General features: G+C 54.4%; 12 protein-coding genes across 15 annotated transcripts; 5 read left to right on the top strand and 7 right to left on the bottom strand.

Annotated features, from left to right (window-relative positions):
* Positions 1–857: 857 nt before the first annotated feature.
* Positions 858–9,338, bottom strand: LOC309443900 (uncharacterized protein C15orf39 homolog). 2 transcript variants are annotated; one of them, XM_082061239.1, is made up of 3 exons: positions 9,223–9,338; positions 2,315–5,489; positions 858–2,222 (listed from the first exon to the last, which is right to left on the bottom strand). In XM_082061239.1, the coding sequence occupies exons 2-3, from the start codon at positions 5,427–5,429 to the stop codon at positions 2,206–2,208; spliced, it is 3,132 nt and encodes a 1,043-aa protein (XP_081917365.1). In that variant the 5' UTR covers positions 5,430–5,489; positions 9,223–9,338; the 3' UTR covers positions 858–2,205. The 2 variants fall into 2 exon arrangements, with proteins under 2 accessions (XP_081917365.1, XP_081917364.1); XM_082061238.1 differs by having other exon boundaries at positions 858–2,040.
* A 22,793-nt stretch (positions 9,339–32,131) lies between these two features.
* On the bottom strand, positions 32,132–46,988 carry PPCDC (phosphopantothenoylcysteine decarboxylase). 3 transcript variants are annotated; one of them, XR_014184803.1, is made up of 7 exons: positions 46,862–46,988; positions 45,727–45,893; positions 41,305–41,400; positions 38,888–39,016; positions 36,805–36,973; positions 35,745–35,835; positions 32,132–33,399 (listed from the first exon to the last, which is right to left on the bottom strand). XR_014184803.1 is itself a non-coding variant. In XM_082060522.1 (6 exons), the coding sequence occupies exons 2-6, from the start codon at positions 45,877–45,879 to the stop codon at positions 33,314–33,316; spliced, it is 633 nt and encodes a 210-aa protein (XP_081916648.1). In that variant the 5' UTR covers positions 45,880–45,893; positions 46,862–46,988; the 3' UTR covers positions 32,132–33,313. The 3 variants fall into 3 exon arrangements, 2 of the variants coding, with proteins under 2 accessions (XP_081916648.1, XP_081916649.1); XM_082060522.1 differs by lacking the exon at positions 35,745–35,835; XM_082060523.1 differs by lacking the exons at positions 35,745–35,835; positions 46,862–46,988 and adding an exon at positions 46,672–46,809.
* A 1,412-nt stretch (positions 46,989–48,400) lies between these two features.
* On the bottom strand, positions 48,401–55,880 carry SCAMP5 (secretory carrier membrane protein 5). The gene is made up of 7 exons (XM_082060941.1): positions 55,787–55,880; positions 54,361–54,437; positions 53,984–54,112; positions 52,134–52,290; positions 51,324–51,425; positions 51,028–51,145; positions 48,401–50,357 (listed from the first exon to the last, which is right to left on the bottom strand). Exons 2-7 carry the CDS (start codon positions 54,365–54,367, stop codon positions 50,163–50,165), a joined length of 708 nt encoding a protein of 235 aa, XP_081917067.1. The 5' UTR covers positions 54,368–54,437; positions 55,787–55,880; the 3' UTR covers positions 48,401–50,162.
* A 5,976-nt stretch (positions 55,881–61,856) lies between these two features.
* On the top strand, positions 61,857–62,504 carry RPP25 (ribonuclease P/MRP subunit p25; the record flags this gene model as incomplete). The annotated part of the gene is made up of 1 exon (XM_082061310.1): positions 61,857–62,504. One exon carries the CDS (start codon positions 61,857–61,859, stop codon positions 62,502–62,504), a length of 648 nt encoding a protein of 215 aa, XP_081917436.1.
* A 3,484-nt stretch (positions 62,505–65,988) lies between these two features.
* Positions 65,989–71,917, top strand: COX5A (cytochrome c oxidase subunit 5A). Its single transcript, XM_082060863.1, has 5 exons — positions 65,989–66,196; positions 68,988–69,104; positions 69,846–69,967; positions 70,933–71,053; positions 71,755–71,917. The coding sequence occupies exons 1-4, from the start codon at positions 66,115–66,117 to the stop codon at positions 71,044–71,046; spliced, it is 435 nt and encodes a 144-aa protein (XP_081916989.1). The 5' UTR covers positions 65,989–66,114; the 3' UTR covers positions 71,047–71,053; positions 71,755–71,917.
* Positions 71,918–72,491: 574 nt separating this feature from the next.
* Positions 72,492–78,833, top strand: FAM219B (family with sequence similarity 219 member B; the record flags this gene model as incomplete). The annotated part of the gene is made up of 6 exons (XM_082060765.1): positions 72,492–72,545; positions 75,821–75,923; positions 76,207–76,297; positions 76,714–76,791; positions 77,071–77,119; positions 77,652–78,833. 6 exons carry the CDS (start codon positions 72,492–72,494, stop codon positions 77,808–77,810), a joined length of 534 nt encoding a protein of 177 aa, XP_081916891.1. The 3' UTR covers positions 77,811–78,833.
* Positions 78,834–79,021: 188 nt separating this feature from the next.
* On the bottom strand, positions 79,022–82,201 carry MPI (mannose phosphate isomerase). Its single transcript, XM_082060764.1, has 8 exons — positions 82,120–82,201; positions 81,686–81,813; positions 81,238–81,438; positions 81,014–81,155; positions 80,665–80,847; positions 80,384–80,557; positions 80,031–80,239; positions 79,022–79,777 (listed from the first exon to the last, which is right to left on the bottom strand). Exons 1-8 carry the CDS (start codon positions 82,133–82,135, stop codon positions 79,559–79,561), a joined length of 1,272 nt encoding a protein of 423 aa, XP_081916890.1. The 5' UTR covers positions 82,136–82,201; the 3' UTR covers positions 79,022–79,558.
* A 484-nt stretch (positions 82,202–82,685) lies between these two features.
* SCAMP2 (secretory carrier membrane protein 2) lies at positions 82,686–93,158 on the top strand. Its single transcript, XM_082061063.1, has 9 exons — positions 82,686–82,821; positions 86,317–86,397; positions 87,065–87,154; positions 87,866–87,983; positions 88,636–88,764; positions 89,284–89,443; positions 89,959–90,060; positions 91,880–91,997; positions 92,746–93,158. Exons 1-9 carry the CDS (start codon positions 82,765–82,767, stop codon positions 92,890–92,892), a joined length of 1,002 nt encoding a protein of 333 aa, XP_081917189.1. The 5' UTR covers positions 82,686–82,764; the 3' UTR covers positions 92,893–93,158.
* A 1,132-nt stretch (positions 93,159–94,290) lies between these two features.
* On the top strand, positions 94,291–97,868 carry ULK3 (unc-51 like kinase 3). Its single transcript, XM_082061062.1, has 16 exons — positions 94,291–94,437; positions 94,672–94,812; positions 95,003–95,123; positions 95,204–95,308; positions 95,399–95,542; positions 95,631–95,713; positions 95,812–95,967; positions 96,044–96,149; positions 96,251–96,291; positions 96,400–96,502; positions 96,622–96,686; positions 96,807–96,885; positions 96,966–97,006; positions 97,081–97,128; positions 97,203–97,257; positions 97,423–97,868. Exons 1-16 carry the CDS (start codon positions 94,336–94,338, stop codon positions 97,437–97,439), a joined length of 1,407 nt encoding a protein of 468 aa, XP_081917188.1. The 5' UTR covers positions 94,291–94,335; the 3' UTR covers positions 97,440–97,868.
* A 4,106-nt stretch (positions 97,869–101,974) lies between these two features.
* Positions 101,975–104,032, bottom strand: CPLX3 (complexin 3; the record flags this gene model as incomplete). Its single annotated transcript, XM_082060917.1, has 3 exons — positions 101,975–102,199; positions 103,439–103,526; positions 103,872–104,032. 3 exons carry the CDS (start codon positions 104,030–104,032, stop codon positions 101,975–101,977), a joined length of 474 nt encoding a protein of 157 aa, XP_081917043.1.
* Positions 104,033–111,933: 7,901 nt separating this feature from the next.
* On the bottom strand, positions 111,934–121,910 carry CSK (C-terminal Src kinase). The gene is made up of 13 exons (XM_082061040.1): positions 121,579–121,910; positions 116,431–116,507; positions 115,952–116,065; positions 115,419–115,531; positions 114,910–115,129; positions 114,474–114,567; positions 114,333–114,398; positions 114,106–114,205; positions 113,872–113,962; positions 113,510–113,583; positions 113,215–113,410; positions 112,943–113,029; positions 111,934–112,870 (listed from the first exon to the last, which is right to left on the bottom strand). Exons 2-13 carry the CDS (start codon positions 116,443–116,445, stop codon positions 112,688–112,690), a joined length of 1,353 nt encoding a protein of 450 aa, XP_081917166.1. The 5' UTR covers positions 116,446–116,507; positions 121,579–121,910; the 3' UTR covers positions 111,934–112,687.
* A 7,608-nt stretch (positions 121,911–129,518) lies between these two features.
* On the bottom strand, positions 129,519–132,505 carry LOC309443621 (cytochrome P450 1A5-like; the record flags this gene model as incomplete). The annotated part of the gene is made up of 6 exons (XM_082060729.1): positions 131,657–132,505; positions 131,100–131,223; positions 130,449–130,538; positions 130,237–130,360; positions 130,047–130,133; positions 129,519–129,825 (listed from the first exon to the last, which is right to left on the bottom strand). The coding sequence occupies exons 1-6, from the start codon at positions 132,500–132,502 to the stop codon at positions 129,519–129,521; spliced, it is 1,578 nt and encodes a 525-aa protein (XP_081916855.1). The 5' UTR covers positions 132,503–132,505.
* Positions 132,506–135,610: the final 3,105 nt, after the last annotated feature.

The following is a 135,610-nucleotide window of genomic DNA, read 5'->3' as shown; positions in this document are numbered from 1 at the left end:
GCCCCAGCATCACCTGGGAGGCTACTGGTCACCCCATTCCTCCCCAAAAACCTCCCCTCAGGCCACGCAGACCCCCCCCTCACCTGGCAGCACCCAAGGAGCAGAGAGCATGAAGCCCCCTGCCCATCCCGGGGCTTTTAACTGGTTTCCCAGGGGTGGGAGGAGGTGACTACATCCCAGCTGCTCCCAATTAACACACCAACTCATTAGCCCTCCCACAGGTGAGAGTCTGTCCCAGCTGATGGGTCCCAGCTTCCCCCTGCTCCTCATCCAGCTCATGGCCCTGAGAATTGGTTCCATGCCTGTTTCTCCAGGCAGGTTTTGCCCCATACGCCACAGATACCCCTCAAAATGCCCTGTTTGCGGGGAGGGGGTCATGGCGATGCTCTCCCCCAGCCAAGCTCCAGTAATTTGGGCTGAAAAATGTGGTTTGGGGTGTTTGGGTCCCAAGATGAGGCTGATTTTGTGCTTCTGGTGGGGGCTGACAAGTGGGAGGGTGTCTTGGGGACCCTGTTGCATCAGCCTGGGGACAGGTCCCCAGCTTTGGGACATCCCCATCCCCACAAAGGTGCCACTGTGCCCGCGCTGGCAAGCAGAGAACAGAGCACGGCATGTTTGAAAACAAGCCAAACCCTTTTAATCGGGCGAGGCACCTTGTGAAATCCGTATTCTTACAAAATATTAAATAATGCAAAGGAACTTTCTTCCCTGGAACCACATATATATATATATATATATGTATACAAAATGATGATAGCATTAACACTGCTTTCCAAATGGCTGTACAACACCAGGCACAGAACTGATGTGTATAACCCAGTGGAAACCAGAAAGGCACTTGCAGAAAACACGACACCTTTTGGCTAAGAAGAGTTTATGGTACAGTTTGGGTATTTTTTTTCCTTTTTTTTCCCTCCATTTTCTTAATTTAAAATAAATATTTCCTGTAGTGAAATAAAAAACAAATAATAATAATCCTCATTTTGCTCCTCCATGCCCTGCATCAGTTGGAAAAACACCTGAGTGTTGAGTTTGTAAGGCCGCTGCTGTGCATCGCCGCTGCAGACCCGGCGAGTCCGTCTGTCCGTCCCTGGCTGCCGGGATCCCGCCCGGGACGCCCATCGAGCTCTCGGTGCTGCGGGATGGAAGAATTTCTCCTTCCGAGCTCTCGCAGCATTGCTCCCGCTCCTGCCCCTCTGGTCACACCAGGGTCGCTCCATCTCCACCAAGGTCATCCCCAGATGTGCATCATCTCCCATGTCCTCTGATCTGGGTTGTAAAGTGGTTTGGTTTTCTTGAACAGTCTTTAAATCTTTCGTGCAGCCCTTGTCAGCTGAGATCGGGACTAAAAGGCTCAGCCTGAACAGCATCGCTGCTGCTGCCTCGGGCCAGCACGGTAAACAGGTGAAGCCATGAGTTTAAATAAAAAGACAAATATAAATTACTATTAAAAAAAAAAAAAAACCAACAAACAACAAACCTGAAGGCAGCAGCTCCTTATAAAGGTAAATGCAAAACATTTTAAAAATGTCTTCATTTAAAACAACAACAAAAAATCAGTCCTGCAACTACAGAAGTTGCGATTCCCTTGACCCGTCACGTTGTGTGAAGTCTGCGTGTAAAGATGAAACGCCAGGAGGAAGGTGGGTTTATTGGGCACGATGTATGTAAAGCAGGGAAGGCAAGAGGAGGGGACGTGGCCAGCCAGCCCCGTGGCAGCCAGCCTGTCCCCAGGGCTGGGGATGGGGCTGTGGTCATGGCCACGCTCCTTCTCTGGTGGCTACAAATGCTCCAGCCCTCCAGCTCCACCTGCCCCATCCTGGCGCCGTGTCCCTGCCAGGAGGGCACCTGCTAGGACGAGGGGGACCGTCCCTTTTCCATCCTCGCAGGCAGGTGGCTCAGCTGTTGCCCATGGCATGTTCTTTAGTGGCTCCTTTCCTTCGTGCTCCCCATGGCTGTCACTGTGCCATCAGCTCCCCGCGCCTCACGCCGGAGGAGTCACCTACTTGGAGGGACGCTGGTCGGCCTGCGAGCTCCAACCTGTAAGAAATAAGGTTGCTGGCAACAGCCTCGAGCAGCAGCAAAAGGGCATTGGACAGGGTGGGGTGGTGGGACTGTCACCAGTGGGATGGGACACCTGGGGAGAAAAGCTGAATATTCTGCGCTGCAGGTAGGACAAGGATGCTGAGGGACCATACGATGCTCCTACCCAACAGCAGCATCTGGGAGGCAGATACAGCTGGAGCTTCCCCGGGAGAGTCCCAGGGACCCACATGTGGCACCAGCCCTCCATGGGAGATGCCGGGCTACCTACCAAGCTGCTGCCGGATGGAATCGTGCCAGTGGAGGTTCAGCAGGTCCGGGTAGATATCGGGGAGCTGCTTGAGAGCCAGAAGCTTCAGCATGCGTGAGGTGCAGCTCTTCAGCTCCAGGTCCCGCAGGTGCCTCTCCTCTGAGAGCGTGGTGGGACGCAGCTCCACCTTGTGCTCCTGCAGTACTTGGTCAACGGAGGCGCCGGGGAGCTTGGGGAAGAGCTTCTCCTTCACCACGTGGATGGGGATGAAGATAGCCCCTGCCCGGACCACGTGGGGGAAAGGACACTTGCAAGAGAACATGAAGGTCTTCAGCTGAGACAGCAGGTTGGCGAGGAGGGCGGGCACGTCTTGGAAAGCCAGCCAGATCTCCTTGCCTTTGGTGCGCTTCTGAGCTTCGGGGACCTTGGAGCCGTTCTTGGGCTTGGGGGGGGATTTGGGCGTCTGTCCCAGCTCTTCGGCCGGCTCTGCCCTCTGCAGCCACTCGCGCAGGAGCTGCGGGGAGGAGCGGGACACGGAGCAGGAGATGGTGTGGCAGAGGGAGGCGTGCAGGGAGGCGAAGTCCTGCCCGGCCGGGGGCTGCGGGGGCTGCGGGGGCTGGCGCTGCCCGCCCGCCCAGGCGCTCTCCTCGCCTGCTGCTCGGGGGGCTGCGGGCAGCGGGGGCTGCGGCTCTGGGTGAGCCCCCCGCGGAGCTGAGGTGCTGGGCTGCAGGGCTGGGGGGCTGCTGGCTGGCGGGGAGGCAGGGGGGCTGCTGGAGGGGGCTGGTGGTGGCGGGCTGGGCTGGGGGGTGTGGGGGCTGCCGGGTGGACGGGGGGACCCGGTGCTGGGTGGGAGGGAGCGCAGGATCTTGTATTTTTTGAACATGAAGGCGGCTGAGCTCTGGAAGGTGCTCTTGTAGCCAGAACTCACCTCCAGCAGCAAGGGCGGCGCCGGGGGCTTGGCCTCCTCGCCCTCCCTCACTTTCCCCCCCAAACCCTCTTTCTCCCGCTCTGCATCCTCCCTGTCCGTCTGTCCAGCAGGTCCCTGGGTCTCCCCGGCTCTGACCAGCCTCTTCTTCAGGCTGAGGTCCAGCACGATGTCCCCGGGGACCAGGTCCCTGCTCCCCGCCCCACCAGGGCTGCCCCCCCGAGATCCCGAGTCTTGGGGCACAAGCTTTGACTTTTCGGGGACCCTTCCACAACAGCTTTCCCCTTGGCTCTGGACCACGCCACTGCCCGTCTTCATCGTCCGGCCAGCTGTCGTGCCCGTGGGCAGCAGGCTGGATGCTGCCGAGACATCTCTGATGGCAGCGGGCTCCCGGCTGCCCCCCATGTTTTGGGGTGGGGTGTCCCGCTGCAGATGCTCCCTGGAGAAGGGGACCTGGGTTGAGCCATCGGTCCCCTCCAGGTAGTCTCGATACGGTGCCAGGCTGAAGACGTTGTTGATCACAGGCATGGGCGGGGAGGGAGGAGGGACTTTGCTGTCCCTCGGGTCCTTCAGCCCCTCTGGAGGCGGGGTGGATGGAGCAGTGGGGACGGGCTCCTTGGCTGCATCCTTCACCTTGTCAGCATCTCCCTTCCCTACAATGATGGGAGCCGGTGGTCCCCTGTGGGGAGGTTCCTGGGGGGTCGGGCTGGCTCTCCTCTTCCCCAGGTAAGGGGGCTCCTGCTCCGCACGGCTGGGTTTCATCCAGCCCCCTTCTCCTTTGGACAATGTCTCCGTGAGCCCACCAGAGCCCCCAGACACTTTCTCGGAGCCACAGACGGGTTGGAAAGCGCTGTTCTGCCTCACTGTCACTTGCCGCTGGGGACTTTCTGCCCGGTGCCGCTCGCAGCCCGGCTCGGTGCTGGCAAAGGAGGTACCAAATGCAGCTGCATCGCTGGGGCTGAAGGCAAAGCCGGGGCTGGGCAAGTAGCCGGCTCTCCGTGGCAGGTCAGCGTCCCTCGGCAGTGCTGCCGACTTGGCGGGCGGTGATGCCACCCCACCGGCTGTCCTGGGCACGTAGGTGTCCAAGGGGCTGGGAAAGTAGCTCCTGGGGGCTTGAGGCTTCAGGTAGGAGCCAGGAAAGGGCTCCCCACTTCCCGCAGAGCCAAAGGCTTTGTAGGCATCGGGCAGGGTGCTGGGCTGTGCCTCCACGGCGTGGGGCGGCGGAGGGTAGAGGAGGGCGGCCTTGTGGAGGGGCAGTGGGTAGTGGGTGTGTGGGTAGCATGCTGGTGGCCTCTCCCGCGGTGCTGGGCTGGCAGCGGGTGGCTGGAGCTTGGGCCAGGTGTCCAGGCTGAGGCTGGGGACCTCGGGCACCTTCCCCTGGCTGTGGGTAGCGGGGCAGCTGGCTTCCAAGAACGGGGTGTCGGGGGAACCCCTGTATTTCTCAAAGGCGGTGTAATAGGGGGAAAAGGTGACAGGGGAGCCCACCTTCTCCTTGGCGGGCAGCGCCAGGCTGGGGTGCAGCGGCAGGAGGCTGGGGTCGGAGTGGGGACCCCTCCTGTGCAGCCCGCTGCCACCGCGGGACTCGCCAGGGAGGAGCGGGTGGCTGGCGGTGGGCAGAGCCCAGTCGGCATCCCCCCGTCTCTGCTGCAGGCTCCCGGCGCGGGGTCCCAGCGGCAGGGCCATCCTGGGGTCCACAAAGCACGCCGGGGCTCTGTACACGGGCTTGGGGACAGCCAGAGGGGCCACCTTGTTCACGGCCACCGGCTTCTTCACCGGGAAGGGGTGTCCCGGCGCGGGCGGCGGGCTGCCCCACTTCTCCCTCGCCATCAGCAGCTCCCGCATCAGGCCGTCCTTGCCCTTCTCGGCGCCCGGGGGCTGCAGCCCGGCCCCCAGGCTGTCGGGGCGGTAGAGCAGGCAGGTGAGCAGCGGCCCCTCGGCCGGCACGGGCTGGCTGCCGGCACCGCTGCCATAGGGCAGGTAAGCGGCTGCCGGGCTCCAGCGGGCCAGGGGCTGCTCGGGGCCATCAGGGCTCTGCAGCGGGCAGGCGAAGTAGGAGCCCTTGTAGTTGAAATGGTTTTCGGAGCTGGGGTTGGGCAAAGGGTTGGATTTGCAGAGGCCATTGGGGAAGCTGACAGCGGGCTCCGTCTCCAGCCGAGGTAGCTTGTGGAAAATCACGGGATCCAGGGACTCCAAGTGCCGTTTTGAGGCCATTTATATGTTGCTGCCAGCGTCCAGACCAGGGCATGCAACAGGAGAGGTGAGCTGGCCCTCCTGAACAGGAGAGAGAGAGAAAATAAATCATGATCCAAGCAAGTCCCCATGGCAAACGCTCAGCCCGTGGTGGAATGGCACGGGGTGACACAATACTCTGGGAGCTCCCCCCAAAAGTCAGTTGTTGGCTGGAGAAAGCATGTTGATTTTCACATGCAGCTTTTCCTTAATTATTTGCAGCGGGGGGGACCCTCTCCCTTACAGTTTCTTCTGATTTTGGGTGCTGGCCCACAGTGTCAGGCGGTACATGCCAGCAGGTGGAGCTGGCAGACTGTCCCGGCATCACCCGCCCTTCCCGGGCATCACCCGCATTGCAAGTATGTCCCCAGTATCACCCAGCATCGCCCCAGTGCTGCCCAGCATCTCCTGAGCATCCCACTGAGACACCTGAGCATCGCTTGAGCCCCAAGAGCATCACCGGACCTTCGCCCAGCATCCCCCTGCATCACCTCAGCATTGTGAACATCAAGCATGCCCCAAGACCAGCCTGAGCATTGCTGGACCACAGCTCAGCATCCACCCAGCATGGCTAAACATCACCCAGCGTCTCCCAAACATGGCCCAGCATCCCCAAAACCCCCAGATGGACATACTGTGGTGGGATCCCATGTCTGTTCTTCACCCACCATGGTTTAGTTTTGTTGTTGTTTTTTGTCTTTTTGTGGCAAGAGGTAGCAGAGAAGCAAAGAAGGAAATGGAGGAAGAGAGGGTGGAGATAAGATAAAAGCCTTGTCCACAGAAGGGGAAATGAAGTAGATAACTGGGGAGACTTGTGAGGGGAGATAAGAGTGCGGTGGCTCTGCTCTGCAGCACGGTTGGAACCCAGCACCAAGCTGCACACAGGGACCAGGGGACAGCCACACCTCAAAACCAGTGTTTTGCCCCAAAACAGCAGCTCTGGCATGACCGAGTGGGCTGCACCCCTCTGCCATTCCTTTGGGTTGTTTGTTTGTTTTGTTTTTTGTCCCCAAACTTCAACAATATCTCACTTTCCGGGCGGGATGCTGCTTCCCTGGACTCCTCCGCACATCGAAGGCTGCCGAGTGAAAATCTCTTTGGAGGGTCAATGCCTCCCTGTGGTTGAGGAGGCAGCTCATCTCCCCGCCTGCACCCCCAGCAGCAGCTCCCCGAATAAAGGGGTCACAGGGTAAGCGCATCATTTCCAACAGCTTTATCCTCAGGAGCCTCAGGGTCATTTCCAAGACATCCAGTACCAGTTAAATTTGCCATCACTAAGATCCAGACAAAATGCTGTCCTCAAATTAAAAAGGTTGGTCCTTCCTCACCCCATCACCACAGGCTGGGCGAGATATTTGGGTGGCCCTGAGAAGCCGGCTGCGCTTTGCCATGTGGCCCCCCAAAAAACAAGCCACGGCCTTTCCTTACACCCTGACGGGGAGGATGTGAAGCAGGAACAGGCTCAGCCAGGTGGGCGGGGGGTCCCAGCCGGGTTGTTTTCCTTCCCAGCCTAACGCTCTCCCCACCCACCAGCGATGTTTGAATCTGTCTCCCTGGGAGATGCTGCGTGGGATCCCGTCCATGCAGTGACGATGCTCAGGGTGGACAAGCTGGGACAGAACTCAGGATCTTGTGACTTCCAACATTTCCTCACTGGTTTTTCCTCTTTCCAACTTCCAGCCTCGCAGGAGGGATGCAGGACAGAGCAAGCCGTGGATTCTCCGCTGTCTGATAGGGGTTGAGCTCATTAACCTCATTAGAATGAGGGCGCTAATGGGCTCCCTCTTGCCATGAAATCCACTGGGGCTTGGTCCCGGCGGGTGCCATCGCTACACCTGTGCCATGCGAGACCCGAGAAAACAGCTCTGCTGTCGCTGTCGCCACCAGCCCTTCCCCTCCGGGACTATCCCCTTGCAGCCAGTGTGGCGCTGCCCTCCGTCCTTCCCCTAGCCTGGGGGAGCTGCCGGGGGGCACCCCGGCATTGGGGCTGGGGGGATGCCTGGGCGAACATTATGATACCAAAACCCCATTGCTGGGGAAAACAGCGGGTGGATTAAACACAACCAATTTACTCCTCTTTTTTCCCCCCATCCCTCTTCTTCTCAGGGATTTTTCCCAGGAGGGAAAAAAAAAGTAAATCCAAATGAGCAGGAGCACGTGCTGCTCTGCTGCGTGACGGCGAAACCTCCCCTGATAAGAGCTCGTGGGCCACAGTTGGCTTTATCTGCCACGTTTTGGAGCTCTGCCGGGGCTCCTTGACACGCCGAGGCTGCCGGGGATGGCTCAGCCGCCTGTTTGCTCTGACAGCCCCGAACAAGCGCTGCCGGGTGCGTTATCATCGGGGCAGCCAGGCTCGGCACTCGTTTCCTCCCCAGGATGCGATGCCGGACCGCGGCAGCGAGAAGCAGGAGCCTCTCATGGCAGCCTCCCGCCTCCTCCATCGCCACGTGATGCGAAGAAACAGCCACCAACTCCAAGCTGGCCCACAGGAATCTAGAAATAAACCCTCAAATCTCCTAAGCCTGCTGGCATTGGGCATCCCCAGCCATCCTGCACCCCCCCGAGACACCCCGCTGGGGTCCTGCAGTGGAGGGTCACTAATGGAGGCAACTTTCCCCCTGTCACCCCAAAGCAAATGGTCGGTTTTGCCTGGTAAGAAGGAGGTTTCCCGTCCGGCTGCAATACCGGTTTCACTATGGTGGGGACCCTGGGTCCCTGCCGAGGTCACCTTTCCCATCTCTCTGGTGGGCTTGGATGCAATCACCAGCAAGGCCCCCCCCGCTGAGGTCACTTGGGGGAGCAAACAAGAGTCCCAGCTCCCTCCTCTCACACCTTATCCCTCTTCAAAAAAGTTGGCAGCTCCTGAGCTTTTCCCAGGTAGGCAGAAGCCCAGCCGGAGCCTTCACTCGGACCAAGCCATCCACTTTTTAAGACAGTATCCTCACCTAACACATGCAGCAAGCCATTGCTTTTATTGCAAATTAGGTTGTTATTCCTGAAAAAGCCCCAGCAATATTAACTTTTATTAAAAAAAATACCTAATTAAGCAGGCAGCAGCCACCAGAAGGGCAGCGCAACTCCCTCCAGACCAACACCTGAATATTTAGGGGATTAGAACCCACCCGACACACAGCTACAAACGCACCGATCTGATTCTGCCCCACCGGTGCCACGTCCCTGGTTGGCCACGCTCAGGCGTGGACACCCCGTGCTCGCAGATCCTGGACATCGCAGCATCGCCGGCTCCTGCCTGGCCATGAGGCGCGGACCCAGCCAGGGCTGGACGGCCACCGTCCGTCTGTCTGTCCCTCCGCGCACCCAGAGCCACGGCACTGGAGTGGGGGATGCTGCCTGACCACAACATCACCCTCGGCGGGTTCCTGCTCCGGCGGGGAGGCCGGACGCGCGTTCGGCCCCTCGCACACGTTGTGCATCAGCCGCACGAACCAAAGTGTCCATAAATGGGTAAAAACCCTGGAACTGGCGCCTCAAGCCCATTATTCCCCGCATCGCCCAACGAGAAGCAGATGAGCTGCAGGAAGACGTTAACACAGAGCACAGGAAAGTGGGGACCCCCCCGACACCCCCTCAGCACTGCGTACCCCCGGCCGGGAGCTTCACCCTCCGAGGGGAGCCCAAAGCAAGTGGGGGACGGGGCGAGGCACCGGGACGGGGATCCCCACGACACCTTCCCGTACCCCTCGGCTCCGGCACGGCCCCGCTGTACCCCAAAAACCCACCGAGCAGCGCGGATCGGAGCCGGCGCCCCACTCACCTCCGGCAGCGGCGACGGCGCGGTGCGTCCCCCGGAGCATCGCTACGGGGCCGGGCGGGGGGCTCGGCGGCGGGGGGGGCCCCTCTGGCGCTGCCCCGCTCGGCCGGCAGCCCGCATTGTGAGGAGGAAGTGGGGGGAAGAGGAGGAGGAGGAGGAGGAGGAGGGAGAGGGCTGGGTGTGCGTGTGGGCCGGCCGAAGGAGGGAGGGGATGGGACAGGATGGGACAGCCCAGCCCCGGCCGCCACATGTGCGCTGAGCTGTTCAGGGCTCTGCCGCCCCCTGCCCGGCGCACCCCGAGCGGGGACCCGTGGGAAAGGGTAATTCTCTCCCGGTAAGGGGAGCCCCTGCAGCGGGGAACCCCTGTTGTGGAAGGGTCCCCATTGCAGCAAGCCTCCCTTAGGGAGAAGCAGCTGTATGGGGAGGCTACACTGGGGGGGAAGCCCCATTAAGGTGTACCCCCATTGCAGGCAGCCCTCAGTAGAAAGGAGCCCCCATTAAGGTGTGCCCCCATTGCAGGCAGCCCCCAGTAGAAAGGAGCCCCCATTAAGGGAAGCCCCCATTGCAAGCAGACCCTGCATTGCGGGGAACCCCTGTTAAAAAGGAGCCCCCATTACAGGGAGGCCTTACCCCTTGCAGAGGAGCCCCGGCACAGCGAGGCTCCCCCAAGCCTGAGCCAGGATGGTGGGTGCAGGTGTGGATGCAGCTGTAGGGTCCAGGTCTGGCCGAACACGAGTCCATCCATCCATGCACAAAGTGCTTTTCCATCCCACATGCAGGGACAGAGGGAGGCTGAGGGATCCACTCACACAGCCTGGGGGGGCTTGGGGTGGTTTCCAACCCTCTGTTCACTGTTACCTTCCACCCCAAAGAAAAGACTCTTCTGGATTTAACCACCTGGTGCACGGGATCCCCCACACAGCACAAAGGGTCGAGCCCAAAGTCTGCTTGCCAGCGTTAATATTCAGCGTCGATCCAAGGAGTCGTGTCTGAACAGGTCCACACAAACATTCCCCAACTAATAATTAACCCTTGTAAAAGGCCTGCAAATACGATTAACCCAGTGACACAGAAGCTGTGAGATTAAGTGAGTTGCCCAAGGCCACAGAGTGAAGTGGTGGCAGAAGCTCAGCTCCCACTGAGAGAGAGAACTCAAACTTTCCAAGCAAGAAATAAAGATTTTCACTTTTCAAATCGCCTTTTCTTCTAATACAATCCAAGTTGCTCCTTCTGCAGCATGGAGGTGCCTCAAAACGCCATCGTCTGAGCAGGGCTTTGTTGGAAACCAAACCCTCCAAGCATGGCAGGTGGCAAGAGAAAGTGGAGGAAAAGGGTTCCCTTGAAGGATTCCCAAGAGAATGAGCTTTACATATGCTAAATGTAAAGGCAATGCAATTATTATTGATGGGGAGTGGGCTATATGGGTTGTTTCAGGAAGAGATCTAGCCCAGCCACAGCTCAACAAGAAATATGAAGCTGCTCAGAGTGTTTTTGGCCCCGATTCATGACAGGATTGTGCCTTATTACAAATACAGGTGATTAAAGACCTTATTGAACAAGGCCCAAGAAGCCAGTGTTTGAATTCTCCTCTTCTTGGCCTCACAACCATCGTTTTTCCCTTATGGGTTCGTTTAATTTATGGCAGTTTTGTGGCAGCAGCAGTTGATTCTTGCAAAGAAAACAAGTAGCTGGGAGGAGCCGGCTCTGAATTTCCAGTCCCTTGACCCTGATGTTTACACAATTGCTTTGTCTCAAGTTCATCGATCATGTGCTGCTGTATTATTTTCTTTGGTCAATTATAATGCAATTATAGAATAATGATTATATATGTAAATTTTAGATGTTCTTTATTAGTATGTAATATATAATAGTTATTATGTATTAAAATGAGCAAATGGGCGGATAGTAAAGCTTATTATTTGGAGTTATGGTCATGAAAAGAAATCAGTGTTAATTTTTATCTGGCTGAACAGAATGGTGGTTCACTTGAGGTGGCAGATAATCCTTTTAAGCTTGAGGTGTTTAACACACTTGCTTAACTTTACACCAGAAACATCCTTCCTCGTCTGTATTTGGACACATCTCTGCTGCCAGTCGTTCAGCTGGACTCCTAAAACCAAACCTCACTAAAAACTTCTCCCTGGTTTTTGGTCTGATGGGGCTTTGTTTTTTTAACCTGTAATTTCTGCAATATCCTTTTCCTCTTGAACAGGCTTTTGAAACGCTGTGACATGTGGTGTGAGTTTTCCACGGCAGCCTCCTCTCAATTCTAGAGGATGTTTTTGTTTTATGATGACTTATTCTAAAACACATTTTTTCCCATACAATCTCCCTCTTGAAATAACTCAGGGTCTTGCATTTCCCCCGAGCAGAGAGAGGGGTTTCTACCTGTCCTCTGAGCAAACACCTGCTCTGTTTTCTTCTTTCCGCTGTGAATTTCCTTCTCTCTCGACTTCCTGTGTGATTCATTTCTTCATTAGCAGCCGAAATGGGCTGAGCAGCGACAAACCTGCCCCTTGCTGAGGCAACAGACCTGCTGGCACCATGAGCACAGGAGACACCTGCATCAAAACAAACCACTATTTTTTATTTTATTTTAGTTTAGTTTAGTTTAGTTTAGTTTCGTTTGTTTTGTTTTGCTTTGTTTTCTTTCATTTTGTTTTATTTTATTTTACTTCATTCTATTCCACTCCACTCCACTCCACTCCACTCCACTCCACTCCACTCCACTCCACTCCACTCCACTCCACTCCACTCCACTCCACTCCACTCCACTCCATTCCATTCCATTCCATTCCATTCCATTCTATTCTATTCTATTCTATTCTATTCTATTCTATTCTATTCTATTCTATTCTATTCTATTCTATTCTATTCTATTCTTTCTATTCCACTCCACTCCACTCCACTCCACTCCGCCACTCCACTCCATTCCATTCCATTCCATTCCATTCCATTCCATTCCATTCCATTCCATTCCATTCCATTCCATTCTATTCTGTTCTATTCTGTTCTATTCCGTTCCATTCCGTTCCATTCCGTTCCATTCCGTTCCATTCCATTCCATTCCACTCCATGTTTAAATCTTCCTCCATACCAGGGTGGGTTCAAGTCCCCCCCTTGCTGCAGCATGTTTATAAGTGTAAAGTGTGTGGCCTGATCAATGTAGAGTGCACATAAAGGGGGGTTCAAGTCTCTTTTGAGAATGGGAAAATATCCTTTAGACATAAACCGTTGACCAAGTCTGAGACTAGGACTGGATCCAGCCGCACCTAAATTCCTCTCTGAAGGAGTTTAGAAAGCAAGGGGGTCCTTTCTGAACCTTGTGACTCAACGGGAGGGTCTCCCTGAATTTTTTAGTGATGGGAAATAAAACTCAGCATAGAAAAGGGGAGGCCCGGGGCCGAGGTATTGAAAAATTGGGAATTCTAGCTACAGTTGGGAGTAATTTAACTAAGGTGCTTGCAGAGCTGGTCTCTGCTCCCTGTGTCACCTCACGATTCCCTCCCCAACTGTCTTTGTTGTCCTTACTGCTTTTGCTGGGCTTTACCCTGGCATTACTAAAGTTTTTAGTTGGTCTGTCATTTAAAAGAATGTGGAACTAACCCTACAGACAGGGGGAAACTGCCTGGTGATTCTAATTGAGATTATAATAATCAAACAAATGGACGTAGTTGCCAAACAGTGGTTAAAAATCTCATAAAAGCTTTCGAGCTTTTGAGGAGATAAGAGTAAACTGAACTGAAGTGCAGGAACGTAGACAGAAGCCAGAGGAGCACCGACTGGGGAAGATTTTTGGAAGGCTTTGTAATGAACTGGTAGCAAGTGTGTTTGTGGATCTATGGAAGTATTTCAGAGAGCATGTGCCAGGCTGGCAGGAAGAATTTGCAAAAATTCTGAGTGTGGTCACGTTCGTGTATGATGGTCGGGAAGAGAAGCAGAAAGCTGAAGGAGATTGATTTGTTAGCAGCAGCTTTAGCTAGGAATTTGCAAGTGAAAGATAAATATTGGAAAACAAACAAACAAACAAAACAACAACAAAAAGCAGAAGATTTAGACCAAAGTTGGTGATAAAAGTGAGAGAATGAGAGAAAATGGAATGCTATTATTGTGGAAATCTGGGATATTTACCCCGAGGATGGCAACTGTTAGAAATGACTAAAGGAAGAAAACTCAATACATTTTGGAAAATCAGAGGGGCTGAAAATATTTTTGGTGTTTCTTTTTTTGGGGGGGCAAACTTGTTTAAATCGCAAAAGGGCATATAATTGGTAAAGTAAGAGGTAATGAGGTCTAGTTTTTAGTAGAAACGGAAGCTACCCTATCCCTTCTAAATTCTACCCTAAAAAAAAATAAAAATCTAAAACTGAAGAAAGAGTTGTAATAAATGGGGTAGCAGGGGGGAAGGAGAGACGATTATGAATAAATTCCTATTTCTGATAATAAGAATTAAACGTGTATGGGGAAGGAATATATTAGTGGAAGATTCTTCGGCTCATTTACTAGAGAAAAATCTTTTACAGACTCTGGGTGTGGAAACACAGTTACTGCCTGGGGGGTGACAAGGAGAAAATTTGAAAGCTATTATATTACCTGGAAGTTTGTGTTGGTTTTGTCTGGGGTGGAGTTAATTTTCTTTGTGGTACATAGTATGGGCCTATGTTTTTTGATTTGTGCTAAAAACAGTGTTGATAATCCAGAGATTATTGTTGAGCGCACAGAGTGGAGGGTTGTTCTGCCTCTCACACTGCCCCACCAGCAAGTGGCCTTTGGGGGAAGGGACAACCAGTGACACACTCACCTAAGCTCTTAGACACAGTGTCTTGAGGTTGGCCAGAGTGTGTGCAAACTACAGCAGTAACCGCTCTTCTGATGAAAGAAAGCAGGAAATTAAACCCTGCTGCTTTCCTGTGGAGAGATGACAATGGGCTGCACCTCTTCACAGATGGGTCCTCAAGGGTAATTCAGGGGAAAAGACACAATGGGTGTGTCAATATTGAAGGTGTGAGCGGTGAAATAAGAAACAAGAGGGTTGCCTAATAACTGGTCAGCTCAAACATGCCGGCTATAAGCTCCCAATCAGGCACTGCAAATGTTAGATGGAAAAGAAGGCACCATCTGTAATGGTTCTAGATATGCGTTTGGAGTAGTGTACACCTTTGGGAAAATCTGGAAAGAATGTGGTCTAATTAATAGTACAGGGAAAGAATTGGTTCATGAAGAACCAGTTGGACAAGTGTTACGTAATCTGATGTCACCAATAAGAAGTGGCTGTAGTACATATTAATGGACATCAGAGGGGAAATTTCTTTTGTGTCAGGGGAAATTGCTTATCAGATGAAATGGCCTGAGAAGCAGCCTTAAAACCTGAAGTAATAACTGTAAGTTATCTCACGCTTGAGGTCCTGGCCCCGCAGGAAATTCTAGTTTTCTGATGAAAAATAAAAATAAGTCCTCCAAGAATTAGGAGCCAGGGAACAGAATAGTAAATGGGTACTCCCAGATGATTGGGAAATGTTAAATCAGATGCTCAGGGGTAGTGAAAAGCAATGGATAGGAAAAAGCAAATACGGGACGAGGTCCAGATATCATGCACTTGCTATCAACATGAGTAATTGGTTTGACAAATATGATTCCTGGCATGACCATCTCCCTATCGGCCCAGAACCTCAGGAAATAGAGCTTGTAGATTCCTTAGATGCCTCCTTTTGCTTCTTTGTTAATTCTTCCAAATATCCCTGTAATGAAGGGACTCGATATCCATGTAATATTACTATTCAAACCCCTATTTATCCCGTTGGAAATGTATCAAGATGGGAGAAATGGTGCAGCAGACTTAGCTCAAACAAAAGTAGCCCATTCCCTGGTACCACTTTTCCGAGAAGATTGCCAACCGGATTGTTTCTTATTTGCGGTAATAGAGCGTGAAATGGGATTCCTGTCCGACTGCACCTCATATTGAGTCCACGTCTCTGTCCGTCTCCGATCCGGTCGTGAGCACTCAAAGGACCTCGTCGCAACCCCCTTTTGCGAGCTTTAACCAAGCTCACTCTCCGCAATTCCATTCCATTCCACTCTATTCCATTCCACTCTATTCCATTCCACTCCGTTCCATTCCATTCCGTTCCGTTCCGTTCCGTTCCATTCCATTCCATTCCATTCCATTCCATTCCATTTTTTTAATTTAAAAAAATACATTTTTAAAGACACAAGCACTTGGGAAAATGGCCTTTGGGGACCAGTGGGTGGTGATTCCCAGCTCTGACACACCCAGGGCACGGCCAAAACTCTTTACCCCTCCAGCCACCCTCATGGCCCGTGGTGGGCGAGCGCCCAGGGGACGTGGGGGCCCCACTGCTGGGCAGCAGCACAGGCAGCCCCGATGCGAGACTGGGGAGGTGAGGGTTTGACCGAATTAGTCAAATTTTGGCCGTGTGGTTTTCAATTTTCTTTCTGAGGCTTCGCAGCCCCGGCAGCGCTGGTGTCTATCTCCGGGTTCATCGCTCGGGTGATTTGATCTGTGGTTTGCCGTGCTCGGGCTCAGGAAACCTGCTGCCTGCAGATTGTCGCTGCCTCCGGTGTGCCAGCCTGGGACAGGTCCCCAAATGTCATGAACGAGGGGGGCGAGGGGGCTCAGGGTGGGGGTTTGGGCATCAGGCTCCCTCCTCCAGGCAGAGCTTAGAGCTCATCGCTGCTCCCCAGATGTGCCACTTCTCCCGTAGCCCAAAAAAGGACGGTTCTTGCCCCAGTTTGTGCTCTCCAGTTTGTGCTAATTAAGCCCCTCAAGGGAGTTAATCCCCCTTAGAAGTGTGATGCAGGCCAGGGGTGACTCTGGGTCATGGCAAAGACAAGGTGAGGGGGCAGATCCCCACCTGTCTCTTCTTCCCTTGGCAGATCAGTCCAGGAGCATCTTGTCTTTATTCATTTTCCCTCCTCTTTTCTGTTTGCTTCCCGTGAAGTCGTGCTCTAGCTTCTGGAGAGCTGGTAGGCTTTGGCGGATCTCTCGGTGACAAGGAGAGATGAGATTTCAAGATCATCCGCTGCCCACAAACATCACAGCTACCAGGTTTTTAAACGTAGCATCTTTCCAAAAAGGCCTTGGGTTTTTCCCTTAGTACGTGGGCAGGCTTTGGAGCGGGACCAGCTGATTGCACAGCGATGAGAAACTCTCTCTCCCCTCCTTGAATCATCTAGTGACACCCAAATTACCCAAGGAAGCCCAAGCAGAGAATGGGAGATGCCTGCTGAACATGTAACGCTGTGGATGCCACCCTGGGGGACGCCGGGAGGTGGCCGAGGAGCTCCCCACCATTTCAGGGGCTCAGCAGCAGTTGTTTTCTCAGGGAATATTTTATGTCCGTTTCTTCAGTTCGTGCTCAGCACCAACAGAAGCGAGCGTGGGAAGGTGGCGATGGGCTGGCTCCCGGCCGGGCTGGCTCCAGCAGCAGCTGCCTGCCCTGCCCATGGCAGCTCGGGGGGCTCCCGGTTGAGGTTTTTCAGTTTGTGCAGCTGCACAGCACCCCCACCGCAGGACACGGAGGCTTTTTGGGCTCAGGAGCCGTTTCCGAGGGAAGTGAGTGACGGGTCCCTTCTGCATCCAGAGCACATCCCGTATGGGATGAAGGCCGATCCCCTGCGCCCTGGGGAGGATTTGGGACACCCAGCGCCCATCACTTTGTCCAAGGGGACAAGAGGTGGCTTTAACTCCATCTCACCACACCCCGGGACTTCTCAGTCTCATTAACAGCCCTCGCCCTGGAGACATCCTTGGAGGCAGCAGTGTCCTTGATGAGGCTCTAATTATTGAGATAATTGGAGTAAGAGAGCCGCACAGACAGTGTGAATTTCTTCTTTGCCTGTTGCCCACGCCCAGAGGAGAGGGGATTTTTTGGAAATGCCCCGAGGGGGTTGTTGGTGGCAGGGGACAGCTTTACAGCTTCTCCCACTCCTCCTTGCTCTGGAGCTCCTTCCACTCAGGGCGAGATGATCTTTTAGGATGATTTAAGGAGAAAATAAGGCACAGACAGGTTGTCCAGCATTCTGCCAACTTTACCGCCTTCAAAACTTTGATTTACACTGCATCAGGGCCTACAGTTCTTTGTAAATAAAATGAAACAACACGCACAGCTCACTGCCCCAGGAAAGCAATAAAGACAAGACCTAGTAAACCATAGATGCAGGTATCTCATTATCTCTAGATAATTATCCGTAGATAATGAGATATCCGATCCGCAGCAACAGCGGAGTGGGTGTAAATTCCCAAGGGACTCAAAACACCGCCTTCCCACCCAGAAGATGGGCAACACCTACGTGATGGCAATGGAAGTGCCATCGCTTCTCTGTCCAGGGCGGGGTGGGAGCAAACCCAACCGGCCAAGAGGGTTTCTCTGTGCTAAACCGTATCCTCAGCAAGCTGCTCTCAAAGGGGCCTGGAAAACAAAATGAATCCTGTTCTCCCAGGGGGACGAAAACAGAAATAACCCTGCGGATGAATGAGCAGCAAAAAACGAACTGCTGAGGCTGGGGATAGAGTGTGGGAGCTGAAAGCTCTCCAGCTCTGGGTTCCTGCTTGAGTTATTGCTTCTGCATTCTCACACTGTTCCTCCACTTAAAAAGCGCTGGTGTTTCTTTTCTCTTTTGTCTCCCAGTAAGGGAGCTCCCGCAGGAGGTTCTGCCCTGAGAGACCCCTGGGAGGACTGCGGAGGGAGAAGCCGAGCAGCCCCCAGGACAGCGGGTGCTGCCACTGCCGCCTTTCCCCAGGTGATGGAGCTTGCAGTGGGATTATTTTATAGTCCTGCAAAACACAGCCTCTCCCCTGCTTTACTCTTTTCTTTCTCGAGTACAAAAACAAAGCCACCATTTGGCAGTTGGGGAGGCGATGAATTAGGGCTCTTGACAGCTCCCCGTGCCCTTGGCGGAGGGGAGGTTTCCTGCAGCGGGGCTGGCAGGAGCCCGGCTGCACCCCTGCCAAGGGCCCTGCTCCGAGGTCCTGCCCAAAATCCTCCCGCTGGGATGTTCAGGCTGATGAAACCCATCCAAAGCCAAGGAAAATCACTCTTGCATCATGACGTGGGCTCGAAAGCCCGCGGCGCTGGCGCTGAAGCCCGGCAGCCAGACTCGTTCGACCTCGGTGTGTTTGGATGCTCCAACCTCAGGAAGTCCCAGGGCTGGGGCAGCCTTGGGGATGCTCCAGACACACTCCTGGCTCTTTCAGAGGACAGGACAGAGTCACCGGGATGGTTCACCCCCTCCCTGCCTGTGGGAAGGAAACAACCCCAAACCCAGCGACCCATTAAATATCCAAGGCAGCTCCATGGCACAGCTTCTCCCCAGCACCAGGGCTGTGAGAAAAGGGCTTTTGCAGGAATCCCACACCCATGACGGAGGTCCCCAGCCCAGGGTTCCCTTCTGAGCTTCTCCTGCTTCCACCGCCTCCTGCCCCTCCAGCCCACAGATGCAGCCTCCTGGGTTTGTACCCAGCTCCCACCACCTCCAGGGACGCCCCCAGCTTTCCCCAAAGGCTGCTTGGGAGGAAGGCTGGCAGCGAGCTAAGAAACTGCATCCTTCGAAAGTGCAGACCTTGGAAGGCTGTTCCAGCTGCCATCCTCTACCCCACAGCACCCTCCATGTAGGTGCTTTGGGGTCACGGTGATGCTCAGGAGCTGACCTGCTGCCAGACAGAGCGGTGTGGAGTCCTGCTGCATCCTCCAGCAGCAACACCCATCCCTACTGACCTGCTGTCCTGGAGGGGAGTGGGCTCAGATACCAGTGGGCATCAGTGGCCAGGCTGTGTGGGGCTGTGGGGAGGTGGGGGGGGCTGTGCAGTGGCTGTGGGGTGCTGTGCAGTGGCTGTGGGGTGCTGTGCACACCTCCTTAGGGCAAAGGAGCTGGAGAGGGGTGTCTCTCCATTGGACCCCCAAGGGAGCACCTCTGGGGTCCCCTGCACAGGGTGGCTGCGGCTGCACCCCCGGGCAGGGGCAGGAGGAGAAGCCCCCGCGGCTGCAGGGGCCCTGGGCTGGGCTGTGCACTCCCGCTGCCGGTCCCTGACGAGCACCATGATGTAACTCCGGGCAAACCTTGCGAGAGATCAGCCCGAGGAAGCTGCAGTTTCTTTGTCAGATTTGTTTACCTCTTTTTTTTTTCCTTTTCCTCACTGCCTGAGGTCACCCGGGTTGAAACTCAGCAACACAAGGACCTTCCTCCTCCTCTCGCCCTGATCACTCCCAAAGAGAAACCCTCCACCTCTCTGACGCTTTCTGCACTCTCAAGACCTACTGGGGGTTGCATTTCTTGCCAAACTTGTGGTTTGGTTGCCTCGGAAATGCCACCTATAGCCACAAATGAACTTGATGCAATGACTAAGGAGGCAGCCCTGGCTTGCATGGCCCCTGGGCTATTTTTGCTCTCAAAGGAGCTGGGAGAGCACAGGTGGACCTATAGGAACCACAGGACACAGGGATGGAGGCAGAAGTCAGTCGTGTATAATACAGTCCCTGGGGCCTGGGCATTGCGCTCCCCAGCCCAGGAGCTGCTCCCCAGTAGCTCCAGGACATCCCAGACTTATCTGCCGCGTTCCCACCTCCAACGTGTCCTTGCCCATCTGCTTCTTTATCTTCCAACGGCAATAACTGGTGAGATTAGGGGGTGAAAGTGCCCAGGAACTGATCTGTATGGAAGAATCAGCTGGCAAGAGGGGGAAAAGAAAAGTTCTTATTTTCAACTCTACCCAGTTCTCAACTCCAGGGCAGTTTGCAGCCCGTGCAGCAGACCCACAGGGTGGGAATTGTTCAGTGGGTTGGGTTTGGTTTGGAAGTGGTTTCCAGCAGCAAACACTGAGGATGCCGAGTTGTGTCTATGCCATGGGGGTGGTACAAATGCTGCTACATCTACCTAAACCTCAAGAATGGTCCATTTATTCATTTTGATATGTTTCCCTGTCTGGGAATGGCTGTGAGACTCTGTAACCTCTGGACCCCATTCTCCATCACTTATCTCTGTGCTCATTCAGGCCAGTGTGCAGCCATCAACCTGGGAGCTGCACAGGTCACTGTGCACACAGAGATGCTCCCAAAGCCTTTGCAGAGGTCATCTCTTCTTCTTCTGCCTCTTCTCCTCCCAGACTGCAGGGCAAGTTGTGGGCATTGCTGGTCCCAAGCGACCAAAACAGAGTGTGATAGAGGTGAAAAACCCCTCAGAGCTGGTGGGAGAGAGCTGCCTTGGTCCCAGCACCACCTCTTCAAGGAGCTCCACGCAGGAGGGGATGTCACAGGAGACTAACTGGAGCCACATGGTTTTCCTCTTGTGTACACATACGCAGGCATGTTGCAAGAAGAGCCAGAGGCCACGAGTGCATTGCAAAGAGCAAGTTTTATTTTAGTTACCTCTCCGCTGGGGGATCTCCGAATTCACACCTGAGCTCCCAGGCAGAGGTGACACCAGCAGGGACGCAGGCGCTGGTCAGTAAAACAATTAGTGTGATGTGTGTGCTTTTTCTACAGACAGGTGCAAGTCACTTGAGCGTATTTACATTTAACTAACCTCCTCGCCAAATCTATCACTATGTTCCCATGCACATGTCCTGGGTGGTTTGGCTCGAGGTCTCACCAGACGAGAGCGTAAGACCATCCTACCATCCTCTCGACCTGCTGGGGTGGGTCAGGGCTCGTCTCCTCCAGCCTGCAGAAACGCAGTGTAATCGCCGAGGTGGGACCGGGAAGAGGAGACTTCTCTGTTTACTCACATAGTTTCGAGGTGAATAACACAGACATAGCCTGGCTCCAGCTTGGCTTCGGTGGGGCTGTCAGAGAGCAAGACCTTCCTCACCCAGCTCACCCAGCATTTGCATTCTTAGGATAGGCAGAAGAACCTCTTACGTGGAAGGACAGGGACCATGCCAGCCACAGACCCCTCAGCACCAGGCACAGCAGCTCTTTGTCCCCTTTCCCTCTTGCTCCCCTTTGTTTTGGCACGCAGGGAGCCACTCTGATGCCCTCACAACGCAGATTTTCCACCGATAGCCAATCCTTGTGGTTGGTCCTGTGACCGGCCCCTACTGAGTCATTCCTCCTGCTGCGAAATCCCGGTGGCTCCAGCTCCCTCTGGCCACCCTGGGAATGGGGACATCGTTTTCCCTCACCTCCATCAGCAGCAAACAACCCTCCCCTGCTCCCAGCCCTGCTCAGGGCTGCAAGACCTGACCTGGGGCTTAGCCCACCCTTGGCCAACTTGCCCCCACTTCTTGGACCACAGTGTCAGCACGAGAGAGCAGATGTGTCCCAGCTGAGCCTCAAAACCCACCTTTCTGGTGGGTTTTCTTCCTCCCATCGGCTTTTCTTTTTCCTCCTCGTCTGGAGCAGACAGCCAGGGGAAAACTTAAGACCTTGGCAAACAGAAGTTACTTCTGCACCCCTCATAGCACCCAGCAGAGTGAGATGGAGATGGTCCTTGTGTCCTGGGGGGCTTTCTCTTCCAGGCATGGCTTTTTGAAGTCCTCCTCAGCCTTCTGCATCATGCTGCCCCATGGCAAAGGGCTCCACACCTTGATTGTATGGATAAGCATCTCCTCTGGGTCACTTTGAACCTGCCAGCTGCTGGATGCACCTGATGGCCCTGTTTTTTACTAGGAGCTGCTGGGGGAAGGATGCCTGTGGGAGGATCTGGGGAACCTCCCATGCTGGCCAGGGTGTGAGGAGCTCTGTCTGGGAACATCTTGTGCTCTCAGCTGCTGGTGAGGGGCGGTGGGGATGGTTCCCCACGGTTATTGCTGTACCGGTGGAGTGAGCCGGATTAGTGTGGGGCGATTGGGAAACAGACCCTCTCGCCTGAGGTTATTGTGTGTGCAATTACCACCCCGGCACACCGGGACACCTTATTGCCCTCAAAAACCTCATTTTGCTCATCAGACTAATGATTTTTTTTGTCTGGGGCAATCAGAGTCTCCTAAAGGGACCGCTTGCCACCTCCCTCCCATTGCCACATCCCGTCAGCATTACGGCCTTTGGTGAGACTTGGCTGTGAAAAGAACCAAGGCAGGCTCAGAGCCATCTGCTCTGCAGGGAGAGCAAAGAAAAATGTCCCCCAAGCCCACAAAAAGGCCATTTTTCCTCCCCTTTTTGTCTTGCACCCAAGTCGGGGTGCTGGGAGCTGTCGGAGCAGGAACACTCGGGGTTTTGGCAGAACGGGCACCCAGCAAAATGCAGCTGGCCTGTCCCATATATAGTGCTGCAGCATCCGAGGAGCCCACGTGGAGCCAGCGAAGCTGCCAGGGAGCTGGAGATAACCTGGAGCCGTTCCTTGCCTTGGTAGCCAGCCAGGCTCTATCAGCCAAGTGTTTTCTTTATTCCCTTCCAGGCTATTGTTTTCCGTGCCCAGGTGTATTTCCACAGTGCAGAGTCGAGTGGAAAATCACTGGTGACGAGCCGGTGCCAGGTCCCCACCCTGGCAGAGGTGAGCTAAGGTTGCACATTCGTCTGGGGATCTCCTCGCCACGGGATGCTGCTGGGGCTGAGACACCTTAAAGCAGAAGTTAAATCATTTAGGAAACAAACTAGAAAGCTATTAGAAAAAGAAATAATCTATTTTTTATTAGAAACACTCCTCTGGAGAGATCTGCATGTCGCAGCCCATGGGAGAAGGTTTTTTGCAGCCTGGGACTTGCTCCTCAGAGGTAGCGCAAGAAACTACAAATACATCCCAAATGGCACAAAGCAACAGATGAACCAAGATAAACAGAGATAAAGGATGTGCATCAACACCAGCAGCCCAAAAACCCAGCCGAGGGCCTTGCGAACAGCAATGGCAAAGAAATGCTTCAAAGACGAGGAGCAAACAAGTCGTCAAGTTTCAACCTGCAACCTCGGGTTTTGCAAGAGGCTTTCCAAGCAAGCAGATGGCTGGGGTTGCTATCAGGAAGGGGGTATATATACTTCATATACATACATATATATATATATATATATTTGAAACCCCAAATACCCCACCCAGAGGGAAGATTACAGCATCAGCAGAGAGCTTGGGGTGACAGGGACCAGCTGGTCTTGGTGCAACGATTTGTGGATGGACGGATGGGTGGATGGATGGATGGATGGATGGATGGATGGATGGATGGTTACAGGAGAAGGGAGCAAGCCCTGAAGATCTCCTTTCTGCTAACTGGGGTGTGATTCACAGACCACAAGATGCTGCTCCTCTGAGGACACAGGGGGAACATCACAACCCTTCTGTCATGGAAAAACCCTGATTTCAACACACAAACCAAGGAGCTGAGACCTGGGTGCTCCTCTCAGCTTGGGTGCAGCATCCTCATGACCTGGGAGCACCCACCCCAGCATGGTTCGTTGTGGAACCTGCACCCACAGCCTTTGATGCCTCCCAGCACCTCTCCGTGGGCATTTTCCCCATTCAAGGGGAAGGTGTGGGACCCCCTTGGGCTCTTTGCAAGGGCTGAGCGGGCACCTCCGGGCTCAGGGATGCTCGTTCAACCTGGTTTCTGTACCTCATTGCCCCGGGGTAGCAGAACCAGGGCCAGCGGGAGGGATGGAGCGTGTCCTGCTTATATCCAGGTCACTGGAAAACCCCCTTGGCTGGGACAGAAGCAGCACATGGACATCACGTATCCCAGAGGGCTGAGCTCAGCCTCTCCCCTCCGCTCCTGTGCTCCTCACCTTCCTGATTTTCTTCTGAAACTACCCATTTTTGCTGGTATTTGTGAACAGTTTTGGGGGAGTTTGCTCTTCCAGCCAGGAAGGGCAAGCCCAGGTGGGTCACTGTGCCCTGCTGGTTTTGCCATCCCCAATATCACCATCATCTTCCTGGCCCTCAAAAAGCATAGGCAGCACCTGGGGAGCTCCTCCTCCAAGTCACCTGGAAACACATCTTGGTACCACCTGTGAGATGCAGTTAGAAGCCCAAGAACAGAAAGAAATCACAGAGAATAAATCAATACACTGGTCCCCAACACGGTTTTAATTATCATTATTAATGCCGACTTTGATGGGAGGACAGAGGGGAGAAGTGCTGGCCACATCTGGCTGGCAAGGCTGAGGAGCAGCGGCAGCTCCGATTTGCTTGGCGAAGCAACGTGCCTTCAACTCCAGTTGTCTGCAGGGAACAAAGATTGAGAAACAGATTGATTGCGTAAAACAGATGTTAACACATTTGCAGCCCAAGAAATATGAAAAAAAATACCCCAAACCCCCACATTCCTGCAGTGACACCCATCAGCTCCTCCCAAACACACGTGGCTGCAGTTGAGTCGGTTCAATGGGCAGGAGCTGGTGGAGGAGTGAGCAAGATGCCTTCCTAATTTCTGGGGGCTCTTGCCAACACTAGCTCACCTTGGGCATGATCCCCCCATTATCTGTGGCTTCCCCATCACCCCCGAGGCTTCTCCTTCACCCCATGGATCCAGCTGGGCGGCTGCTCCTTATTGGCACGGGCCAGGGAGCACCGCTGCCCTTCTCCCCTCTGCGTAAGTGTGCTCAGCGAAATAAGGATCCACTGGCTCCAGCGCTGCGGCGGGGAGGGAAAGAGGCTCCCCAAAACCATGCAGGTGCCTCGCAAGGACCATCCGGCATCAGACACCCGCTCTGGCATCATCCCGAGGGCACCTCGCGCCGCAGCCACCCGCCTACGCGGCTGTTGGGCACTGGTCGCCCGGGCATGCCTGTGAAGGCTCGTGGAAAGGCGAAAATTAACATAAAATGAGATAAAACCAACAGAGGAGGTGTGAGAAATGTTGTGCATCGCTGGTCATTTCTAAAGACCTTCATCCCCGGCAGGATGCTCAGGAGAGGGGGAGCCCCAAAACCCAGCTGAGGGGGTTCCATCTCCACCACCTCTGCGGCCAGGAGGGACCCTGCTCCTGTTTTCCATCAATGGGGTAGATGTTGGGGTGGTGAAACCCCACCTGCTGACGCCCCCCACGAGGGTGTGGTGGGTGAGATGCTGCTCCAGGGTGGTTTGGTGATGCCTGAAGAGGGTTCACGGGAAGCACCAGGGCTCACCAGAAGCCGGAGCCAAAAGGCAGCTCCCCCGGCACGCCGGGCAGGCTGGGATGTGGCCGGCCGGGATTTTCGGCAGCTGAGTGACACAGCAAAGCAAACATTAGCAAAGAGCTCGCGAGTCGTGTAAACAACCAACCAATTAAAAGATGAAATAAATCTCCCAGGTACATAACCTTTCCATTTAAACACCGGCCAGGCCTGGAAGAGCTCCAGAGCATCTGACCCCGTGCTGCCTGTGATCAACGTGCCGAGCTCCTGCGGGACAAAAGCGGTTGAGTTTCAGGGAGTGGCTTTAACTTTTCTGCTGCTTGTCCCCCCTAATTATATTATTCTTTCTTTCTTGCCTTGGTTTAATTCAGAGAGAAAGCCCCTGGCCCCTTTCTTTCTGTGTCCCCTTCCACACGCAGGGCAGGACCAGGCAAGTGGCTGCCTCCCTCCTCATCTGGGTTCCTCCAGCTCTGGAACAGGATTGGCCATGTCGAGCTGTTAATTATGGGATTTAAGGCTGGTACATAGGAAATGCGAGGGCCAAGCAGAGTGGGAAGAGAAAAGTAAGGCTTTAAATGGAGAGCAGACATCCCTGGGAAGAGTTCAGCATAAGGTTTTCCAAGGATGAGGATGCTGATTCCACAGCAGGACAAGCCCTGAGTGTTTTAAAGCCAGAAATGGGCTAAAAATGATGGATAAAAGTGTGAGGGATGTTGATCTTTTTTTCCCCCTTGTCTTTGGGACATGTGCATCTTCACCTTAAAGATTCAGGGTGGTTTGGCCTTCATGCCTTATGCTGGCTGGACAGAGCGAGCAAGGAGCTGTTGTCTGAAACAGGAGCCAGGAAAAACAGCGAGGAAAAGCAGCGTATTTTACAAAACTCAGGGTGAGGCAGGATGAGCTGGCAGCACGGCTTCACGGCTGTGCTGTCCCAGAGCATCCGCACCAGAGCTGTTCCCCCCTTGCCATCCCCGTGTCCCCATCTGTAACCAACGACTCCCAGCGCCACAGGGCCAAACAAGCATCGTTCATTCAGTTGGTAGCCAAAGGTGATGCTCAGTAGCCATGTGCTGGGAGGTGGGGGCTTCTGGTCCCCTCTAAGGTGCTTGACATGATGCTTACTGGGGGTGTTCAACAATAAATATATAATAATCCCTTAGACAAACAAGAAACCATCTGGGTCTGCATCCTCCATCGCCAAGGTTCAGCAAACAGTGACACCACCCTAAAGATTCACCTTGAAGATTTCAGGGTGACTTCTGTGCCCCGCAGCTCAGCTGACAGACCCGGGGACCAGCGCCCTGAGCCCCGCAGCCACTCCACCCCCTCAGCATCCGACCCCAGACCTCTCGCCCGCTCTCAGTTCATCCCCGTGCAGCCGCTCTGCTGATTCAGGACAGCGGGGAACCCGCCCCAGCCGGCTTCGGCACAGCCTCTAATCCCAGGCTTAACTTTAATCCCAGTTTCGGGTCCCACAGAGGACAGCGGGCTTCTCCCTGGGCAGAAACACCCCAGCCAAGGTCACGGCCAAGCCACACTGACTCTTTCCAGGGATGGTGGTGGGGGAGAATGCACTATTTTAATGAGGGTTGCTAATTGGTCTTAAATCCACACACCTGCCCGCTTTCATTGCATTGCACGGAGGCTGCAGCGACAAGGACTGCTAAGGGGAGCACATCACTGCTTTTCGTGACTGGACACTTATTTCCCGCACCAGCGTGATGCCAGAGCGTCTCCACAGCACCTGCACATGGGGTTGTGGCCGTCCCTCACCTCTTTTATTTTTGGAGAAAGAAAACACTTGCTCGACTCCAGACTGAAAGCTGTTCCAACCCTTAGTGACAGCATTTCATCTTTAACAAAAATAGCTTCTATTGAGACGCTCGATGTAGCAAGGCGCTCCGCTCTGCCCTGCCACCAGGCCTCTGCTCCTGCACGAAATATTTGGGGGGGCAGGGACCAACGGGAGATGCAGGCTGTTTAAAATACTAAAGTATCTCTCAGCTTTGGTCCTCCCCAAGCCCCCGTGGTGGACGGGACACCCACCTCCAGCAGCACCAACCCCACCTGCCCCGGGCAGGAATTTATGAGCAGAGACTGGGGGGGGAGAAAAATAGACCGAAGCCAAGAAAACCTGCCCAGACAGGGAAGTGAAAGGCCCAAAGATAGCGCTCCCACTCTTTCACATCGGGGCTTTCAGTAATCACAGCTGCTTTCGCTTCTCCTTCGCCCCTCCGCCTGTTCCTCCACCGGTGGGTTTTGGTTCCTCTCCGCTCCCCTGGCACCTTCCCCCTTTCGAGGCCGAGCCTGCAAACCGCTTCAGCTTTTATCTCCAGCTTCTAAACCACAGGGGTGCCGCCGGTTCCCATGGCCCGTGCTGGGCTGTGAGCCACCGTCCCCTCCGAGGAGCTGGGGACACGGCGGGGCTGGGGGACGGGGCTGCGGCCATGCCGGGATCTCTTCCCGTGCGGTGGTCCAGCTCGGATGGATGCTCTGGGGAGCACGGATGCTCTGCGGAAGAAGAGAGGGGTGAGAAACACAAAGCAGAGCAGAAAGTGGATCTCTGCTTCTCCATGTCTTTTCTCGCATCTTTGACTTCTAATAAAGCCCAAACAAACACAGCTATTTTATTTATTTATTTATTTATTTATTTTTAAAGAATCGGCAAACAAAGCCCACAAAGGGAAGTGCAGGGCTTTGTTCTGCTTTTGGTAATTTTAGTTCTGACACATGCAAATGCTGGCGAAGGGTCAATATTGACTTTCTGCTGAAGCAAGCGGCAGGTTCATTGACTGGAGGCTCCGGCTGCCGCGGCCTCGCTGAGGGCCATACCCTGCCTGCACGCTGCCTGCGCCCTGCCCTCCCCCTGCCCGCACGGCGGGAGTTATTGCCCTTGCTGTGAAAATCCTTAAGTTTAAAAGTAATCTAACACAAATGCAAAATGCTGCAGTGAATAATGTCCCCATTTCAGGCCAGGGCTTTCCCCACCACCACCACTGAAGGAAGCCTCGGCTGCAGCAGATTTGGGGGACCTGAGCCCAGGCAAAGCGAGCTGTGGTCTCCTGCAGCAGCGATAGGTCATTTACAGCTATTTTTTTGGGCACGTGTTCCCATTTTGCCCCCTTTTATGCCTGATCCCCCATCCTGGGGCTTCTGCCAGCCACAGGCTAGGCTCTCTACCGGCCACATTCCTTTGGGTTGACGTGGCTTTTCTTTCTTCCCCCATCCTTATCACGCTTGAGTTCCTGAATCATATTTCTCCAAAGCCATAAACAACCCAAGCAAGCCGTGTAAATCAAGCGAGACTGAAAGCAGAGCCAAGCATGGGGGTTCGGGCCGTTCTGGGGGTATGGCTCTCCTGGGGAAAGGCTCTTCCAGCCGTGCAAAAAAGAAATCCCTTTTATAAAGCTTTTATCGCTATGCTTGGTGCCCCCAAGGCCAGGAATTCTGCTTTCCCTTGTTTGGGCGGTGGGAAGACGAGGCGGCGCGCTGCCTGCCCCGGCACGCTCGCCCGCCGTGCCAGCGGCGCTGCAGGCAGGAGGCGGGGGGGATTTTTTGGCTGCCTCTGCCACGGGCAGAGCCGGTGCCGGGGTTTAGCCGGTCCCAGGGATGCTCAGGCCTCGTACGGGGCGGGCACCGGCTGTCGGTGATGTGCTGGGGGCTCGGAGCGCATTGGGCTCTCCCAGCGTTCAGACTGGGGTCTCTTTGCAGCTGCGTTGATGGAGCTGGATTTGCACAGAGCCCATCTCGCTGTGCTCCCTCCAGAGAGCCCGGGGGCCTGCGGTCAGGAGCAGAGCGATCTTATCCTACCTGCGATGACTACGTGCCAAAAAGCCGCCTTTATTCTTCATCTCCCCAGCCAGCATGAAGCCTTGCTGCCGGGCCTGCCCCCTTTATCCTCCCTTTTCTTCCCAGAGAGACAGAAAAGCGAGGTACAACGTCAAAGCCAGGATTTCCATTACACAGGCAGGAGAGAAGTAAATCCCAGAGTCCATGTGACAGACAACATGACATCCCACGAACAAGATCCCAAACATGGTGAGACCCAGCAGGGCACAACTGCCCTCACGGGATTATTTCTCCGCCGCCTCCCTGCATCTCTGAGCATCTTCAGCCCCTGCATGACTCTGACAAGCACAGAAACCCCGAGCAGCACAGCCTTGGGGAAATTCAACCTTCTAATTAAGCTCAATTACTCCTGGAAACAATTTTTAAACTATTCACCGAGGTTGCTGGCCAGGACAAGAACACTGCACCTGCAAGTTTTAATTGCAAGGTTGTCACCACCAAAGCCAAACTATCAGCGCAGCTGGTGCCAAGGAGTCTGTGCCGAGTGGTGCTGGGTCCTTTGGCACTGGCCTTATCACAGGCCAGAGTGGCCCGAGAGGCAGAAAAACTGATGGAAAGCAAAACTGCAGGGCTCTGGAAAGGCCCCATCTCGTCAACGGGCAGGTTAAAATCAAAGAAATATGATTTTATAGTGACCTCTTTCCCATGCCCAGTGCTCACCCATAGCAGGGCGGCTTTGGGTGGGACACAGGATGAAGCCCAAAGCTGTCTGAAACACAGCCAGTTACAAATAGGTGGATCAGCACTTCCTTTGCAGCAATTTGGAGCCTGAGACCTAGGAACCACCTCCCTTTGCCGCTAAAAAAGTCCTTGCCCATTACCCAGAGAGAGGTAGCGAGTCGTTAGGCTGAGGACAAGGAGCAGGGCAAGACTTTGCCAAACTCATCCAAGGTCCAGCTTTGCAATAGCCTAACAGTAATCCCACACTGCCAGAGTCCTGCAATCTCTAAATAATTCATAACCAGTCTTGCAATCACTGTGTAAACATCACAGATGCAGGATTCACTTCTCAGGGCTTTATTTGGGGCTTTTAAATTCTGCCCGAGCAGGGAGAGCCCACCTGTACCAGCACCCCCACCTTCTCACTTGTCCCCACCGACTTGTCACCCCTTGTCAGCCGCCGCCCTCTCCCAGCACCCGGCCCCGCTGCGGTCGGGGAGGTAAAAAACGCTTCCTGCCACCCTGCGCTTTCGAAGATCCGAAGCAGGCGGCATCCCCGCCTCGCTGCAGGCGGGTGTCAAATCCGGAGCCCCGGGTGCGAAGCCGCTGCACGCTGGCTCTCGAAACCAGGAGCAGCACAGAGACGTGACCGCTGAAGGTCTAAAAGTGGGGAGGTTTTGTCACATTTTTTTATTTTTAAACCGGAGTTTTTCCGCCATCTGTTCAGGTGCCTTTGCTCCTGCAGGCCCGCGGGACAAAGGTGTGGGATGGGACAGGGACGTGGGATGATGCACATCCCATCCCAAGTGACAGCGGAGGGACCGGAGATCGGGGAGCTGACTCCTGCCCAAAGCACCACGCTTGGAGCCAGGAGCATCCAGACACAAAGCGTCACCACAGTATCTCCCTCCTCCTCCTCGACCTCGGGAAGGCAAGCAGCAAAGAGATCACATCGGGTTTGGGATGGGGGAGAAGCAGCTGGAGAAATGGATGCTCAGAGTCCCACCCGAGGCCAGGCGAGGAGGAGACGTGCTGCCTTCGCTGAGCTTTTGTCCCAGCTGTTGATCGCTCCCCAGTCAGTGCTGAGAGAAACAGTTTTAGCTGTGAATGAAATCGCAACGCAGCAGGTTTCATGGGGATGCTGCCTCGGTCATCGGAGACTTTCCTGGGAAAGCAAAACAAAAAATATCAGCGTGCGGCTCAAAAAGAAGAGCTGAAGGAAAAGCAAAAGCCTCCTGCACAAACCTGAAGCACAGACAGCGAGGGATGGAGATGTCGGCATGTCGGACGGGGCTTCTTTTCCTGCCAGTTTCCCACACCGGGGCTGGCAGCTGCTCTTGTTTCGCCCCTCTGCCTCCCCAAAGGCATTCAGCTGTTTCTTCTCTTTGCCCTGAAAGCAAGGCAGTTTGAGCATGCGTTTATCCCAACCTGGAACACTATCATGACCTGCCACCAATTAGAGATTGCAGCAATTACACTGAGGATCGTCTAGCGGCACAATTAGTGCATGTTTCTGCAGCAGTGATGAGACAGACAGGGAGCCGTGTTCTCCACGGAGGAGTTATGTGGGTTTTTCGGCCACTGTGAAGTGCTCCTCATTCCCTCAGGCTCTACTCAGCCAGACCTTTCTACATATTTGCAGGACAAATAATTAACTCCCTTTATTCCAGGATCTGTAAGTTCTTTGCAAGCCTTAACTTAAGCCTCTCAACGAGGCTGAGCGGCAAGTCTCACTTCTTAGCAGAGACTGGTGCCACGATCGCCAACACCAGATCTGGGCACTATCAGGCGACCGGGCGTAAATTCTCAAACCAGAAAGGCCACGTTACTTCTTTGCGCTGAATTATCAGACCTTGGGCTTCGCAGCGTACGCCGTCCACTTCTCTTGCCCGCTCTACAGTTCCAGGAGAAGCCAGACGATGCCTGCCAACATTTCTGGAGCCAGCGAACCAGATTTGTAACAGATGAATGCTTTTATCGAGGACTTGGTATGAAGAGCTTGTCAGATTTTTCTGCGTTGCCAAGTCATGGACAAGGAGGAAGGATAAGCAACCGCGGCCACGTGAGAGACCGCCAGCAGAGCCAAGAGGAGCCCCAAGGTCGGGTTACGGTTGCAACTAATGGAACACCTATTTCTCTGTGAGGAGAAGCAACGTTCACTACAAAACTCATGGAAACCAAAACGCGTTTCTTCTGCTGCCTTCAATCAGCCTCAAGGAAGATCTTCTGATAAGGGAAAAGCTTTCACCACACTGAGAACATGAACAGACACCAGGAAAATGCAAAGTTCATGACCACGGTACCACCACCCTTTGTGCGAGCCATGAGCTCTGCTCCCACAAGGCTCCTTCTGACTCGATCCCCAGAAGCTTTGAATCCCCGGCTCTCTGTTGGTGAAAGAGCCAAAAATGTGAAAGTTCAGAGGCTTTTATTTGTGTGGAATGGATAAGGAAAGCAAATACACCCCGATAACCTATTCCCTAGTGCACAGAAGTCTGAAGGTTGCCCCCATAGGCGAGATGCACGTTCTGTACTGAAGGCCTTAAATTTGCGCGGGTCTAGTTAAAAATAAACTTTCTTTGTGCTCTGCTATAGCGACGTGTTCCACAGTCCCAGTTTGCTCCCGTTCCCCCCCAGAGCGGGATCATGTTTCCAAGGAAAGGCTGGACTAGGAAATCCCCGGCTGATCTGGCCCAGGGGGTCACAGGATTTCCCAATTTTTTCATGCCAGTCGGTTAATTTTCAAGCCGAAAAGGACCGTCATCAGCAAAGTTTGACTTTGCTCCCTTGGGAAACACCCACCCTGGCTTTCCCTTGAGGGCCCAGCCTGCTAATTTCCTGACGGGAACACCCAGACAGGCAGGTGTTGGTTTGGGTCACAGTTGACATTCTGCATCCCTATCCAAGTCAACAGACACAAAAGCGCAAAGGCTAAGCTGCTTTTAGCCAATTTTTTCCCCATTTCTGAGAAAAAGAGCTTGCAGACACAATGATTTAACAATTCTGTCAGGCACAGCTTCCCCCCAGAGCAGCTACAAGAGGCAATTCTTCAGAGATGGAATTAAAAGCGTTTTTTTTATTAAGTTCCTGAAGGGAAAATGCTTTTTGGACAGTGACTCCTGCTGGAAAGGTGAAGCCAGACACCTCTGGAGCAGACAGGCTGGAAAGGGCTGGAAAGGGCTGGAAAGGGCTGGAATAACCCCCATCACCATGACTTGCACAGCTCTCACCTCTCTAGCATCCCTCGAGGGAACCACAGGACCAGAAATTCATTGGCAGCTCTTTCTGCAGCCTCCTCAGAGACGAGCACATGTGAAATACCTGCGGCCGAGTGGCCTGGGGGAACGTTACTCCCTCTCTACAAGACACCACAGAGTTTCCCCACACTAAAGAAATGTGTTCTTGGCTTTGGTTTCTGTAAGCCTGCAGTGATGTACCACATTTCAAGTTTGGCACCAGCTGGAAGACGACCGTTTCACTCCTTCGGTTGAAGAGCACACTACGGGTCTGCACGCCATCTCGACTCAGCTTCCTGTTGGGTTTATCTTCAAATCATCAGGGAGGCACACAAATACAATTTACAGGCCAAACCATCAGTTCTGCGCTGGCAAGTCCCGTTCTCCAAGGATCTTTTTCACGCTCTCCACGATGGTCCCCACTTCTGCCATGGCACCTCGACCTACATAGTGAGAGCAAAACCACATGGTGAAATCCAGAGCACAAGGCACGTGCTTCTCCTACCCCACCTCTTCGCTTCTCCACACACCGCAATACGGTGGAAAATTAAATGTACAATGGTGGTATGGCACAGCAGAGCTCAGCGACTATCTCCCCACGTGTTTCCTTGTGACTCGCCCAACAGAAAGCAACTGCGGGGGGCAGAGGATCTGCTCGGTCCAGCTGGTTCTGCAGGGGTTTTGTGGGGTGGTTGAACGCCAGCGGGGAGGAGAACGAAAAGAGTATTCGTGCTGACTTAGTCTGGCTCCTAATTCAGAAGTCTAAGCAGGAGCACAAGCTCCTCAGTCAATGGAGAGAGGCAGGAAACCTTCAAAGGCAACTCATGACCTTAATAAGCACCTTATGTTCTGAATCATCCCCAGAGGTGTCTGCACCTAACCCATGGCCGCACAGGGAGCCGCTGTCTCAGCTCACACTGACCTGGGCACAAGGGGGTAAAAGTGCCCCAAAATACCCTATTTCACCTCCTTTCTCCTGGGTAAACATTGTCTGTGTTCAGTATCTTTCTGAAATGGTCTTTGCCTATAGAAAAGATTTGCCAGATTCCTACCATTCCCATGACTTTGCAGTTAGACTCATGTTAGAAAAGCTGTTCTGGATTTGCACCCATTCGAATCTTGGAAGGAATTCTTGGAGAAGATCGAGTGCTGGACAACATAATGTAAAAGCTTTTCTCTCCCACTTGCTCAACATCTTTGGCAATTCACAGATGGATTTTTTAGGTTTAGCAAAGCAAAATCTCGTAAGCAACTTGTCTTAAAGCACAGCTCATGCCTACAGGTAGAATCTTCCAGGCTCTAGAAATCCAGCCAAGGATGATGAAGATACCAGCAGTCTGGAAACATTTTTGCAAAAGCAAATTGCTACAGGCCCATTAACCTCTCAACATGGACATTATCAAGACCAATAGCCAGCAACTTACACTTAACTATCCGATCGAGGAAACATTTTGAATGGCAACTTGATTTAATTTGTTATTTTAACTCACTTTTAGCTGGACTCTATGTCTAAAACCCACCCATTTACTACAGAAGAAAAATAAATCGGGTAAAGCTTGTAATGCAGAAACTCGGTGGCAGTCAGGATCTGGCCCATTTCAGGTGACACCAGCCACACGAGTGGAGGAACATGAACCTCTTTTACAGCAAGATAAACCACAGTATCAACAGACAAAACTGATGCAAACTGAATCTCCTTTCTTCTGCATCAGATGCGTGAGGTTTGCTACCCACTGGGCAAACTCCTTTGTGGATGAAACCCGCAAAACTGAAATTAGCATGGAAGAAGAGGCTTTGAGGTGAAAGGCCTGAAAAAAGAGAGGAAGAGTGGAAAAAAGTCCATGGTGGAAACCATCTTGTGTCTTCAGAGACGTGGAGTCCACTACTGTTGTGCTGGTTTTGGCTGGGATAATTTTCTTCCTAGTGTCTGGTGTGGGACTGTGTTCTGGATTTGTGCTGGAGACAGCGTTGATAACACAGGGATGCTTTGCCATGATTTTCCTACCTACCACCAGGAAAGTCCTGGAGTTTGCCAACAGGAAAATCTTGTTGTGAGTTGACTCACAAACACAAGCGGAGTCGAGTCAGACACAGCTACGGCTGCCCCAGCTGTCTATACCATCCTTCTCCCACACGCTCCTTCAGGAGCTTATTCTCAGAGTAGAGACAGCTGAAGCAAACCTGAAGCAGCTCCCAAATAACCGGCGGTGGAATGAGGTCACTCCCAATAAACACCAGTTTACTTTGCCATTTCGAGCTGCAAACCACAGCAATTCACCTGCTGCCTCACGCGGCTCACACCCCCGTCACAAGGGCCACAGCCCCCAGGAGAGGGGCAGGGCAGAGCAGCAGAAGGTGGAAATCGCATTCACCATCCAACTCGACATCCATCCGTGCTGGTGAGTCAACCCATGTGGCCCTTTCGCAGCCTAGATCCCCGTCTGTGAAACGGGGATGACAACACCACAGCTCTGCCGCAGGTGCAGGAACCTGAAGGAATAAGTGCATGACCCATGAGGAGGCAACTCAGCTGCTCACTGCAGCAATAATGATCCTAGATACGGACTAAAAAAGATGAAGGGAACAAAATAAAGGACAAAAAAAGCTACGCCAGATGGCTTTTCCACTTCTGCCAAGATGTCTGTGCAGAATGACCTCTTTTGGGCGTTTTCCCTTAACATTATTACAAGTACATAAGAAATTTGATATAATCAGGTCTAAAATCCCAGCTGACACATAATTGTTCAGGATGTTTCAACTGATGCCTGAGTTACTTGACTACACTTACCTAACTGTAAATATTTCTTGGTCTTCAGCTCCAAAAAAAACATTCTCCAGGAGCACTGCATCTTCCTAAGAATTCAGAAACTGAGCCAGCCCTAGAATTTAACCATCAAGAATATTTTAACACCTTGTCTTCACTACAGACTGTGCATTGAACTACCTGACAGAGCAGCTAAAATCCTGCTAGAGTTGGGGTTGTTCAACAAAAGCGTGAAGGTAATAGCACATTTACTATTATGGCCAGAACTGGGGGACATTTGACAGACAATTTATCTAGGAAAATTTTGACAAAAAGCAAATCCATTCGATCAAATTCCTTGTAGAAAAAAACGTTCTCAAAACATCCCAAAAGTCAAAATACCTCCGGTTAAAGCAGCTCTTAAAATATGAATGAGACCATTTTAGTAGTATTTCTTAGCACTGCAAGTTAAACTGAGCGTGACAACCTTCCCTACCCCCCTCCTTCACTTCACAGGCGAGTCTGATGTCAAAACCCCAAATCAGAACTCCATTGGGAAGCTGAAAAGTAACCCAGGCAACAAACAACAACAAATGTTAAATGCACATCCAGCTACACCCTCAGCCATGTCTGCAAAGCCCTGTTTCTCACTGCCTGCTCTCGGGGATAAGATATTATCCCCATGAGCAGGCATGAGGAACTGAGGCATGATGCAAACAGCCCCCAGTCACAGCAGAGGGCAAGGTAAGGACACCCAAATCCCAGGCTGATAACGCTTACCGCAAAGCCTGCCTTCTCTTTGATCTCCTCTCTTCCTGAAAGAGCATTTCTTTTAAATATCAGGCCTATCTAACGGCTCGTTTGAAAGCCTGGCTTGCATGGTCTCTTAAGACTGCTTAGAAATGAATGAACAAGAATAATAGATAGCAGCTAGCACAAGGCAAAGCTTCAGGTTGTTTCTACAAACCCTGGCAGTGAGACCCTGCTCCCCGCAGTCCAACATCTTGAAGACCACATGGCAAAAGAACGCACGTTCCTTCAGGAGAAGAGCAGCACTCGTGCAGGAAAACAGTCAGAAAATGTGCAAAAGGACAAAAGGACTGACCTTCATCTCCGCACACCAGTTTCTTCACCACGCAGGGGATCTCTGTGTAGCCAAAGCCTTTCAGCTGCTCCACCTGCTGAGCTGTGAGGGGATGTTCCCACATGGCCGTGTTCATGGCTGGGCAGAAGAGCAGAGGTTTGCTCAGATCCCAGGCGCGGATGACACAAGTCTGCAAGAGAAGCCAAGAGGTTTAGCTTTGGGACGGGCTGTCTCTCCTCATTCCTTCTCATCACTTTGCTGCACAGAAGTGCTTTCCCAGCCCGTGTGTCGGCCAAAAGCCTCAATCTGTCAGTGCAGCTGGAATATAATACAAATTAATAGCAGCCCTGCGGATCTGCCTTGTATTATATTCCAGCACAGCTCATCTGTGATGGGCAAGAATGAGGAGGGAGGCTACAAAGAGGATAGATCCCATCCTACTCCGGCTTGGGGCCATCACTGGAGCAAGCCAAGCTGGAATACACTGCGTGCAGACTGCCAGCCCACGTGGGAGAGCGAGAGCAACTGAGGGGTGGCCACAGAACATATTAGCTATAAAGAAGGCCTCAGGCAATGCTTCAGATAAGCCAGTTGTAGAGCTAAACAGAAGAAGCTGGCAAGTGAGTCTTTTTTTAAATGATATGCCAACTGGATCCGTAACTGCTCACAAAGGAAGTACTGCTGCTTCCAGGCTCCCAACAGAGGATAACGTGAACACATCTGGGCTGCTGCAGAAGATGCTGGCAGACCACGAACCACCTGGCAGCTCCTGCAAGCTACAGGGAATCAGAGGTTCCAGATCACTCAGTGTTACCTCATCTCCTTCAAAAGAAAAACGTTGGTTGCTCTTAGTGCAAAGCCCATCAGTTTCCCCAGGCCCAGTAGTATTTAAATCATGCAAAGGGAGATTCTCAGGTTGCAACTGTCCCTGGTGCAGGGTCTCTGCTCAAACCGCACAGTATTTATGAGAACTCTGCCCATCCTTTTTCATGTCCTGTGATCTGAACCCTTCCCGGCACTGGGAAGTGTGCTAGCATTTGTTCTAACTTGCCAACCAGCACCTCCAGCGCTTGTTTTCCTTGGCTGGAGCTCTTCCCTCAACATGGCTCACCAAAAAGACCGGCAGGATTTTGTGTGAAGCCATGTGCTCCTAACATCCTTCCTGAACTCCTCCCTCTGCTACCACCATCACATCTATGGGACCAAGGGAACCCAGATGGACAAGACATTGCTTGTTGCCCTCACAGCTCCTTCTGGCTTCTCGCTGATGCTGTTGCTCTGGGTGTATTTTGTTAATCCATTTGCCTCCCTTCCTAGTTCTAGCCTCTCTGCATTACAGAAGGGTGATGCACCACAGAAACACTTGCAGATCTGCAGCTTCCTGGCAGATCTTTTGAGTAGTTAATACTTATGACTTCTCCTAATGAAGACTTAATAGCTGGACACAAAGCATTCAGCCCCACTGAAGGTCCCCATCACCCAACAGAGAAGCACATTCTCTTTTAGCACCCTTTCTGATCAGCCTTTGAGCCAGAGCAGTTTTAATACCAGAAAAACAAGCCTGAACAAGCAAAATCCCCCATCACTGAAACTGGAAAGTAAGTAAGTGTGAGCATGTTTGAATTTCTGTGCTATGCAGCGAGGTGAGGGCGGAGGTGAGGTAGCAGGAAGTAAACAATATTATCTGATCTCACAGGTGTCTTTCCAGATTACATCTAAAAAATGCAGAGAGGAACTCAAAAGTGAGTGCGAGTGTGTATGTGCACGTGTGTGTGTGCACATGCATGACAGAGACAGGGGAGGTAGAAAGAGAGAAATACCACCCGTCAGAAAAAGCAGGAAAAGAACAAAGCAGAGACTGGGAAATAATGGGAGAGAGTGACGGAGCTGAGGAGTGGAAACGGCTGTAGGTCAGGGAAGGAAAGAAAAACTGATTGAGAAGGAATAGGGGACCATACCAGAGGAAGAGAGACAGAAGTGTATGAAGTGGGAGCAGAACATGCAAATCTGAATGTTCTCGACGCTGCAGCAGCACAAGAGTTTCCATGAAAGAAAGGTCAGATAGTCTGACACTGGGAGGTGAGAGAACTCTCCGGTTACTCACCAACAGGTTGTCAGAGATGCCGTTCGCCAGCTTTGCCAGCGTGTTTGCATCAAGAGGTGCCACCAGCATAAGGTCAGCCCACCGTCTGAGCTCGATGTGCAGGACTGGGTCCGAACGGCCGTTCCACAGCTGGGGGTGAGAGCAGATGCGGATTAGTGAACCCTCGCAATGCACACTGTGAACAACAGGAACTTTATCAATCCCTCATTAGTAACCACCATGTAAACTGCAGGGGAAAGAATTACAGTCCCATCAAGCAAGATCTGAGAGCGAGGGGAACCAGGGACTGCAGCCACAGTGCTCACTTTTCTGATTTCCCCCCTTCTCCAGAGAAAGCTGCATGTTTAGGAAGCGCAGTTAACAGACAGCACTGATATGCTGTCCACAAAGGGTATCCTTTCCCCACAGAGACAATTCACATATCCACCAAGCACAGACTTCAACTCACAGGAAAGATCTTTCCCCATTCTTATCATCCCCCAGCTTCAGAATTGTTCACAAGTGCTCCCTCAACACGTAGAATATCTCAGCAGGGAAACGAGCTCCATCCTGTCAGCCAAATGAAACGAGACAGGACCAAACCAGTGGTCATGTTTCCTGAGGAACTCATGGGATTTAGAAACTTCACATTTCTTTGAAGTGAAGCTGTTCTCTGCCTTTCAATGAGGTATAGACCCCTAACTGCAAAACCACTTCCAATTAGGATGGACACTCCTCAGCAGCAAAGTAAACCCTCGTAACTACAGTAGGGAACACTCCTGTTGGCTTTTTCTGGGCTGGATGAGGTTTAGCCAACTGGGGTCTTCTCTTGGCTCTTAAGTGAATATTTCTATTTTCAGTGGAGCTCTAAGATGCTCAAGGGAGCCCTGGTCTTTTCTTAAGAGCACAGTTAACTTGGAAAATGTCAAGAGAAACAGCAAACAGCATCAGGTGCTTAATCCTCAGAGGACACACACAACCACAGGCCAGCAAGAGGTGCACCAAGGCCACAAACTGTTCCTTCTCTGAGTCACTGGAAACCACAACAAAAAGACAGCATCCGGAAAGCTGCTGGTTCCTGACACCTTTCCCAGCTCCTCCACTCGCTTCTATTTTTTTCTAGAAGCACTGAAAACTGTAGTTTTATCTTCAGAGGAAAATATCTCACAAACAAATGCTGTGCGGGCTTATTTCCCCACCCTCTGTCAGAATGGCGTGTTATAAGGGCTTCACACCTGCTTTCCAGTATGCCAGCAGTCCTCAAATCCCAACCGGCTCCTCTTCCAGCACCCCACAGAGGGTTCCTCAGAATTAATCGGCTGGAGACCCAGTAGATCTCCAGCAGTCTCCCAGACCAGCCAGAAAGCTTCCTGGCCATTGCCACTAGCATGTCTCTCTCCTCATAAAAGTGATGCTCATGTGCGAGTGGATTGCTAAGAGTACTGGTAAAGAGTAGATCACCTTGTTCTCAGATTGGTACAGTGAAGCAGGCACAAAATGTATAGAAAAATAAATGTTGATGTTTAGACAATTAACCTCTTCATACCCGGGGACTCTGAAAGCATGTCAGCAAGACTGTAATCAAGGGAAAAAAAATAATTCACAGCCCTGACAACTGAGCTATCCCTTACTGGAACGGCTCTTCCATGTGGACACACGAGCACAGACACAGACACCACTGCGGCAAACACCCCTTCCACCAGGAGAACCTTTCTAACTTCCAGCCACCCATCACAATGGTGCACAACATCTCCAGGTACTGCCCTTCCTCTGCCCCGCGACACCGGCACAAAGAACCCCCGTCAGACACCAGGCTGTGCTTTAAAGCAGTGTGGGTAGTTTTGTGAACGTCAGCGATGTCCGTAGTTTCAGAATACGTAGTGCTAAGCAGAATTAAGCTGTTGACTTGGTGACAAGTGTGACTCATGACAAGCACGCAACACCCTCACCACGACTCTGCAGTGGCTTTTCGTGACATTTCCTGATTCTTCTCTCAGAGCCACGGATAGCGGCAGAGCCCGGCGTGGTGAGAGACCACTTCTACCCTCACTGCCTGCTGCAAGTCTGCTGGGGATGGACAAAATCCTGCTGTGCAGCCAGGGCAGCCTTTCTTTTCTTCCTTGCCTGCAGCACGGTTGGAACCACGCTCTTTGAAAGCCATATCCTAAAGCATACATTACCAGAACAAAGAAGCGAGTCTTGGCCCAGGATTAAAAAATAAATAAATGCGGTCTCCTGCAAAGAAACCTAGAGGAATACTTCTGTTCCTCTACGTGAATCTCCCAGAGAGCCTGCCTTTTTTTTCTCTGAAGCATGACCCACTGGCCTCCTGGAAGTAGGAAGCATGAATGCATAATCAAACTACTTGAATTACAAAACACGTAGCTAGTGGGGACAGGACAGAAGCCCTTGCAGTCTCCAAAGGATGAACAACTCACCCGCCACTCATCTTCATCACTGTAGAGGGTGACAGGAATCTCCTCGGCTTTGTAGAAATGTTTTGCTCTCTCAGTAGTGACCACCTTCACTTCGAGCTAATCAGAACAGACAGAGCAATGGTTAGACTTGAGGACAATCCTGTAAAGCTGGGTAGAGGCAGAGGGCTAGAGCAACAAAAATTTTGAAAGCTATGTAGATTCTCAGAGGACCTTCACAGTTGAAAGGTCAGGCCACTGCAGGTGTTCACAGCAGCCAATGACTCATTTCATGCCACCCTAAAATGGGCAGGTGATTAAGCCACCACCTGCCAAACACGTTCACATGGCCAGTTCACAGCAGGGACAGCAGAGAGGACAGGGAAGGTCAGAATGAGACGCAGTTCTGCACCGAACTTCAAAGAGACGGTGAGAGGCAGCAGACCAAAGCTCTGTGAAAGATGCCCTTTAATCTCCAAACACACCCACCAAAAGGAGCCAGCGAGCACCCTGCTCTGTGGATTCCCTTTGCCGCAGCGCAGAGGAGCGCCGAGGGGCGGCATGCCTGGACAGCGCCAGCACGATCGCCCTTCCCGCACTCGGAGCCAAGAGGCAGCTCTGTGCCAACCATCAAACCAGCAGCCCAGTGGCTCCTCCAACAGCAGGAGAGACTGGGTGAAAGTATACGAAGATTCTCTCCGAAACCTTAAATAAACTTGCCTGCCTTGGTGAAAGCCAGTGGAACCTTCAGTTATATTGTATATCCTGGTGTATATCATCTCCCTTGGATGTTTCAGAGGTGCTAAGATGCCCTATGATGTGAGATCCTTTCATTCCCTCCTGCAGGAATCTGAACAAGTGGGAAAGGGGAGAGAAGTTTCCCATTTTCCTTGTTATTGGCCACCTTCAACCACTGTCTGCTCCTTCAAGCAGCTGACAGCACAACCCACTGCATGGTTCTAGCAGCCCAACAGAGAGATGGGGAGAAACCAGCCTCACCAACATCTCCTTCCCACCAGAGAACTGAGGCCTGAGGTACAAAACTGATGAAGTGCTTGGACGCTTGAAGAGCGTGCAGACGCTCTTGAAAAAACAGACTGCCAAAAACCTCCGACCTCCAAGCAGCTATCTTCCACAGCAGCGGTTGAAGTGACAAAACATGTTAACCTATCTCCCTGACACCATCTAATATTTGACGGGGAATGGAGCAGAGTTGGTTATCTGCACCTGACATGACTAGAATAACAGCTGGGAGCAGGGGAAAATCCCCGCCTTAGCATACCGTGGCCTTTGGCAATTTTTCCCATTTCCTGAAGAAAAAGTAATGGGAAAAATATAGCTGCACATGATGCCAGCATTTGCTACTATACATTTGGTCCTTTGTCTCTTCTAAATATCTGATCTTTTTCAAGCAACCCTAGTTTGGAATCACAGCTGAGTTTCTAGCGATTTCGAGTGCAAAGATCATATTCACAGCAACCAACCACCTTGTTTCCATATTCACCTCACAGGAAGCTGTTTGGAGCCAAGCAGCAACACCCACAAAGGTGCTAACGCTGCTCTCTGCTATGCCACGGCCTTTGGGGAGGTATTAAGGTGAAAGATACTATTTATTTGGGGATTTTAAAGAGCAGTATGTAGTTTAAAGGGGCACGTTCTGCTCTCTGAAATGGTATGAGTAGGCCAGGTCTGCATCAAAAGTTTTCATCAGTAACGATCGTTAGCGGTATTCTTATTTTACAGTTAGTCATAACAATACAAGGATTTTTAGGTGACCCAACCCCACCAACCTTATGACATGTTTTGTAACTTGCTTCTTCAATTGCATCATTGTTCAAAATCTAAAATATCTAAGGCTAAAGGATACACAGAAATCCCAAAAAGACACTCTGCTGTTTTCTCCCCATTGTTTAAAGGTAGTTCAGGAACATGGAATAGCGGGCTATCGAGTACAGCACCCAACCCACCACATGCTCTAACATACCAGAGGGATATGCTCAAGGCTTCTGAGCAGTGGTGATCCCACCACTCCCCCAAGAAACTCCATTAGTTAGAACTCTGATAGTTAAATATTCTCTCTAACTAAGGTTTTCTGCTGGGGTGGGTTCCTGGATCCCTTGTTCTGAGTAAATCCTTCGAGTCCCTCCACCTACGCTGGAAGGAGATCAGTGTTCTCAAGATCACTTTAGCCTACACAGGTTTTTTTTCTTTTTATTTACCCGGCGCACCTTTTGTTTGCCTGTGGTTATGTCTCTGCTTAAACAGTGAAGTCAGTCTAGCCACACTCAAACTCCTTTTCTGGAGACAGTTTAGACTAGTTAAGAGTTCTTTCACTTGGACCATTTCAGGCAATTCTCCAGACAAAGCTTCACTGCTCAACTGCTCTCCTGTGTTCACACAATATTCTTGGGCTCTGGTAGAGGATTCTGCCGTCATTGTTGTTTCTGCTGGGGGTATCCTGCCAATTTGATTTTTGTCATTGAATTCCTACCAGGCCATCTCAAAATCCCAGGAATCAGCCTGAGACAAGGTGCGTAAGCCTGGCACAACCAGGAGAGTTACCCACAGTGTCCTGACAAGACCCTGGGTGCTGCCTCCCCACAACAGCAGGTGTGAGGGGAATAACCCCAAAGGCACACGCTGCTGCCCTATAAATTTCCTAGATCTTCAAAGAGGTTAAACAAAAGGCAAGAAGACATAGTCACATCCCTTACCACCCTCAGGGAGATGTTAAAGTTTAATGAGGGCAACATCACACTGGCAAGCTGTTCATCGTAGTCAAAACATCAATTTAAACAAGCCACTCTGCTTTCAAGCCTCTGACCACATCTCCTCTGGCAGCAAAGCCTTCCCGCGCTCCTGCCCTGCTTCCACCAACAGCTTGTTCAAGTTCTGCTCCAGCAGTGAGGAAGCTGATGCAATAGGCTTGAGCAAGACTTAAACTCAATGGTAAAATTAAACTGATTCAGCAGGCCTTGAAATCACACCAGAAATTAGTAAATAATTTTAATTAGTAAATTAAGTACCCAAAGCTCCTGGGCTGGATGTTTCACCTTCACTTTTCATGCAACTAGAGCTTAAAACTGGTGGCCACAAAGCCTGCAATGGATGTCACAGAACCTATGGGCCTTCACAGAGAATTTATGTCCAGCCCTCTGCAGTTTTTAATTAGCAATCAAATGCTCAGAGAGAAGGAACATGTCTGACCCAGATTCCTACAGTGGATGATTTCCATCCTTCCTGTCACCTGTCAAGAAGGACGTTCCGAGCATGAAGAGCAAAGGAAAAGAGACAACAGGCAGACAGAAGATGCCTAGCTCGGCTCTGCTCTGCTCACTCCCCTTCCTTGGTATCATTTTTTCTTTGGCCCTCTTACTTCAGACAAGGACTTTTGGCCTCACTAATCATTTCGGGTCAAGTAATAAATTAACTGAGGCCCCTCTTTGCAAACCGCAGTGCCAGCCCAACTGGCAGAACTGGTACCCAACAGCTTGCCGCATCTCCAGTACCCTTTCCAGCTTGGTTATCAGCATCAGAGACTTCAGAGTTACTCAGGGTCTGTAGCTCTTTTGACGCTAGTTTAATACATTTATAGATCTCAGGTAACACCTCCCACATCATCCAAAGCAATAATCATTAAATAATCTAACCAATCTATCTGGATATGTAAGTGTACGCTCCTGCTCCTGCCACCTTCATTCCTCTGCTCCAAAACAGACGCTTTGTTTCTTAAAAGCTAAAAGTCTTCTCTAACTTTATTCTACAGCAAACCTCTGCACATTTTCCTCTCTGCTAGTGGCCTCTACTGGACACCTGTGTTACTCCAGAAAATACAATGTAGTAAAAAAAAAATGGCACAGACACATACAGCGGTTCGTATTTTCTATTTCTGTTTTTAACAAGCTCTGTTTTCCCTTTGCTGGTCACACAGCAGCATCCATACTTGCCAACTCCACATCTCACCTATGGAAAACAGCAAGGTCCTAATTAAAAATTTCAAATTCCAGAAAGCATCCACCTGCGTCTGTAGCCAGATCTGAGAACCTGACTGACAGGCCTGACTGACAGGACATAGTCCAAAAGAAAAACAAAACATAAAAAACAACAAGACAGGACCTATTCAGTCATTCTTGAGAGAATGCGGCAAGCTGAGCTAAATGATAGTGCTTTGATATTCCAGACTTTAAATGTCTGCTTATGGAAACAGCCAGGAACAGCTGCTGCCCTTAAAACCTGATGTAAAGCTAACTCTTAAGTATAAAGAAGTATGAAATTATAGGAAAAAGTATAAATAAAAAAGTATTAATCAGGAGTATCCATCCCACGACACACTGTCAAACTAAAGGACTCAAAGCCAGAAGGAACTTTTTACTTTAGATCTTCCCGCAAAATGAGAAACAGGATTACCATCAACTTCCCAAGACTTCTACCGATCAATTTACTCACCCTGGGGATTTTCAGCAACTCGGCGACGAGGAGAGGCAGCTTCAGGGCAGCCACGCTTCCAGTCACACCCACCAGGACACGGTATTTCTCCTGCGGCGTAGACGAGCTCTTTTTTGCAGGAAACTCTGGTTCTGGTGGAGAGAAGGGCTCCATGCTCCCAGCAAACTCTACGAGCAAAGAAAAACCAAAGACCCTTGACTAACGGTGCCTCCGACGTCTCCCCGAGGGCACAGATCTAAGCCTGGACTACACCAGCCCCAGAGTAATTCAGCCTGAGGATGAAGATGCAGCCTCTGCTCCACAAAGCTTTCAAGCACCAGCAGGCTTTTAAGCACAGCAGCAGCCGACTGCTCCTGTTTAATTACAATTTTTTCTCAGATACCAGCAAACAAAAGGGTAAAACCCATGCAGGGAGAGCCACAAAAGTGTTCTGGTGCAGCCCACGGCCCCCAAAACAGACACACGGCTCTCACACATTGAACATGGTGCAGAATTAACAACAAATGCGCCTGATTGCTGAGAAGACACGCGACCCCCAGCTGAGCTCGTCTCTCTTTGCACTCTCTGGTGGGGAATAAATTGGGTGAGAAAAATCTGAAAAATGTGTTTCTAGCAGAGACATGACTCTGGGATTCGGTACAGTTTGTTACCAACGTCCTCGTAGTTTGAAGAAAATTACTTGGGCCCCTGAGGTTTCTCAGTGTGTTTATTAGAAATTGCTGAGGCAGGAGCAGGACTTCAGCTGGAGCTTCCAGCTGCTGATTAGCAAGAGTAATTAGAGGCAAATAAACCCAGCGTGCATACTGGCTAGGTGATTTCAACGCTACTGCAACACTTTACATGTTTATCTATATCTAATTAAAATTAAGTTAATGCCATCACGGCAAGGAAAACATCGACCTCCTTTATGATTACTAAATAACAATTAAATCACTTTCCTCTCACCCAAACGCAGCTCCTGGGAATCAGCTAAGAGGCCATTTGGAAAGGAAGCAGCTTAGAGGCCCGCTTAGTTGTTTTATTAGCTTTAACTCCGCAGTTACACCGAAAACGGCTTTAAAAGGCCGCTGAGTCAAAGAACAGAACCGTGAAACCCCGGAGATTTCCCAAACGTAAACGAACGACGTTTCTATACCAGAGGCAGGCCGAAGGTCGGGAGGGCGACACCGGCCTGAGCTGCAGCCCCGGTGAGCGCAGGGGCCTGGTCGCGGCCTGCAGCCACCAAAGCCTCCGCCCGCCGTCGCCTAGCAACGGCGCCGCGACCAGGAAGCCGAAGGGCACGCTGGGAAACAGCGCCCGCCCTGTCCAGCGCTGATTGGTGCTGGCCGCGCCCTGCCCAGCGCTGAGTGGTGCTGGCTGCGCATGCGCGGGGGCGGCGGGAAGAGACCCAGAAGGGGTGTCGTGGCGGCGGCCGCCGTGCCCGTTCCCCAGCCCCGGCCACCCCTGCCCGCCCCGGGGTGTGTGTGGGGGAGAGTGCCCCAGGGATGCTCCGGGATCCCCCCAGGAGCCAGCGGGCAGCTCCCGGTGGCAGCCGAGCACGGGGAGGCTCCGCAGCCCAGGAGCGAACGTTTTCCTGCGGGATTCAGACAGACAGTCCGAGAGGAGCCTCGTTCATTGTCCAGAGCAGAAACCAGGGGCAGCGGGGGGTCCCTCTTGAAGAAGGAATGTTGTTTTTACAAAACTGGGGACCTGGTGCCCGACCCCAGCCAGGGGGAAGGACTGAGAGACATCGGACTATGAATCCTTAATGTAAAACAGTCTCTTCAAACTAATCCCAGAATGCAAACTGAGTCCTATATTTAAACGTTAAGCTAGGGGGAAGGGTAACCGAAGAGCCAGAAATCCATATTTTAAATAAATCTGTAAGGGGAGGGGATTGTTAGAATTGGATGAATGAGATTGGTAAACTGAGGCAGGGCCAGGTGGTCTGTAAACCCTGGAGTACCCAATTAATGGGGAACAGGAAGGAATTTACAGTCAGGATTAGGGTGATACAAGCAGGGGCTTTTTGCCTATTCCATGTGCCTGCCTTTAGGTAGAACACCCTGTCTTGCAAAATCGTTAACATGTTTTGCTGAGAGATGAGGAAAGGCTGAGGGAGCTGGGGCTCTGGAGCTTGGACTGAGGGGCGACCTCATTAATGGTTATAAACATATACAGGGTGAGTGTCAGGAGGATGGAGCCAGGCTCTTCTCGGTGACAACCAGTGACAGGACAAGGGGCAATGGGTGCAAACTGGAACACAGGAGGTTCCACTTAAATACGTGAAGAAACTTGTTCCCGATGAGGGTGCCAGAGCCTGGCCCAGGCTGCCCAGGGGGGTTGTGGAGTCTCCTTCTGTGCAGACATTCCAACCCGCCTGGACACCTTCCTGTGTAACCTCATCTGGGTGTTCCTGCTCCATGGGGGGATTGCACTGGATGAGCTTTCCAGGGCCCTTCCAACCCCTGACATTCTGTGATTGTTTCCTACACCCTGTCCTTCCCAGGGTGCTCTGTGGGCATCTCCCTAAAGTCGGCGAGAAATAAACAGCAGGAAAAGCAAGAGGCAGAGGGCTCTGGGACACGAACAGCTCCCGCCCACGCGTTCGGGAGCCGTACCGGGGAGCGGGGTTAGATGCTGAAGCGATGTCTGTTAGTTACAGCTTGTTACAGTTATTATTGATGCGTCTTATTGTAAATGCAAAAGGTGAAGTCACTTAAATCCATCATTTCTCAGACACAGATGACAGAGCACGTGATTTGGCATAGTAAGTTTTAGGCTAGCTATAAATGAATTGCACAATATTTAAACCTGATTAAGTACATAATAGGCTCAGCAAAGGATTACTTTTCTCCTTAACGTTTTATACACATATATACACGCACACACAGACAGGCATTTTTATCAGTTTAGTCTTGCCAAGAGACGACTGCCTACTGCAGAACGACTGAAGTGATACCCTTAAAAAGGAAACTATTCTTGGGGTGCTTTGCTGGGAAAGAGAAGTTCCTCTTTGGGGGGATTTCTCGGGGGTGGGAGTCACAGACAAGCATCACCAGAAGGGACAGGCTGGGGACTCGTGCAACCCTGGCGAGCTGCAGGCACAAGCTTGAGAAACTCGAGCCACAGGGATGGATCTGCTTCTGTTTGGGCTGCTTTTCTAGGACTTGGAGAAAAATTTGTCTTATTTAAAGTGCATTTAGAGTCTGAAAAGCATCCGGGAGAAGGAACTTTCCCCCTCCTGCCCTGCAGTGTCCATCAGCCCCCATTTCTGAGGTGATCGCCTTCCCCAGCTGCCACAGTCCATGGGGTGTTAGTCTGAGCTCAGCTGCCTCCTACTAAGGCCCAAGATCATTATTTAAACCAGACCTGGGCAGGGATTTCTGCGCCAGTGAAAAAAACACAGCCACGTTTCACTGCACTTTTTTAGAAGCACAAGCCAGCGGTAATATCCTTCCCACCAGCCCTAAAGAGCCCCAAAAGCTAACAGGGACAAAACTCAGCCTCACTGTTTACAGTGAGACCAGTTCTACGTGTTTGTGCACGGGGTGGCACAATTTGATCCGGAGCCTAACGCAAGAATAGATCCTCCGAGAAACGCTCTGCCCGTTTCGTAGCCGCTTTTCCAAACAGAAGCCTTTAAAAAATGCAGGGAAACGCTGTCCTGGCTCCCCGACACACGCGCACACGCACACAGAGCGCGCTGGGGCTCCTGCCCACCGCCACGCACAAAAATTGGTCTTTCACATCCAAATGTGAACTAATTTACAACACCGCGCACTGAAAGAAGTTGTAGATCCTGAGCCAAGGTGTAGATTAGGAATCTCTTGGCTTCCAGCATATCAACAGCAGGTTTCAGGGTTGGTTGGTTGGTTGGTTGGTTTCCCTTTTTTTAAAATGCTAAATCAGCCAGCCACCTCCTAGTTAAAAAGCAAAAGAAAAGGGAGGATTCCCAGGATTGCTGAGACAGTGGCAAGTGGCTGGACAATACCAAGTGAAAGAGAAAACTCACACACGTCAGAAACCTGTGGTTCAAGGCTTGTTCCAAGAGGGGAGGTGGGTGCTGGTTGCTATTTTTCTCTTCCCCTTTTGGGGGGATTTTGGCTGATGTAGTTCTAACATACACCTATCACCACAGGAATTAAAAAACTGCCACCACACACTGTTTCACAGGGAAAAAGAAGACACGTGAACGTACACTTACTACCACGCACAACAAGAGCCCTGCAGGTCAACTCACGGCCTCTTCAAAATGAAAAATGAAAGAGAAAAGAAGAGATAAGACAGTGACGGGGGGAAGGGAAAAAAAATAAATCCAAAATTCTCTCGTTACAAAGAATAGGGAAAAGAACCGTTATGGTACACTTTGCCTTTCTGAAATAGCTGCACAAACTGGGCTCAGCCATCCTCCTCCTCCTCCCTTCCCCACGATCCCGAGGCCAGAGTCCCGCTGCTCACATCTCGTTGGAGTAGGTGTAGTTGGGGGTGGCCGAATACGGCGTCTCGTGCTGCATCATGGCCCCCTGTGCCGCCCCCATGGCCGCGTTCTGGGCTGCCTGCTGCACGTGGGGGTTCTTCCAGGCCCCCGTGGTCCACTCCTCCTGCGCCTTGCTGAAGCTCCCGCCGCTCCCCCGGTAAAATTTATGCACCTGGAAAAGAGAAACAAAGCAGAGGTGCTGAGCGGCCGCAGCTTGCGCTGAGCCCCACTTCAGTATCTGGGGATGTAGGATTTGGGGGTGCAGGGTGTACAGGGAAGGATCTGGTGGTGAAAGGTTTAGGGGTGGAGGTTTTGGGGGATTTCAAGGAAAACAGGTTTGGGGTTGCAGGATTTGGAGAGGCAGAATTGGGGGTGCAGGGTTTGGGGGTTCAGAACCTGGGGGTACAGGGTTTGGGGTGCAGGTTGTTGGGGGAAGGATCTGAGGGTGCAAGATTCAGGAGTGCAGGGTTTGGGGGCTCAGGGTCTGGGTGTGCAGGGTTTTAAGGTGCAGGATTTGGGGCTTCAGGGTTTGGGAGGGCAGGATCTGAGGGTGCAGGTTTTTGGGGTTCAGGGCTTTAGGGTACAGGGCTTAGTGAGGCAGGATCTGGGGGTGCAGTGTTTGGGGGTTCAGGGCTTTAGGGTACAGGGCTTGGTGAGGCAGGATTTGGGGGGAAGGATCTGTGGGTGCAGGGTTTTGGAGTGTATGGTTTGGAGTATGGGCCGTGGGGAGTCAGGATTGGGGGACACAGTGTTTGGGGGAGCAGGATTTTGGCGTTCAGAAGGGTTCCCTGACACAATACAGCACCTAAAAATGCGGCAGCCCCCCTCCTCCCCGCCCGTACCATCGTGAGAGCGATGAAGGAGAAGACGGCCATCACCGTGAATAGGATGGTGGGGATCAGCATCACCACGGCCGAGCCCACGTTGGTCCCAAAGAAGGAAATCGCTGCGATCCAGCCACTGCGGGGAGATTAAAACAACCAGCTCAGGCTTCCCCCGCTGGCTCAACGCACCCCAGCTCCTCAAACCGTCTCCCCAAGCAGAGAAAGTACTGAGGATGTTCAAGCACCACAAGCCCACAGCACCAGCGCAACAGTGACTGTCCATGCGTGTGACACCAGAGCAGCATCTCCCTTACCAGACGCCCCAGCCCGGGATTCCCACCGCCTGGATGATGCTGATCACCAGCTGCGCCATGAAGGTGAAGAAGAAGGCCATGAAGCTGAAGGAGCTGTCCGTCCTGCAAGAGAAGGCTGGGTCACTCCCTGCGCTTCCATCCCCACGGAGATGCTCCCGCGTCTCAGACCCTCGCAGGGCAGAAGCAGCCGTGGTTTAGTGAGAGGAGGGTGAGAAGCGGAGCTGCCCACGGATTCCAGAGCAAAAGAGGAACTGTGAGAGGCTGAAGGTGCTGAGGGGGCACCTGGGAAAGCCACGGGGCAGCAGGCCCTCCCCGCACCAGGCAAGAGTGAATCTGCGTTGGGACACAGCTCTCAATGCACACCACCCACCGTCAGAGTCAACCTTCCCGCACAGGGAAGAAATACACCCCCAGTTTTGTACATTTGGCGATACTGCTCTGGGGATCGACCTCGGCAGCAAGAGATAATCAACATAAGTACCTCGAGGGCTCGTGGAAAAATAGAAGCCTCAAGGACGGGCAGGAGGGGAGGGAAAGTTGGCACCCCAACTGTATCCTCACCGCTGCCCCGATGCTGCTCAGAGACACATATCAGGTCTTTCTATTGCCTGGTTGGGGTTTTGGACCTTGGCAAATCCCAAACACTCTTGCTTTGAAGGTCAGAAAGTCACACTAAAGGGCTGCGCAGAAAGAGCAGAAACTCCCCCAGATATTCAGGCAATGCTCTGAGCTAAGTGCTAACTGTTTAGGAAGGAAAACAAACAACAAAAAAAAGACCACGAAAAGCCGGGCTCAGGCGTGACCACTTACTTGAAAGCTTTGTAAATAGGTCTAAACCAGCAGACATAGGAGCAGGGCGTAAAGAGAATGAGCCAGAGAATTGCCAGTCCAAAATTAACAGCTCCGCCGCCTCCAATCAGCCATGCGAGGCAGCCCACGAGATTCACCGCCAAGGTGATGCTGTTCACTGCAAACACACACACACACACACACAGAGGGAGCAGAGTAGCGTGTGTACGCGAGGACGTCGGTGCGATACCGGAGACCCCGACCCCATGGATGACCGTGCGGGGCTGAGCTCCAGCAGTGTGTTAACCTAGATGGGTTTTCTTTAAATTAACTTAAATTAACTGGGCAGCCCCAGGCTCAGCCAAAGGGGGTCTAACCTCAGCTGAGCAGCAAAATGAAAAATATATATATATATACATTGCTCAGAGTTGTTATGTCTTAAGCAGGGCCGGGGCTCTGGGGACAGGGAAGGGCCATGTCCCCCCGCTGCTCACGAGCTGGGGCACGTTTCCACCAACAGAAAGCAACTGGTATGTTTGCTTCTCCCACCCCTGCTCGGGGTTAAGCGAGACAAGGGCTGCTACTATGAAGCCCAGCTTAGCAGACACAGGACAAAGCCGAGAAGGCTCATCTGCATTCTGACGCCTCCGATTTTTGAGAATGATTCATTATTTCTTCGAGAATTCCAAGCCTCCCACTGCCGCCTGCGAGAGAGCTGCAGCTGGCAAGAGAGGGAGCTCAGCTGGCCGGGCTGAGCGGGCGCTCAGCTCCCCGGAGCCCCCAAGGACACCAAGGGGACCTGTCAGCCTCTCTGTGCCCACGTCTGGCCGGGTGTTCGCGGGGGAGTTGGGGAGAAATGATCCGGAGAGGAACTCTGGAGAGAAACGGGTTCAGAGAGCTGGTGCTTGCGCTGTGGGAGAGGCTGGAGCAAGAACCGAGCTCTGTTAAATTAAGAATGGCCAGATTGGGACCGGGAGGGGATTTAACATCCCCAAGACAGCTTCTCTAGGGAAACACAACATTTTTTTCCTCCCACTTCATAGAAAAGCTCCACTAACCCTCCTGACAAAACACGGGAAGTTACCCGGCACCATCTCAACCCATAACGTGCCCACAAAGCACAGGGCGCGCCCTACGCGCTGATATGCTTCCAAAGTTCAGGGAAAACGCCTAATTAAGGAACTAAGTTCTTTGAAATAAAAACAAAACGCTGGTGCCGGCTTGCCCTGAGTATGTTTCCACATACGTCAGGGTGCGACCTGTCCCTCTGGCTCTTCTCCCCGCACGGGGTCGGTAAGGAAGAGAGACCCAGGCTAGTTTCAAGAGTTAGAAGACAGTGACAGCTCTGTTAGCACAGCACGGCACACAGAGGCATGCAAGAGGAACAGGCAAGAACAAGGCGCAAGGCTTTGGGAGAAGCCCTGTGCTCCCCTGTTTTGGGGAGCAGGCACCCTGGCCCTCCAGTCCAAGCAGCATCTCCGCCTCAGGCTGCTGCCAGAGGACTCACAATGGCAGAAAAAGCCCTTTTCCCCAGCCTGGCTGCCAAAAAAAGCCAGGGGAGGCTTGGCAGCTCTCTTGGGGGGCATGGCCGGCAGCCGAGCGAGTCAGTAAATCCTTGGGCAGGAGGACGTGTGGGTGCTGAGCTCCAGTGCGACACTAAGGTCACCAACAGCCCTCAGGTGCTGAGCCAGCTCCACACCCTGGAACCGTCCTGGACCCTGGAACCGCCCAAGGGGTTTTAACAGGGGACACTGAGGCTTGGAGGGGCAGAAGGACTTCCCCAGGTCCCACTCTGCTCTTTCGACCGGTGTCTTCCAGAGGAGAACCCTTTGGAGAGGGAAACGCGAACCCAGCCGAGCCCACCAACTCACACATCCAGAGGTAGTAAAGCCGCTTGGCCATGGTCCGATGCTGCGGCGGGATCTCCGCGTCGAAGTCCTGGTAGAAACATGGCTTCAAGGGGATGAACTTGGGCAGCGGAGGGAAGTTGTTCACTTTTTCTGCAAGAAAAAAGTTTCGCCGCCTTTGGGCACCGCAAGGAGCTGAGCGCAAATCAAGGGGCTTCCGAATTAGACTCGTTCAGCCCCAAGAATTGAGGGAGGAATCGGGAATTTCCCCTCACAACCACCCACGCAGATAGACACAAATTTAGCCCTGCAGATCCTGCAAGCGCGGACACCCGTAACCCACCAGGGACCAAGGAGGTGACATTACAGCCCCAGGCCCTTTTGGAGACCCCCTTCTGTACCTGCCATGCTGGCACACACTCAGCCTCTCCGTTCCACAGGAAAAATTAGGGATAAAAACCTGGCAGCTTTACCAAAGCTGGAGGAAAACAAGAGAAAAAGTGATGTGAAGTGGTCAGGGACCTCCCCAAAGAGCCTTCACCTTCCCCCCAGCTCCAAAATAGCTCAAGGACAGCGCTGTAAGAAGGCAGTTTGTTTTATTTATGCGGACACTCTACACTATTCACACATCCGGGCTTACGCCGGCACCTGGCTGGCAGCAGAATAAATCCCGGCCCCTAGGGCCCGAGGCTTTATGCACCGGGTAAGGCAGGAGATTAAGAGAAGATCCAGCGATGTGGGGCAGGGCACAGGCTTAACCTCCCACTCCCGCCTGACCTAGATCCAGCCCTGGGAGATGCAGCCCCACCGGAGGCAGCCGTGGGCAGCCTGAAATCCTCAAGTTTGTTCCTTGGCCCAAAACCAATTTTTTTTTTTTTTTTAATATTGCTTTTTGCAAGGAGAACCAGCACAGGGAACTACCGGGCTGCCTCCCGACGGCTTCGCAGCTCCCGTCTCTGCAAGCCCGAGCCAGAAACCAGGCCGGGAGGGAGCAGGGAAATAGCTGAAAATATCAGCTGGGAAGAGGAAAAAAAAAATCAGCAGTGATTGTCAGTAGTGAGTCACTTGAGCGCTGGCTTGACGATTACTCATATCGTTTGGCACCTTGGGCCGTGTCTTGCAGGTGGGAGGGGGGAGCTCAGCATCCCAGGACGGTCCCAGCCCGTGCCCTGCTCAGCTCTGTCCCAGCAGGGAAAATTAAGCAGAATGAAAGCAAAAATTAAGCGCTGAGGTTTTAAATACGAGCACGAAGACGGCCATCCTGCGCGTCCCCGCGGGGTCTGCCCTCCCCCGGGCACGTTTCTCCCGACACGGGGGCTCTCGGAGGGGGCTTGGGGGCCTCTACCAGGGCAGCCCCCCCACCAAGCGTCACGCAGGACACGGGATGGGCAAAGCAACCGCGACACCCGTGGGCTGCCCACGGGCGTCTCCGCAGGCAGCGCTCGGCGACGCGGCCCCACGCACGTGTGCCGGGAGCGGGGACGTGTGGCCACACGTGTCCTCCTGCCCACACCGGCCACGGCGCTGTGCAAAATACAGGGGCTTTGGCAAAATTTGGGTGGGTTTTATTTTTTGTGTTCTGTTTGTTTGCAATGCACCACCGAGGAGAAACCCCAACAACCCCCGCGCGGAGCGCTGCTCGGGGAGGGCGAGCAGAGCTCGGTCCCGGCGGGGCATTGCACCCACGCGTGGGCGCCTCCACGCCGCGCACCCACCGCCCGCAGTGGGGTGCAGCGGGGGGGGTGATGCAGAGGGCGGTCGCCCCCTCGGGGGCAGCATCCGATCGTGTGTCCCCCCACACACACACCCCACGGCCCCGGGACTCACCCGCGTGACGTGACGTGACCCGGCCGGTCCCGCGGCGGGTGGCGGCGGCGGCGCGCCCGCCTGGCGCTGCTCCTGCCGCAGCGGCCCAGATCTCGCGAGACTACGGCGACAGCCGCCGGCCCCGGCTAGGGGCGGCCGCGAAATCTCGCGAGAGTGGTCGGCGCTGTCCAGGGTCCTGGCGCCGCCGGCGGGGAGGGGCGGGGCCGCCGGGAGTGGGCGGGGCCACACAGGCTTCGGGGCTTTATGGGGTGGGAAGGGACCCAATTTACGGGACCCCACGTCTGCCCCCTAGACCAGGGTCCTGCGGTGTTGAACAGGTACCTCTATATGTCACAGCTCTATGTGTCACAGCTGTCACACTGTCCAGCATTTTGAAGCTATTACTACTTTTTAATCCACCTTAATAATCCTTTAACCAAGCACAACGGAACTGCAGCAGCAGGTAACGCACCCACGTGTGTGCACCCCACAAAACGCACAGGAGATAGCCTTGCAGGGCACGGGCTGTTTGCAATCCCCTGCAAGAGAGGTCAGGGAAGTTGGCATTTTAGTGAGAAAACAGCCTAAGAAAAGCCAAGTGCTGCAGCAAGTGTGCTGGTGATACAACAGGAATTATTTGTCCCTCTGGGTCACCACCAGCTCAACTCCCAGGCCTGCCAGAGGAGCTGCCCTGCTGCTATTTTTCCTATCTCAGCCGTGCTCCCTGGGATGGCAAAAATCCCATATCACTGTTTCTGAGAGCAAGAAGTTTCCCACTGTCCCCCCAACCCCTCCTGGGTCCCCACAGTGGTCTGCCTCACACCCAGTGCTGCTCTGTACAGTAATTAATTTCATGAAGGCCAGAGGATATGTTGATTGCTTTCCCAGGTGATGCTAAGGTTGGGAGGCAAAGGACAGGGGATGGATTGACTCACAGGTGGGCTTACGATGGGAACAAAAAGCTCCTAAAGGGGACATAAATCCCAACTCACCCTGAGGAGGCCAAGCAGCATGAGGAGGACTCCACAGGCAGTGACTCTTGTCCTCAGTGTCATCACAAGGAGCACTTGGACCTCCTGCCTTGGTGCTTGGGAACAAGTCAGTGCAGTGTCATGAGACTGATTTTATATGGCAACTCAACTGCCCTCCCTTCTGGGGGTACAGCCTTGAGCTTCAGCACGCTATCATGATTTATTGGGCATGAAGGGTCAGCAAGGACAATGTCCCACCATGGGAAGGGATGAAGAGCAGGGAAGCAGCTAAATCACCACCAGTGAGCCTTGGTCACCAAACACCCCTGGCAGATGAACAGCATCACTCCGTGGGGATGCTAGGAAGGAAACCTGGCAGAAACGGAGAAAACACCTATTTCACAGATGGTGAAATAGAGGGAAGCAGGAAAATAAGCATGCCACAGATGACCCCGTATCTGAGGGCACAGCTGTCCATTCTAAGCACCTGCTGGGTCTTGGGCCCTGAGCTGCCAGTCCCTGCAGAGAGCAGAACCCCCTTGCATCCTTGTGCAACAGTAGGAGAGCAAGGAACAGGACACCAAACAGCAAGGAGTGAGGGTATGTGGCTGTGGATCCCCACTCTCACCAAGTGCCACTGCTCACCCACAGGCAAAAACCTCACGGGGGTGCTCTGAGACTTGGAGAGTTGTGCTGGCCCTGCCTGCATGCCCTGGAATTTGGGGCTGGCCATGCACCCCAGCTCCACTCCCTGCGGAGGATTCCTCAGCAGACTCAACTCAGTCCTGATTTTACCATCCTTATTGCTCATTTCTTGGGTTTCCTCTGATCAGGATTTGCTCCCTACCTGGTTCTCTGCCTGTCTCAGGTCCCCCAGCACCTTCCCACCTCAGTAAGACTTTGGGGATGGCCACCTGCAGAGCTGTTCCTTGCCCTCAGCACCACTGCTTTTCCACCTGCCTGCAGGTTTTACAAGAAGAGAGAGTCAAAACCAAAGGGGTGTGTGCTCCTCTTGCTTGCAGGGGCTGTTCAGGAAGCCAAGGGGATAACTAGGATCATTCAGTGCTCACCCCACACTACTTGAGCTGAGTCCAGATCAACCAGCAAATAGAGAGCTTCAAAGCCAAGCACAAAAAGTCAACCTCCAGGTCAGTTCCAGTCCATAGGTTAGAATCCAGACATAAAGATAGCTGCAGTTAACCTAGAGACCAGCCCCAACAGAGCTCAAAGTGGGACTAAGCACCCTGGGCTGAGCTTAGAGTTCCCGGCTGTGGGCAAGATAGGGGTGAGATGTCCCAGATGCGGCTGATCAGGATCATTAGGGTTTATTAACACCCTCAGGGGCCTTAGAGTGTTTCCTTGCTCATTGTGCTGTAGGTCTGCAGAGACTTGCCCTATGAAAGGTGGTTTTCCCTTTTTCTTTTGCTGCTTGCTTAAGGTGAGGGTTATCTTGAGCTCTGCTCTTTTCTGTTTAAGGTCGGGATGTGGGGTTTCTTTTGTTGGCTTAGCTAGTAGGGAGCTGCTGCCACCTTAGTGTTCCTTTAGCACCCGGAGCTTAGGGTTGTGTGTGCTGGGAAGCAGCAGCTCCCAGTACCTGGTTAGGACTGGGGCAGGGGATCCCCGCAATTGCAGCACTTTGGGGGACCATCTGTACCCCCAGGCTGGAGCTCTAATCAGCTTGGGCATCAGCCTGCAGCCGAGTGCAATGTGATGAGAGCCTGAGACCTGAGCCGGGCCGATGTGACGCAGAGATGGATGTTGGCGCCAAGACTTTCCTTGTATCGGATGCTTCAACTTTCCGAACTGCTCCCATGAAGGGACACCTCAGATGAAAGAAAATATAGAGAGGGCAGGTGGAGGATAGGGGCTCAGGTTACTGCTCCTCTCTAGCTGTCCTGCTGTCCATTAGGAATATGTTTCTGGGTTTTTTCCCTCCCCTTTTCCCATGTTTGGCCAGGTCCCCTGTCAGCTCTGGCTCTGCACCATCCCCTGCAGCTTTCTTCATCCCTGCCACTGCCAGCCCTCCTCTGCCAAATGGTCCTTCTAAGCTCTTGCCTACTGGGGGCATCAGGGAAGAGGGTCCTGCAGGGATGGGACCCCCAGGATGGGACCCCCAGCCCTGCAGGGTGCTGGCAGCGCCTGGCACTGGGATGTGGGATGCTCAGAGAGAAGTTGCAAAGGGAATGAGAGGAAGAAACCAGTTTCTGGGTCCCATTGTGGCCGGAGTGGGTGCTCAGGGAGGACAGACGTGATATGCAGGGTGTACTTGCTTTATTCATATTTTTTCTCCATTCTCGCCTTTGCCATCTGTCTCTTCTCCATTTTAAATGATTCCACATCCTCTCTCTCTGTGTTTTTCTGCTGGTCGCCCCATGGCTGGGGCTGCCTGTGCCTTTGTGTCCCCCCATCCCCGCTCTCTTCCCTCTCACAAGCCCTGCTCCCTGCCGCTGAGCTCATTTCAGCTATTCCTTCACTTGAAACAACCGATCCACTCTGTTGTCCTCCAACAAATAAGCTGACAGGCTAATGAATGGCTTCAGAAGGTAATTAGCGATGGAGTTGCTAATAATGAATTGCATTTACATTTTAAGCACTGCGGAGGAAAAGCAAGACCCTGTCATTAATGCCCCCCCACCGTAGCCTTAGCCATGGGGGGAATGCACCCTCCGCAGCCCTTGGAGGGATGCAGAAAGCCTGCGCTGTGATTGCACCTCCTCTGCCTCCATTTCGGAGGCTGCAATAAGCAGAATTTGTTAAGCAACAATTAGAGGCGGCAGTGGGGAGAAGCTGCTGCTGCTTCCATTGTCTGATGGGTGAGGAAGGTGCCCTGATGCCACAAAAAATGGGTCATGGGAGGCAAGAGCTGGTCCTGGGCCAGGAAAGAGGGGCTGGATGGTTCACCCTGCTCCAGGGATTCATCCCTTGCCAAGCAGCCCCCGGTGGCCGCAGAACCCTCCTGTGCTGCCGGCAGCTGTTTGCACACTTGAATAACCACTCGGAGGGATTTCTTGGCTCCCTCAACCACGCATGCCCTGCAAACGGTTGCTATAATCCTTCTCGATTATGTTCCTAAGGTTTTAGCATCTTTTGAAGGCAGCAGTTTCCCTGAGAGGCTTAATCCATCCCTGCCTGCCTGAGGAAGGAGCCAAGTGCCTTCAGCAAGGATGCTACAGATAGTCATCAAGTAGAAAGGGGGAAAAAACAATGTTGTTTTGTCTCATATGAGCAAGGGATTCATGGTGGAAGCGCAGTGAGCAGGCATGCTCACTACCACTGGGCTTGGGGGATGCTCAAAGCCTGAATTTGGCGCTGGGCGTGAGCCTGGGAGTGTTCTGTGCCCTGCCTCAGTTTCCCCTTCTGTGTCAAAGGGCCCAGCTGGGTCAGGAAAAGCTGCTCTCTGTCCCCTCGAGTTTTCCAGCACAGTGGGACACTGTGTGGATGGAGTGTACCATCCCACGTGGGTGACACACTGGTGGTCTCCTCCCATTGCCTGCAGAGACACCCCAAACCCCAGTTTGGTGGTTGGATCGGGGGGTGTTGGACCCTCCTTCTAGGGTAGCGGTACCCACAGAAAGCTGCTCTGGGGTCCCCTGGGATGCAGGGGTTTGCCTTGGCTGGGAGTGGAGAGCCACATCCTGCCCTCACCTGTGTGGCCATCGGATCGATTGATTTATTTATGTATTTTTTCAAGCCCTGCTCGGAGTGAAAACAATACAGGGGCCTCTGGAGGCCGATAAGATTTGACTGCAAGTCAATACTCGGCATGTCTTTCCACTGTGCAATGATCCCCCCAGTCTGCTGAGTGGAAGGCTGGGGGTGCCAGGGGCAGGCAGGGGACAGGCAGGTGACAGGAGCAGGGACATCGCCTCTGCCCGGGGCAGAGACTGGGGGCAGAAAGGGGACAGCTTCTGGCTTGCAATAGGTATCTCCAGGGATGTATTGCAAGTGGCTCAGATAGTAAATATGATAGTGACCCATGTTGGGGACATGGAGGTGAGCAAGGGACAGGGTCTGGGAAAGCAGTGGAGAGCGGGGATGAGAAAGGAGGAGGAGGATGGAGGTAAATCGCCCGTGAAAACCAGCTCTGCCATGACATCTGCTACTCAGGGCTTTTGGGATGGAGACGTTTTCCCGTGGGCAGAGCCAGGGCTGAGGCTGTGGGGCCCGGGGGAGCAGAGTCCTGGCGTGCTCGGTGCATGTCCCAGCCCCGCAGCCAGGCACAGCCGCCGTGCCATCTGCCAGGATTCCTCCTGCCTGCGGGTCCCAAGTAGCTTCTCTGATGGCTGATAAGGGTTGAGCTCAGGCTGCTGGCATTCTCCAAGTACCTCCTGCATCTCAATGTGCAGCATGGCCAGGACCCCTCAGCCCTCTGGGGATGCTGCCGGGCAGGCAGGGTGACAGGCAGGGTGACAGGCAGGCCCGCTGCCCACGCTCTGCTGACATTTGCAGTTAGCAGTTGGTGTCCTTGAGCGGAGCAAGCACCCAGAGAAGGGACCAGGTTCTCTTTAAGAGGGCAGGACTCCAGGAGCATCATGAAGGCAAGAGTGAGCTTCTCCCTTTGCCTGCCACCTTCCTCCCCTTCACTCCCCTGCCTGCTCTGGGCTGGGCACCTGGGCTCCCTGCCCTCCCCTTCACCTTCCCCGGCTCTGGGTGCTGGCAGGGATGAAGGCAGGTGCTGGGATGGGAGGCTGAGCGAGAGGAGGAGGAGGGGAGAAAGGGGAGAGAGAGGAGGGAGAGGGGGAGGATCTGCTAATTACACTGAACAGCTCTGGGGGCTGCTGAAGTCCAGAATGAAGCAAAGAGCGGCAGAAGCGAGTGCTGCAGTGGGAACAGAGGAGCCTGAGCATCACCGAGAGCCAGAGCCAGTCGTTCTCCCTGCTGGGAGCGACCGGGGGCACCCGGGGGATCCTGCAGCCCTGTGTCCCCTGGGGGACATCCTCCGGCACAGCCACCGAGCCCCCTGCCAGCTCTGGGCGAGGAGAGAGGAAGGGGCTGGCAGTCCCGGGGGTGCAGGGTTAAGCTCAGCCATCCGGCGGGCTGGGCTGGAGGGCAGCGGAGTCAGCCCCACCATGGTCCCGGGGCGCTAGGAGCCCAAGCGGATCCCTGAGAAGGGGAGAAGGATGGCTGCAGAAGGAGGGGGAGCCAAGCCCATTGCCCGGTCCAGGATGGAGAACTTCCGAAAGGTGAGGACCTCGGAGGAGGAGAGCCCCTTACCCTTCCCTGACCTGCCCCCCGACGTGGTGGAGATGAAGGTGAAGGAGGGCAGCAAGATCAGGAACCTGATGAACTTTGCAATGGCTCAGATGGAGCTGAAGGGCAGGCGGCAGATCGTCTTCAGCGGCTCTGGCAGGGCAGTCACCAAGACCATCACCTGCGTGGAGATCATGAAACGGAAGCTGGGAGGTCTTCACCAGGTCACCAAGGTGCGCTACAAAACCTTGTGGGAGGTCTGGGAGAACCAGGACCCGCTGCCCGGCGGCACAGCACAGAGCATGACTGTCCACAAGAATGTCCCCTCCATCTGCATCCTCCTCTCCAGAGACCCCCTGGACCCCAACCAGACGGGCTACCAGCCCCCAGAGCCCCAGAACGGGCTGGGGACACAGCCTGGCGATGCAGAGGACACATCCAGCTCCTCCACCAAGGGGTTGAAGCGGCCCCTGCCACCTCCCTGCGAGGAGCTGCTGACCAAGAAGTCGCAGGTACAGGCACCCAGCAGCCCGAGGGGCTTGGGGACCCCGGACCAGCAGCCAGAACACCACCACTGACCCCACCACCTCCTGCCCCGACCGCTGTACACTGGGTGTAGAGGCAGGAAAACATTCCCTGTATAGGCAGGGAATTATATGCTGAAGAAACTCTGGGGGCTTTTTAGCTGCTTTGCTGTAGATAAAGGCACGGTGCTTGTTTTGAGGTCACCGATGTGCTGTAGGGCCCCCCACCTGCTGCTCCAGGTGACCCCCATGCATGGGGGCTTGCAGCTGGGGGGGCACCATGTCCCTAGATTTGGGGTGAGGGTTAAAGGGTTAAACCAGCCAGCCCTTGGTTATGGACTGAAGCAGGGAGGGATGTGTTTTGGGGAGCCGCTAGCCCCACATTCAGGCCCGCAGAGGCAATGTCCCCTGCAGTGACCCCACGGAGCCAGAGCGCCTGCTGCCTGTCCCCAAGGGCTGCCCGGAGCAGGGACGGCGGCTGCACATCAGCGCTCCCCACTGCGGAGTCTCAGCCATCAGGAGCGACAGTTTCGCCCCAAGCCCGTTGGAGTAACACCTCCATTATCAAAACTGCTGCAATTACGTCCGGAGAGGAGCTGTCAGGTTTATTAATGCTGGGCTCAGTGCCCCATGGAGCCGCGATTCATCCTGAACAAAACACACCAACGAGCAGACCAGTCGCTCTCTCCCTAGGGGACAGCAGAAGAAAATAAGCCGATTCTTCTCCCCACATCAGATACTCAGGTCTTTGCTCTCCCAGAGGTGTTTGCAGGGGCTGGGGTGAAGCCCCAATGTCAGGAGCTGGGGGCTGGATGTAGTGCCTGGGGTGGGATGGAGAGGTTTTGGGGTGGTGGGCTTGGCTGCAGAGCCCTTTGGAGAAAATCCCTTGTTCCTTCAGTGGGTAAAGGGGAAACAAATGGAAAATAAAAGCTTTTTAGACATAGTTGAAATATGTTTACGGGAAAATGGTGGGATCATCTCAGCTGCGGACCACAGCACAGCAAGGTGAGACTGTCGCTGCTGCTGAGCCAGGATGAGGAGATCCCGGCCAAACCCTGTCCCGAGGGGGAATGGGATGTGGGAGGGTTTCTCCTACATGCCCTGGCCTCGCTGGCATGGCGAGCCTGCCAAAGCCCCTGCGCTGGGGACCAGGGACGGGTTTGGGAGGCCAAGCAGGCCCCAAGCCCCCTCCTCGCCCTCCGGGGATGGTGAGAATCCCCTCTTTTGACAAGGGCTTTGAGCGGGCCTGAAAGGAGACAAGGGGAGTGAGGAGGAGGAGGAAGCAGGGGCTGTTTTGTTTGGCAATGACCTTGTTCTCTCCCTCAGCAGCAGCTGCTTCTCCGGGCCAGAGGCTTGTGCTTATCTTGCCCTGCCACAGATTGAGTCGCTTCACTTATCTGCTGCCCTGTAGTTGAATATTAATTTCCAATTGTGTGTGTGTGTGTGTGTGTGTGTGTGTGTGTGTGTGTGATGGTTTTTTTTTCAATGACTCTTTTTTTGTAGGTTTAGGGCTGGGAGAGCTCTGGGCTCCATCCCACCCAGCAATCGTTACACCATCCTCCCCTCGCAGGTGTGGGCGCTGTTTGGGTTCAGCCCTCTGCCGGAGCACCAGGTATGGGCTCCTGCCCCATATGCACTTAAAATCATTTTAATCAATAAAATCTTCCGTAAATGCACTTTTCAGAGCCTAAAGACTGCCCTGAGAATGAACAGCCCTTCACCTCCCCCGTGCTGCCCCACTGCTGCCATCTCACATTGCTCACAGCAAAGAGAAAAAAAATATATCATTCATTTCTTATTGTTTTGTTAATGTGCAAAATTATTTTTAATTGATTTTATATGCGGGCAATTTCCAATCTTTGAGGCAAGAGGAGCCTGGGGATTTAGCACTGCTCACTTTGTTGACTGTGGACCAAGGATTTCCTGCATGAGAAGATGTTTAAAAAAATGACTGTAAACCAAAAAAATGAAGCATTTAAAATAGTGTGATGACACCTGGCTCCATAGGGTCCTGAGCTGACATGATGATCTTGTGCTACGGCACTGAGGCACAGCCCCAGGTGCCCAAAAAGAGCAATTTTGGGGTGATTTTTTGATCCCGGTGGCCGGTTCAGCCCTGACCTCCTGCTGGCCCGTGGGGCGATGGGCACCGACAGTGGCACCTGTGACATTTGGGGACAAGTGAGCAACTATTTGATGCTTTATTTTCCTGACTGTGTGCCCTCACACCTTGCTTGCCAGTCACATTCAAATAATTTTCAGAAGACAGAATTAATTTATTTGAAGTGTCTTTGGCTATGTTCATGTCAATAAAATCAGTGCTTTACAAGCGTTTGTTAAATGCTGTTACACACAAGAGGGACTATTCTACCCTCTTGTAAAGCTAAGTACCTTGGGACAAGATTAAAATGTCAAGTGTCTGCACATGCTGAGGACCTGTTTGACATGTGTAGGGTCTCATATGCCTGGGGGAGGTTGGAGTTCACAGTATTTTGCATGTTCAGGCCTTGGTGTGCTATCCTCAGATGTCTGGTGTCCTGTCCAGTCCCATGTCACCAGCCCATGTCACCCATGGGGAGAGCACAGAGGTGTTTGCTGCCTCAAGCTGCAACCTAAACAACATCTAAATTCATTGTGTGAATTTCAGGGTTGTTGTATGCAGGGATAGGAGTTGGAGTCGATGATCCTTGTGGGTCCCTTCCCACTGTGGGAAACAATTACTCTGCAAATATAATCATCTCAGGCAGGATCTCTCAGCAAAGCAATCTTTTTAATAACGATATTGCAACAATATGTGTTGGACCTAAAGGTCGGCACACATAATAGGGCAAAAAGCCCCTGTTAATATCCCCCCCAAATTCCGGCCGTAATTTCCCTCCCCTGCTCCCCACTGGTTGGTACTTCAGGGTTTACAGACCACCCGACCCTGCCTCAGTTTATATAAAGTAATACATTAAAAGGGGAACCCCTATCAATCTATTTAAGATATGGATTCCTGGTACTTTGGCTACCTTTCCCCCTAAATTAACTTGTAAATGCAGGTGTCAGTATATATTCTGGGAAGAGACTGTGTTTTACATTAAAGATTCAGTCTGATGTCTCTCGGTCCTTCCCCCTAAATTACCTTGTAAATACGGGTATCAGTAAGTATACAGGTATCACTATATATTCCGGGAAGGGACTGTGTTTTACATTGAGGATTCATAGTCCGATGTCTCTGGGTCGTTCCCCTGCTGGGATCAGGTGCAGGGCACCCAGTTTTGTAAGAACAACGGTTCTTGGTTAAACGTCCCTCACACCACTCAGGACACGTGTGACAGGGCAGGTGCATGGGGCCCCGCCTCGCCTCCCTGCGGCCCCGATCCACGAGGGGACACGGGTGGGAGCCCACACTATGGCCACAGTGACCGGCGCCCAGGCCGCCCCGCAGCGGCCGCCATGGCCGCTAACGCCTCCCCCGCCCGCCCCGAGCCCGCCACAAAATGGCGGCCGGCACCGCCCCGCGGCTGCCGCGCCAGGCCCCGCCCCCTGCGGCCTTCCCGCCCTCACGCCGTGTGTCCCCGCGGCGCCGCCGTAGCCGCTGCCGCCTCCCTCCCTCCCGCCGTCCGTGCCCGCAGCGCGCGGTCCGGTGCCCGGAGCCGCCGCCGGTGCCGCTCCCGCCGCCATGCAGGCTGCCGCCGCGCTCCTCCGCCGCTGCGCCCTCTCCGGCCTCCGCGCCGCCGTCCGCCGCCCCGCCGGCCCCGCAGGTGAGCGGCCGCCCCGCGCCCCTTCCCGCCCGCCGCGCCCCCGCCCCGGCGCGGCTGGGAGCCGAGGGGCCCGGGCCCGGCGGGTGCTCGGCGGCGGGGCCCGGCCGGTGGCGCCGTGTCCTTGTAATGACCCGGCGGCGTCACTCGAGGGCAGGCCGCGCCCGCGGCCTAGCGCGCCTGGCCTCCGCCGGGCCCGGCCGCTGCTGCCCCCGCCGCCCCGGGACCCCCCCGGTGTCACCGGCCCTGCTGCATCCCGGGGGGACGGATTCCACCCTGGGGGTGGAGCGGGGCCGGCGGCGCCCTCCCCGGGCCTCCCGCGAAGGTGACATTGACGGAGGTCGCCGGTGACCTCCACAAGCGGCCCCGGGGACACCGGAGCACCGGGCCTCCCCCGGCCTGCGCTCGCTTTCCCTCTTAGCACCCCGGTTAATAAGAAAAGGAAGAAAAAAGAGCCATAGACAGTGCGGCACATGCTGGCCGGAGCTCGGACACCGAGGCGGCGGAGCAGCCGGGGCCTGTGCAGCTCAATTAGTAGCTAATTAACGGACAGCGATCACGTTTGAAAGGCTCCGAGACCTGTATTTGCCTCTCCTGCGGCATATGGAAATTAAACGGTTGCCATAGAGAGCGCATTGCTGCGTTTGTTTCATAAATGCAAATTAATAAGTGGTGGTCGCTCTGTTTGCATGCCAGGATTCCTTGGATACTTCTTAAAAACGTATTTTATTATTATTTTTTTAATCTATTAAAATTCCCTGCTCGCTGTTCCTTTGTCCCCCCGTGGCTCCCGGCCCTCGCTTCCCTTCGCTCAGGACCGGGCTTTGCGTTCCCCTTCTCCAAGGTCTTGTCTTACAAAGCCCCGTTTAACACATCTGACCCCGTTGGCCTCTGCCGCTGCCCTCGGGGGTCGTGTTTCGGCAAACCGAATGCACTGGGTTCATCTGGCCAGCCCACGCTCTGCTCTTCTCCCTGCAGCTTTATTTTTTACGATATATAACACCCCTGGGGTTGTCGTTGCCGGTCTGGCCTTTTTCAGTAAATGGATGCACCTCTTGATGGGTGTTTTTCTTCTGTGGTCATTAACAGGGAAGACTTAACGTGTTTGTGTAGTATTAGATGATTATAGGCTTTTCGGGCTCTCGAAGCTTGTTAAGTTGTCTTGAAAACGCGCCTCTGCAAACGTACGTGGCCTTTGCCCATTCCCTGAGTTGGGAATCTCCGCACGGGTGGTTGGACTGTCACACACATCGCGCGTGTGGCCGTGACCTTGGTGGACCCCGCTGAAATGTGAGGCACCGGCGGGTTCCTGCGGCGCTTCTGCTCCGCTGGGGTGGCTCACGGTCCGGAATAGAAATGTAAATATTAGCAGGGAAAAGGCGGTGAAGAAACGCAGCAGCGATTGAAAAACGCCTCCTGGAAATCCAGAGTTCAAATTCTTGTGGCCTTTTTATTTATTGTTCTTGAGGATCCTTCTACTCTAACCAAGTCGTTCCTTTGTTTAAGACTAAAGGGAATGGTTTTGTTTTGGCCTCAGTGGAAAGAGACGTTAGTTTTTTTGACTTAAAGGTGGCGTCGGAGGGTTTTTAGCAGTGTCCTCTCGCTCCCTGCATGGGCACAGGCCATTTGCAGGAGTGCTCTTGCTTGGAGCTCAGCCAGGCATGGGATTTATTGGAGAAAGCAGAGTCAAGGGTCTGGTTTGGAGCTGCAGAGGGAATGGGGAGTCTCCCTACAGAACAGCAGAGGAACATCAGCATTCTGGCTTGGCTTGCTGTTTATTTGTCTCTTACCTGGTTATGTAGATCAAACAGGGAAGAAATTAGTTTATAATCACATCAGCCTTATTTGCCTGTTGGAGTACAATCCACTTTAGTGCCTTATTAATTATCAAATATTAATGTGATTATGACCCTTAAATCCAGGAGTTTTAGCTTGATTAGATACAGAGACAGCAGTAATTTTATTTTCTCCTTCAACTCTTCAACAGCTCATTGTAGCTCTTGTCCGTTGTGCTCTTGAGAGACTTGGGCACGGGTCATTTTGCATGGATTCCTAAAAACACTTTGCAACGAGCGTTCATCAGCTCCAGCTTCGTGATAGAATCGAAGACCTGCAGCTCTTTGCTATTGAGTCATCCCATCAGAGTCTGTTGGCTGGGAAATCTGCTTTGCCTGGATTACAAGATCAGTTAGGGAGCAGTTTCAGGAGCAGGAAGTTAGTCCAGGGTAAACCAGTGGATTCATCTGAAGTGCATAACAGTATAAATAAAGGGCACAGGGGTTTATTTCTGGAAGGAATGGCTCTGCAAAACTGATTCATGTAGCTAAACTCACGCACGGACACATCCTGTGGTTTTGCGAAGGGTCGAATGGGGGGAACAGAACAGTCGTGCTACTTCGAAGCGTCTGATGAAGTACATCTATATTAGGTTTGTCGGACTTGCTTGGCTCTGGACAGAGCGAAAATTCCCGTGTCTTACAGAAACAGGGATTCCAGAAAACTTCTCTGAAGGACCAGTTATATGGAATGTTTTTCTCTTGCATTTCCCTCTCTCATTAAATAATCCTGCCCTTACCAAAGGGTCTGGGAACACTTTGAAAGTCTGATGTAGAACAGAAAATAACGCTTTGCCACAGAAGAAGCAACTGGTATTTAATAAGATATGTTCATCCCACGCTTATCCAGACTGTAGTGAGTTAAATATATATTTTGTGGCTTTTGGTGTCTTGGTCAGGACTAAAGTGCAGTTATTTTCTGTTTTTTTCAAAGTTTCTTCCTTTCTTTTTGCATCCAGCTGTACTGCCTGCCCGCTGCTACTCTCATGGGTCACAAGAATCAGATGAGGAATTTGATGCTCGCTGGGTGACGTATTTCAACAAGCCAGATATTGACGCCTGGGAGCTCAGGAAAGGTATGTTGAATGACAAGGGAAGAGTAACATGGAGTAAATATAACTGCTTTGTAAGAGGTTTGTGTACAGAAATAACAACTTATTTTTACTTTGCTGTTGGAGAGCAGAAATAGTGAAAATGGGGAGTTTGGTGTAGGAGAGCAATCCTGTAAATACCCAGACTGGAAGGAACCGTGCACACAGAAGGAGGGAGAGGGGATTACAAGGCAGAGGGCGTCCGGGCTTTGTAAATTTTAGTGCCCCAGAATATGTATTTTAACACCTGAGTGGGAGGGAGAGAAACCTTTGCTCTGAGGAAAGTGTATTTGAGCTCAATTGTTGCTTAGTGAATAACCGCACACATTTTTCTTTGGACTTCAGTTTAATGGCTTGACCATAACTCACCGTGGACTGTCTGTCTGGTTGTCTTCAGTTGTTATTTGCTGTGGAGTTGCCAGCTCCTATTAAACTACCCCAATTAGGGTTTATAAACGTGTTTGCATAACAGCCAGAGGGGCCATTCCAGCATCACCTGGATGACTTATGTGTTGGGCTCTTCCCTTGGAAAGGAGAGGAAGGGAAGAGACGGCAGCTTGAATTCTAATTTCATTACACCCATAGGAATGAAGTCATTTGGATTTCTTAATGATTCTGTAACCAGTGTGCTGTGGTGCAGACACTTTGAAAGCGTGGATGAAGCTGCCCTTTGACAGCACAATGAGCTGATGCCAAGTTCCTCTTGGCGTTTCCTTCTTTTCGTAGGCATAAATACGCTGGTGGGTTATGACCTGGTTCCGGAACCAAAAATCATCGATGCAGCTCTGAGGGCGTGCAGACGGTTAAACGACTTTGCCAGCGCTGTCCGCATCTTAGAAGTTGTAAAGGTGAGTGGGACGGCAGCAACGCGTTTGCGTTGCTGAGAGACCGGCAGTGCAAGAGGTTTATTTTCCTTGGCTTACCTTAGCGGTGCAGAGGGAAACCCACTGTTTTCTGCCGCCGGAATCAATAGCTTTGCTGTGAGCACGTGCTTAGTGGCTTGAAATAATTGGTTTGAGGTCAAAGTACTCACCAGCGCAGCTTCACAGGTATTACATTTGTACTTTCATGTTTTACTTTCCTGATGTTTACTCTGAGGGAGAAGTCTCGTTTTTCTTCCTTGTTATTTTTAAATATGCGTTACTAGGAATATCTCAAGCAAAGTAAGCTCACTGGCTTCTTAAAGCTGGCTGGGAGTAGTGACTCGGGAAGCTGCACAGGCTTGAAAACCAACATTAAACCAGCACCTTGAAACCCCAGGTCCAGCCTTCACTTATCAGGGAGTTAAAATGGATGGAGATTTCAGTCCTAGAAGCAGCAGTTAAGCTCCTCAACCTGTTTTTTTTGCCACAGCAGAGGGGGACTGGCACGGAGGTCTTTGCTGACTATTAAATCCACTTGCTTCAAACTCTGCTCCACAATCAGTTGCTTCTCAGTTTGTTATTTCTGCACTCTTCTGTAGAGCTGAAACTCTTTCAGTGGTTTTAGAGATGTAAGACCAAGGGAAGAATCTTCATGTTTTCCTTATCTCTTTATCTTTTCTTTCCTGTCTTTTTGTCCCCTCAGCTACGGGACAATCCAGTTTCTCAGAACGTGAGGACAAACGTGTGCTTTTCCTGGAGCTCCACCTTAATATAACTTAAGGGATGATGTTTTTCCCCTGGTTTCCAGCAAGTTTAATTTTCTCCCAGGTCTGCCCAAAAGCTGTTTTTATAGGGCAGTTCAGACCCTTTTGTGAACAGGCACCCAGCTGACGTGCGGTGAACCTTGACATCAGCTGGCTGTTGAATTAACACTCTTCCTTTTCACCTAGGACAAGGCAGGACCTCACAAGGAAATCTACCCTTACGTTATCCAGGAACTTAGACCAACCTTGAGTGAACTGGGCATCTCCACTCCAGAGGAACTGGGGCTGGACAAAGCATAAACTATCGGTAAGGGATGCAGGCACCACCCAGCGCTGTTGCTCAGGAAGAAATAGGGTGGTTGACAACCACACCAAACCTCGCAGAAATGTCTTTTTCTGTAATTAAAGGCTAATTTGGAGGGCCCTTTGCTTCCAGAATAAATAGATCAGCTGTAGCCCAGCCAGAGCTTAACTGCACAGAATACTGAAGAGCTTCCATAGATAATTTCAGAAGCCTCGAAAGCCACATGTTTTATTGTCTTTTTAGAGGTGAACTTCTGAGTACTTCCTAAACTTGGAAAAAACAATAAATAAGGCATTTATGTCATAAATACCAGGCTCTTGCATGAACTGCAGCGCATGAAGGCGTTGTTACCAGCTTCTCTGGTTAATGAGGATCTGTCATGAAGTATAAGTGAGACATAATGTGCTATAATCCCAGACTAAAATGAAGCCCTAAATAAAAGTCCTCATGGAAGTCAAGTTATGTACAGTCTCTTAACTTAGTTCTTTCAGGAGATGGCCGGTGTCATATTCCAGCCTTTTTCTTTTTTTAATATTATGCTTAGAATAGAGCTGTCAGGTGTCAGACTGCAAATTTGGAAGCTGCGCAGGGTTAAATTGGGCTTTGAGTGTAAAAGCAATGAAAATAACACACTGGAGACTTGATGGAAACTTTGTGGGGGTAACAGGCTGTTTTAATGGCTTTTCTGTTCTTTTCTGTTCCAGGTGCATTACTCAAGCATTTTCCTGATGCTACCTGATTGTACACAGTCGCCTGGAGACACAAATGTTAAAATATTACCTTATTTGAGAGAACTTCTTCCTTTATTGAGTCACAATGTACGTGATGTGGCGTTGGACCTAATAAAGGAAAAACCGGTTTGACTGATGTGGTTGCAGTGGCTTGTGTGATTATTTTTTTGTGTGCTTTTGTGGGGCAATAGTGACCTTCTCGCATGCACAGATTTGAGGAGGAGGAGAACAAGGACTCACAAAGCTCTCCCTGCCCTGGGAGGAGGAATTTCCCTGTGATGAAGTCGGGGCTTAATGAAGCTGCTGAGGTGGCTCCTGTCTGCAAGGGCTGTGCTTGCCATGGGGCCTGTGCAGGCTGGGAGTCTGTTCTGGGATAGATGTTGCTTCAACGAGCCTGTTTGCCACCACGTTCTGGTGCAAGCAGGGATTTTTTGGCAAAAAAAGGGGAAATCCCTTTATTGAAATTTAGAAGGAAATTAAAACAGAAAGCAGACATAACCAAGAGGAAGTGGCTCCGCGTTGCGCAGTGGGCTCACAGAAGGGGCGAGGTGGGATGTCCCGCTGTCCCCGCGTCCCCGCCCGCTCCCGGGGGCCGCGCTCCGCATGCGCGGCGGAGGGGCGCGCCACTTCCCCCTCTCCCATTGGCTGGGGCTCCGCCGCTGCGCGCTGCCATTGGCGGGCGGCCATGGCGGGGCGGGGCAGCGGCGGTCATGGCGACGGGCGGCGGAGCCGGGAGCGCTCAGGGCGGGCGGCGGGGAGCGGGGGTACGTGTGGGGTGCGGGGCTGGGCTGTGTGCATGGGGGTGGCGTGGGGCAGCACAGGATGTGTGCATGGGGGATGGGATGGGGCAGTATAGGGTATGTGCATAGGCGGTGTAGGGCTGGGTACGTGTCTGGGGCAGTATAGGGTATGTACATAGGGGCTACAGGGTTGGGTATGTGTGTGGGGCTGTATGAGGTATGTACATAGGGGGTATAGAGCTGGGTATGTTTGCGGGGCTATATGGGATATGTACATAGGCAGTATAGGGCTGGGTATGTGTGCTGGACAGTATGTACATAGGCGATATACAGCCGGGGCATATGCACAGAGGAGAAGTATGGGGCAGAGCACGTGCAGGGGCTGTATAGGGAGGTACAGCACACGGAGTGCAGGGGCTGTATAGGGTGGTACAGCACACGGGGTGCAGGGGCTGTATAGGGTGGTACAGCACACACGGGGTGCAGGGGCTGTATAGGGTGGTACAGCACACAGGGGTGCAGGGGCTGTATAGGGTGGTACAGCACACAGGGGTGCAGGGGCTGTATAGGGTGGTACAGCACACGGGGTGCAGGGGCTGTATAGGGTGGTACAGCACACAGGGTGCAGGGGCTGTATAGGGTGGTACAGCACACGGGGTGCAGGGGCTGTATAGGGTGGTACAGCACACACAGGGTGCAGGGGCTGTATAGGGTGGTACAGCACACGGGGTGCAGGGGCTGTATAGGGTGGTACAGCACACAGGGTGCAGGGGCTGTATAGGGTGGTACAGCACACACAGGGTGCAGGGGCTGTATAGGGTGGTACAGCACACAGGGGTGCAGGGGCTGTATAGGGTGGTACAGCACACACAGGGTGCAGGGGCTGTATAGGGTGGTACAGCACACGGGGTGCAGGGGCTGTATAGGGTGGTACAGCACACGGGGTGCAGGGGCTGTATAGGGTGGTACAGCACACACAGGGTGCAGGGGCTGTATAGGGTGGTACAGCACACAGGGTGCAGGGGCTGTATAGGGTGGTACAGCACACACAGGGGTGCAGGGGCTGTGTAGGGTGGTACAGCACACAGGGGTGCAGGGGCTGTATAGGGTGGTACAGCACACAGGGTGCAGGGGCTGTATAGGGTGTTACAGCACACACAGGGTGCAGGGGCTGTGTAGGGTGGTACAGCACACAGGGGTGCAGGGGCTGTATAGGGTGGTACAGCACACAGGGTGCAGGGGCTGTATAGGGTGTTACAGCACACACAGGGTGCAGGGGCTGTATAGGGTGGTACAGCACACAGGGTGCAGGGGCTGTATAGGGTGGTACAGCACACACAGGGGTGCAGGGGCTGTATAGGGTGGTACAGCACACAGGGGTGCAGGGGCTGTATAGGGTGGTACAGCACACACAGGGTGCAGGGGCTGTATAGGGTGGTACAGCACACAGGGTGCAGGGGCTGTGTAGGGTGGTACAGCACACAGGGGTGCAGGGGCTGTATAGGGTGGTACAGCACACAGGGTGCAGGGGCTGTATAGGGTGTTACAGCACACACAGGGTGCAGGGGCTGTATAGGGTGGTACAGCACACAGGGTGCAGGGGCTGTATAGGGTGGTACAGCACACACAGGGGTGCAGGGGCTGTATAGGGTGGTACAGCACACGGGGTGCAGGGGCTGTATAGGGTGGTACAGCACACACAGGGTGCAGGGGCTGTATAGGGTGGTACAGCACACAGGGTGCAGGGGCTGTATAGGGTGGTACAGCACACACAGGGGTGCAGGGGCTGTGTAGGGTGGTACAGCACACAGGGGTGCAGGGGCTGTATAGGGTGGTACAGCACACAGGGGTGCAGGGGCTGTATAGGGTGGTACAGCACACACAGGGTGCAGGGGCTGTGTAGGGTGGTACAGCACACAGGGGTGCAGGGGCTGTATAGGGTGGTACAGCACACAGGGTGCAGGGGCTGTATAGGGTGTTACAGCACACACAGGGTGCAGGGGCTGTATAGGGTGGTACAGCACACAGGGTGCAGGGGCTGTATAGGGTGGTACAGCACACACAGGGGTGCAGGGGCTGTATAGGGTGGTACAGCACACAGGGGTGCAGGGGCTGTATAGGGTGGTACAGCACACACAGGGTGCAGGGGCTGTATAGGGTGGTACAGCACACAGGGTGCAGGGGCTGTGTAGGGTGGTACAGCACACAGGGGTGCAGGGGCTGTATAGGGTGGTACAGCACACAGGGTGCAGGGGCTGTATAGGGTGTTACAGCACACACAGGGTGCAGGGGCTGTATAGGGTGGTACAGCACACAGGGTGCAGGGGCTGTATAGGGTGGTACAGCACACACAGGGGTGCAGGGGCTGTATAGGGTGGTACAGCACACAGGGGTGCAGGGGCTGTATAGGGTGGTACAGCACACACAGGGTGCAGGGGCTGTATAGGGTGGTACAGCACACAGGGGTGCAGGGACACGGGCAGAAGTTCGCTGCCCGCCCGGTTAATCCCGCTGGCTGGGGCAGCCCCAGCTCCCCGTGCAGTTATTCCTGTCTGTAAGGCTCTGCCCTGCTAATTCTGGTTTAAGACACTGATGCTAATCCTGGTTGTGCTCTGATCACCACCCCAGGTCCTCTGCCTTGTTTCTTCATTATCTGCTTCCTTTAATTCCCTGTCCCTCCTGCACCAACTCTCTGCTCATTTTCTGACCCTTCCTCTATTTTATTTATTAGTTATTGTATTTGTAGAACTGTTTTTTCTGCCCATTCCCATTCAGCAGTTCCAGGTCTCCTTGAAGATAAATACTTTACAGACAGGGGAGGCTTTTCCATAAAGCCCCGACTCTCAGACCCGATTATGTGACACTGCTTTCATTTTAATGATGCGGTTTCATCATTGCATGGGGAGAAGCTTGAAAGGCTTAAAACCCGTGGAGAAATTAAAATAAAGTATCCTTATGTTCTGTTTTATGAACCTGCTAGTTAAACCTCCCCTGTTGCATCATCTCCCAAGTGTTATTGGAGTTAGGCTTGCAAGGAAGCTGCCGGTCGCCATGTGCGCTTTTAATTTAGTTTCACCATTCCCAAATAATCCCTTCAGCTGCTATTAGATCTGCTTATTCCTTTTCCCCTCCCTCCTCCGGCTGGGGAGCAGGTTTCCCCCCGAGCCGGTGTGGTGGCACATTTCCCCACCGATACTGAGTTCCCGAGAACGACCAGATGCTCTGCGATGACTCCGCTTGACTTCATCCCCATAGAGAGATGCTACCAAATTTGCTTCTTTCCCTCTTTTTTTTTGTAGCTGATTCGGGCTGAAAGCAAGAGGCCGAACAAGCCGATGGATGCGATGGAGAAAAGGGGACCGTACATCATGAACAAGCCTCCCTCCCTTCACGCCAAGCTCCGTAAGTGACGTTTGGTGTTGTCCCAGGGGCTCTGCTGGGGTTCGGGGAGACATCTGCACCCCCCGCCCAAGGTGGGAGTGACCGAAAGCCTCTTTGTTCCTTGGTGGGATAAAACCATTTAAAAAAAAAACCAAACCACATTTAAAAACCGGCAGGCGCTGCGTATGGAGGGCACTGCAATGCCCCCGTGCTCTCCCAAGGACCCACCTGCAGTGCCCCGCCTCCCAAAAGGAAAAAGCAGCCCTTGGGTGTTTGTAGCTCTGTCCGTGTGCTTGTTTTGCAGAGCGGCAGCGCGAGCTGGCCAAGGCAGCGCTGCGGAGACAGGGGCTGCTGGGGGGACCCGCGCCGCACCAGCCGAAGCCGGCGCCAAGGAGGTCTGGTCCCGTTTCTTCTTCTCCCAAAATGTTGTTTGTTTTGTTTTCCACATTCTGGGGGAACTCAGGGGATTGAAAAGAGAGTTTGGGACCTTAGTCTGCTGGCTCTGTTCCGGCCAGCAAGCATCTGATATGGAATCAAATAATAAGAGAAAGCCCTTCCCCTGCAAAAGTTATGAGTTGTTCTACCAGGGGTCACGCTGCTGTTTCTTGGTTTTGCTGTTAAGGTTTTAATCAGGTAGCCTAGAGCATGGATGGAGTTTATTCTCAGGTCGTGGTGGCCCTGGACAACGGCTGGGTGGATAGGGACATTTGGGACAGGGATTTCTGCCCTGGCTCCTCAGTCCATCAGCTTTGTGTCTGCGTTTTCACACCAAAAATGTCTGTTGCGAGCTCGCTCTTCTGTTTTCCTGCAGGTCGGTGAAGTTTAACAAGGGCTACACGGCGCTCAGCCAGGCGGTGGATGAGAACCTGGTCTCCCTCGACTCGGACAGGTGGGGAGCGGGCGAGTATCCCAGGATTTTGGATGGGGGCGTGTTGCAGGCTCACAGCGGGCTCTTCGTGGGGATTGATTTTCCTTGTAGAGCATCCCCGATTGCACTGGGCACCTCTCAGCAGCGAAACACTCCTCTTGTCCCAGATTGTGCCCAATTTAACAAATCCCTTGGAGTTACGCTGCCGGCTCCCCTTTTCCCCCCCGAGATTCCCTTGTCTGCATCCCAAGCAAAGACTCGGCTTCCCGGCTGGCTCTGACCGTGTCCTTCTTCTCTCAGTGACGGGGAGCTGGGATCCAGATGTTCCTCAGGCTACTCCTCGGCCGAGGCAAGTCCAAGGGTTTCATCCTGACAGCGCGGTCCCCACCAGGTTCCCTCGTCCCCGTTACATCAGGGTCCATATAGGGGCTGAATGAAGCATCACCCTATGGGGTGTGTATGTGCATGTCCATCCCGCAGAGCTCTGCTTTGCGAACTGCTGCCCAATGTAGACGGGCATTTAAGCCACGCATAAATCTCCCTTTTGCAAGCCCCAGCTGGCTGTCACTGCTTTACCTTTTGCATCTAAAGCATCATTTCTGCCCACACCCTGCAGTGGAGCTCTGTCCTGCCAAGGGGTCGCAGCCTGCAGGGTGTTTTGGGGTGCATGGGGTGTGTTGGGGTGCTGCAGCCCAGGAAAAGTGCTTTGGTCTTTTGCTTTAGTCTTCTCTGGTCGGGCTGTGCTGCTTCTCCCTGTGCAAAGGCACTGGAGGGAGGATGTGATGCCCTTCTTGCTCGCAGCCCTACCCTTTGCAAGACCTACATTTTAACTGAACTGGGACTAATTTTAACCAACTCCGCCTCCTTTGTTCCCCCCCCAGCAGGTGAACCAGGACCTGAGCCGGCAGCTGCTGCAGGACGGGTACCACCTTGATGAGGTCCCCGACGATGAAGATCTGGATCTCATCCCCCCGAAACCCGTCACCTCCTCTTCTTGCCCCTGTTGTTTCGGAGAAAATCTCTCCTGCGTGATCCAGTAGACGCCGCTCAGCCAGGGCCGTGCAAGAACAGGTCACAAGCCAGCACTTTCTTTGTCCCGTGGGGTGGCTGTTGGTGTCCGTGTCCCACGCTGGGACGGGGACACAAGGACTGAATGATGCTGCGATGTCACTCGTGGTGAGCAGCACCAACCGAACAACCCCAGAGGACTTTTCCTTACACTCAGCAATATCAGGAAGAAGTGGTACGGTGATATTTAGGTGGCCTGGATGGGACTGGCTGGGGTGGGAGGGAGGAGAGGCAGAGCCCGGGCACCTCTGTGGGGTATAAAGGGAAGGAATTGGGAGGTGCAGCAGCAAATGCTCTGGGGTTTGCCTGACCTCCTCTTTTCCTCATTTAACCAGCCACCTCGCGGATCAGCCCTCCCTGTGAAGGGGTGGTGGATGGTGGGGTTGTATCCCGTGGTGTGGGACAGGGCTGGGGAGCCCTGAGACCCCTTTTCTATTTATTTTAGCTTTAGTTGCCCTCTTCCCCGGCTGGCTGAGGCCAAGCCAGCGAGGTTGGGCTGGGCTGGCAGAGAGCTGCTTCGTTTACCAGTCTCATGCTGCTTGCGATTAATTGCAGCCGGGTTTCCTTCTCCCAAAGCCTGGGCTCATCTGAACCAAAGACTGCAGCTCTGGTGAAGATGGGGGCAACGCAAGGGGCTGGGAGCTCCGCGCTTTCTGCCTCTCGAGGGACCTGTTAAGTCTGAGGGCTTTGGGTTTGGAGCTAATGGCTTGTTCCAGTTCTCCCCAAAGCTGCTCTGAAGCGGGCAAGGGGCAGCACAGACCCCTGTGCCCGCTCCACACGGGTCTCGGTGCAGATTCGGGGTGGCTGGGGAGTCTTCCTGCTGTGAACCTTCAAAGCTGCCTTAAGTCATGGTCCTGCTCTACTACCTAGAGGACAATCAGCTTCTTATACAGAAACCTTATTTAAATATTTCATGTCTAGACATCTGAACTGTTTTGGTTATTTTTTGTATTTTCTGTGTTGAAGGGAGCACTCAATAAACTGGATCTCATTACTCGGATTGTGTATTGGTGCCGTGGCAGGGGGCTGAGCCCCACTCAGGAGAGCTCCTTCCCCACCCTGGCACGTTCTTGGAACAATCTGGTTTCCCTCATCCCATTTTATCCTGAGATGCCACAGCTCCAGTCCCTGAGCCCTGCAAGCATCACAGCCTCTCCTCACACCACATTTCCCTGCGCTGAAGACAAGGTCACCACTTTATTCACAGCACCGGAGGCTCTCCAGGCCCATCACCCCACCACGCAGCCCCTTTTTACAGCCGGGGAAGGGGTGATATGGCTCAGAAAGAGCCCACCAGGCACCTGGGAGCAGCAGAAAACCTCAGCGTCACATTCGCAGGAGGGAGCAGCAGCTCCTGGAAGCCAGAGGTGCTCCAGACCCAGGGTGCAGACCTTGGGCCTCCCTGCTGCTTCTCGGCAAGAAGGAAGCGGGTTAAAAAATAAGAAAAGGAGTCGCCATGTGGCATTAGCAGCACCCAGAGGGGATGATGCTGCGGGGACTGGCTACCGAGCTGCGAGGGGAGATGCTTTTCCTCTGCCCGCTCTGCTCTGTGCCACATCCAAGGAGTCAATTTGTGGAATTGCTCTCTACACATCAGGTGGGGGCTGTTTGGAGGGGGGTTTAATAGATGGAGGGGAAACTTCCAAGTGAGATGGCTTTACCCCGGCCAGTTTCTATCTACTCAAACGTGGAGCGCTGGGGGAAGCATCCCGGGTCCTGCTCAGAGGAGACAGCAGGCTCGGAAGAGCAGCATCCCGTCGGGCGAGGAGAGCTGGAGGGAGATGCTCTCGTTGGCAGAGATGAAGAGCACGGAGCCGCGCTGTAGGGCCATTTCGGATGCTGCGGCCGTGGAGGTGCCCACGGCTGTCCCCTGGATCACCAGCAAGATGCTGGCGGAGTCCACGGCGGAGACGAGGTACAGCTTAATTGAGGCGGGGATCTGCAATGGAAAGGGTGACCATGGTGTGAGTGTCCCCCTGAGCTGTAGGCAGGGGACAGGGGAAGGAGAGGATCCTGCAGTGCTGCTCAGGGGTGCCACCAGCATCCCCAAGCGTCCCTCCATCCTCCCTGGAGCACCAGCTACACAGGCGAGCAAACCCAAGCAAGAAAAGCCCCCCAAAACCCAAGATGTTCTACTGCAAGATGGGGAAAAAGCTGACGTCCCCCGCTCTGTGTCTCCTGTCACCGCTCACCTCTATCCTCATGATGGCGAAGTCTGGCACGGGGGGGTCGTAGAGGTAGACGCTGGGGTCGAGCGGGCTCTGCGCAGCCAGGAAGATCTTGGAGCTGCTGGGCGCCGGCGTGTAGTTGAGCATCTCGCACAAGGTGAGGACGTCGATGAATTTGGGGGTGAGCCCGGCACGCACCGTGTTATCTGAGCACGCCATGCACTCCACGCAGTCTGCGGGGACCAGGCAGCGCTGTCAGCCCCCCCAGCCCTCTCCCCCATCCTGGTCGGGGTCTAACCTTGTGCAGGAGACCGTGGCCACCGTGGGGGACAGTCCCTGTGGGGTCCTGGGTGAGGACAGCCCACCGTGACGCTCACCTCCGTGCAGGTAGGCGTGGGGCTCGTTGGCCCCCAGGAACATGGCCTCCCCCGGCTCCAGCCGCACCAGGTTGAGGAAATAAATGGTGAAGCAGCCGATGTCCCCTGGGTATTGGGAGTGCAGCCGCAGCAGCAGGTCCCCATTGCTCCCTGATGTGTCCTTCCCTTCCGCTGCTGCATGGGCAGAGCAGGTGCAAAGCTGAGGGGTGCTCCATCCCCTCCCCTTAAAGCAGCCCCCCCAAAACTGCACTGGGGGGCTGCGGCGGGTCGGGAGGACCCACCTTCCTGGGAGATCCTCTTCACCAGCATGTTCAGCTGGTCGACGAAGAACTTCTTCTCGCTCTTCATCAGGCGGGTGAAGCAGACGCGGAGGGCGGCCGAGACGCCGCGGGGGTCGTCGCTCCCGCTGCGCTCCAGCTGCTCCGCCGCCACCTCCCCGATCAGCGCCCGCAGCTCAGGGACGGCTGCCCGGGGGGTCAGCACGAGTCACCCCCCGTGGCTGCCACCACCCGGGAGCCCAGCACCCCCATCCCGAGGCACCAAAGCCACCGTCCCCACCCCAAACACACCACAGGGAGGGCAGGTGGCACTGGGGTCCCACCTCGTGACCGCCCCCCTCGCCGTCCTTACTTTGAAGGAAGGAGACGATCTCCTCCACCGGCCGAAAGCCGCACAAGCCCTCAAAGGGGGTGAGCGCAATGGCCATTTCGGGCTTGTGGTTTGCGTCGGGGTAGTGCTCGGGGAACTGGGCATGCAGCTTCGCCGCCAGCTCCTGGAGAGGGGGCAGAGAAGCTGGGTCACCTCCCCAGGGACAAGGGGTCCAGCCAGCGCTGCCCCCCCGGGGGTCCCCCTACCTTGTTGGGGTGCGCCTGGATGGAGAGGGCGGTGTTGACAGACAGCACCTTGAAGAGGAAGGGCAGGCGGCCCTGGAAGGTGTCCTTCACCTTGGCTCCCAGGCAGGCGGGGTTGTCGGCAATCCACTGGCCCAGCGTCTTTTGGGGGATGCGGTTATCCCGGATGAGGGCATCGCCCCGGGGGTGCGCGCCCATCCACAGCTGTGGGAGACAGACAGACAGACGGACCTGTGAGCTGACAGCCAACTTTTCTCCAGGCTGTTTGGCCATGAATGTGGCCAAGGGATGTCCCTGGGGGGCTGAGTCATGCCGGGCTCCTCTCCTGCTTCCAGGGCTATAGGGGACAGGCAGGGGACCTGCATCCCTCCCAGCCCTGGAATGGTGAGAACCACGTGGGTTGGGACGGACACGCGGCCAGGACGGACACACGGCCGGGACGGACACTCACCTCTGCGTAGGGCTGGTCGGGCTGGATCTGGACCAGGGGGTCGCCGCTGGCCAGCAGCTGGGCCACCTCGCTGGCCAGCCCCAGCTTGCCCCAGGAGTAGCTCTGCACGGCACAGGACAGCGGGAACACTGCGGGGAACCCAGCGTTACGGGGCACTAACAACCCTCTGCCCCCCAACCCTCCCGGGCAGCCCCAAGGCCCCCAGTGTGGGGTGCGAGGTGCTCATGGCAACACGGGCTTTGTATTTTGGGGTGCGGGGAATGCTTAAATCATAATAAGGGGGCTCTCCAGGCTGCGAGCGGGCGGCGCGGCGCCTCTGCCCACGGCCGCAGGGGTGACCCGCCCGCCCGAGTGTCCCCACCGCCCGGGGCGCCCGCCACAGGGACAGTCCCGCGTCCCCCGGGGTGTCCCCGCCGCCCTCCGGCCGCGCTCACCGCGGATCTCCGCCATGGCACGGCACGGCACGGCAGGGCAGGCCGGGAGCCGTAGTCCCGCGGCGGCGGCACCGCCTCCCCGGGCCGGGCTGGGCGGGGCAGCGCCGGACGCGCACCCTATAGCGGTCATGGGGGGGCGCACCCTATAGCGGCCGGAGCACCGGCGCTGCCCGCCCGCTCGGACCTCTGCGTGGGTTGGGGGGGGCTATAGGAGTCGCTATAGAGGGTATTCCATAGGGTTGTGCTATAGGTGACTTGGTATTGGCGACGTTATATAGGGGACGGGCTATACGGGACAGGTTATAAGCCCTATAAGGACACCCCCTGAAGAGCCTACCCCTCCTCCTCTCCTCCATAGGTGTCTCTATAGGTGAACCCTGTAAAGCGCGGCCGCGCCTATAGGGGAAACCGCGCCTATAAGGTTAACCGCACCCATAGGGTAATCGCACCCATAGGGTCAATGGCGCCTATAGTGTTAACCGCATCCAAAGGGTTAACGGCGCCTATAGGCGCTGCCCGGAGTTGTGACGTCACGCGGCCCGGCCCCGCGAGTCAGATCACGTGGCTGGCGGCGCAGGCGCCGCGGCTGCCCCGGAAGTGCCTGGCGCGGCGGCAGCGCGGAGCGGAGCAGCGGGGACCGCGCCCATGTCGGGCTTCGACACCAACCCGTTCGCCGACCCGGTGGACATCAACCCCTTCCAGGTGGGCACCGGGCCCGGGCGGCCCCTTCCTCCCCGGCCTTCTCTCCTCGATCGCCGCCGAGACGTGGCGTTGAGTGAAGCGTCGCTGGCCAATGGCGGCACCGCTCCTCCGCGCTGTGGCCAATCAGGACGAGGAGGCGGGGTTAGGGGGGGCGTGCTGGGGCTGGGACCCCCGAGTCCCCTGGGCCGGGGGGTCCCTGGGGGTCCCCGCGCCCCCTCCCCGGGGACGGTGCGACCCAGATGGGGGTCCTTCCCGCCCCCCGTTTCTCCCCTTTCCCTTCGGGGAGGGGTCCCACATCGCCCCGTGCCCTCAGCCCCATCGCCCCTCGCCCCCCCAGGCTTTGGGGAGCGGGGCTCGGCGCCAGCAGGCAGCCCCTGTCTCACTGGATGCCAAAACGGTGCTTGAGTTGTCGAAATATTAAAAATAATCCAGCCTGAAACCTCTCCTGGCTGTCCTGCGTGGGGGTCTGACTGACTGCTGGGCTCTGGTGGGTCTGGTTTTATCCTGTGGTAGTGCTGGCTCTTAAAACCGAGCCTACGAGGCCGAGCGCATCCTTTGGCCGTGGTTTCCAGCGGCCAGAGCCTTTGAGGCTGTCGGAAGCTTCTCCTCTGTGGGATTGATGGGGGACGCGGGGAGATGGTTGGAATGGCCTCTGGGACCCGACTCGCGTGGAGATGGGGAGAAAACGAGCGTTTGGCTTCGGTGCTGGCCCCTCGCCGCGTGCTGGGACGGGGTCTGCAGGATTTCCTGACCCTGGTTTCGCAGCCGAGCCAAAGCGAAGCTGTTTGGAGGTGGGGCTCAGTGCTTTGAGGAAACAAAGTGAAATCAGAAGGAAAAAAAAAAAAATCTCACTTTCAAATTAACGTGTTCTTATGCATCTCGGGGTTTGGATGACTATGTTCCTGTGATATTCCTTCTGTGGGGGGAATATAGGGTGACTCACGCATACCATCACTGTTCCTTTATTGCTTTGGCACTGAGGAAGTAAATATTCTGCTTTATGCACATTTTAGCTGCCCCGGTATCTGACTGAACAGGGCTGTGCTCGCACTTTACTCACTGTTTAAACAAAAGGATTGGAGGCGATTTACAACAGGTGACTGTGATGTCAGGCTTACTTTGTAATGAGGACAAGTGTACGTTGCGCCGTGGATGTCTCTGCGGTTGTGTGACGGCTCCTTGGAGCTACAGGTGGTGTTTGTGGCAGGTTTTATATCTTGGGCACAGCCCCGGGGTTGAATTTCCTTGCTGTGGATCCCATTATAGTGCTTGGTACCCTGTGAACCCTGAGCTAACTGGGGATCTTTGCCTTTTAAGGAGACGGTTTCATGACGTTCAATATGCTTGGTGTAAAGTAAGCTGGTTTGTTAAAAATATCTCTGGCTCTTCGTTCTGTTGCTTATTGTAACCAGAGATGATTAACTGCCTGCCTTTATTCATTAACCTCCTATAAGTGGCAGCTACCTCCAAAACTTTGATGCAAGCTTCAGACAGGGCTGGAAACTCCCGTCTTCTTTAGAGATATTGATAATAAAGTCCTGAGGTTTCTCTCTGTGCATCTTCCAGGCAGTGCTGGCTGCAGGACTGGCAGGATTTGGGGCAGTTACTGGGATATTTAGAAATTAAGTCCCAGCTGATTCCAATTAGATATTAAGTTTCAGGTGATTCTTGCTTGAATCCTCTGGCCTTGATCATGTCTAGAGAGGCATCTTGTTTTGTTGCTTTAGCCTGTGGGAACAGAAAGAAAAAGAATCACTGACTTGAGAGCACAAGCTGTAAAATGTGATATTTGCGGGTGATTTCTCGTTCAGTTTCCCCTCCTTGCTGTCAGTCCGGGCTTGCGGAACTGGTGCCTCTGTATCGCCCTCGGTTTTACAGCTGCTGCTTTCCTCCCTGCCCCATCCAGGGCACAGAGACACGTGTCCAAACACACTTCAGCTTTGCTGCAAACTCCCTCCTTGTCTATTTTAGACACACTTGCACAATAGCAGGAAAGCTAAGCTAAGCTCAGCTGCCTTGCCTTAAAAAAAATTACTTAATTAGGCAGTATGGTTTTTTTTGCTTTCCTCTTCTCATACCTTTAAGGACGTTTCTCTTCCTCGTGCGCTCGTCTTCTGCTGGACTTTAGTCAGGCTGGGACCTCGCCTGGGCTGGATTAAAGGGTGTCGCGCTAACACGCGTTGACTGACTTTTAAGCTGGTGTCGACAGCCCGTGTGTCTGCAAAACTCTTTAAAGCCTCCGGAGGAGTAAATAGTGAAATAAACCCCATGCCTCAACTCCTTGCAGCTCCCGTTTCCAGTGTGGCGATTCTATGGATGCTCCCCGTTGGTGTTTTTTTTACAGCTGGGGAGTTTTTCTTCATCCAGCAGCATCCAACACCTTGTCTGAGATCCCTGGCTCCGGGGGGTGATTCACAAACGAGCGTGACCCGTTGCATGGGGAGCGCTGGCTCTCGAGGAGCTGTGCGGTTACTCATTAACCGTCCCGTGGGCACCGTGCTGGGCACAGGGCTGCGCTCAAGCCCCGGGAACGGCTGCGGCGGGTTCCCGACCAGCCAAGGGGGGTTTCTGCAGCGCGCGGTGCCGGGCAGGCTCGCACGCCTCGATTGCTTCTCACCCCATTAACCACCAAATCAAAATGACTGAGCTCAACACACTGGTTGCTGTGGGAGAGAAGGATAAAAAGCCACTCTCTCTTTCTTTCTTTTCTTCTTTTTTTTTTCTTTTTTTACTCCCACCTAGCTGTCGGGTTGCCGGGCTGTTCTCGCAGTAGGATTTCCGACTTCAAAAAGTGCCTTGTTTTCTTTAATAACTGAGGAGAGAAGCGCTCCAGAGGTCAAGCTCTGGCTAAGAGGAATCTTTTTATGGAAACCAGTGTGTATAAAAGAGGAGATGAAAATAGTGAAGTGCATTGCAGGTGAGGGAAGAAAGGCGTTTTTGGCAGAGCTGCCGAGAGCCTTTTTTTCAATAACCAGGCTATTTGGTGGAGGCAATTGGGAGATGCTGTAAGTACAGGTAAATGTGGCTTGTATTGTACCTGGACACTCATTTTATGAGGCTCCGCTGTGCCCTGTGAGTCCTCACTCACGTTGTGGGGCGAGGGAGGTTTGGCAGATGGTCCTGGGTGTTCACAAACTCTAACCACGGGGTAATGAATCCGTGTCCCTGGAAATGAGGAATAACTGGCTGTAGGTAAGTGGTTATAATCTGCAGAACGGGCTTTCTGAAAGCATGTTGTAATTCTTCATATGGACTTCTTGGCTGAACAAGAGATTATTAATACTCCTGCCCACAAATCTTGCCTGGCTGATGGTTATCTCCTTGGTTATTTAAATTAATTGCCAGCCAGGGCCATGCCCCTCCAGCAGGGGTGCGTTTCACCCCATCCCGATCCCAGCTAACAAGGGGATGACAGGCAGGCAGAGCAGGTGACGTACAAGCTGATGATGACCCGTGACCGCTGCTGATCTGTCTTTGCTCTCTGTCTCCTTGCAGGACCCCTCGGTGACACAGCTCACAAACGCCAGCCAAAGTGGCTTGGATGAATTCAACCCCTTTTCCGAGAGCTCCCAGCTGGTACGTGTTATGTGTCTTTGCACTGGGCGTCTTGGTGGTGGTTTTAGCTGCATAGAAGGCCCCTTGGTAGGTCCAGCTTAAAAGAAAGAGTGAGGCTGGTTTACCTGTGGACGGTGTAGCTCATGATGTGTGTGACAAGCTGCAAACAACTGCTCCTGCACTGGAGCACTGAGAAACACCCAGCCTGAGCTCTCTGCTCACATGGAACAGCTTCTCTCAGACTTGCTGCTGGCTCACAGTAAAGGTATATGAAGTGTAAGGTGAAGGGGAAGATGTTTCATGGTAGGACACGTCAGTATTTATTTGGGCTCTGGGCTGGGAGCTGGGAGCTGAAGTGCTGCAGTGGTATCATGGATGGGTTGCTGCAAAGAGCCTTGTCTCTGTTTCCTGGCTGCTGCTGTGTGTGAGGTGGGAAAAGGAGAACAGGAAACCAGGGTAAAGCAGCATTTGCAGTTCAAACTACTGATCAAAATCCCTTTTCTTTTTCTGCTTTGCCTAACACCTGTCATCCTCAGCTTCCACTCCTCTGGTGCATTAAGGAGCTAATAAACTTTTGAAAATGCAGATTTCCTTCCTGCTAATGCTTTCTGTTTTAGCCTTAAACAATTCTTTGCTAAAAGATGGACTATGTAACATTTTTGCCTTTTTGCTTGTGATTTATACACAGACAAATGCGGCACGGACGACACCAGCCACGCAGCCCTCCGGCCACTCGCAGCCGGCGGTTCTGCAGACGTCCGTGGAGCCCACTCCCCAGGTACGGCAGCCCCAGAGCTGGGCTGGAGAGCGTGGGGAGCTCCCGGGGGTCTCTGGAGATCTGTGGGAATAGGAGGGGAGCAGGATTCTCTGGGGCTGGCTGTGGGAAGCTGCAAGTGATCTTTGAAACTTGCATTTATAGCTGCCCCGCAAAGCGGATCTCTACAGGGGGTACATACAGGCGATTCTTTTTACGCCTTTTCCCTGCCGCTCTGGTGGCAGAGCTCGCTTTGCTTTGTGTCCTGTGTGCTCTGGCTTCCCTCTGCGAACAGCAAAACGGGTCCTGCTGATGCTTTGAGCTCAGTTCTGCTGATTGCTCAGGCACGCTGGGTTCCAGGAGCATAAATGCAGACGAGCTCAGCCAGGCCGGCAAGTTCCTGACTGCCAGGGACCACCTCATGCAAAGAGCAGAGAAGCCAAGGCTGCAAGGAGAAAGGATCAGTTCTCAGAACAGCCAACAGAAGAGATGCTTAAGAGGTGCGGAAGGCAGCTTAGGGGAGTTCTGCATTCATTGATTTCGTCCTCCAGCAAGCGAGGCAAAAAGCTTCAAAATATTTCAGCTCAGCCGTGGATGTTCAGCTTTCCAATTGTCCTCAACCCTTGCCATCGAGTTGCCTTTGCTTCCCTTCCAGTTTGGCGTCTGGTGTGTTCACTGGTGCTGTTGCCGCTGCCGGGGTGAGGGCAGGACTTACCTTTTCTCGCTCTGCTCTAGGCTGTGGCCGCGGCGGCGCAGGCTGGGCTGCTCCAGCAGCAGGCGGAGTTAGAGAGGAAGGCAGCGGAGCTGGAGAAGAAGGAGAGGGAACTGCAGAGCAACGCAGCCAGCATCAACCGTGAGTGCCGCTCCCCGCAGCGAGGGCCGTGCCCGGGGCAGCCTGGCTCGCTTGGCTTCGCGGGATTTGAGGGGGGCTCAGCCTGTCCAAGTGTTCGCAGCTTTTTACGAGCTGCGTGTCTTTCCTCTCGCCCTTCCCAGCAACACTCTTGCGACTGTATCTGTCATCCCATAGCTGACAAAGTGGGAAACGAGCTCAGAAGTGAGATGCTGGGGACCAGCTCTGCTGGGTCTCTGCCCTCGAGCATGCTCTCGGCATCCACATTTGGCCACATGAAGTTCTTCAAACACCAGTTTTGTGTCGCTGTTGTGCCACGCTGCCTTGTTAAGGCTTTTCACTGAGAGCAATAATGCTTTTTGTAGCAGTATTTTCCCCTAACCTTGATTTTTAAATGGCTGAATATGGCTTTGCAATGCCAAGTGGCAATGGTTGTTATGGTCTTTTGTCCATCGCAGGGGAATTCTGCCTCCCACCGAGGAAACTCCTCGGACCAGGCTGATCTCTGCTGTGCTCCCTGCTCACACCTAGTTACTCACCAAGACTGAGCCTCTTCCAGGCTTTTCATGTTAATATATATGAATGGCTGCTTGCAAATTGGGGCATGAAAATGAATCTTTCAAGTGAAGAGCTGCTCCTGCCTTTTTTTCCGCAGCGAGGCAGAACAACTGGCCGCCTCTTCCCAAGAAGTGTCCGATCAAGCCCTGTTTCTATCAGGATTTTTCAGCAGACATCCCAGCTGACTACCAGCGGATATGCAAGATGCTGTATTACTTGTGGATGCGTAAGTAATGGCTTGAACAGCAATCAAAACTCTTTTGAAGAAGATTCTGTATCAGATGCTGAGCTTTGACCTATGGTAAATTCCATCGGTGTTGCCTGCAAGGGTAAAATAAGTCTTTCTTCCTTTTTTTGTGAAGGCAAATGTGAAGGACTCCAAGTTTATACTTTGGGAATAGCTCATTCGTGGCAGAATTTTTATTGATTTTTAATGGGGACTTGAACAACTCTCCCAAGACTTAAAGTGGATAACACAGTTCAGAGATTGCATGCTAAACAATCTCAACCATATTTGTCAAGCTTGGTGCTCTTAAAAGATTTAAGAGTTGGTGGAAGCAGCAGGATGAGCTGAAGTTCTATAGGTTAAGCTCCGTTTTCCTTTCAAGGAAGGGAAGGAAATTAGATGGCCCAAAGTCATCTTAATTTCTGAAAGCTCCATATGTTCAGTGAAAGATTAGGGATGGGAATTCTGAGTGCTCCGAAAACTTACTGATGTTTTATTTCTCTCTCCCATCCCGAACAGTGCATTCGATTACCCTGCTCCTAAACCTGCTCGCTTGCCTGGCATGGTTCACGATTGAGAACGATAGAGGAGTAGACTTTGGTCTCTCGATCCTGTGGTTTGTTTTATTCACCCCTTGTGCCTTTCTCTGTTGGTACCGACCAATTTACAAGGCTTTCAGGCAAGTATGGTTTTCTTTTATAAATGGCAAATATCTCTTAGTGGGAGGAGCTTTGGGTTTATCTGTTCTCACCATACATTGCCTGCAGGGTTTTTCCAGCTCTTTGCATTGTTAAATAGATCAAACCCACTTGTTCCTAAACCTATTGCAAGTATCTGATAGAACTTGCTTATGGTGGTCCTTTCTCATCTTGCAATCCAAACCTAGCCAGTCATAGGGTCCTACTTTTTATTAATTTCTGATAAACTGGTTGGTACATTAATGCATTGAGCACACTGTGTGTTAAGGAAGCTGCCCTCACCCCATTTTGCACTGGGCAGAGGGGTGGTTTTGCGATACACAGTGGCTGTGTTGTAAGCGGTGTTGCTGTGCAAGTTCCTCCTGAAATCACCTCCCCTGAGCAGCTTTGCCCTGGTGAAAGGGGTTCCCTGAAATTGTTTCCCTTCTCTTAGAGCAGGGACTCTGTGTGGGGATTGCATCCCCAGGTCTCACTCCTGCTGCCTTCTCTCCTGCAGGTCTGACAGCTCCTTCAGCTTCTTTGTCTTCTTTTTCGTCTTCTTCTGCCAAATAGCGATCTACATCATCCAGGCTGTCGGCATTCCAGGCTGGGGTGACAGGTGAGCTTGGCTTGGCGGGCTGCTGTGTCGCAGCCCTGCACGGATGCTTTTTGTCACCAGGGCTGTGCCTGTCAGAAGCTTTGGGGTCCGTTGCTGCTCTGTTTCTGACAGCTGTCTGTTTGTTCTCTGGTTTTCCTCTCTCTCCTGACACACAGCTTTGGCGGGTCCCAGCTGGGCTGGCTCTCTGTCCTCCAGTCCCAGCAAAGGCACGAACTTCTACTGCTGCTGCGGGCCAGTGCTGAAAGGAGTAAATGCAATCATCCCCCGCTGCCTTCCCAATCACTTAATATGTATAATATTTACCTCTTCTTGATGCTGAGCCTCTAGCATTGACCACAACTGCTCTGTGTTAAAATGGAGCCATCCCCAATAGAAGCTGTAGCCTCTGACCTGGAGTCTGGGTAGGGTTTAACTCCGCGCTGCTGCCAGCAGCCTGATTCTGTCCCCAAACTCTTCCTGAACTTCTCTAAGCGTGTTGTTGGTGGGTTGCGCTTAAAAAACTGAGCAAAGGAGGTTTTATCCTCCCATTTCCTTGATGGTATTGTAGGGAAGGGTGAGTCTGGGCTTCTGGAGCGGCTCTTGTCCCTGCAATGAAAGCACTGGCTTGCCTTTTGCCTTGCTGCCTTGGCTGCTGATCAGATCCCCGAGTTGCTGTGAAGGGTGGAAAGTTAACAGCGAGCGGTTTTCCTCTGGAGGGAGAGCCTTCAGGTGATGAGCACAGTGAAATTGCTGTCTATTTTTGCCCGCTGCCTGCAGAACCAGCTCCTGGGCAAAGCTGTCCCCGTGTTCCCTCCCCTGCCAACTGGTGCTGCCTTAGTCATGGGGCACAGGGAGGGGCCGCTCCCGGTTTTATTTTGACTTTGGAGAGTGTGCGCTGAGCTTTCTGCTACATTTCCTCAAGCCAGACAGCACGTTTATTTTTGGCCGTAGCGCCTGGTGTGCCTTTCCGCTTCCTTGTAATGAGCAAGAAGTTGCGATGTGCAAGAAGTTGCACATCTGATGGGATGGTTGGACTTGCTGCATCCCCTCTGTCCTGGCAGCACAGGGCTTGCTTGGCTTAGCAATTGCAGAGATTCCTTTCTTCAGTGCTGCAGAGGGTCTTTTCGTACAATCATAGAATCACTTTGGTTGGAAGAGACCCTTGAGATGAAGTCCAACTGTTACTGTCACTACCCCATGTCCCTGAGAACCTCATCTCCGCGTCTGTCCAACCCTCCGGGGATGGTGACTCCAGCACTGCCCTGGGCAGCCTGTTCCAGTGCCCGACAGCCCTTTGGGGAAGAAATTGTTCCCCAGATCCAACCTCAACCTCCCCTGGCGCAACTTGAGGCCATTTCCTCTCATCCTATCGCTTGCTAATGAGGCATCTTGGTATTCTCACCCACAGCCAAGCACAGATAACTCCCAGCATCGTTCCTGCCCCGTCCCTCAACAACTGCCAGTTTTCTCCTAACTTTAGCCCTTCTTCCTCTTCCTCCCCATCCCAATACCTACATCTCTGGCCAGGCAGGGCTGTCACGGTGATGGGTAGTTTCTAGGCTCCAGATCTGCCAGCTGACCTCTTCCAGTTTTGTGTTACCAGCCTATCTTTACACTACTTGGCTGAATTTTGAGAAGATATTCATGGAAATTACTCGATTTACAACGAGAATGGAAATTCTGGCCCCAAACCAAGTGCTGGGATAAGCTCTGGATCCCTGTTTCCACAGTTTGCGGTTGCGCTTCTCTGGAACCTTCCCCCAAAGGCTCTTGCGCAGCCGTGGGTGCTTCACCTCCTCCTGCGAACCCAAATCTCACCGTGTTCTCTTCTCTTTCGCAGCGGGTGGATCGCGGCGCTGTCGGAGCTGCGCGGGAACCTGGCCGTGGCCGTGATCATGATGGTGGTGGCAGGATTCTTCACGCTGTGCGCTGTTCTCTCGCTCTTCCTCCTGAAGCAGGTGAGCGGCTGGGAGATGAGGCGAAATCTGTGCGTCAGGAGTGTCCGGGGGGGGGCTCCACCTCCTCTTGTCCCTCTGGGGATTCATTTGCTTTGGAAGATGGAATCAGGGCACTGTCAGGTCGAGAACTTTAATAAAAGCATTTTCTTGCTGGTGCTTCCTGCATTAGTGCCAAGTCATTTGAACGCTAAGGGTGCTTGCAGGGGGGAAAGTGGCCTTTTGGGAGGGAACAGGAGGCATGGACGCTTCAGTAAGGCACACCATGGACTGTGAGCATGAGGGACCTCAAACACAAGCTCCCCTTCCTCCTGATCGACTGCACGAGGGTTCTTTCCTGCAATTGACTGCAGAAGTGTAGCTTTGGGGAAGGCAAGGACAGACCGAGCTGTTGCTTCCTCCTGCTTTTCTCCTAAATTGTATCTTGAAGGCAAGTACCTGATGCTTACAGTGCCAGGTCCTGCGCTGCGCGCGTCTGTAAAGGTCAAGGTTAATGCTGGGGGTGCGGGGAGAGTTTTGCCTGATCCCAGCTGTTTTGCTGAGGGCTCCACATTTTACAACAAATGAGGATCTCCTGAAATCTGCGGCATCGCGCTGGGCGAGATGGAGCCCGCGGCTCCAGCCCGTCCTCTCGAGCTGCTTAGCGATGAAGCCAAGGGAAAAACAAGCTGGCAAGCGAGGGGTGTGCAGCAAGTCCACAACTACATGCTGATTGTTTTGGGGTTTTTTTTCCTCTTTTTCTGTTTCCCAGGTGCATTCCCTGTATCGGCGCACAGGAGCCAGTTTCCAAAGGGCCCAGGAGGAGTTTTCCCAAGGCATCCTCAGCAACAGGAGCTTCCAGAACGCGGCCGCTGGGGCGGCCTCCTCAGCCGCACAGAGCGCTTTCCGGGGAAATTAGCTCTTCCCAGGCTGCCTCTCCCTCGCTTCCTCTGCCATCGTCACCCCAACCTTCTTTGTTTTGTTTTGTTTTTGTTTTTTTTCTAAAGATGCACTTTTTGGGGGTACCGTGTTAGCTCTGTGATGCCGGTTCCAGATGAGAAGAGATCTGGGTTTTTTTAGCTTCAGCTGGTTACGTTTATGACGATTAGTTTTCCCTGTCTTATTTTAGGGTGTGGGGAGATAGGGGAGACATTCTCTGAAGCAAATATATTTCCCTGTCCAGGACATACCGAGTGTTTGTCTCTCTTCCCTCCCTTGCCCTGTCTATAGCAGGAAGGTGAGGGGAAGCAGGTTCTTTATTTTTCTCTCTCTCTTCTATTGACCTTTACTATGACAAATTTGATTATCTGCTGTTTGGGGGTGGGTGTAAGTTGCATGTAGTCTATGTCTTTAATTTTGAGAGCAGGAACTGTACTTTTGGTTTATTACACTTAACACAATGCTGCATTTTGACCTGTTAACTGCTCAGCTTCCCGAGAGTCGGGGTAATGTGGCACGAAGGAAAACCTGGGAGCAGGGGCAGTTAGAGAGGAGGGGAAATGTCTTTCTCCGTGTCCCCCCATGGCAAACCCCCCGCTCTGCTGCAGCCGGTGGGGGCTCCCGTGCACAGAGAGGTGGAGAAGGGATCAGTAGGCACTGAGTCTTCACCGTGGCCTTAAACTGGGGGAGGGAGGGGAAAAGGGATTTTTCTTGGCCTCAGCAGGAGCCGTGGCACTGAAGACTTGGGCTCGAACACCACGCGATGTCCTTCTCCAGCTATCCTTGGGAGCCTGTGCGCCAGAGCGTGAATGGATTGTTCTCCAGGGACAGCTCCTTCCTGCCTTCCTCCTCCCACATATTATCTTCTTCAGCTGGGAAAGAACTGCTTTGGATTTTTTTTTTTTTTTTTCCCAGCTAGGAAGGAGCTGGTTTGATGTGTTTTTAGATTCGAAAGCCGTGTCCCGAGATGCAGCGTCCCTGTGGATGGGGACAAGGTGCCTGTTCATGTGCCCGTTGTGGCAAGGTGTGAGGGGGACGGTTTCCTCACCCCCCTGCCCTCCAGCACCGTTCGCGTATCTATGCAGGAGGGGCGTTACCTGCAGATTTAACTTCGTGTTGCCCCTTGTCCCCTCCTGCCCTGCGGGGTTCATTCTGTGTCGCTGGCCGGCAGGGCTGTTGTCTGGGGGTGTCTCCTCACATAGATATCTGCATTTTTACACCCCCTTCCTCCTCTGTTATTTTTTTCCCCCACGTCTGATCTTTTAATGTAAAAAAAAAAAAAAAAAAAAAAATTAATAATAAATTGTATATGTGCTCAAAAGAAAATCCCCATCCTGCCCGCGGAGGGGGCGTGGCCAGAACGGGGTCGGGGGCGTGGTCAGCGGCGCGCCGGGAAGGCGGAAGCGGCGGGGCCGGGGCGGGCATGGCCGGGGCCGCCTGGGCCCCCCCGCGGCTGGACGGCTTCATCCTCACCGAGCGCCTGGGCGCGGGCACCTACGCCACAGTCTACAAGGCCTACAGGAAGGTAGGGCCGGGACCGCTGCGGGGTGTCCCCCCCACCCCGTGGGACACCCTTTTTACAGCCCTGCGTATGCGGCACCGTGCCTATAGCTGCTGTATGGGACCTGCTGCCCCCAGCCTGGGGTCTGCCCCCTGTCGCCCGCTTGCCGGGGGTTCCCACGCCGCTGGCAGGCTGAGGAGGGACCCGCAGGGTGGCGGGTGGGGGCGCAGGGGGCTCCAGGGCTGTGTCCCCTGGCAGAGGGACACACGGGAGGTGGTGGCCATCAAGTGCGTGAGCAAGAGGAGCCTCAACCGGGCCTCGGTGGAGAACCTGCTGACGGAGATCGAGATCCTGAAGACCATCCGCCACCCGCACATCGTGGAGCTCAAGGACTTCCAGGTGGGACTGGGGGGGTTGCTGAGCCAGCACTGGTCCGGCTCGGGTCTTGGGGTCCCTCCTGGCTGCCCAGGGGTGTGTCAGTGGGGCTCGGTGCCAGCCGCTGGGCAAACCGGTCCAGGCAGAGCCTGTGTGGGTGGGATATGCAGTGGGAGCGGCTGGGACAGCATGGCAGTGTCCTCTTGCCTCTCAGTGGGACAGTGACCACATCTACCTGATCATGGAGTTCTGCGCCGGGGGGGATCTCTCCCGCTTCATCCGCTTGCGCAGGATCCTCCCCGAGAAGGTGGCGCGCATCTTCCTGCAGCAGCTGGGTAAGGACCCCCTTCCCGGGAGTTTTGGGGACCGGGCTGCTGTGGTGTCCCCCCTGCCACGTGCCCATCTGCCCGCCCAGCCTGCGCCCTGAAGTTCCTCCATGACCACAACATCTCCCACCTGGACCTCAAGCCGCAGAACATCCTCCTGAGCGCCCCGGAGAACCCCCAGCTGAAGCTGGCAGGTCAGGGCAGGTCCCCAGCGAGGGGCTGGTGGTGACAGTTCCTTCTCCCCCTACCCCTCCCTGATCTCTCCCATCCCTCTCCTGACACAGATTTCGGGTTTGCGCAGTACATGTCGCCGTGGGACGAGAAGCACGTTCTGCGGGGCTCCCCGCTCTACATGGCCCCCGAGATGGTGTGCCGCCAGCAGTATGACGCGCGGGTGGACCTGTGGTCGGTGGGCGTCATCCTTTATGGTGGGTTTTCACCTTATCCCCCGGGGCTTGGCTGGGGGCTGGTTTCCCCCTCTCCATCCCCACCCGCTGCTCCCTTTTCCCCCCACAGAAGCACTTTTTGGGAAGCCGCCCTTTGCCTCCCGCTCCTTCGCTGAGCTGGAGGAGAAGATCCGCAGCGACCGGGCTGTCGAGGTAACATGGGATGGCACAGAGCTGGGGGGGTTCTCGCAGCCCATCCCCGTGTGGGGGCTATGTATGGGCTGGTGGTCTGAGCCCCTGTCCCCCCCCAGCTTCCCAGCCGGCCGCCGCTCTCCCCGGAATGCCGGGACCTCCTGGGACAGCTCTTGGAGAGGGACCCCTCGAAACGCATCTCCTTCGAGTGCTTCTTCACACACCCCTTTGTAGATATGGAGCACGTCCCCAGCCCTGAGAGCTTTGGCAAGGCGGTGAGGGGGGTGCTGGGGTGCTAGTCCCTGGGCATGTGTGGTGGCCAAGCCCTGAGCCCCCCTTTGTCTCCCCCAGACCGATCTGGTGGTGCAGGCGGTGAAGAAGGATCAGGAGGGGGACGCCTCTGCCGCCCTCTCCCTCTACTGCAAAGCCCTGGAGTATTTTGTGCCGGCTCTGCACTGTGAGTCCACCCGGGGGGGCTGTGTGGGTGCTGGGGGGTGGGCAGCACCCCGGAGGGGCCAGGGGGTGCACCCCTCTGTTCCATTGCTCTCCCCCACCCAGATGAAAGCGACGCTCGCCGGAAAGAAGCCATCCGGGCCAAGGTGAGCCAAAAGTCCCTTGGGGAGGTGGGGGGCAGCATCCCTCTGGCTTAGCACAGCAAGATGCACCTGCCATGGCGGGGATCCCCTCACCCCCCATTTTGTGATCAGGTGGGTCAGTACATCTCCCGAGCGGAGGAGCTGAAGGCATTGGTCACATCCAGCAGCAAGAACCTCCTGCAGCAAGGGAACCCGGCCAGAGAGCTCCTTAAAGGTAGTGGTTTTTTGGGGACCCCCTAGTGTCAGAGCAGGAAGGGGGCACCCAGCAGGATTTGGGGCTGAAGGGTGGCCCCCCCTCCTTGGGGTGCTCCTCATTGCAATGTACGCTTGCAGAGATGGCCAAGGACAAGCCTCGGCTCTGCGCTGCGCTGGAAATGGCTTCTGCTGCCATCGCCAAGGTGAGTTGTGGATTCGGGGGTCCCCTCTCCCCGTGAGTGGAAGGGGAAAGAGCAAATGTGTGTGGGGAGGGAGCCAGCGTATCCCCCCAGCTGCAGCACGGCCCCCGGGGTCTCTTGCAGGAGGAGGAAGGCAAAGATGACAGTGACACCCTGGAGCTCTACCAGCAGAGCCTGGGCGAGCTGCTGCTGCTCCTGGCTGGTGAGTTGTGGCTGTGACAGGGACAGGGACGTGTCCTGCGCCCGTGGCTGATCCCTGGCGTGTCCCTGTTCCCTCTGCAGCGGAGCCGGCGGGGAGGCGACGGGAGCTGCTCCACGCGGAGGTGAGTGCCAGCCTGGGGACAGCCGTGTGTCCCCCGCGCCGTGGCCTTGAAGGGATTTCCATTCTCTCTGCCAGATCCAGACTCTGATGGCCCGAGCTGAGTACCTGAAAGATCAGATGAAGGTACAGCTGCTTGGGGGTGCTCTGGAGCGCGCTGTGGGGGTTGCAGGCTGGAAAACGCTCCTCTCCCCTGGCAGATGCGGGAGGCACAGTCCATGGGCAAGGAGGCGCTGGCAGAGCCCGTCCGGAGCGGTGAGTCCCCTCTCGTCCCATCACAGGCGAAAGGGCCCAGGGGGAACGTCCTTGCCCCTGGGTAATCCCGATGCTGCATGCCCTCCTCTCCGCCAGCGTGGGGTCACCTGTGAGCCCACCCGGGCTGGGTGACAGCGTGTCACAGCGCTCTGTCCCCCCGCACAGTCTGTACCTTGCAGTGATGAGCGGGAGCCAGCCGGCAGGATGCTGTCACCACCCCGGCGCTGCCATGCAAAGATGCCGTCAGCTTTCATCCTGACCATGGCGGGGTAACCACCTCGGGGGGGCTCATCCCCGGGCTCACACCCCCGGGTGGGTCCATAGGGCCATCTGCCCCTCTCCCTGGACGCTGGTGTCACCTTGTCCCCTCCCAGCCCTGCCTCGACCGTCTGCTGCCGCAGCCTCCCCTGCCTGCAGCAGGCAGGTTATTCCACTCTAATTCCCTCCACTGGCTGCACCGGCCTGGGTATTTTTATCCTGGCACTGGGCTCTGGCAGAATATTCCCCCCCCCCCCGCCAGCCGCATACGGCTCTTGCCTTTTTGGCTGGATGTTTCTTACGCTTCCCAAATTCTTCTGGAGCATATGCACAGCCCAGACCCACAGCACCCTGCCGCCAGCAGACAGGGGGTCAGGGGCGCTGCCTGCTCCTGCCTGTTGTGCCTTCGTCACCCCCCGACTACCTCTGTGCCAGCCTGGAGCGCTGGCCCGGCCCAGCCCGACCTCCCTGGAGTGTTGGGGTCAAGGCTTTTGCTTCCCAAACCTGCCCGCGCTGGAGTCCGGCAGGTGCCGAACCACTCGTCATTTGTGTCACGAGGTGTTCCCAGCGCTCAGCGCGCTCCTGGCTGTCGAGTAAAGCAGATGAGCAGAATTCAATCACCTTCAGGGACAGTCGCACGGCTGTGAACAGCGATACCTCCCCGAAGGCAGAGCTGGGGCGTCCCGCCCGCTCTGCTCCTCAGGGCTCTGACAACCCCCATTTCTGAATTCTATTCCTGGAGCTCCCCAGCCCTGCAGAAGTCACTTATCTGAGGTGGTGAGGTCCACCTGTCCTGTAAAGCAAGGGACTTGCCTCAAAATCTACTGTATTTCAAGGGAATGTAATTTATTGTCTTTATTAAACACTTAGTTTGGTTTCTCCAAGTCCTCCGGTCTCAGGTTTGTGTCCCTGTACTCCCTGGGGACACCAGGCAGCCAAAGCGAGGTTTGACCTTGTTTTCGCTTCAGATATTTTTGTGTGTGTGTGTAAAACATGGAGCAGAACAACACGAAAGATTATGTAAAATCACATTTTTCTCCAACAGATTTTTGTGGTGGTGAGGAAGTGCTGGGCTGGGCAGGGAGGGCTGGTGGGGAAACAGAGGGGCTGGGGCATATGGTGAGGAGATTTTTGGGGGAGCCTGAGGATGGGCACAGCTCTTCCTGAGGTTTCTTTCCCCTTGGATGCTCCCCCATAACATGGGGTCTTTACCCCTTTGCTGGCTGATCTGCGCCACTGCCAGAGAGCTTCCCAGGCAGATGTAGCAAGGCATTTTTGTGTCCTTTTTACTATTATTATTATTATTCTGAGCAGAGATTATATCCTGAGGCTTTAAAGAGCTTTCAGACCCCCTGCCCTCCCCCGGCCCGTGGCGAGCGCAGCGCCGCCGGGGATGGCTGAACCGGCTGGCTGCGGCAGCCGGCGCGGATAATCGCATCTGCCTTCACGCTCTGCCGAAGACGCGGCCGAATCCGCAGCCTTTTGAAGCAGGGAAAGCTCCGGCTGCTTCCCCGGGGGGTGACAGAGCTCGCGGTTCCCCAGCTTCGGCTTGGGGTGGGTGCTGCCCAAATGTCGCTGCCCGCAAAGCGAGCAGCGGTGGCCTCTGTCAGATGGGTTTGTCACCCTCCTCCTGCCAGCTCCTGGGTTACTCGGTGATGTTGGATTCGAGCGCACACTGGGGTTTAAAAGAACAAGAGGGTTGGGGAAAGCTGGGTCACTATGCGGAGCCTCCTGGGCTCTTTAATCTGGATTAATCCCCGTATCTGGACCAGTGACGCTGCAGTGGGATGGACGGGGCCATCCCTTCCCGCAGCAGCTCGCAGGGAGATTTAATTGCCTGCAAAAAGAAAAACACAGCATTCGGAGCGGAGATCCCCCATCGTTCGATGGCGGTTTATTTGCTTCAGCACTTAAAACAATTGCTCACGTAATGCTTTGGGGAAGCCACTCGCATCATCCCGCGCTCACCAGCAGAAAGGAGACCTGATCCTGCGGCTGTGTGATGGGGGGTTGTTCCACATCTGGTGCACGAAGCTCTGCCCGACCTCAGGGCAGTTATTTCTAAGCTCATCTGCCCTCAGAGGTCCTCCAGCACCCAGTTAAGGGCTTGCTTGGACAAATCCCCCCTAACCTGGTCCCATAGGTTAGGGAATTATATAGAGATTTATGGCATAGAAGAGAAAAAAATAGATTTTCTGCTTTAATCCGCACTAATTCCTCGCTTTAAGATTTTAGCCCGTGTGTTGATGCCTGGAGCGGTTGTATGGCGTGCAGGCAGGTGGGATGCTTGGGGAGCCGACCATGGGGGTTGCTGGCAAATGGCATGTGTCTCTCAATGGGCAGGGGACGGGCAGGAGAGCTGCCTGCTCCCCCTGCACCCCATCCCAAATTCTGCTTCCCAGTACAGGCACCAGACCAGTGATGGGAGCAGGGCTGCGGGCTCAGAGCATCCTTGGAGCTCCGGGTGCTTCACCGGGAACACTTCACAGAGGCTTAGCACATCGTGGAGCCGAGCGGGGCGAGCGCGTGCTGCTTGTTTTTCACATGCCCGGGGGTCATGGTGCCTCCTAAAATAAACCCGCCGAGCTTCACGCGGCCTTTACGTGGCGGCACGTGGGTCGGGAGCGAGCGTGGAGTCCAGCCGTAGGGAAAGTAATAAAAGGTGGGTCCAAGGATGCAGATGGTGTGTTTTCCTGAGCTGCGGCCAAGGGGTTGAGCTGCCTCTGTCTGTCTGTCCTGCTGGCCAAAGAGGTGGCTGGTTTCTTCTCAGAGGTGAGACAACACCTGGCTTGGGAGGGTATCGGGAGTTTCTCAGGACTCCCTGCCCCCAGCATGGTATTTCCAGGGTGCTAAGGGCAAAAAGCAGTCTCCTGGCTGTCCCAGGCATGGCCTGATCCAGCATCCCTGCTGCAATAATAATAATAGTAATGAAACAGCTTCCAAGCACCCTCCCCTGCATTTTCCTGGATGACCCACCGCCCCTGCAAAAGCAGATGGTGGTTAATCGGCTGTGCTGGGATTTGGGGCAGTGAATTCCCAGCCCGTGCCAGGTCTTTCCAGGAAGCCGGGCCGCAGGAGCCCACCGCCCGTTGGGATGCTGATGGGCTGGAGCCGCTCCGGCTCCAGTCACACCTGTACTTATCACGGTCTCGTTCCTGCAGAGATGTGTCCTTGCTCGGAGCAGCGCCACGGCCGCCCCGCAGCGCCCGTGAGACTGAGGCGGGGAGCCGGGGAGTGATCTGAAGGATTTTGACTAAAATAGCCCCAAATCTGTGAAACCTGGGGCTTGTGCTTGCTTTTAAACCCGGCTGCTGACAAAGGGCGACTCGTAGCATCCCTTCGGTACAAAACATGGCAAAACACCCGTCCACAACCAGGCGTGATGCTGCCTTCTGGGTGATGCTGCAAGAGGTTTCTCCCTTGAGTTCCCATCACTGCTCCCCCTTGCCCCTGATCTATCTACACCCCTCATACCTTGGGGCACCCCAAAACCTTTCTCAGGAAAGTACTGCTGGAGGAGAGAAATAAATGCATAGACATCTCCTGGTATTTATTCCACCGGTTATGACAGTACCATGGCACGGGGACAGCATAGGAGGTGGAGAGACACTCAGCACAGCACACAACTACAGCACAACGGAGAAGGAGATTTTCCCTTATCACTTTGTTCTTCTCCTGGAAGGAACAAGCACACAAGTGGATCCCAGCCCGGGAGAGGGAGCGTTTGCCACTGCCGCTCCGGGGAAGGGGTGGTGTGGGTTCCAGTGGGCACCAGGGAGGGGTTTTCTTTCTCTCCTGCATTAATTCAGGTTTTAGCCCCCTGGCCCTCAGCACCCCCCTTCCCTCTGGGCTGGAGGGGATCAGGTAGCAGGTCCTTCCTGCTGGCTCCTACACTCAAGGGCAAAGCGCTTGGTGTTTCTTTTACGGATGGGATGTTATTTCTCATGTGATGGGTATGAGATGTGAGGAGCCGGGCGGGGGGGGGATGTTTCTCATTGTGCCTTGTCCTTGCAAAGCAAACTGGAGCCTCCCTGTCATTTCTAGGAGAGCTGTGTAGGCAGAGACACGGCGTATGGCCACCGCGCCGCTGGAAAGCCTTCGCCTTCCCGTTCAATAACACTCCAAGGTCACTCAGGGCTTTCCTTCCCTGCAACCCCCCAGTTCTGGCTAAAGACACCTGCTGCCACGGGCACAGGGGGAGGCATTGGGGACGGGGGTACATGCTGGCTCTTTGCTCTGACCTCAGAGCGGAGAACGAAACAAAAACCACACATCAGGGACACGAGGGTCAGGGACTCGAGGCTTCACATGGCTCAGAAGGAGGACCCGACTCACACAAGGCAAGGGTGACAACATCAGTGGGGTCCCCGCCGCGGGCGACAGCCACCGCCAGACCCTTCACTGCGTCCCCTCCCTTCTCGCCCATCATCACGTCGATGGGGAGGGGGGGTCAGCCGGGTCACATCACGGCGCATTTCTCGGCCGATTGCTTCAGGTCCTCTAGCGTGGCTGAAGCTTTGTCTTTCAAGGAATCAAGGTCCAGGTTCTGGATGTTGCTGAGCTGGCCTATCACTGAGTTCTTCTCTTCCTCCTCCTCGTTGTCCTGCTCGATCATCTTGGCCAGCTCTTTGGGCAGCTCCACGTCACCCCCCACCAGCTGGATCTGGTTGTCATCTGTTTCGTTCTGAAACGGGCCAGGAGAAGGTCAGGCACGGATGCTGCGGGGAGCAATGGAGGTCTGGGGGGCACTAAAGACGTGCAAGGTTCACAGCGGGGTCTGCATGGGCTTTGGGCTCTCTTCCCATTTTAAGGTCTGTGTGGGTTGGTCCCTGGGGCTCCCAGTCATCCTGGTGCTGTGGGTGGGATGGTGACCCAGAGGGGACATGGCTAAGCAGAGCCCAACACTCCAACCGACACAGCGAGAGCTGAGGTGACAACTCGAGTGTGCCAGCATCAGTGTAAATTGGCTTCCAGCTTGCATTGGAGTGGTCGGGGAGGTTTAGGCACCCAATTAAGCTACACGTATGCTTAACGATCGTGCCCACCGGAGATCGGGGTCAGCTCTGCGCTGGAGAGCCACAGGGAGACTTTGCTGCCAAGCGGGATCAGTAACGAGCAGAAGAAACTTGTCGAGAGATTAGAAGGGACATCTCAAGCATGAGAAAGCAGCGAAAGGATTGGGGGGGCAGATCTGAACAAATCCCTGTTTCCCCTGGAGAAGAAAAAAACAACCAAAAACTCCAAATCTTTCTGCCTTTTCTTGCTTTTGGCAGGGGGAAAATACATCCTCCAGCTGTTTATTTGCTGGCAATGAAAGGGACTTGAGAAGCAGTGGGGTGGGCATCCAGGCTGTCTGAACACCGTCAAACAATCTGAACAATATCACTTGGCTTAGCTGACCTTTCTCAACTAAAATTAGCCCAGCTCCAATTTAGAGTATTCACCACTGAGACACTCGCACTGAATAAAGGGTGGGCTTGGGGGCAGAAGAGCTTGTGGCAATTCCAAGAATGGCTGAATTATCCCTTGATTAAATTGTTTCTAGTGAATCATTCATTGGGCAGAAAGTCGAAAATAGGAATTTGGCTGGGAAACCCTTGCCAAATGATGTGGGGAGAGAAGCTGGCTAATCCGGCTGGGAAGGTGTAACTGTGGCTCCGCTCCCGGCTGCAGGGCTGGGAGTCCGGGGTGAAGGCGCCTTTCCCTCATCCAACTGGCTTTGGAGGACAATAGAGCAAGACAAGCAAGGCAGAGGGTGTGTGTTGGGGGTCCCACTGTTTGGGGCTGGTGGCTTGCAGTGCTCAGGAGTGATGGGAAGGGGCTGAGATTTGGGGGAAGGATGCTTTTGAGGGGAACTGGTTTGCACTTGGGCTTTGTAGCTTAAACCCGCACCCAGCCGAGGGAGCCCGGTGCCCGACCATACCTTGGGGAGCCTGTACTTGTCTCGGAAGTGGGACCTGACCGTGGCCCTCTCCGCCTTGCGCTGGGCAAACTGGGCGTCTCTCTCCATCCTGCGAACCACACAGGGCAGTTACCCACGGTTGCTGCCCCTAGTCCCTGGGTGTGAGCATCTCTATCCCCCCCACCCCAAACCCAGGTACCCTCCATCTCCCCAGCGAAGTCCCAATTCCCCACAGTTTCTTTCCTCCTGAAAGGAAAAAACAATCCCATCTCGCATGCAAGGAAGAGGATTAAGGGATTAGGGGGTTCATTAAACTCCCTCATAGCCCTGCTGCCCCCAGTGCTGTCTCCCCCCCAACCCTCCCGTGCATGGGGGCTGCAGAGGGAGCGACCCATCACCCGCTGTGACCTCGGAGGTCCAGCCCATCCCAGTACCCAGTGCTGGTCACACTCACTTCTCCTCCACCAGCTGCCGCTGATATTCCTCATACTCCTCACGGGTCATGCCCTGCGCTTCGGCTGGAGACTTCTCTCCCTCGCTCTTCTCTTCGCCACCCAGGCCACCTGTCAGGTTCTTCAGCTGCCCCCCCACCATGCTCTTCACCATGAACGCCATGGTTGTGGTCCTGGGGGACCGGGGAGCCTTGTGGTCAGGGGAGCACGGATACCAGGGAGCTGGGGTGCGGAGTTATGACGGATCTGGGCTGCTGGGAGAACTGGGGTTAATGGGGAGATGGGGACCTGGGGTGCGGAAGAGTGGGGAAGAAGGGGGTGTTGAGTTATGGGGAGCTGGGCTAAGAGGGAGCCAGGGAGATGAGGTATACTGGGTGCTGGGGTGCTGGGAGTAGGGAGTTACTGGAAACCTGGGGTGCTGCGGGTGTGATTTCCTAGGGAGCTGAAGCACTGGGTTATCGAGGAGCCAGTGTCAGCAGAGCCTAGTTCCGGGGATGCTGGAGTACCGAGTTCCCAGAGAGACAGGACGCTGTGGAAGTGAGTTCCCGGGATGTCAGGATGCCGTGGAAGTGGGTTCCTGGGTTGCTGGAGTACCAAGTTCCCGGGATGCCAGAGTACCGGTTTACCGAGAAGCTGGAATGCTGTGCAGGTGAGTTCTCAGGGTCCCGGAGTACCGGGTTATCGAGGAGCCGGGATGCTGTGGCGTGAGTTCTCAGGGTCCCGGAGTACCGGGTTATCGAGGAGCCGGGATGCTGTGGCGTGAGTTCTCAGGGTCCCGGAGCACAGGGTTGCCGAGTAGCCGGGATGCTGCGGAGCCGAGTTGGCGGGGTCGGGCTGTCCGGGCTGCCGGGGATCAACGTTGCCGCTTCTCCCGGCCGCCCATGTCGGGGCCGGGCAGCGCGGAGAGCGGAGCGGCGGGCGGGAGCTGCAGCACCGGCGCTCGGACAGCTCCGGTGTGCGCGGGGCGAGCGGCGGCACCGCCTCCCGCCCGGCCCCCCCGCCGCCCCCCGCCCCGGGCACGGAGGCGGAGCCGCCGCCGTTCCAACCCACTCAGGGGACACGGAAGGTCCCCCGACCCCCCGGGGGACGTTTGAGAGGGAAGGAGCCCCCAGCCCCGCGGTCCGCCCGCACGGCCGGCCCCGGGGAGGGCTGGAGCCCGGGGGGTGCTCCGTGAGCCCTGCCTGACCCCCCCGGGGGCTCTTCTCCTCCTTTCGGGGGGCAGCAGCGATGATGCTTGGCTGTGTGAGCCCGTCGAGGAGCTAAACCGCAGAAACATCTTTTTTTCCCACTCCATTCCCCATCCCCGGGGTCCGGCTGGAGGCAGAGCCGGGACTCAGCGCTCTGTACAAGCCATATGGACCAGCCACGAGTGGCAACTGTTGTTTGCTTGGAGATGTAAGGGCTGGCATGCCCAAAAGCTTGTTCCTCTCTTTCCTAGTGGTATTAATGATGTTAATTAATTTGAGGAATAGCTGCTAGCGGTGCCCACAAGCACTGCCTTGCTGATGTACCAGAACCGGCCCAGGTCACGCAGTCGTCGGTCACCTAAATCAGGAGGCCGAGGACAGAGCAGGCATTGATTTAATTGTGTAATTCCCTCGGCCACTCCAGCTTTCCCTGCTCCCATCCTGCTCTCACTCCCACTCCTGCTATTTCCTCTGACTGCAGCCGTATCGCGGGCCTTGGGGAGTGAGCAATTAATGGCATCAGAAACGCACCTCCCTTCCAGATGGCCAGTCTGGCTTTAACATGAGTTTCTCCCTTTTTTCTTCTCTGCTCATGAAAAAAACGAGTGCGGATCCCAACCCCAATCCTGGCTTGCGAGAAATCATTTCATTTCCGAAATTTAAAGACAATCTCCGCAGATTAAAATGACGGAACAGCTGTGATGTGATAGAGAAAAGTGAAAGAGAGAAAAGTGGGAGGGAGGACTGGCCCATCTCCTCCCTTCCCTCCTTGCCCAAGGTAGCACCAAGTAAAAATTTGTCTTAAAATGAACTTTTTTTTTTTAAATCATGTATTTTGCTTGGATAACATTCCAGGCAGCAGTTAGGCAGTGAACGCTGTTGTTACAGAGCTGAGCCCACTTTTGGAAGTGACAAAGGGGATTTGTGCCAGTGAAGGCTTTGCAGGGCTACAGCTGAATCCCTGTGGAGCAGAGCCCTGAAGGAGTACTGCCTACTGTTTGAAGCCATGGTTTTCACTTTTTACAGCAATCTGCAGACCTCCTAAGTGTTTTCCCTCAGACAGCCCATGGAAAATGAAATTTAACCCAGAGTGAGCTTCCACAGCCGGCTTGGAAACAGGCTGAGAGCCCCAGGCGCTCTGCAGACCTCACATTGCCAACAGAGTGTGTTCAAGTTTTGGCTGTCAGTCAGAGAAGAATGGGATGAAAAGAGAGGTAGAGAGGAGGAGGAGCGTCCCTGCGTGTGTCCCAGAGCCCCTTTGCCCTTGGACACCAGGCCATTTGAGCCTCGGGTCGGTTCAGAGCAGACTTCTGATGTGGCAGGTCCCGGGAGCTTTGCTCGCTCCCAATTTCTAAGCATTCACTAATAGTAAGAGACTTGAAGTCAGGACCGATTTTTTCCAGCTGGGTTAGACGGGTCAGCTACCACGTAGCCTCCCTGTCTGCAAAACCAGGAGGAAACAGCTCTTGATGAGCAGAAGTGCTTGGCCAAAGCAGCCGGGTGACTATTAGCACGTGCTTACCGGCTGCGGCTGGGACTCTGTCACTTGTGGCAGGGACGTTCACTCACCAGGAGCTGGACGTGCCCCATGAAAGGGGACCATGAGGTTCAGCTGCTCAGCCTCTTGCAGCCCAGGGTGGCTGGGGAACTGGTTTTATAGGGATGGAGCAAAAAGCAAGGTCTTGGAGCTGCTGGCAGCTCTCCCATCCCTTAGGCTCTTTGGCCTTTGCTCTTTCCAGAGAGGCCAGTGTCCCATTTTGGGATGGGAGAGGGTAACCAGAGGATACAGAGGGCTGGTGGTCAAGGCCACAGCAATGCTTCAAGGTGGTCGATTTCCCACTTACTTTTCTTTGGGCAGCTGAACTGTTTCTTATCGCTGAAATATATTCCAGTAAGAATGACTCATCCTTCCTCCCAGGACTCTAACCTGCAGTAATGAGATGTAAATCCTTGCATGACCTATTATATTAGCTTATGCTATATCACACATCTCCATGGATTAGAGGAGAGCAAGATGAAACATCCTCCAGCAGCAGCCAGCCTCAGACAAGCCGGTGGGAGTTAAGAGGATCCTCTCTCAGCATTGACACCTGATTTGAATAGGATGCAAACAGTCCCTTTCCCTTTGCCGTGGTGAGGGATCATTTCAGCTCTTTTTTTTCCCAAGATAATGGGAGAACTGGCTCCAAAGCCACACCTGGAAGTTCCAGGGTTTCCTAGGATTCTCCAGAGATCCCTGAAGAGGACCAGAAATGGCCAGGATTTCCTGGAGTGGCTGGTTCTTGGAGTTATCCCATAGATTGTACAGCAGAGGGGAAGGTGCTGTGACCTTGAGTTGCAATGCAGCAGCAATAAGACCATCGCAGGGCAGCGATCTGGTCCATGTCAGCCTGAAATCCGGGGGAGCACAAAGGTTTAAACCTTTGAAGACCCCGAGGAGGTGAGTTGATCCTGGAAAGACGTGTGTGCGCGCGCAGGAGCCGCGACGGCGGAGGAAATGAGAAGGCTTTTCTAAATAAAGCCGGCAGCCTCTCTGCCGGGAGAAGTCATGCTTACACTCGGCGGCTGATTGTCACTTCTTGTGATGGGGACAGGCACTGCAAACACAGGGACCGCCCCTCCGCACTCAGCCCTGACCCTGGGTGCACAGCAGCAGAGTCACCTCTGCTCTTCCCACTGCGGATGGGGACACTCCACCGGGACAGGGACATCGTTATGCGCTGGGGCAGCCACCTGCTCTGAGCACAGGGATAAGGCACAGTGACATCCACGCTGTGATGGTGACATCTGGAACAGGCCCCAGAGCTGAGCGTTCCCTGGGCAAGGAGCTGCTGCCAGCCGGGGGGTGGCTCTTGCCTTGGGGACACTAGGGGACATTCTTTGAGGTCTCCACCAGCAAAAAAGCAATTAGAGCAGCCACTGGTGAAACCTCAATACTACTTAATCTCTGCTGAAACATTTTTTTTCCACAGAGCCGATGGTGAAAGTATATTGTGTATCCTCACAATCAGCTTCTCCATGTAAACTGCTTAGCAGTAAGAAGGTAACTGTTACTCCACGATGGTTATTAGGAAAAAGCTGGGGTGCTGAAGCATTGGGATGTGGGGGGGGAAAGAGGGACCTGGATGGGGACAGTGTGGCCAGAGGGTCCCATCACTGTTCTGGGCTACCACAGGCTTCAGCTGGCAAAGGGAAAGAGAAAATATCCTGAAGTCTTGAGCATAAAACCCCTTCAAAGGGCAGCGAGTTCTCTTTTGCCCAGCTCTCATTGGGGTAAAAGTGCCACCGTGTCATTAACATAGAGAACAAAGGAAGTTTAGGGTAGGAGTGTTGTAAATTATCAAATAAAATTACTTCCTTTCATGTTACTTGAATGTAATTAAATAAAGCTGGAGTTTGTCTCAGCCGAGGAAGATGAAACACGAGGCAGCAGTCAGCTTTGGATGGAAATGAAAGCAAAGCTGCCTTTTTGTGACCCAGGGAAGCCATTTCAATGTAAAGCCTTCCTACTCCTATAGAACCGAGCCTTTATGTTCAGAAAATCTGTCGTCATCGCCTAAGGACGAAGAAATCTCATAGAGGGAAGTTATTCCTGCTCTTATTTGATATTAAGCCTTAATTATCCTCAGGGAGAGCTACATATCACACAGGCTCTGTGTCACATATTGCGTCATGTAATGCATTTTTATTTTTTTAAACCTTAAACCTCTAATATGGGTGGGCACACACGCATACACACACATCTGTGTGCACTACACTTTATTCTGTTCAGCTGCCAGGGCTTAATGTCAGCCCCTGGCCAGGATCAGGCCATTCCCATTTATTTATGGGCAGGAGATGTGGCAGCCGGGTGCCCTGACCAGCCTGTCCCCCTCCTCGCCTGGGGGTGTCCTGGCAGAGCATCCCCTGGGAAACCCCAAACGGACCTGGGAAAGGAAGCCAGGGGTGGAAATGCTCCTGAGCTGGCCCCCGCTTTCCTCTGAAGCACCATCGTTGTGTCTGACTAGATTAAAAATTAGGATTTGGGGAGGGTTTGGGGTGGGTGGGATGGGAATGGTCCTGCAAGAGCTGTGTGCCAAGAGGCTGGGGTGTTTAGGGGTGCCATGGGTACCTTATCAGAAAAGGAGGGTAACCGGGTAGGGAGCAGGTCACAGCACAGAGCAGGGGGTGAAGGTCTGGGAGGAGAGATGCGGTTGGGGGGTGAGGAAGAAGAGGGAGGCGATTGGGGTGGGGGGGGGGCACCCAGTGACACAAATACAGCTGGACAGACACCCAGAGCATGTAAACAGGCACATGGGGAGAGCATGTGCTGCTCTGCTGGCGGTGACGGAGAGCACGCCCGGAGCAAAGGCACACGCAGCCGCCACACGCGCAGCCGCTCACACGCACAGCGTTCCCACGGGGCCCTGCCCAGCCTTCCCTTCCCGGAGCGCTCCCAAAGAAAAACCAGAGAGCAGAGCTGGAGCAGTGAACGACACCGAACGGTGCTGGGAATGGCTTTGTACATCACGCTGAAAACAGTCCTCGTGACAAAATAATATCACGAAGGGAGAGGAGGCGCAGGCAGCGCAGGGATGCTGGCGAGGGCTGCCAGGGTTTCGGAAACGCGCACGTCAAACACGGAGCAGAAGGAGCCTCGTCAGGGCATAATTAGAGCTGGTAATTAGCTTCAGGCAACACTGAGGGAATTAAGTAGCGGGCAATTTGGTTTGCAGCCCTGGGAAACAGGCAGCAGTGAGCAATCGCTGCAGCTGGAATTGCGCTGGGAACAGCTGGGAGCTCTGGTTTGCTTTGGAGTGAGTCTGAGTCTTTATTTGTTAAGAAGACGTAGGGTCGATGCATTTCTGGGGCTTTCTGGGCAAGGGGGATGCTGAGCCACATTCTAAGCAGGGATCTCAACTGGGGATGCAGAAGGGAGACACACGAGGGCTGCCAGAACTGGAAGCTGAATTTTCAGGAGCTTTTTAAAGCCTGTGTCTCTGTCATCTTTGCATGGGGTGTAGCAGCAGTGCAGGGAGAGGCAAGGTGCATGGCCTGGCCTGTGGCATGGGCACCCTGGTGTTGGGCAGCACTGGCCGTGCAGGCAGCAGCAATCGCTCCCTGCCCGCTGCTGCTCGCGATGATTCACGTCGCAAACTGGAGGCAGGATGGGAGCTGACACAACTGGGCCCGGTGCCCATCTCGTTGCTGAGGGGAGGAAGAGGAGGAGGAGGGGGACACATTGTGAGCCGGCACCCGACAGCCGTGGTTATCCCCTGGGTGTCACACAGGAGCCGGCAGATTGTCCCCTCTTCCCACGCGAGCGGCGGGGAACAAAGCTGGTGCACAGCCTGCTGGTGGGTTCACAGCTGATGGGAACAGCCCCAGAATCCCCAGGGATACGTCCCCTGGTGCGGTACAGCCTGTCCTGGGCTCTGCATCACTGGGCAGCAGCCCAAAGCCGGGGGCATCCAGAGGCAGAAGCCAGGAGCAAACAGCCCTGTGTGGGGGAAACTGAGGCACGGGCACTGGCAGCAGGAGGGGCTTGGCAGGGTTAAGTTCAGCTCTTGCCCTTGCATGGGGTACAGGGAGTCGTTCCCCCTGGATCTGACATCTGTCCTTTCTCGGCATCCTCCAAATACAGCCCAGGGGATGGTGAGGATGTCAGTGCAGCACCGAACACCCCCAGACTCTCCTCTCCTGCCCACAGTCCTGGTGATCGGCACCATGGTGCCATTTAGAGGAAAACCAAAGGTGTGAATGAGTTTGGGGTGAGGTTTCATCCCCTTTTTCCCGAGGCTGGCAGGGTCTGTCGGCCAGCAGCAACCCCAGGTGAAGGGAGCAGAGGGGATGCAGTGGGGACCAGACCAAACCTCCTCTCTGCTTGCTGATGTCTGCCGTGACACGAAGCTGCTACTTATTTCTCAGGATTTCAAAAGCCATGTTTCTTCCAGGCTTTGCCTGGAAATGACTTTAATCTTCATAAGCCCAAAAAGTAAAGCTGCTTATACCGCTGGGGCCTGCACTAGGAGGAATGGGGGAGGATGTGGACAAGAGGTGGGGGGTTAGTCTGGGGGAAACGAAGCCCTAAGGTGCATCAAGCCCCGTCACATCTCTGTCCCATCTCCTCCAGACATTGGGACATCCGGAGGCCTCAGGAGAAGGGGTCAGGAGCACTCAACCTCTGCTGCCATCTCCCCCTGCACCGGGGGCTCTCAGGGGCTGTGTCACTCTATCTGCCATCCCAGCCAGACCTGAGCGGTGCTTGCTGTCCCAGCATCTCCTATTTTAATCTTTGACCCCCCACAAGAAGAGTCTCAGCCCCAATACTGGCCCAAAGCGGATTGAGAGCTCCCTCCTCCCCACCACGACCCAGGCAGCCGCTGAAGCCGGTGCCCCGTGCATCACTTAACGCTGAATAATTCCCTGTGGATGAAGGGAACTATTTTAAACCTGTGTGCCAGACATCACCTCCACTCAACACCCTTCAAGAGAGCAGGGATGCTGTGGGGACACCTTTGGGTTCAGGACATGAGGGGTCCCATCTTTAGACCCTTCATTGAGGCAAAGAGGGTAGGGAACAAGGTCTGCAAACTCCAGTGATCAGCCCCAAAACGCATCCCCAGGTCTTCCCTGCCTGGTCCAAGCATCTCCAAGGCTGGAAGATAAAGCCTGGCTTAAAGAGGAGCGTTGCCATCACTCAGCAGCTTCATCACTGTCACAGCCTCACCAGTTCTCATGGCTGGGATGGAGCCAAGTGGTGCCCAAGCTGCTCGTCTGACCTATGTGGGGATCCTGGGCAGAGACGGGGACCGTCCCCACCTTGTACCCTGCCCAGGGATCCCAGGACCCCAGGGTGCCGTGTTCCCCCGCAAGGGACCAGAGCCAGAGACAGAAGGGCGTTGAGGCGCGATGTGCCGCGTCCGTATGGAATGGTTTGTCTTTATTACAGATTTAATCTCACAGTCGGTAGCATTACATGAGAATAAAGCACTGGACAGGACTGGAAAAAAAGGCCTCTGGAGACAGCATGCAAACATTGCAACGAGTTTAAAGCAAAACAACCCAAAAGAAAAGCGTCTCGCGGGGACGCGGCCGCGCTCTCCTGACCGGGCAGCGAGTCCAGCGTCTCCCCTTTAACCATCACTTCTGTCGCTGGGGTTTCCTTTTCATGTGTCCGTTTCATTGGCTTATTTATTTTATTATTATTCTTCTTTTATTAAGCTTCTTCTCTCTCTTTTTTTTCTTTTTTTTTTTTCTTCTTTTAATTACATTAAAAAATAAGATTCGTACTTTAGTAAAACACCCAGTGCTCAGCTGGGCCCTGCTTGAAATAATAAAAAAACAACCAAAAAAACAACAAAACCCCCCCAAAACTGAGAAAACAAACAAAAAAAACCACCCCAAATTCCAAAAAGAAACGAGCCTGGGAGACCAAAAAAACCCCCCAAACACCTGACTGAAAAACAAACGAAAAAAAAAAAGACCAATTTGGAAGTTTGGAAGCAACCGGGAGAAGGGGTGCGGGGGAACACCCCCGGGGCTCCCTCCCAGCCGCTCCTGGTGCCGGGGCCGGGCGAGGGGGACGCCCAGAGCCCGGTGTCCCCCCAGCGTGGGTCCCCTGCGGCTGGCGGGGTGGGGGAGCCCCCCCCTCACAGGTAGAGCTCCTTCTCTTTGATATGCACTAGCTGTTCGCGGAGCTGGTGGAAGGACGGCCGGTGGCTGGGGTCCAGGGTCCAGCACTTCTTCATCACCTCGTAGACGACGGCAGGGCAGCCGTCGGGAGCATCCATCTTATAGCCCTTCTCCACGCGGGGTACCACGTCCTTCAGGGGCTGGGGGGACAGGGGAGGGGGTCAGCCCCCTCGAAACCCAGCCCTGAGGGGAGGGGGGTGGTCCTCACTTACGATTCTCGGATAAGGCACTCGCCCGAAGGAGTAGATTTCCCAGAGGAGGATCCCAAAGCTCCACACGTCTGACTTGGTGGAGAATTTCTGGAGAGGGGGGAGAGCAGCCCCGTCAGCAGGCTCAGGCAGGGGTGGGGGACAGATCTTCCCCACCCTCAGGGCATCTGGTTTTGTGGGTCGGGCAGTGGGAACTGGGGCTCCATCTCTGGGTGGGCAACCCGTGATGTGCCCAAATGTGGGTCCTTGTACCCTGGGACCCTCTGCTTGCTCACCTTTTCTCTAAGTGCTTCTGGTGCCGTCCACTTCACCGGCAACTTCCCCGTGTCCTGCGTGGATGAGGCTTCCTTGGTCAGCCCAAAATCGCTGACCTTGGCAATGTTGTCCTCCGAAACCAGGACATTCCTCGCTGCCAGGTCCCGGTGGACAAAGTTGTTGGCTTCCAGGTACTCCATGGCTTCACAGACATCTCTGGTTGGGGCGGGGGGGAGAAGGGGCTTAGCCAGACAGCCCCAAAATGCTGGGGGCTGCAGTGCAGGGCGGTGAGCATGGCCAATTTGTGGTACTTACAAGGAGAACTTGAGCAGGCAGTCTGCACCCAGGACTGACCGCCCGCGCGACCGCAGGTAGTCTACCAGGCTGCCCTGGAGAGACAGAGACAGATGGTGGCACCAGGGCCAGCGTCACACCCACCACCCTGTCCGATGTGGGGCAGGACCCAGGGACAATGTCCCTCCCACATGAGGCAGGACCCTGGGGACAACATCCCTCCTTTGGGGCCAGTGATGGGGTATGGAACAGCACCCTCGAACACCATGGTGGCCCCAGGGAGATGTCATCTAAGCTGGGACAACCCTGGGGTGAAGCCCTGAGAGCCTGGGGCGGCAAAGGGGGCAGAATGGGAGGGCAGGTGCCCGGGGTGGGGGTCTCACCTTGGCCATGTACTCGGTGACGATGTAAAGGCCGCTCTTCTCCTCCACGATCACCCCCAGAAGCTGCACCAGGTTGCTGTGCCGGAGCTGCCTGCGTGGCGCAGGAGGGCTCAGGGTTTTGGGGAGAAAAGGGGTTCCCGTGGGCCCCACAGGGCATCAGGGACAACCCGCTTCTGCTTGTATGCAAAGAGGTCCCCCCATCCCACTCATTGTGTCCCCCCCAGTGACACTCACGTCATCACGGACGCCTCCGCCAGAAAGGCTTGCGCTGTGGCGTCATTTTTAATGCACTTCACGGCGACTTTGTTCCCCCGGTAATCCCCCAGCATCACATCTGTGGGAAGCAGAGACAGCCACAGGAGGTGCTGAGGTCACCGCGGTCTCCCAGGGCCCCACCATCACCTGGGGGGGCCCCCACCCCCCACTTAGGGTCACTGGAGTGCTGGGGCCATGGGTCTCACCTCCAAATTCCCCTTTGCCAATGATCTGCAGCAACTTAAGGTCCTTCATGTTGAGGGCCCAGCCGCCTGTGGGGGGTAAAGGGAGAGTGAGGGGGGTCTGGGGGAGTCCCCAGGGGTCAGGGAAGGGTCATGGACACTCACTGCGAGAGAACTCGTCCTGCGCTGCCACCGTCCCCTCCATCACCTTCGGTTTGATGAGGCGGGTACAGAGCCCATCCGCATCCGTGGTGTAATGCTGAGGGCGGAGATATGGGGGTGAGAGGCAGAGTTGCCGTGGGGCTGACACCCTCGGGTGGGGAGGCCCCGTCAAGGCCATGCCAGGCTCTGGGACCCCACCAGGTGGCAGCACAAGGCCTCAGAAAGGCCAGGTGGGGGCTCGGAGGGGTTCCTGTCCCTCTGTCCCTCTGTCCCCAGCACATCTTGCCTTGCCCCGTCCCCCAGGGATCTGTCCCCAGCAGCCCCATGGGGTCACAGAGAAGGTCTCACCATCTCCTGGGCTCCAGACCCTACAGTCCCCCCACAACCTCAGCCCTATGGTCCCCAGGCTGGGGACAAGGAGCGCTGGCAGCTCCCTCACCTCCACCAGCTGCATGAGGTTTTCGAAGTAGACCTCCTCGTCGATGCTCAGCTTGCTGGAGGAGTAGATGATGCGGTAGTGCTCCACCTTGCCCTCGCAGCTGACGCACAGCGTGTAGTCCCCGGGGTAGTTGGTGCTCTCCCGCACCAGGAACAGCCCCGTCTCGGGGGGGTACAGCAGCCGTTCCGCCTGCTCCCGCGTGATCTTCCCGTGAAACCACCTGCCACGGGGCACACAGGGCAGCTCAGGGACCAGGGATGTGCTGGCCCAAGGGTCGGACCCCTGTGGGGCTGGCTTTGGGGGTGACAGGTATGTGGGACAGCTCCCATCCCCACCCACCCAGGACACAGCTCTTGCCACAGCATCCTGCTCCCTCCTGGTCCCCAACGTGGGACTCGGACCCTCCACACACCCCTGGGGGCTTCCCCTCTAGTTCCTCCAGACTGGGGGTCACTGGTGGCGCTGGAATGCGGCAGGGACATCCAAATGATCCACCCGCAGATACTCACGGCATGAGGCTGAGCTTGATCCCAGCTTTCACTCCTTCCCGCTTCTGCACGTAGTTAGCGGGGATGATGCCCTCCCGGCCCACCTTGTTTTTCGCCTTGTACCAGTTGGGGTCCTGCAGGGACAGCAGCGATGTCATGATGAGCCTGTGGCCCCTGGGAAACGCCAGTGCTGGTGGCCCCATGGGGGTCACTGTGATCCCCCCCGGCTGCTGGACAAACCGCAGCCCCCTGACCCACAGCCCCTCGCTTTTCCTCCTCCCGGAGCTGAGCACAGCATCGTTCCCCAATTGTGAGCCTCATCCCTCCCTCCACCTCCCAGGAGGCACTGACATTTCGGGGAAATTTTAACTAACAAGGCTGTGAGTTAATTAACCAAGCGCATGGCCCGATTCCTGCCCTGCTGGCTCTGCGGGACTTCCATCGGGACGAGGGGATCCCACTGGCGTGGCAAATGCAGTGTTGCGCGACACAGAGATGCTCCCGGCATCCCATGGAGATCATGGGATGGGGCTGGGGCGAGGTGACGGCCGTACCTTGGTGACAGCGACAATGGTGAGGACATCTCCTTTGCTGAAGGGCAGGTCCTGCTCGGCGGTACCGTGGAAGTTGTACTTGGCGATACATTCTGTACCGGACGGCCAAACGGCCTGGACGGGGAGAGGTGGACGGTGTCAGAGCCCGGCTGGGCACATCTCCCATTCCTGGCCCCCCAACACTTGGGACCAACCCCCCCACAGGCATGCGGGGCTCCCGTCCCTCTGAAGCAAACACAAATGGGATTTTTGGCAGCACTGGGAGCTGAGAACGATGTTTTTTGGCTGGAACGGGGACAGGGAGAGGGGGATGACACACAAAACTGCAGGTCCCCATGGCTCTGGGCTTCTGCAGGGGCACAGGGGGATGGGGACAAGTGTCCCCATGTCCCTCCTGAGCCCTGGGGCCATCTCTGAAGCGGATGGAGAGGCTGGAGAGCCCACTCCATCCCTGCCTCTCCTCTCCGCCCAGTGCTCACCTGCATCCCTGACATCTTCTCAGGAGGTTGGGGGGGTGAATCTCACAGCGGGGACACGTCACTGGGTACCATGAGACCTGGAGGGGGACAGGACAACTGAGGAGCAGGCAGGGAGGAGGGCTGTGCAGGATGTTGCAGATGGAGCAGCCCTCCACGAAGGATGCTCCCCAGGCCGCACGAGCATCTCTTCTACCACCAAGAAGGGAACGGGGCCTGTCCAAGGCGCTGCCTCCAAAATGTCCACAACCTGATGTGAAAGTGGGAGCTCCGGGTCCCCTGAGGGTCCCCCACAACCGGGGACTGGACCAGCACGGAGCTGCTCACCTGGGTTATCAGGTATTTGCAAATATAAAGCTTCTTCAGAGGGGAGACTCTACATGTTGTGCTGCCACATCTACATCAACAATCCAAGGAAAAAAACAGTATATACGGAGGGATGGCGGTGCCCAGGGATGGGGAAGGAGCAGAGACAATCTCCAGGCCCGTTCTCCAGCCCAGGGCAGCAACTGCACCACGGTGACCAGCTGGGAACCAGCACTGCAAAGTTCCAAACCCTCTGCCTTGCAGAATCTCCCCAGTCTCATCTCACAAAGCCTCCTCCATCCATCTCCGGGGGCTGCCAGCAAGGCAGCTCATGGTCCCTGCAGCACCAAGGGGGAAACTGAGGCACAGGGCAGCGAGGGGATGCAGGCAGCGAGGAGCAGCTCCCCCAAGCCCCAGGTTCACACCTCACTGAACAGCCCATTGCCCTCCCTGGCACCCCGGGGGCTGCACAGCCAAAACCCCGCTCTCCCACGGCACCTGGTGACCCACGCGTGGAAACATCCAGCCCCAGGACCTTCCCAGGCCTGGGATCCAAAAGAAATAAAATAAATCTATTTCCTGCAGGATAAAACCCATCTGACACACAGGAGCCCCCGCCGGCTCTGAAACCCCAGGAGGTGCACTGACGGCGGTGCTGTGTTCCCCCAGCCCCGCGGCCCTGGGCTGGGTCGCATCCTGCCCCGGTGTGTGGGAGGGGAACAAACCCGGCTTTATTCTCGCCGCTTCGACCCTCGGGAAGGGATGAAGTCAGCGGCACCAGCATCAAACCCGGCTTTCTTGGGCTGGGGCAGCGGGGTCACAGCGGGATGGGGGTGCGGAGAGGGATGCGCAGGATGCAGGGGGGGCACCTCCCCCCACACACCCCAAAATCGCCTGTGGGTTCAGTAACTCATTGCATCGATTCGGGGCCACCAGTGGTCACCGGTCCCAGCCCTACTGTCAGCAGCGCACAATATTCTGGGAAGGAGGAACCGAAACAAGGGGCAAGGCCAGCAGAGGCAGGAGGAGGAAGAAGATAAGGGGCAGAACTGTGGGGAGGAAGAGCGCGAGTGCAAACGTGGCCCCGTTTCCACCACAGCCATGACTGGTCCCCTCTGGAAAAGGCGTCACGCTGCCACCACCTCCCTCACCGTCCCCCAGAGCGGGGACACGTCACAAGTCGCTGCATTTTTGGCATCGGAGAGGAGAAAGCGAGGCTCAGACGCTAACCCAAAGGACAGAGTTTGGGGACCCGAGTGAAGCCCATCACTGCAGCGTCTGGGCCCCGTGTGGCAGGTCAGTGCTCTTCCCAGCCAACTCCAGGGCTGTTGATGAAGAAAAGCCTCTCGAGGTGGCACCCAAACCCAACCTGATGGCACCAACGAGCCTGGGGACGCTGCTATGGAGGTGGCCAGGACTCCAGGGAGGGATGATGCTGGACCAGAGAGTATCAGCTGAGAACACTGCTCCCCAAAACGGCCCTGGCTCAAACTCTCTTCGTTTTCAAGCTGATTTTTGGTTACACTCTCAATTTACACCTGGCATGGAGCAAATATTTCAGCAAAGAGTCTGGATACTGCCCATCAAAATGCAGCCCAAGAAAAACAGGGAATAAACTACCCCCCTCCATCACTCCTTAGAGGAACTGGGCTAAAGCCTGGAGGGAGCTGGTTTAAGAAGAAGTGCCCCATTCCCCATCCGACACCCCCTGGGATGCCGAGCAGGAGCCGGCCCTGGGTGTTGCTCAAGGAGCTGCTCATCCCCAGAGCGCTGAGTCAGCGCTTCCCAGCGGCTGGGCACTCGAACACCGCTATTTTAAAAGAACCGAAAGAGAAAAAGCAGCAGGATGAAGGCTTCATCTCAGATGTGACTCCAGCTGGAAAATCCTGGACAAGCTTTGCCCACCGGAGCTGGGTCGGGATGCCGGGAGCATCACCTGGGTGCCCACGGGTCCATCCCAGGACCGCAGCCCATCTGGCATTTGGAAAACCCATTTTCCACCCTGTGTAAGAGCTGGATCTTTCCAATCCTGATGGCCAGTTGTTTGGGCTCTCAGCTCACGAATGTCACCAGCATTTATATTTTATAAGCGCAGAGAAGATACAAAATTTATAGCCTGCCTTTGGGCCTTCGAGCCGTTATAAAGAGTATCTTTTCTCCACGCGCTCCAGCCGGCTCCAGCTTCCTGGGACCATGGAAATTCATGGCATCGGGCGGTGGCATTGTTATAAATATAGCACAAGAAATTTGCTTATCAGTTTGACGAGGGGAGGCGGTTAACAGCACTGGGAACTGCCCTTTGCAGAACCCCTGACGCCCCTTCTGTATTTCAGCACAGCCCTTCTTCCTCCCGAGGGCAACTTCTAAGCAGCAGCCTGATTTTTTTCTTCTTTAATCGTTACCTAATTTCTGCCTCATAGCCGAGGCTTTCCGAAGAGGAGGAAAACCACACGCCCCCAAAAGCACCGAGCTCCGGGGCCGCTGCCAACCGGCCCCCTGAAGGCACCGCTGCCTGCGGTGGCCTCATGTGACAGCCAGCGGTTCCTGCCGAGCGCGTCACCCGCCGTCACCCAGGCCGGCCCCAGCCTCGTGCCCGCGTCCGCTTCCGCCATCCCGGCTTCTCCCTGCGGGATGCTGAGGTGGGAGAAGGATGCAGCGATGCCGGTGTGGATGTGGAACCTAAAGGCAGCATCCCCTGCTTTCCCCGCCAGGAAAACATCGGCATGGCCCCTTCTCTCCTCAAACAGAGGTGCTTCCCCAAAGGGGGTGCGTAGTAGCAGAAGTCAGCTTGAAAAAAATAAAGAATAATGAAAAGAAAGAGGCAGGGAGCCACCCAAGCGATTCAGCACAGCCAAGCGCCAGGTTGGGCTGTTTTCAGCCTTGCCAGGGGAAGGTTTCACTCCTCCTGGAAACTCCCCATCCTAAACGACAGGGTGGGTTGGGGGAAAGATGCTCCATTTCCATTTCAAACCCAATTAGCCAGAGGGTAACGGGGAGCAGATCCTGCCCAGTATCAGTTAGGACAACCCTGTTTTAAATAAAGTTTTAGTTGTAGACAGTAGAAAAGCTTAATTCCCGTCAGAAATAGGTGTGTGGGCACCATCCGCATCCACCTCTCTCTGCTCATCCATCTCACCCTCACCAAAGCATCTCAACGATCAACAACCTGAGTTTCTTTAAACTTCGACAAAAAACCAACCCCAAAACAGACAACATCCTCATTCTCTCCAAAAGATCTTATCGCCTGTTATTACATGTTACATCTATGATTACTCTAATCGAAAGAAAAACGTTCCTCCTTTATCTCATCAGCGAGCTGGCTGCGCTCACACGGGAGGGTTTTGCTGCTGGTCTCTCAACCCAGCCTCAACTGTGTGCCCCGCCACGGGAAAGGGGGACAGCTTCCTTTATTTTTTGGGGTTTTTTTCTTCTTTTAAAAAGAAAAAGAGAAGATGTTGCTGTTCAGACCACAGAAGGCACCTGGGGGATAGTCAGAGGCAGGTGGAGGCCTGCAGAGATGCTCCCGGCCTCCCCATCGCTGAGGGGTTTTCCTGGTCCACCTCTTTCCCACAAAAAAACCTCATCGAGGTTATTTTGCCCCCTTGTTACCCCACAAATTGCCCCAGCATCCCAGTCCCTGGTCCCGGAGGGTGTCAGGGTGTCCCCAGGGACGGGCACGTGGCGTGCAGGGGAGCGGCTGCTGGGGAAGCTGCCCCAGCGTAAGTCTGGGGCACGCTAGGATGCAACTCAAAGGTTTTTTTGCAAATACCCACCCAAAATGGAAAAGATAGGGGGAGGCAGCAGTTGCAGGGCAAAGCACACCCCCAAACTCCCTGCGTTCACAGGGACAGCATCCCAAGGGGCTTATCCCAGCGCTGCTCCCCATCCTGAGGCTTTGCTTCACCACTACCCCTTTCTCCCAGGGATGCTCCCGAAACCTCCTGCATCCCTCTGCCGCACCGCCATGGACCGCCCCAGCCACTCTCCACCTTGCCATGATTGGGACGAGCTCCTGCGTGGGTCTGGTGGGAACAAACCCCACAGGAATGTGGGGGGCAAAATCCCCTGGTCCTGGGAGGAAGGCAGCCGTCCCCCTCCTCCTGCTCTCGCACCTTCAATTGTAATTTTTTTTACTCTTTTTTTCCGCACAATGGCACAGCCCGTTTCACTCTCGATAAACCTACGACCAACAGCCACTGCTATAAATAACCCGTCACCGCCTTATTGACCAAAAAAAAAAAAAAAGAAAAGACAAAATAAAACCCCATTGCTGCCAGCCCATTTTGACGCCCGAAGCTCCCTCCTTCCACCCCAACCGCTCTCAAAAACCCCGCCAGCAGCTCCCGGTACCCAAACGGCCCCGGCCTTTGTATGGGATGGGGATGGAGCCGGAGGAAGAGGAGGCAGCCCCCTCTCCCGGGAGCGGGTCTGGGGGGAGGCGACAGAGGCGACAGCCCCCCCGGGGGAAGGGGATGCTGCGGGGTCCCTCGCTCGCTCCATCCCCGGAGCTGGAAGGATGCGGCCCCCGCGGCGGGGGAATGATGGGGTCCCTGGGGACAGTGGCTGAGCGGGAGTAGAAGCGGCCCGTGATGGGGTCACCCAGCGGGTCAAGCGGCACGGAGGCGGTCGGCCTCCCCCGCATCCCTCCCGCAGCCCCCGGCCCGCCCCGCAGGCCCCATTGTCTGCGCTCCGCCGCGCTCCCGGCCCCCGATCCGCATCCCCCCGCAAACACAGAGGGATACGGGCTGTGGGGGGGGGTGGGCGAGCACCTCCCGATGCCGCGTCCCCCCCCTCCCCGGGCAGCGGGGATCCCCGGTGCGGCGGGGGCCGGGGAACGGCACTCACCTCCCTCCGGGCAGGGGGCTCAGCCCGCCGCCGGCTGCTCCATGCGGCGCTGCCGGGGGCCTCCGCGCTCGGCTGGGCCGGCGGGGGGGCGCGGGGGGGCGGAAGGGGCGGAGGAAGCCGGAGCCGCCGGAGCAGCCGCCGCCGCCGCCCGGCGGGGCCGAGCCCGGTGCGGCGGGGAACGGGTGCGGCGGGGCTCGGGGGCGTGGGGGTACGAGGGGAATAAAGGGGAGAGAGCGGGCGCGTCCGCCGCGCACCTCGGGCCGGACGAGGGGCGCGGGGTCCGCCCGGGCCTGCTGGAAGGAAGCGGCGCCCGGAATCGGAGCGCCCGGAGCAGCGCGCCTGCGCCGGCACGGCCCGGGTCGGTACGGAGCGGCGCGGGGCCGCCACCTGCCGGGGACCGCCGCACCGCCACCGGGACCCGAACTGGCTCCGGGACTGTGACCCGCACCGCCGCCGGGACCCGAACCGGGAACTGCACCGGGACCGCGACCCGAACCGGCACCGGGATCGGGACCCGCAGCGGCACACAGCCCCGCGCCCTCGCTTGGGTTCCTGCATGGGCCAGGGCGCCTGCTCGGTGGGTACTTGCGTGGGCACAAAGTAGTACTAATACTACATAGTAATACAAAACCAACACCAAATAATAGTGACTCAATAATAAATAGTAATAACCCATTAATAAATAATAATAAACCAATAATAAAATGCTTAAATATCAAAATAATAATATGACATGATATCATGGTGTATATGATATAATATCTAGATGCTCTTTAAGGTCCTTTCCAAGCCGAAGCATTCCATTCTATAATATAATCACTACAACGACAATAATAGCAAAAATTATGATGATGCTAATAGGGGTGAGGGTGGGAGGTCTGGCTGTGGCGGGGGGACAGGGAGCAGTGGTAGACCTGGGTTGGACACCTCCCCACGTCTCCTTCCCGGGCTTCACTGCAGCACCTTTGGGAGGCCATGGGGTGAGGGCAGCACCTCACTGCGGGCAGCTGCCTGGGCTCTGGCCTCCCTGAAAATGTGGTTTTGGTGTCAGTGGCTGTTCCAGCAAGTGAAGAGGATGGAAGGAGCGATGGGAGAGGGGAAATGGCATTTGGACATCATGGCACGTTTCCTTATCCCCCAAGGTGGTCAGTTATCTGCTGCATCCCCAGCACATCCATCCCTGCGGAAGAGTGCAGGCTCACAAGTTCTGGGCCCAGGCAGCAGGTCCGGCGGGGACCAGAGACCCCCTGCTTTCTTCCATAGGCTGCTGAAACACCGAAGCGCGATGGTACCTCACAACATGGAGGTGGCTGTCACTTCCTGCCCTGGCGCTGCCGCAGCCATGTACGGCAAAGCAGGAAGCCCAGGCACTCACCTCCCTCCACTTTTTGGCTACCCCTTGCTTCTCCCCATGCCTCAGCATCCCTCCCACCGAGGTATGGGTGACCAGAAACCAGCCCAGCCAGAGGGGACAGTGCCAGCAGCTCCAGTAGCCCAGGGAAGAATGCCATTGCATGGGAAGCGATTGCAGCTGACTTCCCTGCATTGAGTGAGATGCCCCCAAGGGTCGGGGTTGGTGGGGGGGCAGGAACCTTTCCCACCTGCCTTCGCCCCTCTCCTGCTAGATAAGGGGCTTTGGGGGCTTAGGAAACAGGCCTGAATCCTAGGATGGGAAGGGAGGATGCTCTCCCTGGAATGAGGAGACCAAGAAGACTTGATGGAGAAGTCTGTGAGGGGGACTGCAGGGAACAGGGAAGGTGAGGGGACACAGAGAAGGAGATCCCAGTGGCTCAGGGAGTGGATTGCAAAGCCCGTCTTATATTTGGGGAGCATGTCCTTGTTCCTACAACGCGTGGGAAAGAGCCTGGGACCCACTGCTGGAATCAGGCACCCCAGGACCTTCATAGCCCCAAGCTTCCCCTGGGGACTCGCAGGTTTGTTCAGCAGCGGGGAGGTGAGGAACGGGCTCATCCTTGCGCAGCCCCTGAGCAGAGTGGTTCTGGGAGGAAACGAAACCAGCTCCTGCATCTGTTTGCACCAGAAATGCTCCCACAGATGCAAGCCCAAACCCACCCACGCGCGCATCGCTGCACCCACCCAGGCTTGCACATGCATCGCTGCACCCATGCACGCTCACAGGCACGGGCCAGGGACCTAGGAGAAAGAAGGTGAGACTCAGGTTTTTTCCCTCTGGGTATTTCCATCAGCGGGTGGGAATTTCGAGCAGATTTGTTGTGTGACAGTAGCTAGAAGTCTGGAAGGACCCTGAGGCTGGGCCATGCAGGAGATCCAGAGGGAAATCCTCTGGGTGCAGCTTGATGCAATGTCCCAGATGGGATTTCTCCCAGGAAGGGTCTTGGCTTGAGGGTGGGTGATGCCCTCGCTGGAAGGGTGGATGTGGAGGAGAGGTGGATGGCAACTTCCTTGCCTTGCACCAGGAGAGGGGGCCCTTCAGCTGGTGGGAATCAGCAGGAAAAGGAAAAGCAAAAAAAAATGCAAGAGAGGAGGAGCTGAGAATGAAATCCCAACCAGGCGATCTTCCTTTGCTTAACGGAGCGAAGCATGGGCAACAGCCCGCCCTGTTGATCTGCCTCTTCTCAGCAGCCACAGGCTGATTTAGTCTCTGTTGAGCAGCAGGTTTGGTGCCTCCGAGGGATTCAGGCAGCACAGGCTGGATGAACGGTGGGCAGGGAAAGGGGAGGGTTACTGCCTTGGATGTAGGAGACAGCAGAGAATCCACAAGCACCGGCTAGGAACATCAGAGGAAAGCTGGCCTGAAAGCTCTCAGCTCATTCCACCCTCCAGAATTTACCTTCGAGCTGAAAAAACCCCAAAGGGAACCAGGTTTGGCTGGTTCTGTGGCTCCCAGAGCTACAGGGGTGATAGGGAACGTGGGATGCTCTACAGGGGGGTTGGTTCCCTATAGATCCCCCTCCCCAAATGTGCCTCCCCCAGAAAACTTCGAGCGGGGTAAAACCCCTCGCTCGCCCTTGCTCAGCAGCGAGAGGCACTCGTGGAGCTGCTGTGACAGATGCCACGGGAGGGCGTTCATGGCCCAAACCCCAGCGGGAGGGGATAAAAATGCTTCAGAAGTGCCAAAGTGAATTAGGATCCTGCCATCCCCGCAGCACTGGCAGCCAGCCCTGGCACTCAGGGGGGCTTCTTGCTGCTGGTGCTGGCCCCAAAAACCTTCATTTCAAAGGTTCTTCCAGGGATCCCTCGTTCCCAGAGTGGTTTTAATTAAAGCAGAAGGGGAGCAGGTTGGGGACATTGCCTCTTGCTGGGTGGCTTTTCACCTCCTGTGTGGGATCAGGCTGGACGCCCTGCTCTGCCTGTGTCCCCCCATCAGCATCGGGGTGGGGGAGGCGTCAGCACTAGCCCTGTTTTACCCACCCCAATGAGGTTCAGGGAGCTGATTTTAGGGGCACGAGGGCAGAATGGTCAACTGGGACCTCTTATTACGGGGCCAGTCACTGGGTGGTGTATGGAGGGAGACAAGAGCCCATTCCCTGTGCAACCCTCCTGGATCTAATCTTGCTCCGTAGCAGCCAGTGCTGCTCTGTCACCAGCACACCCAGCACCAGCTTTGGGGACACACAGGTGACTGCCAGCCCCGGCTGCGTCCCAGCTGTCCATCCTGTGTTCTGGATTTGGGAAGTCCTTGAAACCCCACAGGCTTTCGGCTCACACTGCCAGTGCTTGCAGGACTTGGCGGCCCTGTAGGGATGTGTCTCCAGGGCAGCTCCTCATCACAAGCCCTGGAGTCCCCTGTCCCACTCTTTTCCTTCCCATCATGGAAAACCATGCCTATGCCAGGGTTGGCGGACAGCCAGATTTGAGGCTGTTCCATTTCTCCAGCAGCCCTTTGTGTGCAGGAAATGGTTATCTCTGCATCCTCATTGATCCCTTCTTAACCCAGGGACAAACTCCATCCTTTCCTGCCTTAATGTTCTCTGACTAATAGGTACCTTGTACCTCTAATAACACGGAGCAATCGATCGGCCCAAACACCATCTCCTTTCCAGAGTGAAGATGATGGTGAAGGGTGGGAGGAGGAGGAAGGGCTCGTACTGCTTTGGAAGCCCCCACAATGTAGAGACAGAACCACTTACCAGGTTTAATGTGTCCAGCTCTGTCACCTCAAGCTCTGCTCCATCCACAGGTCCGTTTGAGCAGATGACCAGCATCCTCTCCAACCCACTGCAGAAGGAAACTTCACCAAGGGAAGGTCCCAGCCAGATCCAACACCCAGAAGCTGTTCAGACTTGGAGCCTAAGCAGAGATTTTCTCCCCCAAAAGGCAGAAACCATCTGCAAAGCAGCTGCTCCTGGGGTTCAAAGCATGGGGGACCCAAGCATTGTCCCAAGAGTTGAGCTGCAAGGAGAAAGGTACTCTTGGGGCTTTCCTTCTCCACAGGAAGGAGCTCCCAAGGCCTGATGGTGCAGCGGGGTAAGCAGGACTCTGGGGCAAAGCCCACCAGATTGAGAGGATCGGGTCTCACCAGCTCAGAAGGAAGTGTCCCCAAAGCCACTGGCAGAAAGAAAGCACACGTGGCTCAGAAATAGAATTTAAGGTGTGATTCAGAGCTTTATTGTAAGCTCTAGGGCATCAAGAGATGATATTTTTGATGTCAAGGGGCTGTCATGGGTGTTGGGGACAAACAGCAAAAGGGAGACACCCAAGAGTTAATCCCTGTGGGGAGATGATTCCTGATAACAGATCTCACAGGGAGAATAAATAAACAGCCAAAGGAAAGAAGTTAGAAATACAGGATGCACTTTTAACAGAGAGGGTCAGTAAGTGTTGGAGCAAATCCCCTCTTCCTTCCATCCAGGAGGAAGAGCCACAAGTGATTCCTCTGGCCTGTTTTGGGGCTGGATATGGGCTTTTCTGGTAAGGAGATGCCACCACCCCAAATGCTGGCACTGGGCAGGTGTCTGGGCTCAAGGGAGGAGGTGTGCGGCTGCCTGGACCTTTCCCTGCAGGAATGAGGGGACTGGAAGCGTCCCTCAGCTTTGGAAGTGGAGCTGGAGCCCAGCTGCATGGCTGCTCTGTTGAGTCATTTTAAAACCCCCAATAAAACCAGTTGGACATGAGGTGATAAAAGCTCCCCCAGCTTATCACAGTCCTGATTCCAGTAATGAAATTGTGGCACTTGCAAGCTACCTGGGGAGTAATTGGAGGGCTTAACTGAGGAAGATTGTTAGGTGAAATACAAAGATAGGGGAGCCGGAGTCCCTTACCTGCTGTAAGCACTTGGGGCTTTCATGGCAATGATCGATGGATTCATTTATCAGGAAGCAATGGGGGACAGGAGGAGTTGAAGAGCTGAGATCCTGCACCCGCAAAGGGAGCAGGATGTCCCCATCTCTTCCTCGCAGAGGGTCCCTGGGTGGGGGGATCTGGGGGTGCAGCTCTGAGCAAAGAGCAGTGCAGAGCTGGGCCACCTTGTCTGATGCTCGGGCTGTGCTCGCCGCTCTCCTCCCTGCCTGTCGGGAGCTGCCAAGACGCCCGACAGAGAAAACATCTGGTGAAGGAGCCCACTCAGCTTTGATTTTCCAACCGTATTGTGCAGGAGAAGGTGGGATGCCCAAGTTTGGAGTCCAAGTGGCTGGGACTGAAGGGACAGTTTGACCGCGGCGTCCTCAGCAAGAAAGGGGGACCTGGGGTCACTAGGCTGTTGAATGGGTCAGCAGTGTCCCCAGGGGAGGCAATCAGCCCTTCATAAATGCCTCTTGGGAAGTCCTTCCACCACCAAGGGGTTATTTCACCTCAGTAATGTTAATATTAATCTGCTTATCTGCCCCGAGGCTATAAAACTTTCATGTCCCCAGGGAAAAAAAAAATCCCACTGTTCTTTCCTTATATCCGCACTTGCTTATTGCGAACCTTATCAGCAAACACAGGCAGCCTTCAGGGCAAGAGAGTCACGCAACGGCTTCAGCAAAGTGGACCTCTGGTCCTACACTAGTGTTGGCATTGCATGTTCCTGCTGCAGCTGGAGTCACCGGGCCAAGTCCACGAAAGCTTCTCCGCCCCATGGGGTTGATGTAACACACTGCTGCCGAGTCCCTGTCGGTCCCAGTGCTCTGGGTTAGGCACTGAGAGACGAAGATCCATGTATAGGATTATTCCACCTTCCCTGTGCAGTAAATGAATGCTGGCTTTGCGATGTCCCCTGTGGAAAGGTGGTTCATGACTCTGTTGCCTTGACCCATGGTCCTTGTCATAGGTAGTGGAGATGTTATTTGGCTGATGGACCTCTTGAGCTGTCCTAAACCATCCCTTCACTTTTCCTCCAAGGCCTCTGGTATACTGCAGCTCAAACCACGGTTTGGACCTCCTAGTCCTCAACCTCGCTTTTCCTACAATATTCAGATTATGACACTAAGCAGTGAAGGCAAAGCCAACGCGATATGGAGTGAAGCTCTTCGGGTGCTTCAGTTAGCTCAGGTGGGTCTGAGGCTGTGTCATCTCAGTGTTTCATCACAAATTGGTGACCAGGCAAGACCTAGACATACAGAAACAGTTACTCCTTTTCATTCAGGCTTGTTTAGCGGGTCTGAACACCTCCTTGCTCTAGCTGGAATCTCCCTGAAGTCTTGGGCAATCAATTCCCCCGTTTTCTTCCTTAACACTCTCCTTCTGCCTCTTCTTGGATGTTTTTGTGCAACACATGATGAGTGATTGATATTTGGACCTGAAAGTTCTCATTGGTCAGGGTCTGGGGCTATGGCTGAGCAGATGCCACCCATGGGAACAGATTCAAGAGCAGTGCGTGTTGCACCAGATGGTTGTACTTGTTCCTGTATCATCGCTTGCCAGGTACCGGGTGGCTAATGTGGCTTTGCGTGCAAGTTGAAAAAAAGGAGGCACCTGGTTCTACTGGCATGGGTTGACTGGCAGCCAATGTAAACTCTTGGGTTTGAGTTAGAGAATGTCCTGTTCTCCTTGTGAAAACACCCTTGCTCCAGTCTGGAATATCGGCAGCTTGATTTTCTCAGTATCAAGGGGTAAAAGTGTCCCCCCTCATGGCATTCAGGGCCAGCGTTGACTCTGGCGGATGAGGCTTCAGGTGGCTGAAGTCCTCCAGCACGCTGGGAGGCTTTCCTCCAGCTCACTTCATTTGGAGGATCCCTCTCATTTTTCTGAAGAAAGGAATCTGAGCAGCAGGAGAACCCCTGGTGCAAGGTTGACAGATTCTCAAAGAGGCTCCAAGGTGCTTTGAGCTCCTCTATGGACAAAGACAAACCTCTTCCAAATGGGATCTTAGAGTGATGTGACAAGTCAGCTAGGAAATCAAAACTAGAGCATAGAAACAAGGGAACAGGCTGTCCTTAGAGGAGTTGGAGAAGTATTAGCATTTTTCTAAGATTTCCAAGGTTTGGGGTTTTTTTTCCCCTGCAAACACATCTTCAGTGAAGGTAAATTTCAACCAGGGAAAATTTATCCCCTGAATAGTTTGGAAATAGTGATACTGGCTGGACCTCAATAACATCATCCTCATCTCCACCCGAGCTTTGGGCATCGCTTCAGCCGAGATCTTAAACATCAATGGAGGCCGTGGAAATACGGCATGGGTAGGCTGTCCTTCAGCTATCAAATGGTTCTAAAAGGATACAGCCCAGTACTATTCAGATGGTCTGGTTTGGGGTACATTCCCTTTGCTGTAGCAAAACACAGTTTGCACGCCTCATAAATGTGCTTTTTGGTACTAGGACTAGATGTGGTGGAACATCCAACGTTTGATGGAATATCCAAACCCCAGAAATGCTAGGAAAGGGCAAGAAATGCTACAAAGTGAACAAGCTAAGACTGGAGTTTCAAGGGTTTCAGTTTATTATATCATCCCATAAAGCTGTACCAATCCCAGCTTTGCTTACAAAGATACCCAGGTCTTTTCCCCCTGGTGATATCCAGGCAATGGAGAAGCCCACTGCTCAGCTCAGGCTCTTCATGGGGAAGCGCAGCTTGACCTGGAAGTGCTCACATCTTTCGTGCTTCATGGACAATCCATAGATCGGCGTCATGTCCACCTTCGTGCCGTTGCAGACACTGAACTCCAGCTGCTGCAGCAAGGTGGTCAGGAAAAGGAAGACCTGCCACCTAGCAATGGTTTCCCCAATACACTTCCTTTTCCCTAAGCCGAAAGCCTGCACTTTCTCCCCATCCACTTTTTTCACTTCGGTTCCTTCAGCATTGAGGAAACGCTCAGGGTTGAAGGTCTGTGGATCCTTCCAGAGTCTCCTGGAAGGGAAAATATCAGATGCTGAGATGGTGTCTTCTGGCCACAGGTGTAGCGGGGACACTGGCAGGTGGAGCTGTCAGTAAGGATATCCCTGAATTTAGTATTTACGTCACCTGCCCCTTTTCTCTTAAAGCAGGTTGACCCCACTTCTGCTCCAGAAGATCACTGGTCAGGAAGGGGCCTGCCTGTTGCTGCAGGAGGTACCTTGGAAGGTACTTACTCGTCATGATTCACTTGCCACTGATTGATGAACACGCAGCGGTCCTTGGGGATGTAGTAGCCATTCAGCACCGTGTCCCTGGTTGTGCTGGAGAGAGAAAAGACTCTGAAGAGTCTGGAGGCAAAAAGGTTCTTCTGCATCCTTAGAGGGCTACTAGTTTGCTCCTGATGCTGATGAAGTAAGGACTTACCTGTGCGGGATGGTGAAGGGCAGGAAGGAGGAGTGCCTGAACATCTCCAGGATAAAGGCTTCCGTGTAGGGCAGTGAGCCCCGGTCCGACAGCCGCGGTCTCCTCTCCTGGCCGATGTGCTGGTCTGTGGGACGGAGAGAGGGGAGAGTTGGTTGGGGTCAGCCCTAGCCAGAGAGGTTTTGGTCCCGGAGGCAGCAGGTTCATGGACTCACCTAGTTCATCCTGGATCTTCTTCTGGATGTTGGGGTATGTCACAAGATACATGAGGCTCCAGGATAAGGCAGTTGTCACGGAGTCAAAGCCTGGTCAGAGAGGAAAACAAGTAGATGAGGTTTGTACAACATGCAGGGCACATGCCTCGACTTGCTGCCTAACCATCACATGAAGCAGGCTTGGGTAGCTAAGAAGGTGGAGGACATCTTGGCACACAGTAAAACTTGGGTTTCTATCCAATTGGAGAAAACTTTGCTAAAATATTCTGCTCTCATGCACCCTGATCCACCCTTGGATTATGTCAGGTTTGTATAACTTCTCTGGAATTGAGGGAGTTTCCACAGAGTAACTCAAAGATGAATCAGTCAGTAGACATCTCCCTCAAGCAGGAAAAGCCACACTGTTGTGTGAAGCTTGACTGAGCTATAAGCCGTGCCCTTCGCTTTTCCCTGGAGCCTCTTTCCAGAACTGATGGCCTATGCTGGTCTCCAGGGGTGTCCCTGGAAGGCCCAGGAAGACCAGTGAGCAGGAGAGCAAGTGCTTAGAACCAAGTGGCTGCCTGGTGTTGGACAAACATGGGTGAGACAGGGCAGCATCACGAGGAGCCTGCAAAAATCTGCAGTAGCTGAGGGACTGATGGGAAAAGGTACCTGCTCCAAAGAGGTCATTCACAAGGTTGATGATCTTCTCCTTAGGGATCTGCGTGGTAGCATTTCCTTCTTTTTTGTCTAGGCACTGCTGAATGAGGGAGTCAGTGATGTCTCGGACATTGTTCTGAGAGGAAGAGAAGACAAGTCATGGCAGCAGAACCATCAGAGGGATGGGTGTTACTGAGCAACAACTTGACGCTGAGGGATCCCAGGTTCTTAAGAGGTCTGGAGAATATAATGTTTCAGCCCCCATTGTCCCTACTGTGTTTGTCATCTATGAAAATGAGGAGATGGTTCTCCAGGGAAACTGTGTCACAGATCAGATGTTCAGTCATCAAACTGCCCCTATCACACAGGGCCGTGGAGGAAGACTGCAGTACTGGGCTGCACATGGAGAGGCTACAAGTGGGTGACACTTCCACTGGAGTTGCTAAATGCAGCAATAGCTGCAAGAACACAGATTGACGCTTGGCTGCAAGAAAAGCAACTCACTAATAGAGAGGGGCAGAGAGCCGGAACACGTCTCTGGTGCAGATGAGGGACCAGTAAGCTCTTACCTTGTCATAGGTCTCATAGTGCTCTTTGAGAATCTTCTGCAAGAAATCAAACATTCGCTTGTTGAAATCTTTAAATACAGTCATGGCACGGCTGGGAAGGTACTGGAGCACGGGGATGAAGTCAGCAGGGTTGCCAGCAGCAGCCACACTGCCGAACTTCTCGCTTTCATTCACTATTTTAAGCAGCTCTTGGTCATTGTGGTCATAGCGCTTGCCAAAGCACATGGCACAGATGATGTTGGCCACAGAGACCACTAGGTACCGAAAAGGGTCAAATCTCTTCTCCTCCTCCATCAGCTGCAGGAACTTGGTGATCACGTACTCGGCCTCCTTGGAGACGTGCTCCTCCAGGAGGCAGGTGGAAGAGGAGGTGGGGCTGGGGGCGGTGGAGAAGGTCTTCAGGGCATTCTGGGCCAGCTTTCTGCGGGCTTTCCACACCTCCCCTGAGTCGGGGCTGAAGGACAGGCTCTGGCCATCTATGATGTAACGGAAGGTGTAGAGGTCAGGGCGCCCCATGAAGTCTTCTCCTTGCTTCACCAGCGCTTGCCTGATGGTGTCCAGCCCGCTCAGCACCAGGACGGGCCGAGTGCCGATCCTCACCTCCATCACATCCCCGTACTTCTTGCTCAGCCTGGCCAGGACCAGGTGTGGGTCCTTCCTCAGCTCCAGCATGTTGCCCAGGATGGGGATGCCTCTGGGTCCAGGGGGGCTCTTCAGCCCCTGGGGCACGTGCCGCCGGCGGGACTGGGTGAGCAGGAAGACCAGGCAGAAGACGGCAGCCATGAGGACAACCTCAGTGGCCGAGATAACGCCTTGGCTTCCCACCAGCGACATCACAGCCTTCATTGCTGCTGGTGTGCGGGAACCCTACAGGAGTTAACCAGAAGAGCCAGGATTAGCGAAAGGTTGAGTCCCGCAGATGTTCCTGGTGGGAAGAAAAGGCTCCAAGCACCCTTAAGCAGTTCATAGGGACGGAGCTGCCTGTGCAGCACTTTGGGGCTTTCAAGGAACAACAGTTGGAGACCTACACAGACTCTAAACATACCCACTGCTTAAGGGGGACCTCAGAATCCCCCAGACCTCTAAGTGAACCCCTTCCCCTGCAGAAGACCCCAGTACCCTCTTGCACAACCATGGTTCCTTCCCAGGGGAGACAGTCCATTTGCAACAAGATACAGAAAACTGCAGCTCAGAAAAGAGCAGGGAGGCAGGTGGGGTGGAACAATAACTCCTCAACGAAGCTGACCCCATCTGCACCAAAACGGTGAAGTTTTATGGCCAGCACTCTGGATTTGCTGGGTGGCCACCATTGCGTGGGGGCACAGGGAGCAGGGGTGCCACAGGTCACACGGCTCATTGGTGGACAGCAGGGAGAGCCTGGTGCATTAATTTCTCCTTCAGACTCAAATATGACCTTCCTGGTCCTATATCCATGTTCAAAAACAAAACAGACACAGGTTGTCTCCTACCTTGAGGTCCTTGGGGTAGACAGGGTTGGATTTTCTGCCAGTGGATCCCGGCAAAGATGGGCAGAAGGTGTCTGGCCCAGGGAGCAGAGGGGACCCTCTTTTGCTGCCTGGACCTTCTTCTTCTGTCTCCTGGACCTTCCTGTCCAGCCAGCTGGAAGGCCATGGCTTTATATGTGCTCCTTTCGTGCCACAGTCCTGTGCTTATCTCAGGGGGATCATAGCACAAGTACACTGAGGAATAGGTACCCATTAACAAACTAGGCTGAGCCCAGCTGGAACCGGTCCAAGAAACCCAGGCAGCTATGTCCTCAGTTCCAACAAGCTCTGGGGATGAACTTTGAATTCTGACAGGGCTGCCCAGGATGGGGAGGCAGAAGGAGGATCCTAAGCCCAGCCCTGGGGAGGACAGGGGAGATGGTCTCAGCCTTGCTGCTCCGTGGGTGCCATCATTTCCCCCAAGGCTCGTCCTTGGACTGTTCCTAGCACCCACTTGTCACCTCCATGGCCACTCTGGAGGAGCTGGGAGCTGCAGGCTCCACTGCTTCCAGCACCAAGGGGATGTGTTTGCAGCAAGGCATCTGCTCCCACAGTCCCCTCCGTCCCTGGGAAGTCATGTGGCAGGTCCCCGTGCCTCAGGACTGGTGGTGGCAGGACCTTCTGGCCCCGTGGCAGAGCCAAGCTCAGGTTAACGATTGCCCAGGCTTGCGTGAGAAGGCATCTGGCTCGCTTCCCCCGGCTCCTCCGTGGCAAACAGGCAGTGAGGGCGAGGAGTGGCGGGGCCGAGGGGAGGAGGAGAGGCAGAGAGATAGAAGAGGTGAAAGGAACAGCACGGGGCAAGGCTGAGGCAGTTCACCCCCTGAAAACATGGTGTGACACCCAGCAGGAGATGCAGGAGTGAGTGGGGCTGCTGCTTGAGCTGGGGCAAAATTCAGGGCTTTGGGAAGTGCAGCCAGGATGGGCTGGAGGAGCAGGAATGAGCCAGAGCTTTGGGGTTTGGCCCTAGGTTTTATTCACTCTTTGAAAAGTACAGTGGGAATTTGGCCCAGGTAAAAGCTGAACTAATATTTAATAAAGGCTTTCAACATCTGGTTTAATCAGACTCATTAATAGCAATGACACCGTTCATTAATGCTTGGCAAGAACAGTTACAAAACCCTGGATGCTAATATTCGTCCTGCTAATTGCCAGACACCTCACAGCCCTACCAGCCCCAGCTTTGCCTGGCGATGCCTACTGGCGAGGAAGACTCTGGGAACCACTTCTGGGGAGGCGGGCCGGTGTTTCACAGGAGTGGGGTGATGCAGGGCTGCATCCGGGTGGTGTCTCCCATCCCCATGGAGGCTGGGACACAGACTGACTCCCACCAGGCAGCATTTTGGACCTATGTGGCCATGCACTTGATGGGGAATGCACACCAGCCTCTCTATAATATCCCAAAGTGCTGGGAGATGTTGGGAAGGGTCCTGGGGCCACACCAGAACCCCCAGAGGGGTGCATAGGACCCACTTGCCCCGCTTCCACACCCCCGACACCGGCTTCCCAGTCCCCCCAGCCTCCTCTGTGCTTCCTGCCAAGCCCTGCAAGGGCAGGGTGCCTCCTGATGATGAGAACAGCGTTAAGAGCTGCTGCCTTGCGTGCCAGGCAGCCTCACGCCCCAAACACATCCTCACCCAGCGCTCGGCTCCCACCCCGGCCACCGCCCCTCCCTGAGCCCTCGGCTCCCGCGGCTGGCCTGGAGCGGGGGGCAACCGGTGGGTCCCCTGCCCTTGGTGAGGTGGGCACACACATGCAAGGGATGCACCTCGCTTCCCTGTGTGTGTGGCAGAGGATCCCGGCTGCGTGTGGGTGTGTTAGTGTATACGGTCGTGCCAGCATGTGTGTGTGCAAGGATATACGTGAGCAAGAGGACGATGGTGCCTGCAGGCGTGTGCACATGTGGCAGAGCACGTGTGTACATCAGCACGTGCAAATACGTCCATGCAAGAGCATGAATGTGCTGTGTGTTTGTGGGCAAGTAAGCTATTTATGCATATGTAAGAAAATATAGCATGTTCGTGTGCATTGCACCAGGTGTGTGTTAAAATGCAACTTAGTACACTGCAGGCAAGCATGGATACACTTCAGCTCTGTCTGTGCAACATGCGTGCATAGTCTGCATGTGCAGCAACGCGCCCGTATAGGTGCACATATAGATGGGGTGAATGCACATACACCAGCCTCACACACAGCAGGAGGGACGTGGGTTCACTGGGAGCCGTGGGTGCCTGTGTGTGTTTTATGAGGTGCTGCAGTGTGTGCATGTGTGTGTGGAGACATCTCTGCCTGGGGTTTAGGGACACATCAGTGTGTCCCGCATGGTCCGTGTGTCCTGAGCAGCCCCTCTCCCGAGCCGCGGGGAAAGTCAGTGTGGAGGGCATTTGCATTCCTCGGGATAGACAGCCCTGACTGGGACCAGCGGAGCAGCCAGGGGCTCTGTTAATTTTCC

The sequence above is a fragment of the Streptopelia decaocto genome, assembly GCF_964273445.1.
Source record: "Streptopelia decaocto genome assembly, chromosome: 9".
Taxonomy (NCBI): Eukaryota; Metazoa; Chordata; class Aves; order Columbiformes; family Columbidae; genus Streptopelia; species Streptopelia decaocto.
The sequence above is the reverse complement of the archived record's forward strand: the minus strand, read 5'-3'. Positions and strand labels throughout refer to the sequence as shown.

Excerpts from the sequence above, each read along its gene's own strand:
- MPI (XM_082060764.1), bottom strand. Across the intron at positions 80,848-81,013 it reads GATCGTCTCCTTCCTTCAAA|CCGTCCCTGAGCTGCGGGCG; the intron begins GTAAGGACGGCG and ends CCCCCCGGGCAG. Across the intron at positions 80,240-80,383 it reads CCACGCCTACCTGCACGGAG|ACTGCGTGGAGTGCATGGCG; the intron begins GTGAGCGTCACG and ends TGGTCCCCGCAG.
- COX5A (XM_082060863.1), top strand. The coding sequence starts at position 66,115 with ATGCAGGCTGCCGCCGCGCTCCTCCGCCGCTGCGCCCTCTCCGGCCTC. Across the intron at positions 66,197-68,987 it reads CCGCCCCGCCGGCCCCGCAG|CTGTACTGCCTGCCCGCTGC; the intron begins GTGAGCGGCCGC and ends TTTTGCATCCAG. Across the intron at positions 69,968-70,932 it reads GCATCTTAGAAGTTGTAAAG|GACAAGGCAGGACCTCACAA; the intron begins GTGAGTGGGACG and ends CTTTTCACCTAG.
- LOC309443900 (XM_082061238.1), bottom strand. The coding sequence starts at position 5,429 with ATGGCCTCAAAACGGCACTTGGAGTCCCTGGATCCCGTGATTTTCCAC. Across the intron at positions 2,041-2,314 it reads TTCCATCCGGCAGCAGCTTG|GTTGGAGCTCGCAGGCCGAC; the intron begins GTAGGTAGCCCG and ends TATTTCTTACAG.
- ULK3 (XM_082061062.1), top strand. The coding sequence starts at position 94,336 with ATGGCCGGGGCCGCCTGGGCCCCCCCGCGGCTGGACGGCTTCATCCTC. Across the intron at positions 96,503-96,621 it reads GGCCAGAGAGCTCCTTAAAG|AGATGGCCAAGGACAAGCCT; the intron begins GTAGTGGTTTTT and ends GTACGCTTGCAG. Across the intron at positions 97,007-97,080 it reads GGGAGCTGCTCCACGCGGAG|ATCCAGACTCTGATGGCCCG; the intron begins GTGAGTGCCAGC and ends TCTCTCTGCCAG.
- SCAMP2 (XM_082061063.1), top strand. The coding sequence starts at position 82,765 with ATGTCGGGCTTCGACACCAACCCGTTCGCCGACCCGGTGGACATCAAC. Across the intron at positions 87,155-87,865 it reads CCGTGGAGCCCACTCCCCAG|GCTGTGGCCGCGGCGGCGCA; the intron begins GTACGGCAGCCC and ends GCTCTGCTCTAG. Across the intron at positions 88,765-89,283 it reads GCTGTATTACTTGTGGATGC|TGCATTCGATTACCCTGCTC; the intron begins GTAAGTAATGGC and ends CATCCCGAACAG.
- PPCDC (XM_082060522.1), bottom strand. The coding sequence starts at position 45,879 with ATGGAGCCCTTCTCTCCACCAGAACCAGAGTTTCCTGCAAAAAAGAGC. Across the intron at positions 41,401-45,726 it reads AGTTGCTGAAAATCCCCAGG|CTCGAAGTGAAGGTGGTCAC; the intron begins GTGAGTAAATTG and ends TGTTCTGATTAG. Across the intron at positions 33,400-36,804 it reads ACTGGTGTGCGGAGATGAAG|GTCGAGGTGCCATGGCAGAA; the intron begins GTCAGTCCTTTT and ends CTCACTATGTAG.
- CSK (XM_082061040.1), bottom strand. Across the intron at positions 113,584-113,871 it reads TCACCGAGTACATGGCCAAG|GGCAGCCTGGTAGACTACCT; the intron begins GTGAGACCCCCA and ends CTGTCTCTCCAG. Across the intron at positions 113,411-113,509 it reads TGCCTGCTCAAGTTCTCCTT|AGATGTCTGTGAAGCCATGG; the intron begins GTAAGTACCACA and ends CGCCCCAACCAG.
- SCAMP5 (XM_082060941.1), bottom strand. Across the intron at positions 52,291-53,983 it reads GCTTTACTACCTCTGGATGT|TGAACAGCATCACCTTGGCG; the intron begins GTGAGTTGGTGG and ends GTGTGTTTGCAG. Across the intron at positions 51,426-52,133 it reads CCTATTTACAAAGCTTTCAA|GACGGACAGCTCCTTCAGCT; the intron begins GTAAGTGGTCAC and ends CTTCTCTTGCAG.